General features: G+C 37.6%; 2 protein-coding genes and 1 long non-coding RNA gene across 3 annotated transcripts; 2 read left to right on the top strand and 1 right to left on the bottom strand.

The window, feature by feature from the left end:
- Positions 1–1,219: 1,219 nt before the first annotated feature.
- Positions 1,220–26,267, bottom strand: LOC134798360 (uncharacterized). Its single transcript, XM_063770776.1, has 2 exons — positions 26,145–26,267; positions 1,220–2,279 (listed from the first exon to the last, which is right to left on the bottom strand). The coding sequence occupies exons 1-2, from the start codon at positions 26,265–26,267 to the stop codon at positions 1,257–1,259; spliced, it is 1,146 nt and encodes a 381-aa protein (XP_063626846.1). The 3' UTR covers positions 1,220–1,256.
- Positions 17,860–69,850, top strand: LOC134797084 (ATP-binding cassette sub-family G member 4). The gene is made up of 9 exons (XM_063769312.1): positions 17,860–18,089; positions 38,305–38,489; positions 62,668–62,973; positions 64,025–64,599; positions 66,112–66,273; positions 67,527–67,925; positions 68,259–68,359; positions 68,722–68,929; positions 69,416–69,850. Exons 2-9 carry the CDS (start codon positions 38,335–38,337, stop codon positions 69,706–69,708), a joined length of 2,199 nt encoding a protein of 732 aa, XP_063625382.1. The 5' UTR covers positions 17,860–18,089; positions 38,305–38,334; the 3' UTR covers positions 69,709–69,850.
- A 2,889-nt stretch (positions 69,851–72,739) lies between these two features.
- On the top strand, positions 72,740–73,739 carry LOC134798031 (uncharacterized). Its single transcript, XR_010145148.1, has 2 exons — positions 72,740–72,881; positions 73,007–73,739. It is a non-coding gene; the product is annotated as an uncharacterized LOC134798031 (long non-coding RNA).
- The last annotated feature ends 48,157 nt before the right edge of the window (positions 73,740–121,896 follow it).

Here is a 121,896-nt window from a genome sequence, read left to right as displayed (position 1 = left end):
AGTGAAGAGCGGTTTTTCCATCATGTGCAGTTATTATATACTTATCCGACCAATTTTATTAAATATGGCACTTAATACGCCAATAATGGCCTTTTGTTCTATTTAATTTATTAATGCATATCAGCTTGCGACAATGCGTAATATAATAAGTTTGACATAGAGCAAAAAACAGAACGAATCAGGAAATGACTATCGTCACACAACTCACACGCTTAGTTGCTATGTCGCAACCGTACAATGATAAAGGGTTATTCTCAAACGCTGTTCAATCAAGTTAATTTTTCGATTCCTTTTTTAAAAAGTAAAATTAGTACGGTTACCATCAGTTTGTCACTGACATAAACGCCGTCGAGAACATAATTTACTTTGTATACATCTCGCTCGCACTCGCATATTAGTGCAAACGGGATGTATAGAAAGTAAATTACGTTCTCGACGGCGTTTATGTCAGTGACAAACTGATGGTAACCGTACTGGTACCTACTTACACATATCGGGTCAACTATACTGAAGTTACACAGTGAATATTTAAGGGGTTGTGCACAAATCACGCGTGGTGTTTTCGGCAACTTTTTGACCCCCCCTCCCCTTGCTGATATTTGGTGAGGTTTTTCGCTACCCTCTCCCCTACATAACGTAACGTGTATTTTTTTTAAATTTTTCCATCCGACGGAGTGCGGAGTGAAGATTTATGTTTAACGAAACCGAGAAAAAGTACCTATCTACTCATGTGGTAGGTATTTTTTCTTAGTTTCGTTCACTGTAAAAAAGTACACGTGAGGTCTGTTTATACCTCCCTCTCCCAACGTGATCCGTCGTGATTTTTGCGTGACACCCCCCCCCCCCCCCCCATCCCTATCGAACCTCGCGTGATTTGTGCACAAGCCCTAACTCTTTTAGTGGACTGGATCCCACACCCCACAAGATTATACCAGAGCAGAGACATACCGAAAATGAGACGGCAGGTCGGCGTAGATACTTTTCGTAGCTATAGGCAGAGCATATTCAACCGAACCGAAATTAGTGATGGAAAAAAAAAAAAATAAAAATAAAATAAAAATAAAAATAAAAATAAAAATATAAATAAAATAAAAATAAAAATAATTTATTTCAGACAGTTGACAGTCCATATTTTAAATGAAATAAAATTAAAATTACAATTAAATTAAAGATAAAATATTAAAATTAACAAACAACTTACACATAATTAAAATACAATTTAAATTTGAAATTACTATTAACATTCATAAATAACATTAGATTAAATTAAATTTACAATTATTAAAACTAACATGTAGGGAGGACCAGTGCTTTAGCAAGCCACTGTCCCACCTGTTACCCACTATAGCCAGGAGGCTGTGGCGGCTGTCACGCACCCTGCTTAGCATCGCGGCGCAACGCTTGCGGAGCGTGGCGTGGAAACCGTCCACGCTCGCGTCCGCAAACATTCCGGACGCGCTACAGTGCCGCGGCAGCCGCAACAGGACCCTGAAAGCGTCATTATACTGGACTCGCAGAGCGTTTAACGATCGCTGAGTGTATCTTGTCCATAGGCTACAGGTGTACAGCGATGTACAGTACGCTTTAAATAAGGTTATCTTTACTTGGGCTGTACATCGGCTGAACCTGCGCGCTATCATGTTTGCTCTCATCGCTAAAGCTCTGCGTTCCCTCTCGATGTCTGCATCATCGCGCAGATCTTCGGTAACCAAATGCCCAAGGTATTTAAATGAGCTCACTCTATTTAGTTCCTGGCCATCAAGAAGTATAGGAGGGACATACGATGGACTCTTGGTTCCGGCTTTAAAAACCATATATTCGCTTTTAAGCGCATTATACTTTAAGTTATGGTCACGAGCGTACGATTCGCACATGTTTATTAGTATGTTCAATCCTCCAACCGATGGGCTCAGCAACACCATGTCATCCGCATAACTTATATTATTAAAACAGACTCTGTCAATATGGCATCCGACATGGGTGCTGCTGAGTCCGTCGATTAGGTCGTTAACGTATAAATTAAATAATTTCGGTGAGCTTAGCCCCCCTTGCCTTACACCGCACTGCAATCCGTACTCGTCAGAAAGTACGTTGCCCCAACGAACGCTGTTCCTCTGGCCACCGTACCAACACCTAAATATGCGTGTTAGCTCCTTGGGAAACTTGACCTTGTCAAGCTTTTTCCAAAGTAGTTCGTAATTAACAAGGTCAAAAGCTTTGGAAAGATCCAAAAAGCACGCATATATAGGTGTTTTTCTTCTAGTATAATACTCGACAGCCTGCAAAATTAGACAAGACAATTAGACAAGTGATTGCGCTCTCTGTGGATAAGCCGGCACGAAAGCCGAACTGAGCGTCATGTATCTGCAAACACTTGTCCAGTTGCACACTAAGCAGGCCGTCGAGTACCCTAGCTATAATGGTTGCCAGAGAAACAGGTCTGTAATTCGTTTTATCGGATACATCACCGGTTTTATTTTTGATGATGGGAACTACTACCGTTTTTGTCATACAAAAGAAAAGAGGGGAATCCCTTGCCCAGCACCAGCAGTGGCACTAACGTACTGTACGCGCGGTTCGGGCGGACTATAAAACAGCGTTAGAATGATCTTACAATTTTCTGAGAATCAGCCACCGAGTTCGAGTACGAGAGCACCCATTCGAGTGCATTATGCCGCTGAGTGTACCGGGAACAAAGGAGGGACTTTGTACAGCACGTGGCCGCGAGGCGATGAGTAAACTGCGGCTGTTTGTTTATTTTCATATGTTTCTAAGGACTGGAGATATAAAAATGAGGTAAGTACTAATAAAAGTACAGTTGGCGCAATCATAGCTCGTAACAAAAAAAAACGTACAGTCGACGTTAAAAATATGTTTACACTTTTGCACCTCCTCTGTAATAAGGCAAAAAGTGTAAACATATCTTTGTACTGTACATACTGCCATCGCTTGTCATCGCTCGTTGGCATAATTTATCTTTATAGCGGTGTCCCGATTGTCTTAGATGTAAATACCTACGTGTAAAGGGAACGTTGAAAGGGCTTCTGCGTTGACAAATTAAGGGACAAAGCTGTCAGCACATCGAATCCTTAACACCGCAAGGGTCGCTAAGGCGCATTTGAGACTTCTAAATAATAATTACTTGCGTTAATAGTTTATAGGATGTGGACCCTGAAGTCAAATTCGAACTTACATTTTAATATTTAAATGATTTCATTAACAAAATTACGTGTCAACGTGTAAATTGTCCACCTTGGGTTCAAAGCGGCAACTGAGAACGTAGGTAACCGGGATTACTTATAGTTACTTACTTTATTATTACTTATACTTTTGATACATGATTTATTTCGACGTAAACAATATAAAATTTATACTTTAATGCTGTAAGGGGAAGGATATAGAACACGATCTGTTTTGCATATGGTTTTGCATCACTATCAGTACGGTTACCATCAGTTTTTCACTGACATAAACGCCGTCGAGAACGTAATTTACTTTCTATACATCTCGCTCGCACTCGCATATTAGTGCAAACGGGACGTATAGAAAGTAAATTACGTTCTCGACGGCGTTTATGTCAGTGACAAACTGATGGTAACCGTACAGGTGTGTGAACTTGTTTTCACTATCAACCACCTAATAAAATAACACAGTCTGTTTGCTTGGCTGACGTGTACTACATACTACGTCTATACAAAATTAAATTACCAAAATATTAGTCGTCGTCTGCTACCTACTTGCTAACATGTAAGCTACTTACTAAAACCACTGGCAATTAAATATGTTAATAATACACACAGACAGTCAGACATTGTGCAATAAGACACCTTTGTTTCTGAGTAAGATAGGTATTGATGCTGTGCAGCAAAGCAAGCTACGCGGACATTTTTAGGGTTCCGTACCCAAAGGGTAAAACGGGACCCTATTACTAAGACTTCGCTGTCCGTCCGTCCGTCCGTCCGTCCGTCCGTCTGTCACCAGGCTGTATCTCACGAACCGTGATAGCTAGACAGTTGAAATTTTCCCAGATGATGTATTTCTGTTGCCGCTATAACAACAAATACTAAAAACAGAATAAAATAAAGATTTAAATGGGGCTCCCACACAACAAACGTGATTTTTGACCAAAGTTAAGCAACGTCGGGAGTGGTCAGTATTTGGATGGGTGACCGTTTTTTTTTTGCTTTTATTTTGTTTTTTTTTTTGCATTATGGTACGGAACCCTTCGTGCGCGAGTCCGACTCGCACTTGCCCGGTTTTTTTTAAGTTAGCTGTTAGGTGGTTAAACACCAGTGGCGGCGCCTCTAGATTGTTCGTAGGCAAGCCGTAGCTGAGTTACCCTTGCTTTTCTTCATAAGTTTAAAGAAAATAGCCCAAGGGCCTGAATACCAGACAAGCCGATGGAAAATGGAGTTCTATGGACGCTCCGCCACTGCTAAACACTGATGCCTTTTGTGGAAACCGCATCAATGTGATATGTAACATCTTTAACCTTTTCGACGCCGTGTCAAACAAGACGCCACATCACCGAAGTGTCAAAACTGAAATTGAACTTTATGCATAATGCACATAGGTCTATGTTGCTCTGTGGTCTGTGACCGATTAATCGGTCTTTGGCGTTGAACCCGCGGTGCGGATATATCGGTCATTGGCGTCCAAAAGGTTAAATCATTAAACAAAGCAAGTACATCAGTAAATTAAGTACGCCCAGTAGATACATCATATTGAGGACGGATAACGGTCAGATCGCGGTGTCCTTGTGTGAATAGCTTAATACACTGATTGTAGCGCGTGGCTTAGAGGCCAATTCGAACGTAGGTACACTGACATCAGAATGATATTCAAATAATGATATCTCGTCATATCATTTGATTGTCATTTTGATGTCGTGTACAGAATTGGCCTGTTAGGTTTGTTACGACTTGACAACAACTGCGAACTTCAAGATCACAGGTCAGAACAGATGTCAAAAAATAATGGCACCAAAATACGTCAATGCAGTCCAGTGGGCGCAGCATGGTTCCCTTTTTATCGCTTGTCACTATGTCCGTCACTTTCGCACTTACGTACTTGTTAGGACGTGATAGGCATGGTGACAAGCGATAAAAATACGACCGTGCTACAGCCGCAGAAAGTTTGTAAATGAATGCACATGAATGCACTAACATGTTTACCTATCTATACCACAGAATAAGTAATAGTATTTTCATCACACTCGCTCAGTAAATGTGGAATTGCACGCAGGTTTAGCGGGAGTTATAGAAAAATCGTTCTCCCTAGGGAGTTATGAAGTGTCTAGTGCCATAATTAAGAGTTTTTTGTCTTTATACTTAATTTTTGTATCGCAAGTGTGATGAAAAATATTGTGTGTAACTCGGGGCGTAATAATATTGCAAACTCGAGTCTATAAATCGCTCCGGCAAGCCGTCGCGATTTAACTTACTCTCGTTTGCAATATTCAACTTACGCCCCATGTTGCACAATGTACTATATCATATGTATACGATATCCAATATCAAAACAATAACAAACTAGTGTGGATCATAATTGATAATTATTATGATTCAGTGGAGCATCAAAACAATCGTATCATTTGCGTCCTATTTACTATTTTCTGTGTTACACGAGATAAACGATTTGCGCAGGCCGTTATCACTTTAAATATAAATATATTATGTGTTTTAGGTAACGTCACTGTGGCGAAGTCCGGCATACTTTATTTTTTTTTGACTTTGGAGTGATCTAGTTCCGTTAATTATTCACCTATGTTACTGCTTGTAATCGCATACGATGAAGAATTTAATAATTAATAGTTTAGCCTTAGTGACAGATCATTTCAAGCATAAATTAAGCAAAAACAATGATATTTTTTAAAATTCGGCGAGTAGACGGACTTCCCGTGCAGTTTAAGGGAAGTCCGTCTAGTTATGATATCAGCCAATCTATGGGTGTGTATATGTTCGTAGTCAAATTCCTAAAAAGAACGGATCGAGACAATGAAAAGTGTATTTTAAACTTGTCAATATACGGTTCAGATTCGAAATAAACACCATTTTTCTAAAACAAAGGCAAGTCGCCATATACTACCAAGATGGGGTGGTAAACCTTTTTTGGCAAATATTTAAACATAATTATTTTTTTGATTTCCGAAATAAAAGATCAATAGTAATTTTAAAATGAATTTTAATCGTTTCTTTTAATTTACTGAGATCAAAATTTAATAAAGTAACATCATGCGCAAAGTCAGGAGGATTTTTTGATACCTTATCAAATGGTTATAATGTTAAAGTCGCAAAAACAGTTGGTAATCTCTGATTTAACGAAAGTCCGGCATATGACGGACTTGCCTTGAACATAATAGACGGACTTTCCAACTTAGTCAAATTTTAATATGATAAATTGTGGAACGTATAATTACAAAACTAAGCTAATTTCTGATATTTTAAAAATAGAATAAAGAGAATTGGTTCTTATGCTACCTACGTAGTTACTTTCTGATGCACAATCTTTTCAAAAACTATTTGAAAAAAAAAATTTCGAACGGTTGTCGCACTATGACTTCGAGTTCAAAACACGAAATGACTTGTTGAGGCGGATTGCTCTGAAGTTGGTTGTCACAGCACCATCTGTTTTACAGTGACGGAACTAGCGCGAAAAACTGGTTAATCGACTGGACTCCAAAGTCGCATACGCCTTCAAATTCAAAAGTTATAACGTGTTGACGGACTTGCCTTGTAGACGGACTTGCCCACAGTGACCTTACCTACTTAAATGTTACAATCGGACAGTCATTACTCAAGTCATTAGCAACGAGTACGTACAATCGGTACGGTAAAGTGAGTACCTAGGTACCGTAAAACGGGGTGAGTAGGTTTCGCGGGGAGAGGTGGGTTATGAATGGGGAGAGAAGGTTTGAGAGGGGGGTGAGAAGGGATTTTAAGGCTACTGCTACAAAAATAATGTATTCCAATTTAAAATGGAGCTACTATAGTAATACGCATAATAAAAAAAAATCGATCCAACAATCTTCCAAAATCACCTTTGTATGAAAACCCCTCTCACCCCAAATACGAGGCACTACGGGGTGAGGTGGGTTTTCCTCTTTATCGTCAAAGTTATGAAATAGAACTACCCAAAATAAAATAAAAACTAAAATACAAACGTCTGGAACACTTATTATATACACCATTCAGTTTTCATATGTAAAAATAAAATGTTATCGAGGTTTGAATTTCAGTTTTGACCCTACTCACCCCATTTTACGGCACTATAGTAATGAGCTTTTATATGTAGGTATTTAATGAGGTTACGACTTTATTGTTTTACTTTTATTTAAAGATTAAAGTTTGATTTTATTTAAAGAAAAAAGTCCGTTTGAGCTAACTTTGTAGCGGCTTGAATAGAACAAAGTAAGGAAGTTTCATTATAACCGTGATATTTACATAGAAATTTGAGATTAAATAATGTCGTCATTTTGTTACAGCAAATCAGATTAATTCGATTAGGTACCTATTCAATCATCGCTTAAAAGTTTCACGTCGACAAATCATCAGCTTAGAACTTAGATCATCTTGATCAACGTATAAATTAAGTAACGAAGAAAATTAGAAAATTACGGAACTTCCAGGAAATAAATTGCAAGTCTTTCTGCTACCTTATTGTAGCGAATACTTCAGTAAGTTAGCAGGCAAATTAGATTTCACCCGGCTAAAGAACGAGGAAGCAGACGACCCGGTCAATAACCTAAGTGGCCTGTTAATATTGCCATTGCTTGCCGAATTGTGCGCTCAACACTTTCAACTTTCAACTCTTTAACCCGGACCGGTCTTCCGCTCTTTCGCTTATTTTCCAAGGGCCAAAAGCACAGAGCAGGTCCAGAACGAATGCTTCCCTCAGGTCGTAGTTTGCCGACTCCTAACTTAGGAGAAAGAACTCCTAGCTGTCATTCGGGGACTCCTAGCTTAGGGGAACCTGTGTAATTCCATCTCATTCCAACAGATAAGAACTGATTTATTTATTAATATAGGTTTTTGGTAGCGCAAGGGTTGTCACTTTGGTCTTTGACGTCCGTTAAGCTAGTAGTTACGGTCCTGCAACACCACAGCAGCTGCAGCTACCTGCAGCTATCTGTTGGATTAAGGATGACTCACGTTAGACCAGGCCGTGTCCGGGCCGGAGCTTCCAGCGCTTACTATTCTATGACATGGCGATCACGTGATGCTTTCCATAGAAAACGATCCGCCGGAAGTTCCGGGTCGGACACGGCCCGGTCTAAGGTGAGTCATCCTTTTAGTGTTATTGCATATGATGAAATTCCAGACCTATAGTGGCATAACAAAATTCTTTAATCAAAAGAAAATATAGACTTTGGAGCTAAAATCGGAATCACTTGATTTTCTCGGTTACACGGGGTATATCCTTAACTTGGGTAACCCATGGTCTAATAAAACATGGTCTTCCATTCCCAGAGTGACACGGGCCTACGTCACAATAACATTGCCACTTTATTTCAACATAACATGTTACATGGGTACATTATACCTATGGTTAATAAGTTAAAATATTTCTTTATAATTTTCATTTATATGTATTTTAGCTTAAATTTTACAATAACACGTCATTTTTAATTACTCGTTAGCAATATCTTCCGATTCACTAAAAGAAATTTCAGACTTTCGGGTAATTCTGTTTATACTACTGGCAACACAGGATAGCGCTGTGCACATTTGACAATTCGGATCTAGATAACTTCATGCCCTGACCGTCATCCTTGTCGAACGCGTGTTAATTGTTATTTCCTTCTCGCTCAGTGTCAGCAGTCGCAGTGTTTTCCAAACTTTTCACGCCGTAAGCTTGGTAATTAATGTTTAACTGTGAATTAGTTTTTCAAACGTTTGTCTTGTATAGATAAATAAAGTTTAATTTAATACATTAGATTTGTTTTATTTTACTATGTTTCTACATGAATTACTTAAAATTAATGCCGTTAAAATAATTTCCACCGTTGGTTAAAATTCTCCCACATTTCAAAGTTTGAGAACCTGTAAACAGCATGATGACGTAGGCGCGTGTCAGTTAGGTCATACGCGAATCTCGGAATGGAGTACCAGGCGGAGTATATTATTATACCATGGGGTAACCGTTTAAAAGATACGAAGGAATTCGTGTCTATTAAACTAGGCAGGAGTCTAGCCACCATTTTGCGTAATTTGATATGGCAATTATGATGGTTAAAGTTTTCAACTTGTCTGCAGTTTTTGAGCTATTAGAATAACACATCAACCGGCCTAGCGGAAATCTATCCATGGACCTTATAAACTTGGAGACTTGGTTCAAAGTGGAATAAACTGTTAGCAATGGCTGTACTTAAGACGCTTTTCTGGCCAGTCGAGAACTGTTAATAAATCATGAGCGAATTTCATTACTTTTTTTGACAGCTCATGACATGGCTAATATTGTAACAAAAAATTTCGGCGGTCTTCAACCATTTTCTTACTTAGGTACCAGAATAGATACGGTCCAAAATTATGAACGAAATATCATTTGATATTTACCACTCGCTTTTCGGCGAAGGAAACCATCATGAAGAAACTGGGTATTTCCCAACAGGGCCTAGTTTTTGTCTCTGGGTTGGAAGGTCAGCTAGTTGCTTTCGTAAAATTAGTGATGTCGGTATTTTTTGGATTAGCAAAAAGCGCTGGTGGCCTACCGGTAAGAGCGTGTGACTTTCAATCCGGAGGTCGCGGGTTCAAACCCCGGCTCGTACCAATGAGTTTTTCGGAACTTAACAGTTGCTTTTCGGTGAAGGAAAACATCGTGAGGAAACCGGACTAATCGCAATAAGACCTAGTTCCCCCTCTGGGCTGGAAGGTCAGATGGCAGTCGCTTTCGTAAAAACTAGTGCCTACGCCAAATCATGGGATTAGTTGTCAAGCGGACCCCAGGCTCCCATGAGCCGTGGCAAAATGCCGGGATAACGCGAGGAAGAAGAAGGTATTTTTTGGATTAGGTTTCTCGAGCGGATTTCATCAACCCTTAGTACCTAAATCGTGGCAGACGTGGCTCACTCCGCGATTTCGTCGCTTTGCTACAGGTAGCTAAAAGAACATCGGTTCGGCCCCAATTTTGGGGGTTGCCATAAGCCGCGCGTGGCGCTGCCCATACAACCATTTCCAGTCGCCGTTACGACGCGGTGTTGACACATCTTGTGTCGACACCGTCTGTTTCGGTCACAATTCCAGTCGCAGAGTCGTCGCCGTGTCGACACAGTTACCAGAAATGGGGAAGGGTCGACACATGACACAAAGTGACATAAAGTGTGGTCGCCGTGTGCACACATTGTTTCGGGTTTGCGACTACTTTATGCCAAAATCATTCGTTCATTCGTTCATTTTGTTCCTGTCAAATGGAAACTGTCAGATGGAAAAATACTTAAATAAAAATAAGTGACATTAATACGCCATCTCTAAAACGGATTACAAGACGTAATTATATATTGTTTGCATTTATATTACAATAGGACTTAAATTATTATGGGGAATTAAACTGCTCGAGTGATTTGATAAACTAAGTGTAATATAATCAACGCGCCACCACATTGTTTTAGTTTAGCCGGAAATGAAATTGTTTACTTCTCAGTGCCTGTGTTCATAACTATATTATTTGAAGCATTTTTATTACTTCGATGCGTATACTATACTTAAATAACAGAAATAACGCTTGACATACTACGCAACTTGTTAATTATGATCTATAAATATGGTTTAAGGCTGAGAAATATTGCAGTCACAAAGTAGTCGCAATGTTTCGACTTTGTGTCGACTCTGTGTTGACACATGACACGCGCTGTCAAAAGTAATAACAAAGTTACTGGTATGTTACTGGATTTGCAAAATGGCTCCTTGTGTTGATTTGTTTTCAGATATTCTCAAAGTGTAAAAATGCCGTGGTCAGAGATGGGCATTAATCGATTAACTGTTTATTCGACTAATTAATGGAATAAAAAAAAGTGAATTCTCAAATTTTAATCGCGATTAGTTTAGTCGACCTAACATAGATTGAAATTGAATTAATCTGAATATTAATCGAATAAATTATCGATTAAATCTCGATTGATAGTTGACAGTGGGCCATTTTTGTACGTAAAAATAATAGAAATGTCTTGCATGCAGATGGTAGCAAAACACTTTGTCATAAAAGTCGAGATGGGTGTCGATATACAGGGTGAAATTTAATTCACTGGCCAAATTGAAACACCCGAAAGAACTCGAAAAAATATTAAACACGTGTTTTTTCTTTTAATACCGCTCAGTACATTTTTTTCGAAATAACTCATCATCAAGTTGTCCTAAAAACCTCGTACGTTATGGTGAACCGACAACTACCCACTACACCCGCTTCTCTCTTATCAGTTAAGGTCATTGACACCCCGCCCCTCCCGCTGTTTGCAATCGCGTCACCAATTATGAACCCTATTGCAGCGAGATAAGACGCTTACCTACATAAGTTGCTAATTTTTCCTTCATACTTTAACGGGCTTAGAGCCGTCAAAATGCAAAGGCAACCCATTTTTAATCTAAAATATTATTTCTGACTAATGATTATTAACAAAACGTCCGTGGCTTAAAAACAATGAGTAAAAACTAGGTCAGGAATCTTTGCATTCAGGCGTATTTAAAAAATTGAATCATCTTATGTACTTACATTTGATTAAAAGTCGACGCAATTAACGAAAGTCCCACGAGATGGTACTCTTGGATTCAATCCTTGTCTGCGAAGGCGTGGAACTGATTCCATTTCGTATAATCTTTGTGCACCACGTAAACACTCACCACTTAATAAATAACACCGTACCATTTCCTAATATTCCCGGTTAGAAAACATTTTTTTAAACCTTAGTACGCGCGCGATTATTATTTTAAGGTTGGCGAGTGACGAGTGACTAATCATTTATGCTAACCGTTATGTTTACCGCTAGCGCGGAATGGTTTAGACTACCCTCGAAATTGATAAACCTGCCTACCATCGCCAACACTAACTGGGTGGACCCTATTGCAACGATTATAAGGTTTAGTGAAGGTCAGATAAGGGTTTTGCTGATGTTGTTGTTAAAACCTACTATTAGGTTTGTTTACATTTGTGGTAATAGGGTGACCACGACTCGTGGAAAGTATTTAAAAATTGAAAAATGAAAATTAAAAAAAAATGTACTCTTTTTTTTCGCTAAATAGATTCCTTAAGTGTAACCTAGTGCCTGGAATGAATATGGCCAGTGATTTAAATTTCACCCTGTATAGGTTTTAGGGAGTGCCGATTTCGAAAATAATGACCATTTTGGAATCCGAAATGGCGGCCATGCACTGTGTCATAAAAGTCGTCATGGATGTCGTTTTATACGTTTTAGGGGGCCCCAATTTTGAAAATGATGACCATTTTGGAATCCAAAATGGCGGCCATGCACTATGCCATAAAAGTCGTCATGGGTGTCGTTTTATAGGTTTTAGGGGGCGCAGATTTCGAAAATGATGACCATTTTGGATTCCAAGATGGCGGCCATGCACTATGTCATAAAAGTCGTCATGGATGTCGTTTTATAGGTTTTAGGGGGCCCCGATTTAGAAAATGATGACCATTTTGAAATCCAAAATGGCGGCCATGCACTATGCCATAAAAGTCGTCATGGGTGTCGTTTTATAGGTTTTAGGGGGCGCAGATTTCGAAAATGATGACCATTTTGGATTCCAAGATGGCGGCCATGCACTATGTCATAAAAGTCGTCATGGATGTCGTTTTATAGGTTTTAGGGGGCGCAGATTTCGAAAATGATGACCATTTTGAAATCCAAAATGGCGGCCATGCACTATGTCATAAAAGTCGTCATGGGTGTCGTTTTATAGGTTTTGGGGGGCGCAGATTTAGAAAATGATAACCATTTTGGATTCCACTTTTATGACAAAATACGTAGCCGCCATCTTGGATTATAAAATGATCATCGTTTTCGAAGTCTGCACTCCCTAAAACCTATAAATCGACATCCGTGACGACGCAAGTTATCTTTATTTTCAGATCTAACAAATTGCTACAGAATACAAAGGACAAAAAAGAAGCGAGGAGGTAATGAAACAAGCAAAAATACAGATGATTCCTCGACGCAATTGGGTGATTCTTAAATTGTGTCCAGATTTTTTTTGTCATAAAAGTTTTTATTTTTCACATATTACTCTCACAAGTTCCGTGACATTTCGACCTTGTAATTTTTTAAGTAAATGTTTTTGTTTATCTATGAGGATCTTACTAGAATAGTATAATCAAGGTATGTTTATATTTTATAAATGAAATAGTAACGCAAAAAAAAAATATATTTGTGTCTTATATTCCTGCCGAAGACTTTTATTTTACCTTTTCCTTCTACACAAGTTTGGCCAAGTAATAAGAATTTAGAGCTCTCAATTTTATTTTGACTTCTACAACAGTAAAGCTACGAGGCCATGTTTGGTATCGTTTTCGTATAAATTCGCAGTACCAAATTTAGTTAAGGTATCACATTGACACCATTCCGAAGTAAAAACATATAAACTTATTAAAATACTTTCTTTTAAACTCCTCTTCACGCTTAAACTGCTGAACAGTTTTAATTTAAATTTGGTACACATATATTTTGAGTCCCGAGACAGGATATAATAAGTTATCTCAAAAATCATCCTTTAAAGGTGTGAAATGAGGTGTAGAGGGGAATTCAGAATTGACTTCTTGAAGTTAATACTGTTTAAGTTTAGGTTTGAAGTCATGTTTTTTCATCATTTTTAACTAAATCAAAGATGTAGACCATCCCAAATTTCATATAAATCGGTTCAGCGGTTATTGATTTCCCGTACAAATTTCCACGCCACTTTTCACACCTTCAAAAGATGATTTTGGTTATAAGATCTATCCTATGTCCTGTTCCGGGACGCAAACTATTTCTATACCAAATTTCAACGAAATCGGTTCAGCGGTTAAGCGTCAAGAAGAGTTTCAAAAAACCGGCCAAGTGCGAGTCGGACTCGCGTATTAAGGGTTCCGTACATTAAGTCCGACTCGCGCTTGACTGCACATTTCTAATAGGTTTTCCTGTCGTCTATAGGTAAAGAACTATTTTGTGTATTCAGACGGACATACATACAGACGCACGAGTGATCCTATAAGGGTTCCGTTTTTTCCTTTTGAGGTACGGAACCCTAAAAAGATTTATTTTTATTTTGTGGAATGGTGTCAATGTGATATCTTAAATGGATTCAGCACCCCAGATTTATACGAAAACGATACCAAACACGGCCTAGCACCTTCACTGATATAGATATATCAAGATAAAATTGAGAGCCCTAAATAAACTTTCCAGAGCGGATATCTCAAAAACTATTCAACATATCGAAAAAATTGACTGAATAAACTTGTAACAAATTAAATTAACTTTCATTTTGTATAAGTGGCCATGTCGCTGAGATGCATAGTTTCCGAGATATAATCGAAAAACGGGAAAATGGGACCTTCAAAGCCCCCTCTCTCCCCCCCGCTCAAGGGCTACGGCCGGGGACTTTTGATATGTTCACCTCCTAACTTGTCAAACCGAGTTACGGAGTCAAAAATTGTGTTCCGAGCATTTCCCTCTACAACTTTTAGAGCATTCGTTGCTTGACCTAAGTAGCTTATTGAATTTCTTTAAAAACTTTTCCGTAAAAGGTTGACGGGTGTTGGGTGTTTATATGGTTTCGGTCGATTATTATCATTTGCATTGCCCATGATGACTTACTAGAATTACGAGCACACGAGACACTAATAGTAGTTTGACAAACCTTGGTTTTCAAGAGGTATTTTATATTGACATTTGCTGTCAGATTTAGTCGCAAACCGCACGCAAAGTGCACACAAATGTGTCGACACCTTGTTACGGAAAAGTGTAGACACGGCGACGACACTTTGTTTCGAAACAATTCTAGACACATTGTGTGGACTCTGTTACGACACATCTGACATTTAGTTACCACTTTGTGATTCTGCGACTGGAATGGTTATATGGGTGTCGCCACCTAGCGGCCATATCTGTGCTGATCGTAATACACGCGTTTTGTTAGAGAGTGAGTATTCTGTACCTAGTACTATTATTTATTCTGTGATCGTGACAAAAACCTGCATTTAGGAAGATGTTGATGACGTGGTCCGTAATGTACAAACAGCAACACTCCTAACTGTACATCGGTGGACCTTATTCCAAAAGGCATAAGGTCCATCGATGTACAGTTAACAGTGTGGGCGGTGGTACCTGGTACATAGTTAGGTGTATTTCTGGTACATATGTAATTAGAAATTTCGTTATTTGCTTCGCTATCGCAAGAATATGGCAGAGCTATTGAGAGATAGATAACGAAAATTCGATTTTTGCGGTAGGCCTTAGGGTTTTATTCCACCTGTGCAATTTTTTTTGTCCAATGTCATTGCCTCTCACTCTCTGATTAAGCAAAATGTGATGGCTCCTCCACACAATGGGCCAACGCCGGCCACTCCAAGGGACGCAGCCATGCGGTAGAATGAGATAGCAATATCACTAACCTCCTCTACCTCTAACGCATAAATGCGTCCCTTGGAGTGGCCGGCGTTGGCCCATCGTGTAGAGGAGCCATGAGACGCAATACACATTGGACAAAAAAATTGGAAAGGTGGAATACCACCCTTATGGCTCCTCTACACGACAACGCCGGCCACTCCAAGGGACGCATTTATGCGTTAGAGGGAGCAAGTGATATTGCTATCTCACTCTACCGCATGGCTGCGTCCCTTGGAGTGGCGGGCGTTGGCCCATCGTGTAGAGGAGCCATTAGGTTAGTTGAGTGGTGAGTGTGCCCCAGCCGTGCTAGGCCAGTAAACTGTTGGCTGGTTCTCTCTTGTATTGACACGACCCCGGCTCTAGAATTCAATACATTTCAATTTACAAGTTAAATTGAAAGTTTGTGATCACAGACATGTATCTACGTAGATCACGTTGGGTGCTTTTCTATATACCTATAATGTATAAGAATTGGGATCGAATTAAGTACAGTTTTTTTGACGTTGAATGTAGAGTTTTTTTGTAACTATTGTATGTAGTATTTTCGATGTGCTTTTCCTTTCTCCTGATTAAATTTAAAGTGAAAAATGTGAAATAGTATTAAGTAATGGATTTTAATACATAACTGAATTTTCACCTTTAAAAACATACAATACTTACAAATCGCATCACACGCGGCGGCGTGTACCTACTTAGACAATATGTAGACGTGTGTCTGTATTTTAGATATTTCTCATATAAATTTTACCTTGCCTATTAACTAGTAATTTTTAGCTATTTGGCCTATCTACAAAGTAGGTAGGCGTAGCCGACTAGTTAAGATATTAAAGTTTTTTGTAGAGATCGCTAAGTACCTATTTTTTTACTCAGTTGAAATAATTGTGTGAAACAATATAAAGTTGTAAAAATATTTTTTAAATATATATGTTCGATAACCAGAGCTGAAAGGGGTGACCTTCATAAGTAAACATTATTTTGTAATGTAAACTTTAATAAGTATTTTTTTACATTAGTATGTAGTCCACCATTTGATTCATTAATGTACCTAGTAGATAGGGTAGGGAATTATTACAATTGTCGATGGTAAGGGCATTTTTCGTTAATTAATTAGCATACTACGTATCGCAGAGAGCGCGATCACAAACAATGACATGTAGGTATTCAGACTACATGCCAACATTACATGCAAGCACTTAACAATTTTATATTAACAAATTAATAATACCGTACCACTTTACTTTCCAAGTAAAAAAAAAACAGAATCGGAAGTATTTCCACTGCACTTATTCTCTACAATCTCTACTCTACAGGCCGGTTTATTAATAAAATTGTCTGAAGAGCTATGAACATGGGGGTGGGGAGAAAACAGTATAGTTGTACCTATATTATGTACCCGGACTTTCGTTGAAAACCCTGCCTAATGTAGTTTTAAAAGTTTGCAAGGAGATTGGAATCATCTGAACTTTAGATGTAAGTATAATTTTGTAGAGTAAGTTAAATTTGTAATCATATATTTCATATCATAACCATATACTTGTAAAGCGATTTCGTAAGAGTCAATAGGTAACTGCAGCGAGAGAGCGGGCTATATAGGCATATAATAATAAATACTCAATGCATTGTTTTGTGATTTTTAGGAAATTAGGGCTCATTTCGTTTCATTCAATATGCAAAAGCTTAAAATGTTCAGGCATCGCCATTTACGAAATAAATTGTTAATGAACGAAACGAAAGTCCGCCGTGGACTATTTCTATTCTGAACTAGTTTATTTTTACAACCGTAAAGTTGTCGTATGCAGAAGTTAACCCCAAAATAGGACAGTTAATTTTCAAGCCGTGAGCACGCCGCCATGTCCGCAGTGCAATAAGTGCGAGCGAAACAACATTGCGGGTGAAAGAGACTTGCACGATGACCGAAATCGATGTAAGACCGCGAGAGGAATATCTCGCCTCTCACCTAACCGTCGGTACACGCGCACCGAAAATGCACTCGCCGGCAGACTTGCACAAGTACCGAAATCGATGTGAGACCGCGAACGGAATATCTCGCCTCTCACCTAACCGCCGGTACGCGTGCACCGAGAACGCACTCGCCGTACCAATCCAATGTTTATATAAACTTCTCTTTATCGTATTGATTGTTACGACTGTTTTAAAATTGGAACGTTTTTTTTAAGGTACCTATGTCAAAGATCGTGAGCTTGGCTGATATTTTCGTACGTTGCTGAGATACACATTGTTACGTCACTGGCAATGTATTAGTCAATCGATGACAGCGTCTAGGGTTCACAAACATTAAACAGCTGTGGTCTTTGTTCGTGGCTCGCCAGCGACTGGCGGCCAAGAGAGCGGCAGCGGGCAACACCACCAGTCAGTAGCACACCCGCCTCCGTATCGGCTTCACGCTCAACGCTTCTGTGACAGTAACCTACTGATCCTATCGAATTAGGATAAATTATTATCTGTGCAGTGTCTGTGAATTTTTATTTGTGCATCGTGAGAGTTTCAGGTAATTTAATGTAGTTGTAGAGATTTGAATGAATATAGAAAACAAAGACGAATTTGTTTTGTGTGCTGATAATCGGTGTCAAAAATAACAATGTCCTCAAATCCTTTCAATCTCTCCTGCTTTCTTTTTTGCATTTCCGCTAAATTATCTAAAATAGTGGGTCAGTTACAAGAGGAAATTAATTTAACCAAAATAAATGATAAGAAAAATCAAGCGTGACAAATATTTGGAAGATTTATGGCGATGTGAAGACGGGAAAGTTATGTTATCAAATTAACTATTGGCACGTTTTTATTCGGCAATGAATCCTGCAATGAATGCGAACATTTTAGACAATGTCTCTCGAATAATAATATAAAAACAACTCTTTCTAAACTAGTTTCCTAATAGATTTATAATAAGTACTCGTATTATTTATCCGAAAATACAACAACACATTCTAGTCGTTAAAGTATGCGTTTTATTAAATTGAGAGTTCGTGGATAGGTAATTTACTCAAAACGACTTGTACAGTCAGCATCAAAAACTAGATAGATGGTGACGGTGAAATGTATAACTTTGTCTCTACGTAGGTTGCCCTGAAAGTTTCGGGAATTGGAAAAAATACGCGTTTAAATGAAATAAAAGTACTTTTATTGTTTTTCAAAGTATTCTCCTTTGTGTTTAATGCACTTTTTCATTCTCTGAAACCAGTTTTCAAAACAGTTATTGAACTCTGAACTGGGGGTTGACGAAATGGCCATTTTATAAGCGTGGACTGCTTCTTCCGCGGTCTGAAAACGCTGACCACGCAACCGATTCTTTATTTTCGGGAAAGTAAAAAAATCGTTGGGACTTAGGTCGGGGCTGTACGGAGGATGGTCCAGTAATTCGACTTTTTCGCCCTTCAGATAGTCGTTTGTTTTCTGAGCAGTATGAGGGCTGGCATTATCATGGTGTAGTATAATACGGCGGTTAGGGTTATTTTTTCGCAGTTCAGCAAAAACAATCGGTAAACAAACGCCTATATACCAATCGGCATTGACAGTTCTTCGATCTTCAAGAGCAATAGTCGCCACGTGACCCGATTTGGAGACAAACGTGGCTACCATTTTTTTGATCGTGCTGCGAGAACGAACAACTTTTGTTGGCTTCGGCTCGTCTTCGTAAACCCATACTCGAGATTGGTTTTTGGATTCAGGCTCATATGCGTAAATCCATGACTCGTCACCTGACACAATACTAAAAACGGCAGTTGAGCTTCCTCCATTAAATCTTTTTAGGGTTTTGTGGCACCAATTGACACGGACCGTTTTCTGGTCGTCAGATAACAAGTGAGGAATCCACCGGGAAAACAACTTCCGCACGCCCAACTCTTGCTGTAAAATAACTTGTACCTGACTCATTCCAATGCCTAAAGTCTCCTGAATTTCCCGATATGTAACATGCCTATCTTCTTTTATCAGTTGGCGAACAACATCGATGTTTTGATCGGTAACGGCAGTTTTCGGTCGACCCTCACGTACGTCATCCGCAAGAGACACACGGCCACGTTGAAATTCCGAATACCACCTGTATATTGTCGTCTTCGAAGGTGCTTCACTACTAAAAGCAATAGTCAATCGGTCTCCACATTGTTGTTGTGTTAATCCACTTTTAAAGTCATAATAAATCATTGCTCTAAAACTTTCGCGGGACAGCTCCATTTTCACCAGCGACTCAACGACTTTAAAAAACAATTGAAAATAGAACATTGTTTTTTTTTTCTAAGTGGCCAGTGTTTTCGAATAATGAGACTATGCTTGTAACAAAGAGGTATAACACATGTCAAATATACGTTCCTAAGTATGCAATTCCCGAAACTTTCAGGGCAACCTACGTACCTAGTACCCACTAATATACCTCCATAGGTATATTATACCCACTGAAAACGATGTCCTTTTCTTTTGGAAATTTGTAGAGTCCTGTACAGAACGTTTTGATATGGTTTTGACACTTCGTTCCATAGTGTATGTTTTCTGTAGGTATGATAAGCCTAACTACGATTACAATCGCAAATACAAAACGCCAATTCGAAACTTAAATTATTTATGGAAATAGTCACGTGACTTTTCGTGACATCATCTGTCATCCCGGTACATTTTAACTTTTCGTTTGGCGTTTGTCGATCGATGTACGATTGTCAACAAGGGCCCAATAATGACAGCACAAAATAAATAATAGTACTAACCGTACAGAAAGGACACCTTCTACAAAACCGAAGTTGGACAGCGATTCAGGGACGAATCATGCTATCCCTTTTTAATATTATGGCACTATCCCTTTCAGCTATTTAGGGTTGTCAAAATTCAAGTGATTATCTTATGTGTGGTCGTGCATGCAAAAGGACGTCATGTGGTGCCAACCCTAATAATTGGTCGGAGAAATGCTTAGCCGAACGGAGCCGAGTTTGCCCGAAATCAGGAGTGTCTCCCCACTGATGACAGCAAGCTGCGCATCCACAATAATCACGCTCTAAATTACCTGTTGGAGCAAAAACCTTAATTCAACTGAGACTGTCATTACGCCAGTACGCCTCGCTTTATAGAAGAAATTTGCTCCCCTCTCTATCAAGAGAGAGGCCGTAATAAATCCCCTGCGTGGGAGTTTTTTTTACAGAATCGAATAATGTATAGACAATTAGAATACAGACGTCGTACGGTACGATCGAAAGAATTCCACACTTAGGTACGCCTACATAAGGCTTTACGGACTTACTGAGCCATGCTTGTAATCAATCAGGGGTTGCGAGCAAACTACACACAGAAAGTACCTCGACACATAGGCGCCATGACAATGGTACATACCACATATATATATGAGTAGGGACAGTCAAGTGTAAAAATATGAGTGCATATAACTTCTCAAAAAGATGTCCCATAGTTCTTAATTCGCTGACATAAGAGCTATGGGACATATTTTTGAGTACCTATGATGTGTGCAGCCATATTTTTATACTTGACTGTACCTTACAAAGTTTCACACGCTAGCGTGGCTTAAACCACTGTACTGCCATTATATTATCGTTAAACCTATTGCTACCATCAAAAGGGGTTAGTAGCTATTCTCGGCTTCAAATTGGGGCAATGCAACTTTATTTTAGGTAGGTACAAAGTTGCAGCGAAATGTAGGACATACGATATTAAACTTTTTCTTGTAGCTCATATTTAACAAACATTTCGAAGTGTGAAACATAAATGATTTTTTTTTCCAAATGATTACTTGAATGGCTCTTCTACGCGATGGGCCAGCGCCGGCCACTCCAAGGGACGCAGCCATGCGGTAGAATGAGATAGCAATATCACTTGCTCCCTCTAACGCATAAATGCGTCCTTTGGAGTGGCCGGCGCTGGCCCATCGTGTAGAGGAGCCATAAGATACCATTACCAGAAAGGTCCGGATTTTTAATAAATAAGCCAAGAATAACCTCTGAAGAATAACTGTGTGTTGTCGATTTTGAACCGTAAGCAAAACTCACCAACATCCTCCAGAAGACACCTTACCTACTTCGACCACTTCCGTTTTCTATATCTAACGATTATACGGAATAGATGCCGATAAGAACTCCTCAAGAACAGCCATAGCCACCACTTGATTGCATTCAAAAATTGCCAGCTGCCTCTTAACCACATCAAAGAGAAAAATAAGACCACCACAATATTCGAAATCAGCTTATTCGCAGATTGGTCATAGCTTCAAAACTCTCAGGAATCTATATCTGTGCTATTCATATAGCTGCAGTTCCATCACTATTCTTTACACAATTTTGTCTATAGGTATAATGTAGCTCTTTTTGTCTTATTCTCGAAGCACTTTAGTTAATCTCGTCCACGTCTCCCTTAACGGCGTTGTCAGTCGGTAGTTTATTGCTAGGCTTTAAAAACTTAATTTAAAACTTCTCAGCGTCTGAATTAAAGGTATCGAGAAAAGATAATTTTTAGGCCGACTCAAATTCCAATTTTAAAAAAAAATCTCGGCGTCTGTCTGCATTCTTAAGTTTGTAAATCTACTTAAACAATTTACTTTACTATCTCTTCATTACCCTCACGTGTATTTTTCAATGAAATTGCTATAAGTAATATATAAGCTTGACGTAATGCGATTACATATTCAACGGAATCCAAAGTAGAATGTTATTGACGTAATATCTGTGTTATCTCTTAAATCATCATAAAAATTCTCGAACAGAGCAGATTAACCTCCCATAAATGGATTACGATTGACAACGTCCAAAAACTTGACAGCTTCCGAGATGAATCTTGGTGATTTATTGATTGTTTCTATCCCTCGGACCAATATTTCATCGGTTTTTTGTTAAATCTTCTTTCTTTCTGTTCTGTGTGGATGGACCGTCTCTCATGGCAACAACAAGAACGTCATGAAAGATTCTACTTATTTAAATATTTTAAATTTTGACCTTACAATAGTGTCGATATGTAGCGACATATCGACATTTATCGGCATATTTTATGTATAGTCAAATAAAATGTCAGTACCGGTCATGTCAACGACCAATTTTAAATATTGCTGATTCGTATTCTACGTAATCCTTCATCTTTTTTTGATGTAAATATTTTATTGTATTCTAAATTATTTACCTTGCATCAAGGAATCTTCGTTAGGTATTTTTGTGACAAAATCGTTTATATTTGCGAAATCTTTTCTACTTGTTTACATCGGTGACATTCGATGTCTTTCAACGTCTGTGTACTCTTTGCCAGTAAAATAAATTACTCCCTACCACTGAAAATCCGCAAATTCGCAAAGGCCAAATGGAGTCTATCGCTTTACTGTATTTTATTTATTGTGTTAAAGTGTTAGCAGTTCAACGACCCGAACGATAAAAGTAATTGCTAATTTATTTCAAGGCCTTCTGAAAGGAAATCCGCCTAAGTATATGCGGTTCCAGCTACGTGCAGGATTTATGGCGTCGTAGGCTTTCTCTTAGGACGAATCTATATGATATGAGAAATAATTTATTTTATTATAGAAATAATGCAATCTATTTAGAGGTGGTCGCTTTTGGACGAAATCGAAAGGTGCGCCTGGCGTCCGTTGGTTCGTTGGGTGGACGACATTCGGAAGATAGCATTAGCTCAGGACCGGGCCAAGCCGCGTACTGGAAGAGAAGGGAGAGGCATATATGCTCAGTCTATCAAAGACTGATATGTTCATAATGATATGATTTAGAGGAGTCTTTTAATCGGAAGTTTTCAATGAAGTATTACAATTGTTCACTACTCCTAAGGTTCCTTGTAAGGTTTTAAGGTCATATTTTATTTACTCTCCATGAGCATTTGCTAAGTTGGTGGATGGGTTAAACCTTTTAAATACCATTATGAATAATTAAATTTTAGAGAGTTAAATAAAACAGAATATTTATAAGCACATAGGCGTCCAACGTCCAAATTATATCCTATTTTGGGCTGTGCGCTGTGTGCGGGTCATAGTACGAAAACTTATAACTATTACTACGTAACGTAACATGTGACATGTAACTATGTATTAGGACGCTTGATTTAAAATACAGTCGTTGACAACATCACCTTTGTTTAAATGACATTAAAAATTAATTTGACCTTAATAACTTTAACCCAAAAAGGGCCTAAACTTAACAAACGGCTTGCTTACCCCCTTGAGATTTCCGCCGATGTAAACAGCCTCGTTTGTCATTCATAATTTATTGTTTTGTCGAATGAAAACAACTTTGTTATGCCTATGCCTATAACCATGCAAAATTCCTAAAGAGCGTTCTTCATATCTGAAACAGTCCTCTTAAATTGCAGCACTATCCTCCATTTGATTTAAAACTTACGAATGTTCAGATTCCCATTTGTTTTTGCTAACAGCGACGTGGCAAGGATCCCAAACGGCCTGAAGGTGGCCGCTAGATTAGGCCATTTTTCTCATGCCTCATTGCTAATGCACTACTTTTGGGACTGGCCAACAAATCGGCGGCGGGAAGTCATTTGCGACCTCGTTCTATTGGATTGAAATTATAGTCCTGCGTGAAATGGAGCGTGTTAACAACCTCTATGTGTGAAACAGATTTGTATTAAATATGTAGATTTGGGACGATAATACGCGTGCGTTTTTTAGGAAGAGGAAGTGAAACAACTGAAGTTAAAAAATCAATCAGACACAATGCCAAACACAGACATTTATGGAAGAAATGGGAGGAGGCCTTTACCCAAACTGGATCCATACCTCAAGAAAGGAGAAAAATCAACAAAAACAACAACAGCATAAAAACATATTTTAACCGAATGTAAAAAAGAAAATTGAAACTAAATAATTTGTTAGAGTTATGGAAATAAAGAGGCTATAATAATAATAATTAAATATGTACGAGTACCTACATAGACTTGGGACGATAATACGCGTGCGTTTTTTAGGAAGAGGAAGTAAAACAATTGAAGTTAAAAACTCAATCAGACAAAAAAAACATCAATCTGTATCAATACACACATGCACACTTAATGCACACATAATGCATGCACACATTACATACCTACTTAATAAAAAAACGGAAAATCTTTTACTCATACCGAAACGAAAACGTGGACATAAATAGAGGGAAGAAAAGAAGGAAATCAATTGACTCACTACGAAACCAGCGTGCTCGTTAGCATAATCAATGACATTTTGGAGTTGACGTACGAGCTAAAGCAGCTAAATACAAAAATATAATAAACAACAAGAATAACAGAGCGGCGATTATTTTACCATTGACGGACGGACGTTTGGTTTTGGATAAATACAAGTTTTTACGTTTGTACGAGCAAGAAAGTACATGTAACGAACTGGTTATTATTGTAAAATGATGTTTAGATTACAGAGACAAAGAAACGTTAACCCATTGTGAATCACTATTGTCATCACTCGGTAGTGAGTCATTGTTTCATCTGCGGGTATTGTATTTGAGAAGCGTTCAATTTCATCGATTCAGATAAATTTCAACATTTAAAACCTTACGTTGCATATGACCATTCGAGATGTGAAAATTTACTTAGAGTTAGAACTGATAAAGTTCTCCGACAGATTAACACAACGTAGTCCGGAGTAACATGAATAGAACATGCAAAGGCATACGGCATACCACCGACCCTGCTTTCCAGCATTTTTAGAAAACAGCAAGCATTCTAAGTAACTTATTTCGCTTTCTGCGTATTTATGAACTTTATGGTGCACAATTCAAAATATTTACTTACTTATTATAAGGATAAGGATAAGGAGGATAATTTATATAGTGTATACTATAGACGAAGCTCTTAATACATTTTTGACTTCAATAAACGGTCCACATGACTGACACGGATCACTGACAGTTGTCCCTTCTCTCTCTTCCCCATTAATATACCTCGCCCGCAGCTTTGAATATTACCCAATACACAATTTCCCCCTATTAAAAGCAGTTCTCATATGTCAACCATCTTACTCGGCATTTCTGTATTTCTTGTTAGGTACAAGTAAATATATTTTGCATTTTTTGAATTACAATATTAAATTTTACGCTGTCAAGCACAGTTGAGTCGCTTGCGGGCTGCGTGCGGCAAAATACACGTGGGGTAATTTTAGAGCTTAGTTAGACTTTTAAAGTTATTCTAGTTTCCAAACGGAACTAGTTATACCTACCGTGGAATAATTTAGCACGCTGGCTTACGTAAGGTCCCAATCCAGATTGTCACGGCAAATGTTACGGCTGAGGTTAAGCTTGATCGATCAAGAATCAAGATCGAGTAGAATCGTTTACATACCTACGAGTATTTTGACTTTAGACGGAAATAACAAATATCCTCATAAGTCTCCGCGTACCTATCTATCTATCTATCTATTAAGCCCTTTTATTCTGAGTTAGAGTATGTCTCTAAGCTCAGTGTGCCGCTTGGCAAAGGCCTCCTCTAGCTCTTTCCATTGAGGTCTGTCGTGGGCCACTCTTCTCCAGTTCGGGCCCGCTGTGAATTTGAGTTCATCCTCCCATCTTGTTCGAGGTCTCCTTTGGCTCCGTGTGCAACCTCTTGGGTACCAATTCGTTACGATCTTGCTCCATTTTTCCTGCCTGTCTCTCAGCATGTGGCCAATCCATCTCCATTTCTGCTGGTCTATTTTAGTGAGTACGTCGGTCACTTTTGTTTTTTGTCTCAGATCTTCATTTCTCATTTTGTCTAGTCTTCGTGTTCCCGTCATACTTCGTTCCATAGACCTCTGGCAGTACTTACTTAAGCCTGTCTCGGTGCTCTTTGTTGAGTGCCCATGTCTCACATCCGTATGTAATGCAGGGTAAGATACATGTGTTAAATACTTTTCTTTTTATGGTAATGCTGAGATTAGTGGACTGCCGCGTACCTGTACAAGTACAAATTAAGTTCGAGTTTTGAACTCTTATAGAAATAAAAGAAAGATCCAAATTCAAAAGCACAAAAATTGGCTTTGGTCTTACGAGGCTATACTTTTTTTATTCAATCATCTATGATGGGGGCCCAAAGTGCTTCATTTACACAAATTCACGCCCTTGACTGTTAACCTAATTGATCTGATATTACTCACAGTTTATCTGGCCGTTCTTACGTACTTAATCAGAATCAAATTAAGACAGGTAAGATATTTTAAAGTACGATTACCCCAAAAGTTACTTTTGTGTGGAAATATCCATACATGATTCGTTTTCATTGCTCTAGTGAGTCTAGTGTAGTAGGTAGGTAATAGTGTAATTGTTACGCAAATAGCCACGGAAGCGGAGTTATTGTCCACTGGAAAGCGCGTCCATTCACTTTAGTGCTATTTCGGCCACGTCTTTATCGTGTCACGAGTCTAGATGCTGAAAAAAGTAGGCGGAAGAGAGACAAATCTCAGCAACGGCGATCAGCTAGAAGCGAGTGGCAATAAGGAAGGTTTATCGTCGTAGTGTTCTCTCTTCAAAAAAAAAAGTAATACCTACCTATATTTTTCTTTCTAATTAACAGAAATATCATAGAGTCGCACCAAGAAAAGTCTGCAGCAGATTTGATAGCTCACGCAGTGTAAGTTTTATTTATACGTCATAATTTCATAGAAGTTTGACGTTTAAAATGACACTTGCACTGCGTGGGCTATCAAAATCACTGCAGACTTTTCACGGCCTGACTCTAGTAACTTACTATTTGTTTGTTTACATTATTTTATATACGTATAGACAAGAAAAGTGAAGCACAAGTGACATGTTCGACACATATCATGCTCGAGAAAAAAACATTTAGAAACAAAAAAGTGATCTCGTAGTCAAAGGAAATCTTGCTCGCGACACTTATCAAAATATTACCTCTGCACTTGAGATAAGATTATAGTTGAAAGTAGCCACTTCAGATTCATACAAACACCTGGCGTTCAAACACCAAAAGTGTCTGATACAGTAATCACTGATAAGACGATTGCCACACTTGATAATCGGATGTCTGGTGGTCACTAATCAGTCAACTTACAATCTTGTTTAATGTCAGCCTTATCATTATTACAGATAGGTATCTCATTAAGTACCTAGTACACGCGAATGAACATATTTCTCCTGCCGCTGTCAAGTATGTATTATGCCACACAGCATACGCCTAACATTGTAGTGATAGTGTGGTCAGGATCGCCTGACTCTAGGGGGGGAGCTCCTTTAGAGCTGTTTCCCACTGATGTCCAGTTTTTTGCGGGTACGGTTTTTTGCGGGATCCCGTTTTCTGTAGTATGCATGCAGGATCCAGCAAACAGAATCCTCGTGTGAAAGTTACATATTAGCAGTTTAGCACTTATACTAAAAACCGGGCAAGTGCGAGTCGGACTCCCGCACGAAGGGTTCCGTACCATAATGCAAAAAAACGGCAAAAAAAAACGGTCACCCATCCAAGTACTGACCCCGCCCGACGTTGCTTAACTTCGGTCAAAAATCACGTTTGTTGTATGGGAGCCCCACTTAAATCTTTATTTTGTTCTGTTTTTAGTATTTGTTGTTATAGCGGCAACAGAAATACATCATAAAATTTCAACTGTCTAGCTTGATAGCTAGACAGTTGAAATTTTCACAGATGATGTATTTCTGTTGCCGCTATAACAACAAATACTAAACCGTGATCGGTTCGTGAGATACAGCCTGGTGACAGACGGACGGACGGACGGACAGCGGAGTCTTAGTAATAGGGTCCCGTGTTACCCTTTGGGTACGGAACCCTAATAAAACGGGATCCTTCAAAAAACCGTACCCGCAAAAAACTGGACGTCAGTGGGAAACAGCTCTTAGAAGTCGTATTAGGTAAGTTTGGTTTTTATTCTTGCAAATCGCTGCACGTGCGACGTCTATTTAGATATATATTTGTGGGTTCGCCTTATCGTTGAATCAAGAGGAGATTAACACATGAAAATTAACACGAAATCACTACTGACGTAAATATGATAGTGATAAGGGTATCTGTGTGAAAAAAACTAAGAAAAAATATCTTTGTAAATAAAAAAAAGCGGCCAACTGCGAGTCGGACTCGCCCATGAAGGGTTCCGTAGCAGCAAGTAACATAATAAGATCTCGTTCAAACCAATTTTCGGTGGAAGTTTGCATGGTAATGTACATCATATATTTTTTTTAGTTTTATCATTCTCTTATTTTAGAAGTTACAGGGGGGGACACATTTTACCACTTTGGAAGTGTCTCTCGCGCAAACTATTCAGTTTAGATAAATCTCAATATCATTTTTGAAGACCTATTCATAGATACCCCACACGTATGGGTTTGATGAAAAAAAAAAATGTTTGAGTTTCAGTTCTAAGTATGGGGAAGGGAACCCCCAAAATTTATTGTTTTTTTTTTCTATTTTTTTGTGAAAATCTTAATGCGGTTCACAGAATACATCTACATACCAAGTTTCAACAGTAGGTATTGTTCTTATAGTTTCGGAAAAAAGTGGCTGTGACATACGGATGGACAGACAGACAGACATGACGAATCCATAAGGGTTCCGTTTTTTGCCATTTGGCTACGGAACCCTAAAAATTCCATTCAGTCGATTCATAGTTGTTCACTTACAAAAATTGGTATTTCAAAGTTAATTAATAAAGCCTCATTATTATTTTAAACAGTCTAGGTTCCTAATGTAAATTGTGTACCAAAACCAAGGGCCTTAGTGATGTGCAATCTGTTGTGAATAGTGATCTCACCGTGTTATAAGCAGGGACAGGAACCGGTTACCTTAACCGGGGTTTTTCATAGGGTTATTTTAGAGGTGTTTATAAAAACCCCTACCATAACGGTAACCGCTTAATAAGGTAACACTTTGATTCGGTAACCGTATCAGATCGAGTTAACCTCTGTTACCGGTAACCGAAATAAAAACCCAGTCTATTCAGTTACCTCATTATGAGGTTTTTGACCAGTTCAAACGAATGTAATCTTTACGCACACTTAAATTCAACTTATTATTGAATAACCGAGGTTGGCATGGGCGGTCTATGAAGCCTCCAACGGCTCCAACACAAACAAGTTTTTTTGCCTTTCCTTTGTTTATCTTTATACCTACCTGTGTGGTGTGCTCTTATTATAAATATTATTATATTATAACTAAAATAATTAAAATAAGTAAATTAAATAAATTAAATAAATTAAATAAATTAAATAAATTAATTAAATTAAATAAATTAAATAAATTAAATAAATTAAATAAATTAAATAAATTAAATAAATTAAATAAATTAAATAAATTAAATAAATTAAATAAATTAAATAAATTAAATAAATTAAATAAATTAAATAAATTAAATAAATTAAATAAATTAAATAAATTAAATAAATTAAATAAATTAAATAAATTAAATAAATTAAATAAATTAAATAAATTAAATAAATTAAATAAATTAAATAAATTAAATAAATTAAATAAATTAAATAAATTAAAAAAATTAAATAAATTAAAAAAATTAAATAAATTAAATAAATTAAATAAATTTAATAAATTTAATAAATTTAATAAATTTAATAAATTTAATAAATTTAATAAATTTAATAAATTTAATAAATTAAATAAATTTAATAAATAAAGTCAATAAAATCAACAAAATATAAATAAAGTAAACAAAATAAACAATTTTTTTTGTATTTTTTTTTTGTTCTGACGGCACATCACTAAAACTACTTTAATGTAGCAAACCAGTAAGCAACCGATAATAAAGGTTACCATAACTGAATGAAAACCTGTTAAAAACCCTTAACAAAAACCCTATCGCGATGGGGTTTTGAGATTAACTCGGTTAAAGGTTAGGGTTACCGTTTCAATAAGGTTACCATTACAATCAGGTAACAGTATGATAGGGTTACCGAATGATAAGGTAACCGAATCGATTGGGTTACCGAATTGATAGGATTAAGCGTAAAGAGGGGTTTTCCGGTCCTTGGTTATAAGCAAGGCTCGGAACCGGTTTTTTCTTCATACAAAAAATACCGGTATTATTACGTTCTTTTTCGTTCTTTGGTTTATTATTAAATTTTTAATGGGACAATCTAATAATACGAAGTTGGTAACTAAATACAAGATTCAGTCCTGTTTAAAGAGCATAAAATAATTTTCTCAAAAATGGATGGCAAAGTCGACTTTGCCGTTTAAAAAATAGGTCGCGAAGCGCGTAGTTTATGGTCAGTCAAAAATTAAAAAGTTAAAAACATTGCAGTCTCGATTTTGGGACTGCAATGTTGCATACAAATTCCATTATTTGTCGAGTTCCAAACTTTTTAAAACTTGAAATGGCCATATCAAATGAAGGCACAGGCCCATTAAACAGCCAAACAGATGATTAGTACCGCGACTATTTAGCTGTCTCAAATAGGTTGACGTATTTTCGGCAGAAAAATACACTTCTATTTTTTTATTAAAAAAATAAAAAGGCGGCAAAGCTAATTTTTTCAATTGTTTCTACTTTTTTCTGTGAAAATATATACGTAAGAACGTTGCTTTTGTAAAATATTTCTATGATATTTATATTTCTTGCACCATTTTTGAGAAAAGCACTATATATGACTCGGCTGGAAGGCTACTTGCTGGCTTCGGATTCAATTAAACGGACTCCCAAGGTCGTCCGTTTAAAACGAATCCTCAGCCTGCAAGTAGCTACTTCCGAGCCTCGACAATAATGTACTATTAAAATACTGGGCTATTCCGGGTTTTACAAAAAAACCGGTTCCGAGCTTTGGTTATAAGGTACATTTCACTGTAACATACTATCGCAAGATGCACTACCTCCCTTTTCGATAAAAGCGACACTATTTCGAGTCCAGTATTTCGGTTACATGAGTTGTCTGGTAGAGTTAACCCGATTCGACAGCTCTGTATTTGGATTCGGGATTTAGGTGGATTTTCCAAACAATATCTTAGCTGTAAAACCACCCAACTATAGTCCAATAATGCGACTATGGTACGAAATAGTACATTACGATACAAGTGAGAAAAATATGGAATTTGCAACAGAGGAGTGGCGATTAATTAATACACGACCGAAGGGTGTGTTTTAAATCTCACGAGTATGATGTATCGTACAACGTTTTACAGTACAATTTAACTTAAAATTTTCGACATAGTCACGTAATGTGCTGATTATCGCACTAGTGCGGTAAAGTAGCACCATATGTACCTACTGTAAATAAGTATTAATAGCTACCAACGTTCTTTTTGGTTTTATCTGGCCGTTTTCTCTCATTTATGAAAATATTTTGCCTCAGAACTGCACCATTCAAGTAATACCTAACCATACCTAAGCATAGATATTCGAGTGTTGGGAGATTTAGTACCTACTATAGTGGGGTGGTTTTACGGTACACTATAAACACTTCTACAACAGGCTTTTCGTCAATTAGTGAAAACTTGGAACATGCAAAAAATTACGTCGCTAAACCATTTTGTGACGTCGCTGTCGAAGATTCGAACTAGAGATTGCATACAGTTTGTTTGATAAAAACCGGTCAAGTGCGAGTCAGCCTCGCGTTCCAAGGGTTCCGTACATTACCCAATTTTTAACAATTGGGTAATGTATGTTTTATTGTAATTTTAGAATGTCATTGTACCTACTGAAATACGTAATTTTATTTATCTGCATAGTCTACCAAATATTGTCAATTTCATGTATTATTTTAAAAACGACATGACATGCACAATCCCATTCTCATCATCATTATTCGCGGTATAATACCACAAACGCGCAAAGGGACTGGCCAGAAACAGTTTTAGCCCTAACGGAACTATAGTTTGTCACAAGCATAATGAGGAAGGTTTAAGTTGTGCCTGCAAAATAGACTTAACTGCCTACATTTGGAACTCATCCAAGCGCTCAGAATATGAGGGTTATGTACAAGTTACTGGCAGATGTAGCCAAGGAAGCCTCCAACGACATATTAACATGATGCAGTATACTCGTATCGACATAATATTCCAGCGCCTAAAGGTTATGTCCGAATAAGTGATGAATTATTAAAAAAAAATTAAACACAATTTGATTGAAATCAGTTATACTGCCCTGCTAAGCCAATTAGCGGTATCTCAAATAAAAAACCGGACAAGTGCGAGTCGGACTCGCCCACCGAGGGTTCCGTACTTTTTAGTATTTGTTGTTATAGCGGCAACAGAAATACATCATCTGTAAAAATTTCAATTGCCTAAGCTATCACAGTTCATGAGATACAGCCTGGTGACAGACGGACGGACGGACGGACAGTGGAGTCTTAGTAATAGGGTCCCGTTTTTACCCTTTGGGTACGGAACCCTAAAAATTAATGCAAACATACGAGTATACTTTACATTCTTTATCTGAAAATTTCATTTTCAACGTCATTTGTTTTTGATGAGATACTGCTATTCGCCTTAGGAGGGCAGAATAAGTAGGTACCTACTGTTTTAAAAGTAACAATTTAAAATAAACATAGGTTGGTACGGTTAAAAACGGTTAACGAATTAGTTCAAGAATTTAAGAAGTGTTTACGGTTCATGTGAAAGTCTGGATCTTGACAAGACTTCTAATATTTATTTTGAATATTGAAGCTTTTCATAATAGCTCTGGCACTTCAAATACATGAGCGGTAGAGATGGAAGCGATCATGAGGCGATGTTCGAATTGCGATTAATACACAACTTCATCTCCATCTCCACAGACATCTAACGTTTTTTTATAGTTATTCATATTCCTAAACACACAGATTCTACGCAAAGATCGACATAATGTATGATGCTATGAATGCTAGAATATCGATTAGGAAGTTGGTTGCGGTGTGCACATACGTACTGCTTTACTTGTTATTATGTACTACAGGTTGGCTGGAAGCCCAACGGGCGTACAAGCGTGGTAAGTACAGCCTACACAAACCACCGTTCGAACGCGAACCTCTGTGTGTGTGCATATTATTTAAATGGACCAAACACAATGGCCAAATAAAAAGTGATTACGATAATGGTGGAATTCGAATCGATTAAAGGATTATTATTTATGGGTTAGGTTCGGATTAGGAAATTTATTTAGTAAATTCTACTTTTAGTTGTCACATCAAATTTGACACTTTGTGCCGTTTTGAGCTCTACTCTATCTATTTAAGTACCTTCAAGAGCAAGTAGATAGGTAAGAACCAGTCAGATCGTCAGTGAAAAGGAGATGAGTGGCTTCTTATCGCCAGATACAGTAAATTCTAGACAATACTAGCTGAAAATATCTCGAAAATTGTCCTATAATGTTTATTTGTTTACTACGCCGCGCCGCTCCGAATTTTTCTTATTGTATCACTTCGGGTTCTTCTTGGTTTAGTTGGTAGTTATAGGGCAAAAAACACCCTGACACCGTCTAATGATCTAATCGACATCTTTAGATTAGAACGAAACCATCAACGCGTAAAGACGTAATGTAATACGTCAATCTATGGCCCTCACCAAACGTGCTTTGCCAGTCGCAAAAAACATAGATAACTTTAGATGGGTGACCTTAAACTTGAACTCAAGTTCAAGTGGATTGCATGCAAGTCGTGGGTTTTAGATTCTGGTTTAAATATTTATTTGTCCATCATGTTGGACATAATTAACTTATTACTTATTAATTGTTTCAAACGATATAGTCTTACCAAACCAGCTGATCAATTGAGATTTGCAATACCGTGAATGTGACTACTTAGTACTTAGGTACTCGAAACGATGGTTCAAATCCTTAAGTTTCTAGCTCAAGTTCAAGCTTGTAAATTTTTATTATTAGAGAGCCCTAAAACAAAATCTAGCCACGAGAAAAGTTATAATTGTGAAATAATTTATTTTGTGGAATTTGAAGATAAGCGATATTAATTGTTACCAAGTAGGTAGGTAATTTAGTGCGATAATGCGATTTATTTTGATTAAATAATGGCATGTGATTTGAGCCAGTAAGTGCGGGGTAGCGCATACGCTCGTGTCTAGTGCCTGTTCAAGTGTTGGGTGATGGTGCTGCTAGCTAGTGCCGCTGGAAGCCGCGGGCAGGTACTGTGCTCGTTCAGTTAGTTGGACTCGCATAAATTCTTCTTCTTCTTAGTCGGTACACTCTTGCCAGAGTGGTCGTGGTCATCATTGTGAATCTCGATGAGTGATGATTTTGCTAATACGGCGCCATTCGTCGCGGACTGCAACTTTCCGGATACATTCGTAAACCGAGCACTTAGTTCCGGCCTTGATCTGGTCTGGCATGTCATTGGTGATCTCGCATAAATAGGGCTCCATAATTTGTGTGACGTAAGCATTATCTTCACCTGTTATCGACCACTGCTAAGCACTATTCCCAGTCTTGAGCCAATCTTATACAAAAGTGACCTGTCCGATTGTTGTCAATCCATCGAGTGAAGGTACATACTGATTATTCTCTTATAAGGGACCACTAAGGGACCTATGTTCGGACTGCAGTTAAATATTTTCTGTGCTTATGTTAAGCCAATAAATACATTTGCATTTTTTTATTTACAGCTCCTGAAAGTTAACTTTAAGTAGGTAAAAGCAATAAGTACCGAAGTCTAGTAGGACTTCCAACTTAGATCAAGCATTTATTGCTCACATTTTCCATTTGTTTACTGTCTTATGGCATGTGTATGCATAACAGAGTAGGCACTAGGCAATTCACATATAAGTATTAAAAAAATACTTACACCTAGTACCTATTAAAAAAATACAATCACTTCTTGTACAAGCGTCGGAAATGGAAAAGCTTCTTATCGCTACAGCGTGTCACATGTCACATTATTAATCTGTCTGTCAGTCAATGTGGCGGATTCCACTTAGATTGGACGTTTTTGCGAGCCGTTCTTTTCCCGTTGGTATTTACGAAATAATGTTTCACTGTTCTGTGTCTGGTGTAAGTATTTGATATATTCTGCCTGCTATCTATGAAAAAAAAAAATTTCCAATCTGTCCAGCCGTCTTCGAAAACCTGAGAAACATAAAATAAAACAATATTAAAACGAACAAATATCATGCATGTGATGCATGACAAATTGAGAACCTACCTCCGTCGATATTTTAAATTCGTTAAAATTGTGCAGTTCGAATGTCGCCTCTTGTATAGCGTGCTCGTCACAAAATGAATCTGTCTGTCAGTCAACATGGCGGATTCCACTTTGATTGGACAGCTTGACGTTTTTACGAGTCAAAAAACAAAGTTAGGTTTTTATTAGGCAGTGTTTTGTTCCATGTAGTTGTCAATGTTGGATTTTATAAATAGCACCTTTTTTACACTTTTCAAATCTTGTAATTACAAATGCAAAATTTTAGAAACAATGTATCCTTATACGTTGATAACAATGATAACACAATAATCCTGTTATCAGTTACATGTAGTATCAGCAGCTGTTCCATTCATTCGTTATCATAAATCACATATCAGACGTTTACATTCATTAATGTCAATGCAACTTGTATCCCTTATTGGTTTCTTATCTTTAGTGCTTGTAATTAATTATCAACTAATATCAGAGGCTAGATATTTATTACTCTCTGGAATAGGTAACTGATTGTCAAATGTATAGGTAAATATTATTTATGACTTTACTATTACATTAATAAGGTTACAGGGTTATCTTTAGGATATAATGATATAATATTTAAATATCTTAAATTAACATTATAGAGAGGTCTTTTATATAAATTAAAACTATTAGTTTCAACTGGAAATCAATAAGTCTTGGCATACTAATTAGTTGTAATAATCATTCTGCCCAGACTAGGTCAAAACAACTCAAGGCTAATGACAACCTCATAATGCTCGTCATTTGTAAAGTTCCTTAGGGAATCCCGCTTTAAACTGAAACTGGTTATAATTTGTTTTAATTATTTTCATTTTTAAGACATAAGACAGCTACTATAAAATCTAGTCGTAATGACTAAGGGATATTTGAAATTCATTGCACACTCGCAGGGCACCAATTCTACATGGCTTTCTATGTACGGTAATAAGATAGAGAAATTTTTAGTAACATAGCATCTAGGTACTGATTTTAACCGTCACGATTTTTACACATTGTAACAGGACTCAATAGAGAAGGTATATGTACCTATAAGATAATCCTAAAAATATCTCCAAGGTGTCGTGACCCACCCACAGACGTTCGCGAGTCCTTCTCAGGGGCCGAAATATTATCAGTTCTTCCTTTCTTAGTTGCTCAGTTATTTCAAATTTATTTTACACGCAAGTGAGTCCCGGGATTTTTCCCGCAAGACAGTTAATAGAGTCTGTGCGGAAAGAGAAGAGTCGTGGAATTTATGGGGCCCAATACATTCCACGACTCTTCTCTTTCTGCACAGACTATAATAAACAATCACACAACAGAATACATAAGTTGTAACCAATAGACCCAATCAAATAGATCACATCCAATCAAAACATCGCCGGGACTTCTGTTCATTCGTGGCGAATTGGCGATGTGAACTTGATTGACGTCACCGCTCGATAAACAATTCCAACCACGATCGTGGGCGGTCACCGGTCAACCATTCCGCAAAAGAAGCATCGGAACTTCGAATATCTAAGTTATTCTACGGAAATAAAATTGGAATTTTAATTAAGTTAGTTTAGCGATAACATAGGACACTAATTAACCCTTCCTGATCTGAAGAACTCATTATTACTTGAATAAAATATTCTCCTTTAGCTTTGATACACAAACGCAATCTTTTATTAAAAATATCAACAATATCCCGCAGTAAAGAAAATTGACGAAGTATTTTTGGGCAGCCCGTAGATCAGAGGAAATATACTGAATCTCATATCTCATCAAACCAAAACTGTTAAGGGGCCCAGTGATTACCAGTCCGCCGGACGATATCGGCCTGTCAGTTAAACGCAAAATTTGACAGCTCCGAACAACTGACAGATTGATATCGTCCGACGAACTGGTAATCTGTGGGCCCCTTTACACTCATTTTCAATATTCCGTTCGTCTTCTGCTTTCGGATTGTTGACGTCATTACCAGCATGACTTATTAATAAGTACTTTTGTATTCACCAACTGGATGTTACCTAGAGCTCTACCTATAAATTGATCAGTTTCTAAACGGGTGTCGTAGGCAGCAGGTGCCTAAATTTTCCATTCTGTTTCTCAAAGTGCGCGATTTTGGGTATTTTATGATAGTTTTCTAAGTACGTGAAAAATTTGTCAATTTTTTTCACCAACTGTTAGAGACAAACAAGCTCGGTTGCTTGCTTTACCTACTCACCGAAAAGTTTGTCAACATACCAGTCACCACATCAGTCACTGCTTGGTTTGTTTGTGGTTTTCGTGACATTCAATATTTGATGTTATTGTAGGCGTTAGCCAAGGCATTTGTTTCCCAAAACAATGCGTGCAGTCAGTGCAAAAACTGCACTGACTGCACGCTACTGCATAATAAGGATTATATTTGTGGCGCTAAACTTCAAACTCGAGTAAATCCATTCGACCCTGTCAGCAAATATCAACCCTATTACCTTTTCTTAATACCAAAGTCGCATAATCTGACGATGGTTTTACCCGAGTTTGAAATGAAGTGACTCATTTTAGGTACATTAATCTTTTCTGCGAATAATTAATCTTAGCGTTTTTTGGAATATCCATTAACACCATTTCATATATTTTTACTTGTAACCCACCGTTGAGCAGAAGCCTGTGTGTGTTATATGCGCATCGGTTTTTGCATATGTACACCATACCGCCATACTAACCGTATTTATCTTGCTCCAGGTTATAATACCTCACAATGGTAATGCTGCGATGACGTCCGAGGTGACAATGGAGTCGAAGGGCACCCAGATCCACCTGCCACTGGTCGGGCGTGGCAGCCGTGGCGAGCTGGGCGACAAGGTGACCTTCAGCCAGGTCAAGAGTCCGCCGTTCGCGGAGCAGCTCAACAACGGACAAGTGCTGGGGTGAGTGTTACTGAAGGGGCCACAATCCACATCTCGCTGGTCCGGTGTTACAAGTTACAAAACACTAAGGCCCACTTACACCCTCCCACTAACCCGGGGTTAAGCGGTAGCCGTTGCAGTGCCAAATTGCACTGGTAACCAAACCATGGTAACTCCACAGGCTTAACCCGTTAACCCCAGGTTAGTGAATGGTGCAAACGCTAACAAGTTATTAGATTTACGATCAATTCACGTTTCGGTTCACGCTCGATGCGTTTGCTATTTAATTTGCCACCCAATGGCCGCATCGCTCCAATTGTAATTAATTTGATATTTTTCAACACGAGCCGCTCTCGTGGTTTGATAACGTGGAGCGATGACTTTTGTTTCGCCGAATAAATTAAATGCGAAACAATTTAAACAGGTTTACGCCGTTTACATGTACATATATTTGTATAATAAGGTCCTTTAAGTATGATGTTAATTAAACCTAAGCCTATACATATATGACAATTATGACAAAGCTTGACCTAAAACTGGTCTCGAAATTCCGATGAAAGTGCCTGAATAATTAATCCCAATGAAATGTCTGAATGAATAACATATCTTCTTCTTCTTCGTTGCACTCTTTACAAAGTGATCCTAGCCATTATGTAAACTTTTGAGCGACTCCCTTAACGTCACGTCGCCATCCTCCCGTAGAGCTGCTTTCCGTGAGCATTCGCTTATTACTGTGGCCGACATACTGGCTTTGATTTGGTCGGTCCATGAATGGGAATCGGAATGAGATATAGATCACAATGAAATATAAGTTTATAATATCACGAAACTTTGTAGGTTCAAACATATCTTTTGGAATTGTGGGGTAAATTAGTACCTATTGTCAATAAAATTCCGCAGTTCCGGTAGTTTTCCAATATCCCGGAAACCTAAGTAAATAGCTATAGCTAGTTTATATACTAAGTAGGATTACGTATTCGCCCTTGGTCCACAGGGCACAGCTGTGCGTACGAACCTTATTTTCTGGGCCAGATGGAACGCGTAACGTAATCACGACATTGTTTCATTGAACAACGGCTGCCGGTAATTATACCGTGAAATGGGCATTTAAAGTAGAAACAGCATTGTATGATCGAAAAAAGTTAATAGTAGATTATTTTGGCTAATTTGACGTACCTATAGCTTATCTACTTGGCGGTTATTGCTCCGAATCTGCTTATGCTCGGATTAGCAATGTATTTACTACTGAGTAAAAATAAGTAATTTAAAGACAAAATAATGTTTTTCCCTTTATTTGGTTTTGGTTTAACAACTTTTTCTTGTAATTTCCGCTCATCTAATTACAATTCTGGCGACTGTACAGTCAGTTGCAGGGATAATAGTTTGCATAAAAAACTACTTACAGAAGGGGTCAACTTACCTCTGCAGCTGACTGTACCCACATACTGGTACATTGCAACGACATGATTCACATAAGTACGCATATGTTATTGTTAGTACTTACCTTTTTTTTAACGTTGGGGAAATGCGTTTACGCATGCCACCTGGCCCGGGGGAACCAGGAGCGATGACGGACTAACCACCGTCCGTACACCACCGTGATAGGACTACCGTCTAAAACCACCATCAAATGCCGACTCCGCCTTATAGAGGAGCGCCGCAGGATCACTATCAGCATTCGACTGCGTACGTTATTGTTAGTACCTAGGTAATTGCCGACACAGACTGTTTTCGTCATTGTGTTGACATTTGTATGTATATTTGCTTGGATTTAATTAACAACGTAATTTTTCTTGTTTTTCAGGCAAGAGATCAACTAAGTTAAATATGCATAGTTTTGTATTAAAACGCAGTTATCGTGTAATTGTTTAGCACTGGCACAAACATTGAAACTTAACTACATAAACTCACTGTGGAGTGTAGACTGTAGCTTTTCGTGATGGGGGTTCGTTGGGAGAAGCGTAGAAATCTCAGCAAACTGGAACGCCGCTGGCCGCTGTTGTCTCGAAGTCCGCTATACCTCCATTTACCGGTATATGTGTTGTGTGAAATGAAAACACATATATTTGATTTATTCACTTGGAGAGTGTTCAGGCTGGTATGAGTGAAGCTCTCTTGATGTCTCTGATATCTCTGAATAAGCCACGAAACGGCTCTGCCTTATATAGTAAAACACAAGGCCGTTTGGTACCTTCTTCAACTAGTGGGTGTATCATGCAGAGTCAGTAATGTATATTTTTGCCAATCTCGTTAATTATAAGCACGTATGAAAGGAGCACGAATCCTAGACTTATAAATAGGTACAATATTAAGCACGTATGAAAGGAGCATGAATCCTAGACTTATAACTAGATATAAAACATTCCACGCAATTCATTTGACATAATATACGAGCACAAAGTAAAACATGATATACAAAAGTAAAAATAGTAACCTAAACGTAGAGACTAATTAAACACATACATGAACCCTAATAGCTATTTACGACACTCACATTGCTACATAAAATATTAATTGTTACCTACATGGTTTCTTAAAGTTCGTTAGTTGGTACTTATTGTCAAATTAAAGTTTGTCACCTGCCGAAAATAACTTGCAAAACATACAGATTCCAGGTACGGTTTTTAAAAAGGTCACTGTGTAGGTCTCTTTACGTTGCCCAGGGCAACGCGCGTAGTTATACATGCCTTATTTGGTAACTTTAACAAATTGACTTTATAGATAGCTCGGAGTAAATATCTATGGAGTAGAGACGCGCACTAATTTCTATCTGAAAAATTCTGTCGTTTTTGGCGCGGGGGACGAGGTAACGCACACAAATAATGTTAACACTAATGCATTTTTAGCATGCGTCGCTACACACGCACACGACAAAATTATCAAACACTAGCAAAAACTATATTCACACAAGTACAAGAACAAACACAGACAACCCTGTCCGTGAACGAGATGACGTCAGTTTTAAGTAAACCTAGATAGTGCGAGGGACGCGCCGATAATATTGTCGATATTTTATTGACAATGAATTTTAATTTCTGCTTTTATCAATTATAATAATATTACAATATCAAGTCTTTCTACCAGCATTTTACTAACTTTCAATTTTTGTATTGTTTTTAGATGTTGTTCTAATAGTTTGTCAATTTGTTTAGGGCGAATCTTGCAAGCTGATATAGAATGATTTTTTATTAGGGCGAGCGAAGCGAGCCCTATCACTAATCGACGAACTATGCATTCTTGTGGTACACTTTACGGAAAAACTACTGCACTGTTAGGTTTGAAATTTAACATAGTAATTTAAATTCATGTCTAGATGTGTTATCAAACATAAAAATATCATTTTATAAACCTAAAAAAATAAAATAAAGTAATAACACTTTGTATTACTACTAGCGCCATCTGTTGGCAAAATGATGAATTAACATTCGTGCTAATGTTAATTATTTCTTCTCTAACAGATGGCGTTAGTAATAAATAAATAAATAAATATTGGACATTCTTATACAAATTGACTAAGTAAGAAGGCTTGTGTTGTGGGTATTCAGACAATACGATACCTATGTGGAGTTTTCAAGTTCAATAATGTCGATGGCGCTTACACCATTAACAACGATGAATACCAAAGTGGGTACAATTCTGGATTCAACCCACCTCGCTTCACTTGGTTTGATTCCCATTTTAGCAATTAAGTTTTTGTGAATACCTACTAGAACAATCAATATCTTGCTGTATATTTACTGCGGAGGTCAATTTACTCGTATGTTTTGTGACGCTGACGATGTGATGATCAGTCATGTTGTGTTAACAAACTTAAATCGGGTATTTTCAGTTCGAGATACAGTTTTGGCGCCATTAATTTATTACGTAAGACGATTTTGGGGTGGAGGGGGGTCGAACATATCTTATTTTTTCTTACAAGGGGGTGGGAGGGGGTTTTCATAGTTCTTAAGTAAGATCACAAAGATGCGATATTTTTTTTAATTTCTATGTAATGATGACGTTTAAAATAATACTTCCACACTCTATGCTATCAAACACGGTGCAGAGTTAGCTTAAACGAGCTCAAGTACCTTTGTACAGGTACAAATAAACATTCATAAAAATATTTTTTTGAAATTAAATTATATTGGTGGGAGGGGGACGGGGTCAGCCTATTCTTATTATTTCTTACATAGGGGAGGGAGGGGGTCAAAAGCTGGCAAAAATTGTCTTACGTAATTAATGAATGGCGCCTTTAGTGTTATTATTGCTTGGAACTGCTAAAATTATAAATAAAGATAAGGGGCTGTCCATAAATTACGTCATCGATTTTTGACGATTTTGGACCCCCCCCCCCCCTATAATCATCCAAAAATCATGCTTCAAATGACCCCATTTCCTCCTACTTCATGCTACCGTCATCCGATGTCCAGACCCCCCCCCCCCTAATTTGAAATGACGTAATTTATGAATAGCCCCTAAGCATAATTAATACAAACTTCAGTGACTTAGGGCCGTTACAGACGGACTACAACCCGACTGCAACTTGTACGAGTATGGGAACTGCACGCCAATCGAAACGTCGGCGTGCAGTTCACCAAAATGACCCAGTACCCTGGCAGTACCTTGTGGAACTCAGGTTTGGTGTAAAAAGGCACATTATGGTTTGGTCATCCGACTCATCTTGATGAGCACTTAGGAGAGTAGTACCCAAGATAGAGCCAATGCCGAACCCTGGCAGTACCTAGTGGAGCTCGGGTTTCATGCAACATACATAGACACACGCTGTTTTGGATATCCGACTCGTCATGATGATCACTGGGTAGATCAGTACTTTCAGTACCCAAGATAGCTGATGCTGAACCCTGACAGTGCCTAATGGAGCTCGGGTTTTATACAACATAGGCACACGCTGTTTTGGTCATGCAACTCGTCTTGACGAGAACTTAGGAAAGTAGTACCCAAGATAGAGCTGATGCTGAACCCTGGCTGTACCTAGTGGAACTCGATCAGGTTTGATGCAACATAGACACACGCTATTTTTGACATCTGACTCGTCATGATGAGCACTTGGGAGAACAGTACCCAAGATAGAACTCATGCTGAACCCTGGCAGTACCTAGTGGAACTCAGGTTTGTTGCAACATAGGCACACGCTGTTTTGGCCATCCGACTCGTCTTGATGAGCACTTAGGAGATTAGTACCCAAGATAGAGCTGATGCTAAACCCTGGCTGTACCTAGTAGAACTCAGGTTTGGTGCAACATAGGCACACGCTGTTTTGGTCATCTGATACGTCTTAATGAGAACTTGGAAGAGCAGTACCCAAGATAGAGCTGATGCTGGACCCTGGCTGTACCTAGTAGAACTGTGTGTGTTAGTTTATGTGCGGAGCAGCGTGATTACCGCCAGTAGGTGTCCAGACAGGATAGTTTTTCGATCAATTGTGTGGAGTGGACGCAAAAATAAATTCAAGGACATTGGCTCGCTGACCCGACATTATGTAGGAAAGTCAGTTGGGTTCCTTACAAAAAGTACTGGGCGGCCGTGTAGGATGTAATAAGCACTTATGAAATTGTATATTACGTGTGGATGATATTGGCAATTTGATTTTGTCGTCTGGACACGTTTTTAAAGGACAAAGTAAAAGCTGTAACAGACAGGCGTACCGGACAGCAACCGGTTCGGTAGGTACGTTAAGGTAGAAAACCTCCGCGAGCCCTTACAAAGCTCTGCTTTTTGCTAGTTATCAATTCATTAGTTAATATTTTACATGTTGGTTTACTTCTGAAAGCAATGCAATATACTATTGAGCATGCAGATCTGATGACAGAGATGGAACGCGGCCATAGGATGTCATTTAGGGGATATTGAGTAGGGGATAATTAGTATATATATCGGCGGTAGATCGTAAAATCGGGCATATCGAGATATTCCTAGGCATATCATGAAACTCCGCCATTTAATAATCTGCCTTTTGTATTTTATGCCACTGCTAGTGCTGCATTCTATGTGGCATTTGGAGCAGAATGCGTAGGTGCTAGGTAGGTACTAAAATCATACGCTACCCAAACACGTACTATAAGTAGGCTGTCAAGCCATTTCAATGGTTATCATTTGCTAAAATGTAGGACATCCTACTTATTCGATATGCCTAAATGTTGAGGTTTGCACGGTATGGCTGGTGATCACTAGTCAGAACATGACATGCCGGCGTTTCACGATCTGCTTAGGAATATCACACCTTGAAGTTAGCAGTGTTAGCACGATATGGCTGGTGGTCACTAGGCAGATCATAATCTGCCTAGGAATATCACTCCTTGAGGTTTGTACGATATGGCTGGTGTTCGCTAGGCATCATGACCATCTGTATATTATTCATTATGTTTATATCGATTTTACCGATATTGGTTTTTATAGTGTCCCATCACTAATATCGGTACGGTGATACCAGAGTAATAAATTAAAAGTGCCTATTTCAGCCGTAAATACCTTAAATAAATAAAATATTTGACATGTTAAATAAAAATATATAGCTGGTCAAGCAAATCTTGTCAGTAAAAAAGGCGCGAAATTCAAATTTTCTATGGGACGATATCCCTTCCCGCCTACATTTTTCAAATTTGCCGCCTTTTTCTACTGGCAAGATCTGCTTGACCAGCTATATGTAGAAACTAAAGGAAAAATTAATTTTCAAAAAATAGTCTATCGGTAATTTTACGTTATTTAGGGGTTGTGCACAAATCACGCGAGATGTTTTCGACTACTTTTTGATCCCCCGTCCCCCTTTTCTTTATTCTTATAGATCTATTTATTTGATTAAATAGATTAGGTTGATATGAAACTAAGGTGTTATATAAAAATAATGTGTTACATAAATTATATAACAAAAAGCAACGCAAATAGGGCGTATTACTGCAATGTTCTGCCGCCAGAGTGTAGCACTAAGCTAGCTATAAAATTTTCTCTTTTCTCTTTATCGCTCAAATATGCAATAGTGATAGAGAGGTTAGATAACGAAATTTAATATTTCTTGTTCCGCGGCGGACCCCCAGATTGTGATGGATTGTGGTAGTCGCGCCCCCTACGCAGAGTTTCGCATAATATTTCCTATTAGAAATTCTACTCGTACCTAAATAATATTTAGAAAGTCTTCTTTAGAATTACCCTAAATTAGATCTAATACCATATCACTGGTATCACTGTCAGATTGACAATGTTTTTTAGTTATTTGCAAAGTTAATGCACTATTTGATAATATTTAGATGTAATAGTACCTACATATGATAAGAAACGTGTTATTTTTGTAGACTAGACGTTTTCGATCTCATTTTGAACGAGAAAACGCTGCAATTCGGCATTTTCGGCTCCTATCATTCCGCTTAGACTGACGTTTGCTGAATGGCGTATGACGTGTGGCAACTAGTTTTATATAACCTCCTTGACCGGCGGCCGCGGACTTTTTGCAGAGGGGAACGCCTGTTAATGGCCGCTCCATAGATATTTACTCCGAGATAGATAGCATTTTCATATTATCTCTTCGAAGCAAACCAGTAATGTTTTGATCTAACTTACCCCTTAAGAGACAGGTAATAATTGCATTCCGATATCAATTTAAATTGATATCAATGAGCTGATTTCACATCAAATTTTCTGTTAACTGGATAAAATATGCAGCGATCTTATGATTGCGTTTCGTATTGAATTAATTCGTAGACAAGGTGATTGAACTAGGCGAATACGAGCGTTGCTAGGTATATATATACTATATGTATTATTTATGAATTTAAATTAAGTAACATCAAGCATTGTGATTCTACTAAAGGTTTATTACCATGTCAAGCCAAATAATATAAAACGCGTGAATTACCATGACAGTTGCCACCAGATGTATCGGAGCGGCCACGGTGCCCAAAAATATCTGTACATGCATTCTAACGCCTTGACAATAGAGGCGTGTTCAGATATCTGATGGCGACCGTACCATACAATATGATAACCAGAACCAGACATAGGAATCCGCGGGGCAAATTGTGAATTAAGACTTTATTTTTGTGGTACTTATGGTACTAATTACAACAAAATTTAGGCTGTTTTAATACGATTAGGCAATTAAAAACTAATTTTTAACTATTTTGTTTCAATTAGGACCATAAGTGCGCAAACATAAAGTCTTAATTCACAATTTGCCCCGCGGATTCCTATGTCTGATGATAACCAAGGTGGTTACGATACATTACACGCCAATAAATAAAAAAAAAGTACTTGAAATAGTCCAGCAAGTACATCGTATTTACGCGAGTTTCAAGTAGGTATCGTGGATGAGTAGTAATTAAGATGTATCCACTAATCACCCATCATTAAACCGTGGAAGTAATTCCGGCACGTAATGGCTTTGATCATGATCATCAGTGTAAATGTTGTTCAGAGTGTTCAAACTATGTTGACCCTTACAATGCCCAGCATAGAAAGACCCCAAGATAGTATTAACAGCTCGTAGCAAGAGATCAAAGTTATACTGGTCTACAGAACGTCTCTATATTTAGTACATTGTGCAAACTGGATACATAATGATTTGTTTTGAAATTATTTTTATTCCTGTTTTATACCATAATGGTGTTTTTATCGCAGTTGCTATTAATAACTGCAATGTGGTTATGCAATAAAAATATGATAAGTAATACAGTCAACAACAATAGAGTAGCGGATGAACCAATGCGCCAAAAATATCTGCTATCCTGGAAGACTTTTCCAAATAGAGATAAAATACCTCATACCTATAGTCTATGTGTCTTACATAATAGAGATATATCTCTTTTTGTTGAGCTGTTAGAAAGTGGTAGATATCTATGATCCATTAATATTTTGATGCTGACTACCTATCAGGAGCTAATATGAACATTAACCACAAAATACTAAATTACTATGTAAACTTTATTACGTTGTACTTAAATATTAAAATCAATCCCTGTTAACCACCTGATTAAAATACTGCTACGCTGAGATTTTTTTTCAGGCATTTTATGACAATAATTTGACAACTAGAACAGTCCGCAACTAATCTCATTTCATCGCCCATAACTAGGATCTTCGGGGTGTAATCTTATTATGAAAACATTGTATGGCTGCCGGATTCAGGCGACGGTTCATCCGCCACTAAATATACACTTCATTTATTCAATTTAGATAGTACCTGTTTATTGTAGATTCTAGTGGAAGATTACTCAGGTTACCTCCAATACCAACTGCAAACTTTTAGTTTTTAACTTTTTTAGATTTTTTTGATTGGTTTTAATGCCAACTGTACTTTTCTTTAGTAAGATATTACTACACTATGGTCCATCATTAACAGTCCGCCGGACGGTATCGGCCTGTCAGTTGTTCGGAACTGTCAAAGTTTTGTTCTGTACTGTTAATCAGTGGGCCCCTTAAGATTTTTTTTTATCTTATCTAATTTTAGACTTAGTCAAAAATTAATACATCCCCTGTCAAAGGCTACATGTGTAGGATTAGTCATAAAAAATTTTGAAAATTAAATAAAAGCTTCTATGAAAAAGTAAGTCGTGTCTAATCAATTCATTAATTTGAGCGCTATTATCCCTTTAATTAATACATCCCCTGTCAAAGGCTACATGTGTAGGATTAGTCATAAAAAATTTTGAAAATTAAATAAAAGCTTCTATGAAAAAGTAAGTCGTGTCTAATCAATTCATTAATTTGAGCGCTATTATCCCTTTAATTAATACATCCCCTGTCAAAGGCTACATGTGTAGGATTAGTCATAAAACATTTTGAAAATTAAATAAAAGCTTCTATGAAAAAGTAAGTCGTGTCTAATCAATTCATTAATTTGAGCGCTATTATCCCTTTGGCATAGTAGAGCGTTTCTTTTATTTTTTGCCATTTTTATATATTGTCACCTTTTTTTGCCATTTTTGTGTTATTTCTACTCAGAATCACGAGCTCTTTCGATCCTAATCGATAAAAAAATGTCCCAGAGTTTTTTTTCTATTATGTTACCATTTCCCCATACACTTTGTATGGCGCCTATGGCGGTAACAAAAAGAAAATTTTGAAAAATTTATGGAAATTTTAGGACACTTTTTTTCTCCTATAAGTATAAAAAGGGCTCGCGATTCTGACTAGAAATAACACAAAAGTGGCAAATAGGGCACAATATATAAAATGGCAAAAAATAAAAGAAACGCTCAGTATTTTGTTGATAAACACAAATATGTACCTTACTGCTTGATGATGTAGAAGCCTTTTAATTTCTACGCAGGAACGTAGCTTATATTATAAAAGTGTAAAGTCAACATTTTCATATTTCTATTTTCCCGATAACAGGTGTTAAGATTGTTTGTACTAAGATGCGAGGAAACCGAGTGCACCTGCACTCCACGAGTGAGGTCAATCCAATCTGCGACACGCACATTTTATTATTCAAAATTACTCGCCATAGGAAACATCCGATATTTGTTACATCCTGAGTGTTGAGCAATACTATCATTGTTTTCTTTTAAATCATTAGCTTAATACACCACTGGCTATACTAGTACACAGTACCTAACCGTATGATTAATGAGGTCGTTTCTCAAAAGAAAATTACTGTGATTGTGCGCTGTGTGACGCTGGTACTTGCCTGGAACAAACTGACGCTGACGCCAACTATTAATTTTTCTATAAAATATGTAGCTTTCCATCAGAGAAGGGTCCTTATGCTTCATGTGCAATGCAAATGCAAAAATTTTGTAAATATGGTCCTTATTGCACTTGAAGCGTTCTGTGATGGAAAGCCACATACCTATACATAATGCAATGAGACGTTTCACGACTCGGGTTGTCAATTTTACCAATACATATTTGGTTTGCAAAAATGTGCGCGAGCCACGAACTGGTAGTAGGTACCTACTGGTAATATTTAGGTGTTAGATATTATTAACTAAGATAAATAAAGTTTAAGACTCTTGTCGACTTCATCTTTTGGTTTGGTAGCGCTGGATGTGTTTTTATTTTATGTAAATTTAGGTACATTCACGTATGTATGATATTAGAAACGTCGAAACATATCGTTTTATAGCCCTTTTATGGGTTTTGTTTTTATTGCGAAATGGTAAACCATGAGTCGTGACTAACCGAATAAAAACGTATTTAGTTCTTCTGAACACGCGGTAAAAGAAAATAAGTTTTTTATGAACGATTGAGTCCTTGCCGCGCTAACTTAATTAAATACATCAGCTAACGTTAAATCTAAAGAAAATTCTAAAACTATAATTAGGGTTCCTACTCTGCCCTGCTAAGCCGAGTGGCGCTATCTCAAAAGAAAATGCATTGCTAATGTATACTTTAGTTTCTATAACTGAGAATTCCATTTTCAAAATCATTTGTTTTTGAGATAGCGCTGTTCGGCTTAAGAGGGTAGTACTGGACACTACTACTACTACTATAGGTACCTACTAAAAGCAGTATGAGCGAATTTCACCTTAACTGTATCAACAGTATGATTAAGTTATGCACCTCGCACGTCAGTAAGTAAATTACTAGGTGCGAGTTGGCAAGTACTTGCGAACTAACTGGTTCAATTACCACTACCGTTTTGTTAGCCCCCGAGTTCGTACCCAACTGGTAAACAAAGTTTGTCTTTGTTAACTGGGTTATGAATGTTATGATTCATATTCGAAACTGAAAATTTGTACCTACATGTTTTCATTTGTGCAAATTGAGTCCTACTTTGACTCGAGAAAGCGACGATGTGTATAAGTATGGTTGACTAGATTTAAATCTTAAAAATGTAATTAAAATATGTACCTACCTAAGTACAAGTGTCTAAATGCAAAGGCCGAAGGCCGAGCTCCGCGTAGGGTCGAAGGCCCGAAGCGTTACTAAGATACCTTATTGTACTCGATTGCGAAATATATTAAAATCTGATTTCTTCTCTCTTTCTTCCTCGATATATAACGTACGTCGGATTCTTGGAAGCAATACCTGGCGGCCATTTACTGTTTGTCAACCACGTCAGTCCTTTTTGTTTGACATGAGAAAGTTTCATTACTAAAATACAGTACATATTTTTCCTTGAATGTTCCCGCCATTTACTAAAGTGCTTGTACCAGAGACTACCTACTAGATTCCGCATTATGAAGCTTTTAAGTCGGCCCCTTTTTGCACGTAAAACTCACGGGCCACTGTAACGTAGTACATTTTTCTAAATTTATATTAAGTATTATTGAGATGAATTCATAATCAAAAGAAAAATACTTTTTCTTATTTCAACGTTTTTAACAGTGTCCGAAACGAACTATATTAATTGCACTTCTTTGCATAATCTGTTGCATTCAGATGCACCTCTAGATGCTTATCTGTTGTCGGGGTTGTCATACGAGTAAATAAAACTTGAGATATTTATATTGTCACTCCAGGAAAACTTTGTATGATTTAGGTATGTTTTTTCAGGTAAAAAATAATTTTGATATAAAACAAAACATAGAAATTACAGACTTACAAAGTGGCTCTGGAATGAAACAATATTAGATTTAATGATAAAAATATATTTCTTAGGCGCAGGAGTGAAATTGTCTAAACAATTCAGATAGAATTTTCGAAGGATTTGTGTCTTCAAGGGACTGCCACCCTACTTTTGTTAGGCCCTCAGGGACCTCCATATTGGAGGAGTTCATTCGAGAATGATTTGCACATTTGCTTTGGGAACCCCTCTGGGGACACTCGCTCGCAAGAGCACAATTTATGGGAAGACCACACTTTCGACATGGTGGTCTGAAAGATGGAAACGGCTTGAGTCCTTCGGAAGCTCCACTGAGTGAGTACTAATTAAATTTCGTGGTGATCAACTCCACAATGGCGCGAAACGTTGTGGGTTTGTTCTTAACCAGGTTTTGGTTCTTTGCAGAGTGACTCCTGCTCGAGGGAAGGGAGCGCTCCGCCAGAAGTCTTAGCAGCTTTCAGTGCGGTGAGCTAAATTTACAATTGTTTCGTTTCTTCTCTAGCGGCCATAAAGGGCATCGGCTAATATAACCTTTTCTCGGTTTACAGGAGCCGGGAATTTAAATTAAATTTAAATTAAATTTATTTCATCATTTCAAAAGCTTGGAAGTCAATTTATGAATATTGTTTGGGAGACCTCCTGGATCGAGGAATTTAAGCATCCCATCTGCCTCTGCCACGTCGTCTTGGTACCACGTGCGCGGCCCCTGAGCTCTACATCTCCGCTCAGCTTCTAGCCTTCTCGGGGAAACCAGCCTGACACCCCGCAGCGTCTGAGGAAGGTTTTCATCCTGAGGTCGGTCCTTTCCATGTTTTAATTTTGTAGGGCATCAGCACCAGCTGTAAAGTGTAGAGTGAATTTAAAACTATGAGCAACCATTAAAGTAGCATAAAGACTTTTGAAAATCCTGGTACATCGAATTTAGTGTTACAATAATTTAGTTCTTAAATAAGTAGAATTCTGTGTGAAGCTTTATTCTGGACCTATTAAGCGGCCCCGCCGTCCACTGAGCTAAGTTCTACCATTAGGTGTCGTCAAATCAAGTTAGAGGTTCACACAGAGGTCATAAGTTTAGATTAAGCCACTAACATTGCATAGGCAAGATTTTAGTAATAAATAAAGTTCCTTAAGAGCGCTATTACATTTCGGCGTTGAGCGAGTTTAGGTATTTTACGCGCTGCGGCAGGCCGTGCGAGCTTAGTATGCCGATCCCTTCTACCACACTCGCACTACAATGATGGATTAAACATTCTTGATCCTTCGCGAAGCATATTGAAATCAACCATAACAACACTAACTGTGCTTAACTTTTAAAGTCCTAAAACTGTTATTTGGTAAGTACGAAAATACTAAATGCAGTGCAAATGTAAGTGTGTGCAGTGTTCATAAATTATTTTTTCATCTATTTTTGACGATTTTTGACCCCCCCCCCCACCCCTCAAATCATCCAAAAATCATGCTTCGGATGACTCTGTTTCCTCCTACGTCATACTACCATCATCCGATGTCCAGACCCCCCCCCCCCCCCCCCCCCCCGCCTTCCATTTGAAACGACGTAATTTATGAATAGCCCCATATAGTAGTATACCCTATAATGGACACGGAACCAGTAATGGGACAAAAAAACACAATTCCTCTAAAATAAGTATATAAAAGTAGTTTATAAACACTGGATATATTTTTATCATAAATAAGAGTCCTAGAGCTGATTATGTTTGAATTTTTATTAAATTCGGTTATTTTTTAAGAAATGTGCGTCAACCCAAATGTTGTCGTGCCACTGAAAAAAAATATCACTAAAAATTCTTAACAACTTCGCTAAGAGAGGTGAGTTAATTTATTAAATTTTAATTAATTAATACTTGATGAAAACTAGAATGTGTTTCGTTAATAGCATTTACCATGAGATAAGGTATATAACACACTATGTTGTGACTCCACAGATGTAAAAAAATAGTGGTATTTGGTCCAATCCCATTATAGGAGCTGTAAAACTGCATACCTCCTATGATGGGACAATTGACATAATGATGCTTGCCATGCCATAATTTCATGTTTTAAACAATACAGAAGTAAAATGTAGTTACGAAATATGTCAACCAGGAGGTATTCTCGGACTTAGGATAAATTAATATCGTTTTTCCAAACTTTTATTTAACTTGCCTTGTTAGTTAGTGTGGGTCAAATCTTGGTAGCTGAATTTGACCCACTTTTCGATTTCCGATTCAGTTGAAATTTTGTGTAAGTACGTAATTAAGTATGCAAATCGGATGATAATGCAATATTATGATAACATGGACTTGATCTGATGATGGAGACAGGAGGTGGCCATGGGAACTTTATCGCAATAAACCCTAACTAATTGTGTTTGGGTATATTAGAATTGTCTCGATGAATCTAATACAATAATAATTAGCTGTGGAAAGAAAAATACATTCAGCGATAAAAGCTTATACCAAAAATTGATTTTTTTGCCATAACTTATTCCCCATTTCAAAATTTTATACTTATAGAGCAATGTCCATTATAGGGGGCCCATTACTGGATCCACGTCCATTACCGGGGGCCCATTACTGGAGCTTTGGTGTCCATGACTGGAGAAAAAAAGCATAGTTTTAATTTGTTAATTATGTGGAAACTCATTGCAGTATCTTTGATACAACACGCCTAAAACATGAAAGGCGGATAGGACTTTCATCTTTTAACACGCTAAGCGGAAGACCATTTACATGTACAAGGGAAATATCATAAATACTCCAAATTTCCTCTTAAATGTCCCATGACTGGTGCTGTTACTATACTCGTACTTATGAAGGTATAAGTATTACTCGAAATAAATTATAGGTACTCGCTTATTTACATGTTTCGTCATAGCATTTGGTACCTATAGGTTGTAAAGTTTGTATCAACGAGGGTTTAAAAACGAACTAGTATTGAGGATCTGATCTGATGATAATGATGATGATTAAGGTGGTCACGGATACCAATCAACCATGTAGTAACATGATTAGGCTCGTTTGATTCGTCTCAACAAGATCTTTGACACTGAAGATACACAGGGTCTGATGATGGAGCTGGAAGGTGGCCACGGGTACCAGTCTATCATGTAACTAAACCACTTCGTGTTTGGGCTCGTTTGATTCGTCTCAACAAGATCTTTGACACTGAAGATACACAGGGTCTGATGATGGAGCTGGAAGGTGGCCACGGGTACCAGTCTATCGTGTAACTAAACAACTTCGTGTTTGGGCTCGTTTGATTCGTCTCAACAAGATCTTTGACACAAGACAGTACTCAGGGTCTGATGATGGAGCTGGAAGGTGGTCACCATTACCAATCAACCATGCAACTAAACCACATCGTGTTTAGGCTCGTTTGATTCGTCTCAACAAGATCTTTGACACTAGGTGATACACTAAACACGAAGCTCAAACACGATGCCCAAACACGAAGCCCAAACACGGAGCCCAAACACGAAGTGGTTCAGTTACGTGATAGACTGGTACTCGTCGCCACCTTCGAGCTCCATCATCAGACCCTGAGTAGTATCTTGTGTCAAAGATCTTGTTGCGACGAATCAAACGAGCCCAAACACGAAGTGGTTCAGTTACATGGTAGACTGGTACCCGTGGCCACAGTCCAGCTCCATCATCAGACTCTGAGTACTAACTTTTGTCAAAGATCTTGTTGCGACGAATCGAACAAGCCCAAGCACGAAGTGGTTTAGTTGCATGGTTGATTGGTACCGGTGACCACTTTCCGGCTCCATCATCAAACCCTGAGTACTATCTTGTGTCAAAGATCTTGTTGAGACGAATCAAACGAGCCCAAACACGAAGTGGTTTAGTTGCATGGTTGATTGGTACCGGTGACCACATTCCGGCTCCATCATTAGACCTTGAGTACTATCTTGTGTCAAAGATCTTGTTGAGACGAATCAAACGAGCGTAAACACGAAGTGGTTTAGTTGCATGGTTGATTGGTACCGGTGACCACCTTCCGGCTCCATCATCAGACCCTGAGTACTATCTTGTGTCAAAGATCTTGTTGAGATGAATAAAACGAGCCTAAACACGAAGTGGTTTAGTTGCATGGTTGATTGGTACCGGTGACCACCTTCCGGCTCCATCATCAGACCCTGAGTACTATCTTGAGTCAAAATTAATACATATAGAATGTCAGGTCGTTTCAAATATTTTTAATCCTGTCCGGTAGTTTATTAAACTGTACCATTATAAATTATAATACTATAAAAACAGTGCTAGGATCAAAGTCTCTCGTTGGGGTTTACACGCACACAGTATAGCGTTTTACACGGCGCCCGCCGCACACAATGATAAAAAATCTCGTTGTCGCCGTTGAAAATGTGCGGAGCCGACCGACACACGTCCTGCCTCTACAAGCTCTGCCGCGGCACTGAGCTGGCGCAGCGCGCGTCATCGGTAATATAGAGTAGTTTTCAAAAAATTGCCAAAAAATTATAGTAGAATTTCATAAACACTAATGTATACCAACAGTATAAGCAAACGTTGCAGATTGCTTGAGTATGAAAATGACTTCGATATTAAGTAGATTTTCGTAGGAATTGACACTTGTTTCGGAGAGAAAATTGAGTTCGTTTTACTTTGATTTTCTCTTTCTCAAAGGTGTGTATGAAAAATATCGTTTGATATGCCTAAAGTACAGGGTATTAGTAATACAAAATAGCCAGGTTTAGCAGAGTAAACTTCTCAACATTTCCAAATAAGAGCTTGCCATTCAGTGCTTCACGGGGTTTTTCGGAAACGACCATCAGAAAAAAAATCATTACTAATTTAATAAGTCCTTTTTCTAATATTTACAACGATATTTAAAAAGATAAGAAGACGCTTTTACTGAAACAAGTACTCATTGTTTCTAATAATGAGCACAAAGTCCTGAATTTCGTCGACTAGTATCATCAATTTTGCGTTATTTCGACTTTTCTTGTAAGAGCGCTCTTAAATATAAATTTGTTCGCTTTTTATCTCCCAAAATAGGTTCCTCCAGCAAGCAATTTTTGACACCACATTTTTACTAATTAAGTTAATTTTATTTTCTGTGCTAACGTGCTATGCATTATTGAACAAGCCGGAGCTTTGCAATCTTATTTACCTTTTAAAATAGTACGTTTCACCACATTAACTCGCTTGTCACCTAAACAATTTTATAATACAACGAGCCGTGCTTACCATAACACCCATAGAATTCAGTTTAGTTAGTACAGCTTCTAAACGTGGATGCAAACTGTGTTATACATAGATTGTAATGCAACAAATTTAAAGCCTGATGTGGAGAATAATTAACAGCCCTGTGTGCTTATAATGTTGTTAAGGGTTCAATGAAAAAATGAGGCTCTATAGCCTTTATTAACATTGATTATGTCCACACGTAATACGTGAAAGTAATTGTTGTGTAGGACCCCAGGAGCTGAAATGAGCTTTTTCATTTTTCATGCTCAAAAAGTGCACCTTTATGTCGTGCGTAGACGACATAAAATCGCATTTTATGCTCTAGAGCATAAAATTAAAATTTTCTTCTAAGACTAAGGTAATCGGTCTCAACAGCCAAACAGTTAAAACATATTGCACAATTTTACTGAACAATAAAATTGTGTAGATGACAAAACTGTTATATTATTTTATTTTTGTTACAATTTATTAGAAATCCGTATTTTCTGTCATTAAATTTAGTAAATCACATAAAATAGGAGTCGGTTATCGTTCAAAAATGCTCCGAAATGTTTGACTTGGCAGAAAACCAAGCGTCTGAAACTCTGATCACATGTTGAAAAAAAAAAAAAATTAAAAAGTTAGTTGGCGGGAATTGGTTATGTATTATGTTCTTTCGCTTTACGACAATTTCGTGGTGTAAATTGCCGTGAAAAATATAATTATTTTCCTCGCAATCGAAGTGAAAAGCAGAGTGTACAACAAGGGCATAAATGTCCATTTCTACCCTCGTCTACTATTTTGGTCTTCGCTTCGCTCAGACCAAAAAATTGCCTCGGGTAAAAGTGGGTCACTTTATGCCCTTGTTGTACAATCTACTATTATGCAATCGTAAAGGGCGGCAATTGTTTTATAAAGCCCATCTAATAGGTCTTAATTCGTGCTGAACTATATAGAATAAACTCAGACCGACCCGTTCCATTAGCCATTACTTGATTAAAGTTATTACTAACCAAGTCAGGTTCAGCTGTTACGTTATAGCTCTAATAAGTAAACGTTTTATTATGTAAAAACAACCTAATAGATCTTGGATCTTCTATGTAAGTTATTTGTAAGCAGCTCACGTACTAACTTAAACTTATTCAAAGTTATCGAACTTACTGAAAGTTAAAGTGGGCATGTCTTTTGTCTAATTTTTGATTATTTTCTAAAATATACCCTAAGCTAGATAAAATATCGATAGAAAAAGAAATAAAGCCCCCAATCTTACCTATTACAGGCATTTTTCATAGAGATTATGTATGCTTCAAGCCAACGACCTATGAGCTTCTCGTTATATCACCCTAAGCTTTACAAGCCCTGAATTTCCAAGATAAAGAGCTTTAGACTATACGGGTAACCCAAATCGCTACTTAACTCTAGAATAGATAGAGTATTATAGGTCGACTTGCCCTCAACTGCCTTGATAATATAACATAATCTGTGCTTCACCAGTATTCCGCACTGTATTATAAATTATAATGCAATAAACCTATGAAATATAATTTTTCCCATAGCTTGGGTATGTATGGTGATGTTATTAAACTGTATGAAGATGACAGCTGTCGCCGTACTCAAGCTATGTGAAAAATACTATAATACTTGGAACTTATTTGTGTTACTGACTAATCGTGGACTGAACGAAAAGGGCGACTCACATTGTAGTACTTTATAAAGTATTGTGTATGTACGGTTAATGTATTTGATTTCTGTGCCACTTCGTAGTTCGTACCTACCTTGTCGCAGTGACAATAGTTAATATCAGATCCCTAGCGGCTTTCGTATTTACTGTTACCAGTGGGGAGACACTCCTGACTTCGGGCAAAATCGGCTCCGTTTGGCTCAGCATTGCTCCGAGCAATTATTAGGGTTGGCACCACTTGACGTCCTTTGGCGTGCACGACCACAGATAAGATAATCACTTGAATTTAGACAACCCTAAATAGCCGAAAGGGATAGTGCCATACATTAAAGGGATAGGATGATTCGACCCTGAATCGCTGTCAAACTTCGGTTTTGTGGGAAGTGTCCTTTTTGTACGGTAGTATCTTTATTCTGTGCTTCACTATGACAAAGTACAAAGTGGCACATAAAAGTGCCTTCAAAAGCCAGGAGCAGCAAGCGAAGTGTGCAAGGTTTTGTGGTTGATCGGATAAGTAGCTTAATTGTTAAGGGAGCTAAAGCGTTTGTAGATCATTTTGAACAAACCCAGCCCGGCTACTTCGGGTGACTCAATGTTTTATAATGAGGGATCTAGTCGCACGTAATCTACGATTAGGGGTAATCAGGGCGTGTGTGAGTACGCAAATGGAATTTAGGCAAACCGTATGCCAAGGTCGCATAATAAGCAATTTTGCTAGCGAAGTGTACGAAGTTTCAGCTCTCTAGTAGCCTGACATAGGCTTAAATGGTTTCTTGACATAACACTTAAAGTGCGAAGATAGTTTCTTTATATATTATGGCGTGCAAACTTGCATACGAGTATAACTATTGTAGTTACATTGCGGGCTATTGTGGTTACATCCCATACAGCCGACCGAACAAATACCGCAATGTAATGAAACTCGCACGCGAGTTCTCGCATCATCTAAAAGAGCCCTTACACAGGGTCAATCTCTTTGGAAAACTTAAAGCCTGTTTCTATAAAAATTAGGGAATTGGACTTGGGGAATAACAGTTGGATCGAAGCCGGGTTAGATAAAACTTTAATAATATTCAGTATAAACTATGAACCATTGAATGGATGGAGCCTCTTCGTCTGCCATCGTCTGGATTTCCGCCATGAATTATTTATCGAATGGCGTCGATCTGCATATTCCGTCACCTTCTAACTTAGGTTATGTAAGAGAGACTTCATGCCCACTTAGCATGTCTCTCGAGATGCCGGGAAACTCTATTATTGAATTAAAGGCCGGGAAAGGTTATTGCTCAAGGTTCATATACAGTAGTAAGATTTTATGGTAATTGTACGTAAGGGCTGGTGGAAAAGTAGTGACCTGCTTTCATCGCCTTGAGTGTATTTGTAAACACAAATATTCAAACAGTACCCTCAGTCAATCGCAAATTCAGACCACATATGTAGATACCACAAGTAGAGTGCTTACTTAATATCTATCGTAAACACAGAAAAACAAGTAAGTAAATCCTAATAAACATGACTCGGTGAGATCGTTTATTGCCCCCGTAAACCTTCATTAGGTATACATGTACCTTTTCGTATCGAAATCGTCACAAACAAACCTGTAACGCAACAGTGTTGTGACGTATAAATACTTTGTCGTGATCTAATAATTGTAAGCCCTTCAAACCTGACAAGAATGATGAACGTACGCGACAAATATGCCCGTACGTTTCTATACATTACAGTGTTGGGGTGACAAATAGACTAGATATGTACATTCAGGTGTGGGCTACGTCGTGGTTGAGTACGTTGGCGACTTGCCAGCTGTATTACAAAACCATCGATGGGATGGAGATTGGAGGCGAGTCAGCGTTTCGTCATGTGTATGTTGAAAAGCTCTATTATTATCTCCACGAGAAAACATACACAGAAGCAGTAAAAGCTTGACTGCCGGCCTAGCCAAGGTGACAATCGCTATCGCTACGTCAACGAAACGCTTTGTGTCTCTCTATCACTCTTCCATTAGTGTAACAGTGACAGTTGCGTATCGATCGCTACGGAGCGTAAGCGATTAGCATGTTGGCTACGCGGCCTTATTCGACTATCCAACGTACCTAAATGCCGAAAATTTTTAGGAATTCCCTTGGAATGAGTTTGTGTCTCCTGGGAACTCGAGATCATTGACTTGGGGAATCGAACCTTGACCCTAATAAGAATAGTTAAATACCGATTTAGTTTTGTAATAGCAAGGAAAGGTACTAATTAATTTGCGTTCCTACTCCTTGGGTTCAATATCAGAGCGTTTGGACACATATTATATAAAAAAAACAAAAAAAAATATACAACCGAAGTGATAACCTCCTCCTTTTGAGATTTGGAAGTGGCTTAATAAAATAGTTCTAAGGCAAATGTTTTTGTACCTACTTACACATGTTTGCTACTACACATGCTGCTGAGCACCCTGATTAACTCGTTCACATATAAATTAAAGAGAACAGGGGAAGAGACCCCACCCTGTAATACTCATCCAAATCTACGCCTGCCTACCCGATCGATCTGGCTGCTCTGCCAGTACTTGAAAAGATTAATAAATTTTTCATCACGCCCGTTTTCTCTCCGAGTTCCGCAAACGGTAGCTTTTTAGCCTCTAAATCATGTCTGTTATTGTTGCTAACTGCGATTTCACTATAGATTTTTCTATTTTCTGCTGTGACTCAATTTCAACCTTACCACCTGCGCTTATGGTTGGCTTTTCATTTGCTTCATTATCCTGTGTCACTCGCTCAGGTATTTCAACCGGTTCCGCTCAGTCTGACTAGAGGACTCGTGCGAGAAAGATAGGGACTGTTAGCCCCCCGCGTGTGATAAGTGATAAGGCCAATTCGAACGTGATTTTGATGTCAAAATGATCCCTTAATTATGTCATTTTGTCATCATTAATTCGCACGTGCATTTCGCTTGTACTTGTTCGTACATTATATTAGCGCGAGCGAGACGCTCGGGCAAATGATAACAATAATATTACGACATCATTCAGATATAAATTTGACATCAAAATGTAAGATGGAATAGGCCGCAAGGCCAACGTCTCTACTCTACGCACCGCCGCCATTCTGACGGCGCGGCCGGCTTAGCTCGCTCAGCTGTTATCAATGATAATTGCCGCTATCCAAAATACAGGCTCCTCTTCTTATGTTAACATTCGTCTGCCCGCTCAGTAAATACGCCCGTCAGTGGTCGCGGACGCACGGGCACGGATATACATGTACGTGTACGCGAGTGTACGGAAAACTTCCATGTGTTTTATCGAACTAATGAACCTCATAACCCTCGATGTACCCACGAGTTTGATTTCGCGACGGTTTAGTGTATCTTGTGCAAGCCACTCTGTACCTGAAAGTTGCAAAATAGAACTTGTCTCAAACAGGATTTTACGGGATTAACAAAAATAAAGTTTAGGTATTAAAATAATCAAAATAGTTATTTGGCGTGTAGTTTTTAAAGTGTGATCCAGAAATTCCAGAATTACGTGGAGCAAAATAACAGCAGTTTACATATTTCGTAATTCATTGACTTGATGACATTTTTCGTAAATGGAATAGAGGTATGAAAATAAAAAAAAAGATTATTCAAATTCTTGATCATGGAAAGTGTTTGATCATTAGGTATTTACTCTGTAAGTGAATACAGGCCCGCATGCCGCATATAGATAACTTCTGTGGAGTAAAATCGCGCCGCATTCGTGATCGTGTAAATTAAATACTTAGGTCGGCGTTTATTTATTTACTTCTACCACTTACAACAAAAAGTTTCTACACACCAGCACATCGATAATTTAATATACGTAAGTAACATGGAAAAAATCTAAAGAAATTGTAGATAAAACCGGGTCTCGTAAAGGCTAAAATATTATTCTTATGCGTGCATATTTAAACCATGTTTTACATACATATATAACTTCTAACAAGTCAATTCAATGACGGTATTTTATTTTTAGTAATTTCGAAATCTTATGACAAATTGATGAGATAAATGATTGCACTGTTTACCACGCGACACATAGGTATGTAACGGTTGTATAAAACCATCTTTATGTCAACTGAAATAAGGTACACAGTTGTTTATTTATAACTTTGAAAGAAGTGAAACAGGCCTCTCATGTGAGCTGTGTCAAGGGTACAATTAATAGCACGCGTGGATATTTCCATCACACACGCGTTACACTACTAGGTACTTACTACTGTAACATAAGGGATTTTAAAAAGCTCGCATGAACAAGAATATTTATTAATTTATTTTGTGGAGTAGTTGATGTGAGCCAAACGGTCCTAGAGTATCAAATACATATAAGATCTTCTGACTAGCGCCTTGCGTTGGGTGTAATAATGACGTACGTACTTAATAATGACGTCAGTCTGTATTAGATAAGTACACCGACATGATTGAAGTACTGCATGCATTCTTTTATTACCTACATTATGCTATAAGGAAAAGTTAGGTAAAAAGACGTACCTCAGGTAATATCATCATTTGAAGATGATAACATTTAGATGAAGTGTAGTCTAAGAAAAAAGATCGTGAGTCCGAGTCAGTCCGAGTTTGTTAGCTGAACTATGTAGATCGCTATACAACGCCCATAATTATGTGAATTGTTTGACTTTTGATAACCAGAAGTTACCGTATAATGGACGGGGCCGTACACCGAAATCTACTTTTATCTGTTTTTGTTAGGGTTAACACCTCTTCTACAATTAATGACTTTTTACCTTAGGTAAATGTATTTTTATGGTAAATAATTAAATATATTATTTACTTCTTCAATTGATTGTTTTACGAACCGCTATTCATCAAAATAATTCTCCATTCCAGAGGCTCACAAATCAACCTATGCAATGGAGGCGCTGGCACGGCCGCCATGACGGGCCTCGTCCGCAAGATTCCCAACGGTTACGATCAGAAGAAGCCAATGGCGTCCCTCACACATCTGCCCAAACGGCCCCCCGTCGACATCGAGTTCTCTGACCTTTCCTACTCGGTCAGCGAGGGTCGGAAGCGGGGCTACAAGGCTCTGCTCAAGTGCATCAATGGGACCTTCAGGTCTGGAGAGCTGACAGCGATCATGGGGCCATCTGGTGCGGGAAAGAGCACGCTTATGAACATTTTAGCGGGTTACAAGTAAGTAGCATCTAAATTTATCGTGTAAGTTCAAATTAGTCAAAGTGTTCGAATTGATTTTTATATACTTATAATTTTAATTATGAATTGATTTTGGTCAGTATATTGGTAGTCAAAACAAAACAAAAGTTTTCAATCAGTGCGTCCTACCCGTCATGACCTACGGAGCCGAGACATGGACACTCACGGTAGGGTTGGTCCACCAGTTCAAAGTCGCTCAGCGAGCTATGGAGAGAGCTATGCTCGGGGTTTCTCTGAAGGACAGGATTCGTAACGAATACATCCGACAGAGAACCAAAGTTACCGACATAGCTCAAAGAATTAGCAAGCTGAAGTGGCAGTGGGCAGGCCATATCTCAAGAAGAACCGACAACCGCTGGGGTAAACGTGTTCTTGAGTGGAGACCGCGACTCGGCAAACGTAGTGTAGGACGCCCTCCGACCAGGTGGGATGACGATCTGCGAAAGACTGCTGGCAGATGCTGGATGCGGCAAGCTGAAGACAGGGCGCTTTGGCGCTCTTTAGGGGAGGGCTATGTCCAGCAGTGGACTAATATAGCCTGATGATGATGATGATGATGATTGGTAGTCAAATTATGATTACTGCTTAAAATCAATGCATGTTATGTTCAACGTTTTGTATCAAAATGATTGACCTCTGCCTTGGCCTGTCAAACTGGGCGGAAACGGAAGACAATACAGCCCCGAGGCCAGTTGTATAGATTCGTCTTTTCCTTATCATCCGATTTCTACCAACGGTCAATGAAGTTTTATCTAAAAACAAAACATTATAAGTAATAATCTAAGAATAAAGGACGCCTAAAATATAGTGAATGTTTAAATATATGTAACAGACTTTGTATTATCATTTATCATCTGGTATAGTGCATCGATTAGTGAGAGTATTTTACCTTTGCTAGACAAAGTATTTATAAACCGGTTGTCCCAGCTAATGCGGCACGCTGTCCCAATTGGTCTTGGAATGTATCCAGCGCAATATAGAACATCTAAAACATGACTATTAAAATTAAATAATATTCATCCCATTTCAGAACTTCGAACGTCAGCGGATCAGTGCTCATCAATGGAAAGGAGCGAAACTTGAGGCGGTTTAGGAAGCTGTCTTGCTATATTATGCAGGATGACTGTCTCTTACCTCACCTGACGGTGAAAGAGGCCATGCATGTATCAGCGAATCTGAAGTTAGGGAAGGACATGTCTGTGCAAGCAAAGAAAATAGTGATCAACGAGATAATAGAAACGTTAGGGCTTGTAGATGCGAGTGATACACGGACGATTAATCTATCGGGCGGGCAGCGCAAGCGTCTATCCATAGCTTTAGAGTTAGTGAACAATCCCCCTGTGATGTTTTTCGACGAGCCGACCTCTGGGTTGGATAGCTCCTCGTGTTTCCAATGCATATCGCTGCTGAAGAGCCTGGCGCGGGGCGGTCGGACGATCATCTGCACGATCCACCAACCGTCGGCGCGTCTGTTCGAGATGTTCGACTTCCTCTTCACGCTGGCGGAGGGCCAGTGCATCTACCAGGGCAAGGTCAAGGACCTGGTGCCGTTCCTGTCGAACATGGGCCTCAACTGCCCGAGCTACCACAATCCCGCTGACTACGGTTAGTACTTAGATCATCATCATTAAACCGTTCACCATGAGCCTTTCTTACATAATTTTTCAAGTATAAGATACCATAAAATAGCTTGATAAAGGTAGTTGGTAGATAGTCGTGTAGTTTTAACAATCATAAAAAATTGATTGCTCTATTGTTTAGTATAAATTACTTATTGTTCATTTACAGCTGCTACTTGTACCTGTAACTATTATGTCATACATTTTTCATGTTATAAATACAATTTTATTATGATTTATATTTAGCCGAAATACTATGCACACTAAACGATGTCAAACTTGTTTTAACTTTACACTCGTTGCAAGCAAGATTAACAAGATCACTTTTAAACTAGCAAATAAACCAAAGGTTCTAATTATACTGAACTTTGTACTTTAATCGATAGCTACATATTAAATGAATGAGTCCATGCGAGCACACAGTCAGTCGGGCAAGGTCGAGACCTTGTCATCATTATAATGATATGTTAATAGATTTTCCTTCGCTGACAATGGTGTACTTTGGTGGATTTTCCTTAACACTTTAAAACAGGTTAAGGTGTCTTAGATCTTATTATACAATAATTCATAATTAACTAGAAGTCAGTCGTAAACGCTTAGTTGGTTTTTATGGACTCGTAAAGTGTACATTACATACTATCAGGAGCTCGTTACGCCAACTTGGCTAGTCTAACGACATAATAAAATGGACTAAGAATGTTACCCTGAGGAAAGTTACAGCCTAAAGCGTGCAGTTAGCACATTATGTTTAGAAATGATTATTATTTTCGTCGATATAATAATAATTTTATTATTTATCTATGTTCTTGACCTTTTAGTGGCTATGACTTTATATAAGCAACATGTTTCGTTCTTTATTTTAAATAAAATCTCCTTTTGGTGTAAATAACGAAATTATGGGTCATATAGTATTTATTGATGTTTTTTGTTTACACATTTCTATTATTTCTAATATACATACAAAATCATCACGATATATTTCGACCATGGTGATGCTCATGATAATGTATCATTTATGTATTAGTGTATGTGTTGTTGATGATACTGATGATAACATTTTAATGGAGAATTTGATACGTTATGGTCGGAATCCAAATAAGTAAAGAAAATGATAAATAAAACTTGTATTTCCTACGACCGGTCTGGCCTTAAGTGGGTAGTGACCCTGCCTGTGAAGCCGATGGTCCTGGGTTCGAATCCCAGTAAGGGCATTTATTTGTGTGATGACACAGATATTTGTTCCTGAGTCATGGTTGTTTTCTATGTAATTTAAGTATTTATATATTATTTATATCGTTGTATGAGTACCCACAACACAAGCTTTGAGCTTACTGTGGGACTTAGTCAATCTGTGTAAGAATGTCCTATAATATTTATAAAAAAATATATATATTTATATTATCAGAACTTAAAACCATCAGTACCGGTGTTCCCCAAGTTAACATGTTAGGACCGCTGCTTTTTGTTTCTCAACAATACCACTTATCAAACATTCCAGTGATGGAAGTAGCGACCGGCGAGCACGGCGACTGGGTGCACAAGCTGGTGATGGCGGTGAACAAGGGCAACTGCGGCCGCGTGCAGCCCTCCGCCGCGCCGCAGAACTCCAACTACAACAACCAGGCCAAGAACAATGTCAAGTCGCTGGAGGTGGTGATGGGTGAGTTCGAAAGCAGGAGAACTTTAACTTTGAATTATGTAAATGTTTACTTTTCGAAAAGTATTTCATGTTCAAAAACTCACGACGTATGAATTAAAACATGAACTTGTAAGTTTGGCTTCAAAAGAGTCAATGATCTTAATCTATTGCAGACTTTTTGGCTTAATAATAAGTAAATAAATATATGTACAGTCAACAGATGACCTTCACACGCCCTTAGTTTCTTAACAATAAAGCTATGTTAAGATAATTTCGAACACCTGGCTCGCTTAGCAACTTTTGCTGCTGACTGTACTAGTGTACACAAGTCGTTTTATTAGAGAAAAGACAAAGTTATCAGTAATTGGACAGTTATTCATCTCTACCCACTGCCAAGAAAAATAAAATATTCATTAACTAGATGCTCTAACAAAATATCGCTTCCAAAATTTGGGCTAATAATAAATAGTAAATATTTTGAGCAAGACGTGACAATGCTCGCTTAGTAATAAATACGCGTGTTACGAAGACACTGATTATTGACCGAAAAAATAGAACAAACACCAAAGGTCATCCAAGGGACTGGCCTTGGCATTTGAGACAGTGTTAGTATTGCCGGTACCAATATAGACTGACAACTTACGTAGTCTAGAAATAGGAAAAGGTTTAACAAGGAACGTTCTGTTAGAAATTGATATTATGTTTGAAAATTGAATTATTTATAAAACTTATAATGGTCTGCTTGCCTAGTCGGTAGGTGTCGGTAAGGACCTACGTACGAAGCAGGAGGTTCAAATCCTAGTAATTTTTGACGCGATTTTTTTTTCTATGGGGTAGGTCGTCCGAGTCGGCTGACCCTCCAAACAAAAGCCAAACATTTTTAGCGTCAAAAAAATATCTTCTAGGTAGGTACTTTTTCCTAATCAGAACACGATACCGAATATGCCCTTTAAACAGATCACTATTTTTGTTACATCCTGTAGGTATGGGCGCAGATGTTACTGGGTTATAATATTGTATAGTTTCCTATATAAATTTAACAAATTAATGTAAACTATACAAGTATAATTAGGTACCTATTACCTGATTGTGTTCTACACGCATAAAAGTGATTGCTAGAAATAATATTATCACTTCTGTCTAGAAAACTTTGTGCTCGGTTTCGGACGAAGCAGTAATGTTGCCTATTTTATGTATTTTTATAAATTGTTGTGACTTAAAAGCTTAATTCCAATTATTTTCTTAAATAATAGCTAACTGTTTTTTTGTTCCAGACAAGCCAACCTGCACAGTAATAGATATGTCAGGCCCAACTCCGAATCCAGAGAAGCAGAACGCCCCTCCGAACTCCACTAACTTAGCCCCCGTGACGTGCACAACCTCTCTCCTGGACTCCAGCGAGAGCTTCACCAAGAAACCTATCAAAACCGGCTTCCCGACTTCCGGCTTCAAGCAATTCTGGATCTTGTTGAAGAGGACCTTTAGAAGCATTCTTAGAGATCAAATGCTGACCCATTTAAGGCTATGTTCGCATACGGTTGTCGGGCTGCTGATCGGGTTCTTGTATTACGATATCGGGTCGGATGCGGCGAAGGTTATGAGCAACGCTGGATGCATATTCTTCACTGTTATGTTCACGATGTTTACGGCCATGATGCCTACAATCCTTACATGTGAGTTCACTTGTTTTTATACCAACTTCAAATTGTTTATCAAGACGCCCACGCCCATATCCTTTTCAAGAATTTAAAGTAAAAACTACTTGAGACTACAGGTGACCCTAGGGCTGGCTCGTTCTTAGGCCAATAAATAGGCATTCAACCAGGGAACGTAGCCAGCCTTATGGGCACCCTTCCGCAGGGTACTTGGGGGACTTTTCATAGATGGGGGTTTTATTTACGTTTCTTTAATTTATTAGATTTCATTTAGGTAATAGTTTATTAAACGTGTATATCGTAATTTAATATTATGCATTGTCGTTACTTATGTTTGTCTTTTTGTTTCAGTCCCAACGGAAATGAGTGTGTTTGTGAGAGAGCACTTAAATTACTGGTACTCTTTAAAAGCATTCTACTTCGCAAAAACGCTAGCGGACTTACCCTTCCAGGTAAATTGAAATCAAATTTTATATTATAACTGTGGATGAATTTAAAATCTTCCAATCAGGACTTTGAAGATCGTTCGTCGTCAAAAAATCGTCAACACTTTTTGAGCTTTGCTCTGACATGATACAAATAACTTAATTTATTTTGCCAAAGTCAATAAATATTTCCTCTTGTCTGTGTTAGATAAGGATCCTGACCGAAATGTAGTCATCTTTTTGCATTTATTTCGATAACGATTTTTTCTGCTCTAATCTTCACAACCCAAGTTAGAAACTACGATTTTGGACCACCACACACAAATCTAAGTTTAAATAACATTATTATATTAATATTATACTAAAATATGTTGTTTATGTTCTTACAGATAGTGTTTAGCGGCGTATACGTAATAATAGTATACTTCATGACGGGGCAGCCGATGCAGACGGACCGGGTGCTGATGTTTACCACCATCAACATCTTGACGGCGCTGGTGGCGCAGTCGCTGGGGCTGCTCATCGGTGCCGCCATGAAGATCGAGACCGGAGTCTATCTCGGCCCCGTCACCACCATCCCCGTCGTTTTGTTCTCAGGTAAACCTGCACTGTGATCCACATTCTTACTAAGCAGCACCATATTGGCCCCTACCTCTAACATTAAGAATCCAGCAAAAATCTATTTGTTTCAATTACTATAGTTAGCAGCAATGTTTTATGGCTTCTTTTATTTGCGCATTTACAAGGAATAATAAAACACAGTCATATACTTTCGGTGCTTAAAACTAGCAGTTTATTATTTATTATTTATCTCTTATTTTACTGTCGGAGGCCATGAACATACATTATACTAAAATAACCGTCGCGCACCAGTAACATGGTACTTTCCATTCCATTAAGGTATTTTTCTTCATGCTCTTACTATAGGCTATAGGTAATTTTCTGGAGAGGGACGAAGAACGACATAAAAGTATCATGCTAGCTAAATAATTTATTATCATGTTGTGTCTTGCTTAGTTAATTTCTGGTAACACTTGCGGAAAGTAGTGTCTTCAATAACAAAATATTTTGTTTTCTTTTCAGGGTTCTTCGTGAACTTCAAAGCCATCCCCAGCTATCTGCAGTGGATAACATACTTAAGCTACGTCAGGTACGGCTTCGAAGGGGCCATGCTCTCCGTGTACGGCTTCGGGAGAGAGAAGCTCCACTGCTCAGAGGTGTACTGCCACTTCAGGAAGCCAGACACCTTCCTCAAGGAGATGACGATGGACAAAGCCAACTTCTGGGTAGACGTAGGAGCGCTCGTAGCGTTTTTCGTATTCATCAGACTCGTTTCGTACTTAGTGCTAAGGTTCAAACTGAAGATGATGCAGTAGGCACAAATTTAGGCTTTTCTAAGGTACGATCACTTTTTCCATTAACAGATTTTGGAATCGCAAAGTGTACATTTTCATTAGGTTACGCTGTATTTAGACGCTTGGTCCATTATAGGCAACCTGCGGATGTACTGGTCGATTCACCAAAACTGACGTGAACTGATCGAAATGGGCAGTGGAAAATATATATGTATACGTGGGAATCTAACAAAGTGGTTTGATATTAGAAAACAAATGTCTTGATAGCATTCACGATAGGATTGGTGAATGTTGCTTGGTCGAGGTTGACCGAGCATATAATGGAAGCCTTAAACTTAACGTTTGAATGATTTGGGTAGTTCTTTGGTTACGAACGAATTGCGCAATTGCGGCCTATTTGACTTAATGCAATCATAATGTACAACTCGATGTGAGAACGGTTCCCAACTCAAATTATCAAACTTAATAATTAATAAGTTGACATCAATCGTATCGAAATAGGAAAACGTTATAATTAGAATGTATTTAATGAGAAGTTTAGCATAGTTATCTAGTTGTCGACTCAGCCTTTAAAAGTAATATTAAGGCACGCATGTTCCAATAGTTTTAAGTATGCGGAACTACCATGAGTTTGTATGAAACATGTAAAATAATTGAAAATAGAGTGGAAACTGTAAGTATCCCATATCTAATTTCTGCTCAAGTTGTCGTTCATGATGTCATAGTCTCACTCAAGCAGTTTAAATATGATATTTGGCTTTGATAATTTCGATGTGATAATTCTATATAAAAATAGAATAGACCTGAAAATCAAAGGGCTAGTGGCTAGTTTATAATACTAAAATATGGCCCTGTTCTTTAAAATGGTAACAAAGAAACTGCTACATAGGTATTACTAATTCTTGATATTCATGAAATCGAGCAGTGATTTCGACAATCATTCTTGATCGCGGGTTATCGACTGAGAATATTAATTGCGATTTGATTATAACTGTGCGTCATACAGCTCATGGTAAGTTTCAGATCGACTGTAGTTAGTTAGTTAGGTACAGTTAGAAGAAAAGTTAATGTTTCCGTCAACGTTTTACGATCGGTCGCTAAAAACAAGTAAATACTTAATCAATATATAACTCATTATTTACATTTTTCATATCGACATCTAAGAAAAAAGAGCATACCCACCGGGATTTGAACCCACGACCGCCGGATTCATAGGCAGGGTCACTACCGAAAAGACCAGTGCCCTGTTTATCAAAAGCTTGTAACTTGTAATACAAGTGGAAGTCCCTTTCTAACAAAAGCTGCCAAAAAGGGACTTCCACTTGTATTACAAGTTACAAGCTTTTGATAAACAGGGCACATATAGAGGCCCATTTCTCGAATGGGATTAGTCTAATATTATAAGTGGTTGCCATGCTAACCAATACGACTTGACAGTTCGTGGATAATATTAGTCTAATACCGTTCGAGAAATGGGCCCCGTTGTCAAAAATAATATGCTGGGATTATTCTTGAGAAATCAACAAATACATACCTTAAAGACGTGCACAGAGCAGCAGGCATATATACAACATACATAGCATATAATATAGCAATTTTTTTTACAGACTGACCAGCGATGGACTCTTAGTCTCATCGTCTGGAAAGTTATTCTACAGTTACTTACAGTTAGGTATTATCATTAAATAACTAACGGAGCATTCCATGAAATTGCCTCCCGTTGTCCCGTACAAACGCGAATTATCTGAAGATTTGCAGGTATAAGAGTTTCCTTTTCTATGACAAATGGTCAAAAAATTGCACAAGGAATAATAATCGCCTGCTTTAAATGCCGAAAAAATAGTCGCAGGACAGGAAATAAAATGCATCTGCACGGGACAGCCCGTGGAATGCTCGTAATATGTGATTGTTAGTGACCGAGCGTAAAAATTTTTTGATATTCGGCAGCAGCCGCCGGCTTGGCTTAGGTTAGGTTAGGATAACGTTCAGTAGATCGAAATATCTAGCTTAAACTTAGTTTGTTATCTAGGGGTTAAGTAAGGTTTTTTAGACCATCGGGCCCATGACTTAATCCTAAGTTCACAACGCAACCTTGCACCAAAGTTTTGTAAATTACTTATGTGTAGGTAGAGAAATTTGATCTAATCATCAAACATTCTGTCTACTCTGACCGGAATGTAGGTATGCATGTGATACGTACTCAATCATTGAATTCACGATTCGTTTTAAATATCTATGTATAATCATATTAATCATCTTGTATTGTTAAAGCTAGTTCCGGTGTCAGTTCGTTTGATATACGACGATTGCTGATGGACGAATGACAATTTCATTTTGTCATGTTATTAGTTATATTTTAGTTCAATTACCTACTTTATTAACACATTCATTGCCACCCAGCCAAACAAGCAATTTCGTCATATAAAAGCAGTGGTACCACGATCCCGACTATCCGGTCGTCCGGCCTGGGAACGAAATCATAAAATATCCGATAGTCGGGTTTTCGGCACTGAATGTGTTAAATTATTACCGTTTATATTTACCCTGTTGTAGGGTATATATATTTTTGTCACGCGAATTTAAAAGGTAGGTACTTATAAATGTATTATAGGTACATCGTTCATCTGATGATCTCAAGTGATTTCAACTTTACAATTGTGTTGACATGTGTACTTTAACTGATTCTGTATTCATACATGCGTTTATAAATCTCGTCAAAGACAACAAGCAATATAAATAAAAGTTATATTAAAGCTATAATTTATTTGTGTTATAATGAATGTATGTACCTAAATAAGTTAATCTTTGGGCTAAATTTACTATAGCCTAATCCGAAGGCCACGACATAACATTTCAAACGAAAACGAAAAGGCCATCATATAATATGCTATTAATATGTTATTTTTGAGGCCGAGGTATAAGGCATGTAATTGAGCTGTGAGTGTAACGGGAAACTCATACGTTTAATAATACGTTTTCACCCTGGTTTTCACCACACTAGGAGAGGTTCTGTGAAGTTATTAAATGTAATGAATATACGTGTAATGTACCTATTCATAAGTTGAGTTTAAAAATGCGTATGTAACCAGATCGGGCGAATACGTTGCTAGCGCGCCAGTAGCTTACCGTTCGCACGCTGCGTATTGCAAACCCAGTGGCGGATGTGCCCAGTAAGCCCGACCTAATGCGACCAGGTGGCGTAGCACGGTCGCGTTTTTATCCCTTGTCACCATGCCTGTCACGTTCTAACAAGTATGTAAGTGCGAAAGGGACGCGCATAGTGATAGACGATAAAAATGGAACCGTGCTGCGCCCACAGATATCAGGGGCGGCAGTCTATAAGATAGGTGTTGAGAAAGGGGTGGCTCTAGTACTTCCTACAGAGTACCGGCCTGGCCACGACATTGCGCGACTGGCTTCGGCTAAGGCGAAAAGCATAGGTGGGAACGAGAGGTCCGAACGCTGTGTCTCGCTCCAACCTATGGTTGTCGCCTTAGCTGAAGCCAGTCGCGCAATGTCGTGGCCAGGCCGTAAATCAGGGCCTAGAGCGGCCTAGACTACAAATCCGCCACTGTGCAAACCGCATGCGGGCAGTTTGCAATCTTTTCGCAAATGGTTCGCCACTGGCATGCTAGCATGCACCAGATCTGAACGAACCCTTTAAATGGTGCATTACCTAAGAGCTTCTTAATGACAATGTGTGCTGGGAAATTATTCGATATCGCGAAGCAAATTTTTTTTGAGGGAGCTTTTTATACCTACTTGTTTAATTTAACACACGGTAGGATACAACTACAATAACTAGATACGTACTCATTCATATGTCCGCTATTAAAATGGCCATATTAACAAGTGCCATTATAGTGGTCGTTCGAATAATCAATGCGACGTAATGATACGTAAGTTCTTGTTAATTTGGCCGTTTTGGTGATATACTAGATTAAACTAGATTTAAAGTACCTTTCCACAACGCTAACGGTTTTGGTAAATCTCTATGTCTATCCTTGTAACCAGTATTTATTAAATATTAAACGACTGTGATTTTTATTATATCGATATGGTTTCATTTTCATACGAGTAAATCGTCCGCTGAAGAGATTCCGAGTTTCAAAAAATGTATATGGAGTCCGATCCTATAATATCTTCTAGGAAAAGTCTTCTTCTTCTCCCTCGCGTTATCTCGGCATTTTGCCACGGTTCATGGGAGCCTGGTGTCCGCTTGACAACTAATCCCATGATTTGACGTAGGCACTAGTTTTTACGAAAGCGACTGCCATCTGACCTTCCAACCCAGAGGGGAAACTAGGCCTTATTGGGATTAGTCCGGTTTCCTCACGATGTTTTCCTTTACCGAAAAGCGACTGGTAAATATCAAATGATATTTCGTACATAAGTTCCGAAAAACTCATTGGTACGAGCCGGGGTTTGAACCCCCGACCTCCGGATTGCAAGTCGCACGCTCTTACCGCTAGGCCACCAGCGCTTCATCTTCTAGGAAAAGTACCAGCTTTAAAGGTGGTATTAAACAAAATATCTTTAAAGATACACATACATTTCCACATCAATGCGTTAAACATCAATAACATAATTTGGCAATGACAAAGTGTGGTGTGACGGTCTCTATGACATCGGTTAGACATCGGTTACACGCTAATTCTGGCGTCAGTTCAGTCCATCAGTCCATTCGAGTTTTGACTGATGCCAGAATGATGGAAAATGGACACGGTTAGACGATCAGTCCAGACTGACAACAGACTGATAAAATTACGACACAGTCGCCGTTTGGACACAGAACGCAACACAGTCATTTAGTCTTGTCTAATATGGTGACTGACGCGAGAATGACACAAACAGGTTACACGATCAGTCTCCTATCAGTTTTCTGTCATACATAATGGACTGACGAATATTATCTAAAAATTTGAATTTTCATCAGTCCAGACCATCAGTCCATCAGTACGCGTGTTACACGATAATTCTCCCGTCAGTCTGACCAGACTGATGGACTGAACTGACGCCAGAATTAGCGTGTAACCGATGACTTACACGCTAATTCATGCGTCAGTTCAGTCCATCAGTCTGGTCAAACTGACGGGAGAATTATCGTGTAACACGCGGAGTCGCGGACTGATGGTCTTGACTGATGAAAATTTAAATCCATTATGAATGACAGAAAACTGATAGGAGACTGATCGTGTAACCTGTTCGTGTCATTCTCTCGTCAGTCACCATATTAGACAAGACTAAATGACTGTGTTGCGTTCTGTGTCCAAACGGCGACTGTGTCGTAATTTTATCAGTCTGTTGTCAGTTTGGACTGATCGTGTAACCGTGTCCATTTTCCATCATTCTGGCATCAGTCAAAACTCGAATTGACTGATGGACTGAACTGACGCCAGAATTAGCGTGTAACCGATGTTTGTTTCCCATAATGTATTGTAATCTATAATCTATTGTTTGTCCGCATTTTCGTTAGTCATAATTTGGGTTTTTTTCAGAAACGCGTAACTTTTCAGGATTGCCATAAAACAAACCTAACCTAACCTATCTATACTCTATAGGATAGCCTTCCTTAAAGGTTAACGGTTTCAGAATTATGACTAATGATAATCTGACAATCATTATACATTATAACTTTCAACAACAATGTCACACAAAGGGACATTTATTATGCTCATTTTGTCCATTCATTACCTATGGTAGCGATGTAGTATGTAGTAGACATGCCAAGTTATCTTCTGCAACTTTCTCAGTGAAATCGGACCCGAGCCCTGTTAGTAACGACTGCAAAATAGTTGCGAAGTTATGTAAGGGTTCAACTATTTCAATGGCCTCTATAAACTCGACTGGCGGCACAAATCCTCGGGACTTAGTTCGGATGACTTACAAATGTTACTTTTAGTTGCGTGCTTAAGCGTGTAAGCTAGTGAAATGTATGGCGCGTTTGTGTACTAACTTAGTAAGTAAATTGACCGTGAATAAAGGGAGGCTTTTGATGGACCGGGCGAAATGAAAACTATATTTAGTTTTTTTTTGTATTAGAAAAAACATCCGAGAATTAAGTCTGCAATTCTTTAGTAACAATCACGCAACTTGAGATTACTTCATGATTATATCGCGTAAAGTGCTTTGCTTAATGCTTACCCCTACGGAATTCCTTCTAATGACATAAAACAAATATGGATGCGTAAATAATATAGTTAATACCCACAAAAGTGTTTGAACTTTTTTAACGGTTAGGTTAGGTTAGGTTAGCCTACCTAATATCTGGGAGACCGAGCTTTGCTCGGAAAACATATAATGCGCGTTTTCTCAGAGATAAGACCTAGCTAGATCGATTTATCGCCCCCGAAAGCCCCGGCACATATAGCAAATTTCAGCGAAATCGTTAGAGCCGTTTCCGAGATCCCCGAAATATATATATAAATAAACAATAATTGCTCGTTTAAAGGTATTAGATAGATATATGATTCTCTAGCAGCACATATTAAAATATGGTATGTTTGTTTGATTTTTTTTTGTGTAGGTACTTCGTTTCGAACATTCCTTACCCAACCATAAAACTTCTACCTACTTACTGACTACCTTCTAAGTACTGCTTATTTATTATATCTTACTTTTCAGAGGTTAACTGTTCAATTATTTATTTTAATAACATCCCTATTGAAGTCATATCCCTATTGAGGAGTGTTTGTTTAATATAATGAACAAGGGTCGAATGAATAATATCATTGTTTCCGCCTACATTATCCTTTACATCCGGCGTTAGAAACTTCCTTTCTACCTAAATTATTGATAACGATCCAACGTCACATACAATGTTAATAATACAGAAGTTTTAGTTGAGTGTGCTCAGAGCATAAAAAGGTCAACCACGGCGTTGCATGAACAAGAGATTTCCTTTTGCAGGATTGGTCCTTAGGACCCAAGGATGGATTTAAGAAGTGGAGCCACCCAGATTTTTGATGCAGGTGGGGGGTGGGGGGGTTTTTAAGCGTCTGCGACGTCTGAGGTTAATAATTCTTTAAGTTTGGGTTCTAAGTCAAGCTTAGTATCATTTTCAACTAAATCAAAGATGTAGACATAGATTTCATCCAAATCGGTTCATACAATCCATACAATCCTACACCTTACCTTTAATTTTTTAGGGATTTTTTTTGTAATAAATACTATCCTATGTTCTTCCCCGGGACTCAAACTATCTCTATACCAAATTTTATCTAAATCGGTTAAGCGGTTATTGAATCCCCATACAAATTTCCACCTCCCTTTTTACACCCTTTAGGGACTATTTTTGAGATTAAAAGTATCCTATGTTCTTCCCTGGGTCTCAAACCATCTCTATACCAAATTTCAACTAAATTGGTTCAGCAGCTTAAGCGTGAAGAGGAATAAATAAAAATGTATTTTTTTCATATTTTATGTGTTTTTACTTCAGAATGGTGCCGGGTGATAAATGAATTTGGCATCCCCGATTTATACGAATACGATACCAAACTTGGCCTAGTAACTAAAATGACATAGGTATCAAGATAAAGTTGAGAGCCCCCCCCCCTAAAAATTTACATCAAAAATCTCGGTGGCTCCACTTCTTAAATCCATTCTTGGGTCCTAAGGACCAATCCTGCCAAAGGAAATCTTTTGTTCATGCAACGCCGTCGTTTAGGGCTTCCACCCTCCACTATTTGTCTCTGAAACGCTCGTACCTACCTAATAAAATTATCGCAAGAGGAGTTGTCTTATGGATGACTCACGTTAGACCGGGCCGAAGCTTCCGGCGCTTACTGTTCTATGACATCACAGGCGATCACGTGATGCTTTCCATAGAAAACGATGCGCCGGAAGTTCCGGCCCGGTCACGGTCCGGTCTAACGTGAGTCATCCTTTACTTTCCCTGGCAAATACAATAAAGCACATACCTACTGTATGCCTTTAACATAATAGCAGTACCTAGCAGGACAAAAGGGCATCCCCGGGGCAGTGTGGCAGAGGCAGACCTAGAAAGAGATGGTATCAATCAATACCAAATTAAAAATAATAGGGAGGTAACAGGCCGCGTAGCCAAGATGCCAATCGCTTACGCTCCGTAGCGATCGAAACGCAACTGTCACTGTCGCACTAATATGGAAGAGTGATAAAGAGACAAAGCTTTTCGTTGTCGAAGCGATAGCGATTGTAACCTTGGCTAGGCCGGCAGTCCCGACATAATTATTTGTATGCATACCTATCTTCCAAATCTTTCTCAGTTCATCGAGGCGGTGATTATTACACTAACTACACTAAGTGACGAGTCGATCTTGATGATTAAGGGCTCATTTAGACGGTGCGAGAACTCGCATGCGAGTTTCATTACATTGCGGTATTTGATCCGGCGGCTGAATTGTTGTAACGTCAATAGTCTGCAATGTAACTAAAATCGCATGCGAGTTCGCGCGCCGATATGAGCCCTTAAAGCAGGCAAGGCATTCATAGTGGTGTGTTACACTATCATAATATTCTCTATGTTTACGAGTAAAACGTAGTAAAGTTTATAATGTTTTGTAAATAGGCAACTAGTGATCAAGTGTAATTCGGTTACCTGCAGCGGCGCAGCCGACCGCGTAATGCACTTTGCAAATGAGATCATATTTCAACGGAACTAGGTCGAATTTTGGTTTTAGGTGATTACCGGCGCTTGCTGAGCGATTTTAATCTGCTAATAGACTAATTTACAAACAAAATCGAGCTAGCGTGAGAATGCATGTAGCTTATGTAAGTTTCAGGCAAAAAGTTTCATTATCTTGCATATCTGGTAGGTATTTCGGTACATACATACATGTTCCTGCCTCCAATTCTTCGTTGCAAGACTACTGACGGGTATTAACTATCACTGGTTATTACACTTTGAACAGACATCTTAAGGTAATGGACATAAGTAGATACGCCTGTCTACATTGTGGTATGGATGAGACTAGCTTACACTTACTAGCAGAATGTATTATGTATGCGACATCGCGATATAATACATCCACTAGAAATACTAAAAAGAGAGCGAACTAAAGGGCGTCGAACTTAAACATGTCCTGTTCTGCACGAAAACAAGAAGATTTGAGGAGAACAATGAGGGAATGCCGCCGGGACAGTAACCTGCGGCTCTAACTCTAGGGAATTAAATTTGGCTGAATGATCGCAACACGCGGTCGACACCCCGCCTGTTTCCGGCCGAGCGTTCCTACACTACATCTACAGGGTAGCGACCGCAAATAAGATAACATTTCGAGGCCAATCAAGCCACCCATTCGTAAATACCACACAATGCCGCCGCTCGGCTAGATTGAAGTTACAATATTAATAAAATATATCTACCTATTGTTCATCGATAACAAATCACAATGCTTCCAATTACGGAATCGACCTATGAATTTGCAGCATTGGATTATGGTGCTCCCACACTGGCAGTTGTATAACATCGACATGATAGTATTGATAGTGTTGTATTATGTTGTCCCAATGTTATACAAGTTATATAACGTTCCAATGGGAACCTGCAATGGCGGTGCGTCATACGAATCCAAAGGCAGACTGAGCTAATTTGGTTTACATGCACCTTCATCAAGAGCAGCATTAAAGCGCCAAATTAAATCAAAATACGCGAGGCGGTGGTAATTAAGCTCTATAGACGCAACACGCGTACATAACACATCTAATTATATATACTGTATACAGGGTGACTTCAAATTGGTAATACAAAATCAATGTTTTAGATACATCTTCCCTTAATTAAGCCCTCAATTAAGTCTCAAGCTTTTAAAATAATCAAAAGTATTTTTTTATAATTTTTTTATTTATCCCATTTTTTTAGGCTTCACATGGTTATCCTAATATAATGATTAACAAAGAAGGTTAAATAATTTCAAAAGAACACTTTCCTCTTTGGTTATCAATCACCTGTCACAGTATTTATGAAGTAAACGTGTTTTGATTAGTAATTGTCACTTGTCAATCTAAAATTAGATTTTCCGCATGATTTTGATTTTACAATAATTTTTTAAATAAAACAATTCCTGAGAAACGTGTTACCGATTTTGCTACAAAAGGTGCCGGAGCAAAATTTGGAGAATCTCCATTTCCAGCAAGATGGTGCACCAGCACAGTTAGCTCTAAGTGTGCGATATCATTTGGATCAAGAGTTCCCTGGCAGATGGATTGGACGCAACGGCCCAGTCGCATTGCCGCCTCGAAGTCCCGATCTTCGCATGGCCGATTCGACTTCCTTTGTAGGGCGAAATTAAAAGGAGAGTGTACGCACGGGAATCAAATACCTACCCTCGATGAACTTCCCCAAAAGATAATTGAGGCGTTCAATTCTGTGAAAAACAATGAATGTATTCTTGGCAGACTCAAGAATCTCAAGAGTAATCATATGAATCAGACTTATGTGTCCAGAAAAGCGGTGGTCATTTTGAACACATTTTAAAATACGTTTAGTTAAAGTAGCACACTTATCTACTTATTGAAAGTACAAGTACATCGTATTGAAACGTAGGTACTCGTATTTTAAGATTTTGTTACATTCGGTAGATTACGTACATTAATAAATGATTTAATTTAAATTAATTCGCTTATTATTTACCACAGATTGTACAGTCGACTGCAAAGATATGTTTACACTTTTGCACCTTACTTCTTCGTAATAATAATACTTAAAACCATTAAAACTAAACAGCTTAAGGCCAGTCCAGACGGGAACAGTTTTGCGCCAATCTGGTTAAATTGTCTGATCAAATCAGGTGGTGTGGTTGCAAACTCCATTTGGCTCGTCGATTCCCCTTTTATTCGATTGTAAGATTATGACTGATAAAATGGAGGTGCGGACGCAAGAATATTAATTTGTGACAATAGAATGGCCGTTTAGGGGCATTATTTTTAATTAAGAGCGGTTGTCACCATAATTCCCCCGCCCGTCTGCACCGGCCTTTACACGAGTGTCACTCAGTGATATCGATAATTATTGACTTACATTGATAACATCGAGTGACAGGTATGACAGTTAGGTATTTAATGTGGGGTAACCACACTTCCGGACTTTAATTATTTGTTTTATTAGAAAATTTGCGATAATTAAATACAGTTTATTTTAACAACGGAGTTACTGTAGTATACTATTGGGCATTAACTGAGTCTTAATCAAGTGTTTTGTATTACCAATTTGAAGTCACCCTGTATAGGTAGATTAGATATTATGGTGCTTTTGGGATAACTTCGATGACAGGGCTTAATTGTGAAAGTCACTAATATCACTAAACCTGTAGCACTTCATACTTCGGCAACACGTACGCTAATGCAACGCTTACCAAGGCATCTTTCTTACTGATGCTGAAGCAGGAATTGCTTCTAGTTAGTAGATATTAGTTGTAAGATGAAAACTTTCAAAATAAATTTATCCCGTTGTAGAAATTACCCCAATTCACCTTATATAAAGTAGTTTGAAGTAAGTACCTAGCTTAGGTTTAAAAAGTTAGTTATTTTTTTGTATTGGTTGTTGTGGCAATAAATTTTCAGGTACAAACATTTTAATGAGGTACATTTATTACTAAGGTACTTACTAGGTAGGTACCTACCTACAGATATACGTAAGTTAATTTAAAATGCAGCTACAAAAATCTAATTTAATGATGTCCATCTTTGAGCAACACCGGCTTCCGACACATCGGAAGGGAGGGGCCCAAGCGATATCTCACCGTACAAATCTGCCATTTCGTGCGAATGGGGCCTAAGTGTAAACTTTGTCTGAAGGTTTATTCTAGAAAGGGGAAAACGACTACATCGTTCAAAAGTCAGGCTCCGATTCTGGTTCCGGTTCCGTTTCCGTTTTCGGTTCCGTTTCCGTTTTCGGTTCCGTTAAACTAAATTGAAAACATCTGTTTCCGTTTTCGGTTCCGATAAAACCACATCCGTTACATCCCTGGTACAAAGTAGTAACACTGGTCATTCAAATTCTGAAAGTGTCATTACGGGATTGTCCATATGACAGCAACGAAACGGCCAAGCCGTACTGTTTAAATAAATAAATAAATAAATAATAAATATTAGGGGACATCTTACACAGATCAAACCTAGCCCCAAACTAAGCAAAGCTTGTACTATGGGTACTAGGCGACGATATACATACTTGTATAGATAAATACATACTTATATACATAGAAAACAACCATGACTCAGGAACAAATATTAGTGTTCATCACACAAATAAATGCCCTTACTGGGATTCGAACCCAGGACCATCGGCTTAGCAGACAGGGTCACTATCCACTAGGCCAGACCGGTCGTTTGACCAAGATGTTGGCTTTATACAGTTAGAGCTTATAAAGTTAGGACTGACAGAGTAAAAGTCTTGGTACCTACTACGGGATCTGATAACTTTTTAGTGTAAAAGCTTTATGCGCCTAGTCTTGGCAACACTTTATATGAAATGTTTTGGTGGGATTTCACTTCTTTTTGTAGGTTGCTTCCATCCCCTAATTTAAAGAGTTGCGCGTGTGATTTAAGTACCTAATATTAATAAAATTAAAGTTTTGAGTTGAACGGTTTTATTTTAATCAGAAAGTTAAAGTTTTAATTTTTTTGTAGCATTACGAGTTAATAAACATATTAGATTGCGCATCCGCTGCAAGATGACAATAGTTATTTATCTTACTAGGGGGCAAAATCCGGTTATTTACAGTTAGTATTTTCAGTGCTCATACACAGAACAATGGTACAAGTGGCTTTATTGCGAAGGCCGAAGGCCGAGCTCCGCGTAGGGCCGAAGGCCCGAAGCGTTCGGACGGATAATGCTCAAATACAGAACAATGGTACAAGTGTCTTTATTGCGAAGGCCGAAGGCCGAGCTCCGCGTAGGGCCGAAGGCCCAAAGCGTCCGGGAGGTTATTACTCAAACACAGAACTAGCTAAAATATAAGTGTCTAAATGCGAAGGCCGAAGGCCGAGCTCCGCGTAGGGCCGAAAGCCCGAAGCGTCCGGGAGGTTAGTGCTCAAACAAAGAACAATGGTACAAGTGTCTTAATTGCGAAAACCGAAGGCCGACCTCCGCGTAGGGCCGAAGGCCCGAAGCGTCCGGAAGGTTAGTGCTCAAAGAACAATGGTACAAGTGTCTTTATTGCGAAAGCCGAAGGCCGACCTCCGCGTAGGGCAGAATGCCCGAAGCTTCCGGAAGGTTAGTGCACAAAGAACAATGGTATAAGTGTCTTTATTGCGAAGGCCGAAGGCCGACCTCCGCGTAGGGCCGCTACCGCGCAGAGGCGTTGGAGGTCATTAGGAAACGTAAATGCCTCTACCTAAAACTTATACAATCAAAAACCGGTCAATTATGGTCGGTAGTTACCTTGCATCATCACGACTGAGGAGTTGAAGGTAAATATTAAATGCAAATGCCCCTGCTCAATACTTTAAATCCTATTTTGAAATCAGAACATTATCTATCCTGGGGTTTAAGGTAGGCAGTAACTCTGCAGCATCAGGACTGATAGTTGGGAGGTCAATATGAATGAAACGTAAATGCCTCTACCTAAAATTAATGCACTGTCGGTTATGGCAGGCAGTAATCTTGCATCATCACGACTGAGGAGTCAGAGGTCATTATTAAATGCAAATGCCCCTGTCCAATATTTAAATCCTACTTTGAAAGCAGAACTTTATCAATCGTGGCGGTTAAGGCAGGCAGTAAACTTGCAGCATCAGAACTGAAGAGCACGATGTCAGTATTAAGTCACTAAGGATTTGTTTCATAGCAACACTAATATAGTTAAATTAGCAAGTCTGTACGACTCTCGGGTAATGTAAGCAGTGTCTCTGCAGCATCAGGATTTGAAGATCCAAGGTTGAAAATATTATAAAAAGTCATTGTCACAGTAACTTGATACGCATACCAAATTTCAACTAAATCGGTTCAGCAGTTATTGTATATTCCCCATACAAAATTCCACCCCCCTTTTCACCCTCTTAGGGGTTAAAAATTTCAGGTTTTTGAATGTTTTTGTTGTTTGTGTACTAAGACTATTTTACATACCAAATTTCAGCTTCCTAGTACTTCAGGAAGTAGCCTTAAAGTTTTGATGATCAACAGTGAGTGGGTGAGTAAGTGAGTCAGTGACGAAATCGGGGTTTTTTAGACATGAATAAAATCGAAAGTATAAGAGCTATGCAATTGAATTTTTTTGTGCTTAATAAGTCCACTATTGACATCCTATCCCGAGAATTTTGTTTATCTGGTATAATCAAAACCCAAGTTATGAGGGTTCAAAAAAACGACGAAGCGCTTCGAGAAAAGGTAGGTAGTGCCCTTGCGCTTCGCTTTGCTCGTCTTGGCGGGGGCACTACCGTGCCCCCAGATATACATAATGCTCGTATACTTATATATGATTGAAACATACCCTACGGATTAAATTCGGTATCTATCCAGTTATCAAATTCCGGTAAGTATTCGGTATGTTGTACGCACAATTCAGTTTCATTTGAATGGAATCATTCCATTCTGAACCAATCGGACCACTGAGATTCTTGATTCCAATTCCAGTGGATGTCGGAATGCATTCCAACGTACCGTGTAACTATAATGAGGAAGGCAACTCACAGTAGGTACATTTCGCGCACATCAATAAGCGCGAGCAATCATACATATCATAGCAATAATAAAACCAATAAACCTCTTTCTCTCTCGTTTGGCTTTAGAATACCTAGCCATATACCATGGACTAACGTAGTCCCCATTTTCCTCTCGATATTAACAATATTGAAAATATTTTATCACAATTTGATGTAGGTATAGTTTTTTTTTAGGATTTAATTAATATAAGAGTTATGCATTATAAAAATTTGTATGGGATTCGTTTTTCGTTCCTAACTCTTCTAGTAATCAAAAAATCTGAAAAAATCAAAGGACCGGGCATTAGCTATGGTTAATAATCCACAAATAGCTTAAAAATATTTTGTCCAGGGAGGAAAATGGGGCACTAAGTTTGTATGGAGAAGCAATCGTCCCCTTTCCTCTTAAGAATCAGTCTTTCCTCTCAGAAAATATTGCGATATTCACATTAAGACTTTTCTTTATTTCCTAGCCAATAAAACCATATAGGTAATTTAAACCCGTTTCTAATCCAGAAAATAGATGGAAAATAAATGAAGAAAAATAATTAACAATAACGAAAAGCGTTAAATATAAAATCGCAATAACCGTCCGGTAATTTAGTATCCTAGTAGCGACCGCCGGAATTAATTTAAAAGTTAACATCCTCATTAAAATTCTTAATAACGTCGCGTTGCGGAGATTTCCTAAATATTTGGTTTACTCTTGTTTTCTTGCATGTTTATGTCGGAAAGGCGTGGAATGTTAAAGATATTTTCAAGTACGAATGAATTATAATATTTACATTTTATAATAACCCGTATTGTTTGATGCTTTTATTTTCACACGCCCCATGTTTGTCATAGGTGCATGCCTTTTTTGCTGAATCATTTAATAGAATATGCCAATCTGTAAGTAAAGGTGAGAGAAATGGAACCCTTATAGGATCAATCGTGTGTCTCTTTGTCTGTCCGTCTATCACATTCAATTTGCTCCGAAACTACTGGACCGATTAGGTTGAAATTTGGTACACAAACCTGACTCAATGACCCAAAGTCGGCCGTGTATCGTAAATAATATACTTTGTGTAATAAGGGAGGTAAAATTGTTAACAAGAGTCAACAGAAAATCTCGACAGGTAAAGATAACCTTCAAGTTATTTAAGGAAACGGCGAAATTAGACCATTTCCCTTATATATTGGTCCTCAAAGTAAAAAAAGACAGAAACATGCAGATTTCAGGAAAACCTATTAGAAATCTGTGATCAAGCGTGAGTTGACCTTAAGATACATAGTTAAAACATGTGCGAACTACGGAATCCTTGGGGCGCGAGTCCGACTCGCCCTTAGCTGGTTATTTGAAGTTCGAATTCCGCTCAGTAACGAGTCACCAGCGCTCGCGCACCCAATGCGAATAAGTACAGCCTGCACTCTCAGTTAATGGATGCATGTGGTTTTATTGCTAATAAAAAGCGAAACGGCTATCAGAATGCGTTATGGCTGCATTTTAGTGACGGACAGCTAAGTGCTATCTGGCATGCTTGGAGGGTAGTTTAGCAGGTTTTAATAACGTTATGACTATTAGCAATAGTCCTGTAACAAAACGATAATTATCTTTTTTATTGAAACTTTTATTTCTTAAGGTTTTTCTTGCAGTCTGCCCTCGAAAATATAGTCTAGTTTCTACATGATTTTTTTCATTGCATTTGCCCTTCGTTAAAACGTGTAAAAATTAACCCTGCAATTTTGCGGGAGCCCTTAAGCTTTATATTCACGATTTATATCATGTTTTTTGGTCCCATGTTTCAAAATACTACTATACTAAGATAAGATACTAAGCTTTTATCGCTGAATGTACTTTTGTAACAACCCCAAACACAATTATGCAAACTTTCCGCTCAATCGGGGGAGGCGGGTCAAATTTAGCTTCCAAGATTTGACCCACACTAACTCTAACTAACATACATACATATACCTACCTACTAACAGGGCAAGTTAAATAATAGCTTGTAAAAAGGGTCCTACTAAATTGATTTTTTTACTGCTGTTAAACTTATATCAAAGTTATACAATAAATTATTATTTTTTGTGATTTTTACAGTATTCATAAAAATCCGGCAACCTGTGTAATCCGTCAATTTCCGGTTTTTTGCCCGTCCGGATTAGCGAGGTCCCACTGTAGTCATTCGTCATCGCGCCTGCATTGTTTATCATCCATCAATCGATTACCATCTGCTAGGTAATGAAGAGCGATACGAATGGCTGGACGGCGTTGTTTGCCGACCGGGAGCTAATAAAGAAGAGTTCTAAGTTTGATTTGGGAACTATTCGCCCTGTAATGTTTTGCTTAGCGAATGTATCATTCCTGCTGGCTAGCATGCTACGAGGAGATAACTATGAGCTGTTGACACGATAGCTTATGTTCATAGCTATCTATGGCCGATTTCTAAAAAAAATCTTGTTTCCGAAGCTGTGTATAAAGTTAGATAATTTCCATATACCTAGTATCTTATGTATAGGTACTTATTCTGTGCCGCGGGCGAGTTGTAATGCAACAAATAAAACTAGTGGCTCTGTGAGCTGTAGACCTCGCGAGCAGAGTTTAAAACTGAATAAATGTATGGTTCCGTTGTTTTGAAGAATTTAGAGAATCTAATTTGACCATAAAAACTTAACTATCAATTGCTTACAAAATTCGGGAATTGGTTTAGATATGCGACCTGTAGAGTAGAACATATGGACATACGAAACAATTTTTGGCTAACAGGCCAATTCAAACTTACACTGATATCAGAAAGACATCTAACTGATGTAATTTAGTTATCGTGCATTTCACTCGTTCTTGTCCGTACATGTATTGGCGCAAGCGAGACGCACGATGACTACTAAATAACATGATAAAAATATCATCCCGATGTCAGTGTACGGTCGATGCCCCTTAAGTATACACGTCGCCATACTAATTGTATAGAAAAGTGGATAGAGTTAGACCAAGAAAAGTCTGCAGAGATTTTGACAGCACACGCAGTGCCAATGTTATTTGTGCCAGTGTCAAAATCTCTGCAGACTTTTCTTGGTCTAACTCTACTTATGTTAGGAAACCAACATTACCTTTGAATTAACCTGTAAACTGCAACTAAGAAGCTTCGTGCGCGAGTGCGGCCCATAATTTCCGAAAATCATTTTTTCTTCGAGGCAATTACTTCGTTCTCATATTTTGCGTTGCCCATAATTTCCCGAAATCATTCATTCTCGGTAGCAATTACTCCGTTCCCATATTTTCCCAATGGTTTTCTTCCGCAATCGCCTATGTTTAATATTTTTAAATTAATCTTTTCCTTATAGTTTTCGTTCTTTTAAATAACTAGGATAATATTTTCTTGTTACTGTATGTTAATAGTGTAGTAATTATATTTGTTACTTGTAGGTATTTCACATACAACAAATATCAAAAACACTAAAATTAAAACATAATCTAAAAAACTACAAGTAAAAAACCAAACGCTGTCAGCCAATAACTCTAACCATACCTATCTGTGGGAGCAGATTCGTTTTTAGGGTCATCAAAAAAAAATAACCCTAACCTACCTATCTCTGGGAGCAGTTTCGTTTTTAGGGTCATCAAAAAAAATAACCCTAACCTGCCAGTATTTGAAAAAAAACCTGGTTATTTTTACCACTAGCATTAAAAAAATATGGAGATAGAGAATATTTAGTTAGTGAAAAAAAAACCTACTGGTTATTTTAACTACTACTGGGATTAAAAAGAAAAGGGAATAAATTGAGAAAAGGAAAATTTAGTTTATGAAAAAATGTACACGAAAAATTAAATAAAGCGAAGAAATTCCACTGGGAAAAAATGAGAACGGAGTAATTGCCTCGAAGAAAAATTGATTTGCGGAAATTATGGGCCATTTTAGCGAGGCGATCCAAATTAAAAGGCTCAAAGTCTAACTAACATTATTGTTAGTTAGACTTTGAGCCCGGGAAAGCGCAACGTACGAGCAACCTACAGCTAGTTCCCTGAGCCCAAGGTCGACCACTACCCTAGACAATGTTAACCCCTGCGATTTATGGATGGTGACCGCCCATGCTATAAACGTAAGTGGAAATTGACTCCTGGAACACCGCTAAAAAAATGTTCAAACAAAAACTCAAACGAATACGCTTACCTCGCGCTTCGCGCTCGCTTGATCAATCAGCAATACGATGTTTAAGTGCAAAAAATAAATAAAAAAAATTGCATTTACTGGGGATCGAACCGGGTACCTATCCCATATCCTTGCTTGTAAGCGTCTTTCCAACTGCGCTATGATAGCATTTAGATGAGCTGACGAAATTTGGTTACTTATTCTCGAGTAAGAATTTAAATATCTAATCTAAAGAGAATAAAGTGTATAGGGGACGTGCATGAACTATAGGGGGCAGCACAGGAGCTGTCAGATCTTTGGCGCGAAGCGTAGATGTGTAGTTTATGATTCCGATGTAGCCCACGAGATGGCAGAACCTACTATGCACAAGGAAACGTACTTACGAGAACGGTAGATGGTAACACTTGCTTTGGCAATGTACATGTGCACATATGTTTCCGATTCAGGCCACAAGATGGCAGGCCCTCCAACGCGCACGGTCCCTATAGTGGGCGTGCGTGAACTATAGGGGGTAGCATAATAGCCGTCAGATTTTTGGCGTGAGGCGTAAATGTGACGTTTATGCTTCCGATGTAGCCCACAAGATGACAGAACCTACTATGCATAAGGAAACGTACCTACAAGAACGGTAGATGGTAGAACTTGTTTTGGCAATGTACATGTTTCCGATTCAGGCCACAAGATGGCAGACCCTCCAACGCGCACGGTCCCTATATGTAGTAGAGGGTTATTGTCATACAAAATTTTGTAGTCACAGTAAATTTACTGCCATCTTTCGATACAGGATTAAAATGAAAATGAAAAAAAAATATCAATAAATGTATATATGTATGGATAAATGATTTTTTTTATTTTTAGAACGCCATATGATTTTGACTCATGTTCTTTTACTGATATGAGTAAAAATTGTTAAATATAAAATGGTGTCGCCATCTAGACGAGCATAGGCCAAAGGTATGGCGCCGTATATTCAAGAATTAAATTTTATTTAAAGCGCAAAAAGCCATCATCTCTTGCTAAATATAAACGAATGCGTTTAGCCCGCGCTTGATAAATAAAAAATACGATTTTTTCATTTTTTCAAAATAAAAAAATAAAATAAAAAACAACAATTGATACGAAATTTAAGTATAAAAAAATACAATAAGTTATGTAGCAGCATACAATTACTGGGGATGGAACCAGGGACCTCCCTATGCAAACAAAAAAGCGAACGTTTGCAAAATGCGCCATGATAGTTCTTACTAAAGCTGACGAAATTTAGCTACTCATTCTCAAGTAAAAACTAAATATCTAAATACCGCCGAAACCAGCGATACAAATTTTCTGAATTTTTGGCCATTTAATCTATAAACATATATCAAAAAGAAAAAACTCTTATGATATCGATACGACTATTTGTTTAGGCGACACGTATAACGACTCCGCCATTTTTAAAAATTTTCAAAAACCGGATTGACAAAAAAAAAATATTTAGTCATAGAATCTGGTCACAAAATTTCATGAGAATCGGTTAAGAATTGCGACCTGTAGAGGAGAACATCCGGAAATACAAAACTAAATATCTAAATACGGCCTAAACCAGCGATAATTTTTTTCTGCATTTTTTGCTATTAACTCTGTAAACATGTCTCGAAAAGAAAAAACTCTTATGATATCGATACGACTATTTGTTTGGGCGCCAGGTATCACGACTCCGCCATTTTGAAAAATTTCCAAAAACCGGATTGACAAAAAAAAATATTTAGTCATAGAATCTGGTCACAAAATTTCATGAGAATCGGTTAAGAATTGCGACCTGTAGAGGAGAACATCCGGAAATACAAAACTAAATATCTAAATACCGCCTAAACCAGCGATATTTTTTTTCTGCATTTTTTGCTATTAACTCTGTAAACATGTCTCAAAAAGAAAAAACTCTTATGATATCGATACGACTATTTGTTTAGGAGCCAGGTATCACGACTCCGCCATTTTTAAAAATTTCCAAAAACCGGATTGACAAAAAAAAATTATTTAGTCATAAAATTCGGTCACAAAATTTCACGAGAATCGGTTAAGAATTGCGACCTGTAGAGGAGAACATCCGGACATACGAAAGCAAAATGCCCGAGTCAAAACGTAGACCTTCGCTTCGCTTCGGTCAAATAATACAAAAAGTAGGGTAATTCGCCAGTAACTGGCCACTTTTAGTAACTGGCCGCCCTAAACTAAAAATGAATTCTATTCACTTATAAACAGAATTCATTTTAGTATAAGGTTTCAATAACTGGCCGGCTTTCAATAACTGGCCACCTTATACTGCCCTATTACTGCCCGATTCGAACTTTAAGATACGTCAAATATTAAGTCTAGATACGATATGGATTAGATAGGTCAGTGTCAAAAGTGACGTTTTTGTTCGAAGTAACTTCACTTAAGGCGACGGTAGCGGTGGGTAAAATTTCAGATTCTGTCAATTTACCCCATTTCACACACAAGCGCACTTCACGCACACTACCTCACTTTACTGGGACAGGTCAGTGACCCATCATGTTTTTTTAAGATTGGACTTTTAGTTTAGTATTGACCACTAGCCTCCTTTGAGGGTAAAAGCGTTCCATCGAAAGATGAAACCCATATAACCATTCCAGTCGCAGAATCACAAAGTGGTAACTAAATGTCAGATGTGTCGTAACAGAGTCCACACAATGTGTCTAGAATTGTTTCGAAACAAAGTGTCGTCGCCGTGTCTACACTTTTCCGTAACAAGGTGTCGACACATTTGTGTGCACTTTGCGTGCGGTTTGCGACTAAATCTGACAGCAAATTTGTGACAGCAAATGTCAATATAAAATACCTCTTGAAAACCAAGGTTTGTCAAACTACTATTAGTGTCTCGTGTGCTCGTAATTCTAGTAAGTCATCATGGGCAATGCAAATGATAATAATCGACCGAAACCATATAAACACCCAACACCCGTCAAAAGTTTTTAAAGAAATTCAATAAGCTATTTAGGTCAGGCAACGAATGCTCCAAAAGTTGTAGAGGGAAATGCTCGGAACACAATTTTTGACTCCGTAACTCGGTTTGACAAGTTAGGAGGTGAACATATCAAAAGTCCCCGGCCGTAGCCCTTGAGCGGGGGGGAGAGAGGGGGCTTTGAAGGTCCCATTTTCCGGTTTTTCGATTATATCTCGGAAACTATGCATCTCAGCGACATGGCCACTTATACAAAATGAAAGTTAATTTAATTTGTTACAAGTTTATTCCGTCAATTTTTTCGATATGTTGAATAGTTTTTGAGATATCCGCTCTTGAAAGTTTATTTAGGGCTCTCAATTTTATCTTGATATATCTATATCAGTGAAGGTGCTAGGCCGTGTTTGGTATCGTTTTCGTATAAATCTGGGGTGCTGAATCCATTTAAGATATCACATTGACACCATTCCACAAAATAAAAATAAATCTTTTTAGGGTTCCGTACCTCAAAAGGAAAAAACGGAACCCTTATAGGATCACTCGTGCGTCTGTATGTATGTCCGTCTGAATACACAAAATAGTTCTTTACCTATAGATGACAGGAAAACCTATTAGAAATGTGCAGTCAAGCGCGAGTCGGACTTAATGTACGGAACCCTTAACAAGCGAGTCCGACTCGCACTTGGCCGGTTTTTTTGAAACTCTTCTTGACGCTTAACCGCTGAACCGATTTCGTTGAAATTTGGTATAGAAATAGTTTGCGTCCCGGAACAGGACATAGGATAGATCTTATAACCAAAATCATCTTTTGAAGGTGTGAAAAGTGGCGTGGAAATTTGTACGGGAAATCAATAACCGCTGAACCGATTTATATGAAATTTGGGATGGTCTACATCTTTGATTTAGTTAAAAATTATGAAAAAACATGACTTCAAACCTAAACTTAAACAGTATTAACTTCAAGAAGTCAATTCTGAATTCCCCCCTACACCTCATTTCACACCTTTAAAGGATGATTTTTGAGATAACTTATTTTATCCTGTCATTCCTGTCTCGGGACTCAAAATATATGTGTACCAAATTTAAATTAAAAACTGTTCAGCAGTTTAAGCGTGAAGAGGAGTTTAAAAGAAAGTATTTTAATAATAGGCCAAGAAAGGTACGCTCGGCTAGTATGGCGGAATGGAAATAATTAGTAATAGCTGAAGTTTTCGGTGTATGGGACAGATAATAAATCTAGTGATTACGTCGACACATAATCCAAATAAATATATTACATTTAGGTATTTAAAAAAAAATGTAAAAATATAAAAATTCACAGAAAATTTGTAAAAAATATTAATAACATTTTTTAAATTTATACTCATAGAGAAATATTTGCTTTATGACATTAAGCATGAATCACACAAAAAATAATTCTGTATCCTACATTTAAAGTAAGTAACCTACGGTTATTATTAAATTCAGTATATTTCCGTCCTCAAAAATGGTAATAGGCTATTTTTTCTCTCATTATTTCCAAATTACAATAAGTACAAGCGTTGAAATTTAATCGTACACTAAATAATACCGTATGGTGGGTTTTATGGGGTTGTGCATTAATTGCCTGGTTAAAAATGGTAATAGATCAATATCATATGGGATTTTCATTATGAGTTCTCTTTCGTCGAATACTGTAAACATCGGCTTGAAATATGATTCGTAACACAAAAAACCATCAAAAACGTTATCGTTGCTTTAAAGTTGCCGCGCACGAGCCAGCGAGCTAACGCGATTGGTCGTTGCCTGGAGCGGGGCGACGGAACGATGAAACTTCCATCGCCCCGAGCGCGAATATTTAAAAAAGTATTTAGTATATTTACTATTTACTCGGTCAAAACATATGTACCAGTGAACGTAAAAAATATGGGAGACTAGATTCGAACTAATTATCAGCTTTAATCTGGGCAAGAGTGCTGTAAATAAGAAAGTAAATTTTACGTAATTGCAGTCTTTGCGTGCGCGTTAAATTTAATACAATAATAGGCCAATTATCATAGTCTAATAAAACATGGTCTTCCATTCCCAGAGTGACACGGGCCTACGTCACAACAACATGGCCGCTATATATAGCGCTATCGCATATTATCATATAGCGCTGTCGCATGATGACGTAGGCCCGTGTCAGTTAGGTGACCTAGAAAAGACGGGAATGGAGTACCAGGCGGAGTATATTATTATACCATGGCCAATTATATAGGGCTATTATACTGACGCAAACCCAATTTGATAGCAGAAAAAATTATATAAAATTAAAATTTTCTTAGGGAAATCAAATCTTCGCGCCTATAAGTTTAAACCATTTAAGGTTAAAATAGCGGTCATTTAAGTACCACCCCTCACCACTAAAATGTAATTATCAAAAACGACAGTTGCTAATGTTCCGCAAAGTAAGCATTTCTAGTTATTGCTGCATTACAGTGGTACCGGGCACCTTGCGACGCAAGGCCGAGCAGGAATCGCAAACCTTAAAATATTTAATAATAAAATAGGGCAATAAAAGTCGGCACCATAACCAACAAATTAACAAACAACAATAACCAACAAATTAACAAACAACAAAAATTTGCAGTAATATTCCAAAACTGGACTGAACGCAAGCGCACCCGAACCGTGTCGCTCCCCTGACGCGACTCAGTCCTGTCATAAAACGAAAGGCCGTGGTATTAACGTCAGCGGATAGCTGAGCGGCGAGCGGTGACTGCAGGCGGCAATAAGGTGTTCAGTTAATGTTTTTATAATTTGAAATGACTTCGTTTCCATGCAGAAATAACCAAACAGACTTTAGAAGCATTTAATATTTTATTTGTGGCCGTATAAATTATGTTTTATTGGTAAATTAACTACAATTATTCATATTTGTGGATAAAACAATATACATACTATAATTAATACTAAATTAACATTAAATAAATACATTATTTATGTCATAAAAATACATTGCGCGTATTTAACTACTTAGCACTGTTTAATTACGATACTTACAAGCAAGTAGTAAAGTATATGGCTCCATCCTATCCAGTACCACGATATACAAGCGATAACATTTTTGCGACAGTTTTGTATAGATAATGGATTTGTCGCTAGAAAATTACGATATCGAGATAAAAGTCAGGTCTCTGAGCGCTATTCAAACCTTAAATGCTTTTTACTTATACATGTTTTAAATTTGCCGCGCTTTTTCTAGTCAAGTTGAATGTGTTTCACTATAGAATAGTAATCGAATTGGTTCAGATTTAACGTTTAATGCATATAAATAACATAATTAGTAAATAACATAATTTTGGACTAAGTACATTATACATACCTACATGACATCAGGCTATGGTTTGGCGCACCGTGACCCTGAACGGCGCGGTAATGTGTTACGGCTGTTAAGTGAAGTCCAGACGGGATGATCAAATCGACCGATTTGATCAGAAATGAAATTGGGGTCAATCTCCAAATTAAGCAACAATTAAACAACTGTACCGATATTTGGAACCTCAGAATAATATACCCAGCCGGATACCGGATAGTAACTTTGCTTGATTTCAGAGTAAATAAATTGGATTTAAGAAACAGTCACGGTCATATTGTACATTACTCGTTTATTATTTCAAAACAATTTAAACATCCACTCACTTGCACGCGTAGGTACCTACTCATTTCGAACATAGAAATGAGTCCGCGCCAACGTTCACCACGAAACAGGTTAAAATCTGCACAATGCGCACCTAAAAACCGAAATGTAGGTATTGTTAAATTTAGTTTGTAGTTAATTAGTTTTTTGGTGTAAGTGTCAAGGTCTGAAATAAATGATTTTTTATTTTTTTTATTGTTCCGCCGGCCGAATATTCGGCGGTCGGATACCGAATATTTGGCCGACGGTCAGGCCGAATATCAGGTATCCGACCAAACAACTACCCATTGCATCTCTAATTGAGAGTGGCAACACTGTCGTAAGTCGTATTGCCCTTTTCTAGCATATACGTCCCTCGCTCCTACACTCCCACCACACAGGCAGGTTGCTTTGTCAGTTATACAAGGCAAATTTTCAAGTCATTGGCTTGCTGTTTTTCAATCTGGAAGGTCGTGAAGCTAAGCTGCTGGTGAGTTTTTGAATTTGTACCTCAGTTTAGCTGACTATATTGAAATAGTTATTTATTTTACAAGGGGGCAAAGTTGTTGTTTAACCGCTCGTGCTAATATTGATACTTGAGCAAGTAAAACATTCGAAACATGGAATCTTGAGCGTTGCGAGGGTTTCAAAGCACGAGGGTTAAACAAAATTTGCCCCAAGTGAAACACAAAATGTTTCACCATACCAACCCGAAGCAAATATTAAATGTAAAAATATCATACAAAATCAAATACAAATGAATGTTATTAAATATTTATGATTTAAAAGTCAATTCTACCAGCAAACATAAGAATACAACTCAAAATTTGCATTTGATTACTTCGCCTCACTTGTGAATAAAATGAAACTTTGCTCTCAGTTTTTGAAGTGAAAGTAAGCCTTTCCGAGCTGGTGTGGTGAAAAACAGTTTCTAACGGCTTATGCCGTTCGAAATAAATAATTAAATTATTCACGCCACTGTTCGGAAATGTGGCAATAGATGGTCTAAAACCAAGCTGGAAAGTAGGCAATAGCTGTAGCACCTGAACCACCACTACTACAATGTTTCATTGTTATCATCATCTGTCATTGGTGACAGTTCGCTACAGCAATGAGTATAATTTAAAACATAAAAATCAATAAAAGGTCTTTTTTGGCGCAACTTTTTCCTTCAAAAATAAATTTAGGTTATTTATAGGACCACTTTCTTTTTAAAAAAAAAAAACAAAATGTCAAACTATTCATTCATTCAGTCAGTTCATTCGATTCACGCTTAAGGCGTTTTTTACTTTTGTAGCTGTTTGTGGTTTTTTTTAGCAAAAACGCTTCTAAGTTTAGAGTCGGTTTGAAGCAAACAACAGAAAAACGCCTCTTAAATGTGATAAAAAAGAAAAAAGGCGGGATCGGAAAATTCTCACTGAATTGGATAGTACTATAAAATATAAGAAACACGTATCTACGCTCGGTATAAAAATGAGTTCTTCTAGTGAAGAAAATGATATTCTTACGCTGACGCCTACCGAAATTCAAGAGACAGCACAGGCAGTGGCTAGTAATTTGCTACCAGAGAAATCGCGGGCTAGTACTTATAGTTATGCAAATGTTTCCTTATTTCCTCGCAGTAGTCGTGAAAAGCACTATGTAATGCCTCGGCCGGAAACGCTAAAGATGGAGTCGTATTATTCTAAGCCTCCACCAACGTGTCGGCCCTCAAACTCACTCGTCCATCTTTTAGCGGTTTTCCGTCCTCTCCTACAATGTACTATAGTTGTCCGTTAAATTATCTAGCAAATAAAAACGATCCGGAATAGTGATGTGAAAGTGCAAGAGGATATTAGAAAGAGAGATGCCTAAGAGTACCATACCATAATGAATACATGTGTCTTAGCTGTATATTGTATTGTTATAAATAATGTTAAAAATGCTTTATGTTGTTAATGTGTTCCAAATTGTGCCGCTTTGGCATTAGGGAATGCAAATCGGTTATTTTTTGTATGGAAATAACCGCGGTTTCGGTTAATAACCGATTATTTCCATACAAAAAATAACCGAAAATAACCGATTTGCATTCCCTATTTGGCATTAGCTGTAAGAAGCTATTTGTTATTTGAAATAAATAAATAAATACAATAAATGTTAATTTTACAAAATGTACCTATCAAATTGTATACTTTACTAAATATCTCTCTCCTCACAGGTGTTACAATAAAGGGTTTACGTACTACATAATTAATTAAACACTCATAATATAATTATAGATGGTCAAGCAAATCTTGTCAGTAGAAAAAGGCGCGAAATTCAAATTTTCTATAAGACGATATCCCTTCGCGCCTACATTTTTCAAATTTGCCGCCTTTTTCTACTGACAAGATCTGCTTGACCAAGTATATATTACATACACATAATAAGTATATTATAGGATATGTATAATCACATTGGTTTGGCGTCTTCCCACCACCAGGCGATAACAAACATGTTTCAATATTATTCTTAGGTTCCGAATATCGGTACAGCTGTTAAATGACAGCATTTACACAAAAATAAAACGCTAATTAAATAACTTATCATATTCGGAACTACAGATGCAACGGATAGTTGTTTGGCCGCATACAGGATACCGGATGTACGGCCTAACCATAGGCCGAATATTCGGTATTCAGCCGCCGAATATTCGGCCGGCGGAAATATACCTACATTCCGGTTTTTCAGGTACGCATTGTGGAAGTTTTGACCTGTTTCATAATGAACTTTCGCGCAGTCTATCAATCTATCAATAGGTACGAAATTAGTGCGCGAGCTAGTGAATGGAACGTTTAAATTGTTTTAAAATAATAATCAAGTACGATTATATTCCGATATCAAGCATAGTTACTATCCGGTATCCGGCCGGATATTAAAATCCGGTGCATCTCTATTCGGAACCTAAAGTTTTAATCCTGCATGGTGCAAATATGTATAATTTTGAGACAATGACTTGAAAATTTGTCTTGTATAACTGACAAAGCAACCTACCTGCGTGGTAGGAGTGTGGGAGAGAGAGGGACGTATATGCTAGAAAAAGACAATACGACCTAGGGGCTGTCCATACATGACGTCATCTATTTTTGACGATTTTTGTCCCCCCCCCCCCCCCCTAAAATCATCCAAAAATCATGCTTCGAATGACACCGTTTCCTCCTGCGTCATGCTACCATCATCCGATGTCCAGACCCGCTCCCCCCCCCCCAAATTTGAAATGACTTAAATTTATGAATAGCCCCCTACGACAGTGTTGCCGCTCTCAATATTATTTATTCTTAGGTTCCGAATATGGTAAGTTATTTAATTAGCGTTTTATTTTTGTGTAAAACGCTGTTATTTTAATGACGTACTTTTCGCCTTATTAGTCTTATTACAAAGGAGTAAGGTGCAAAAGTGTAAACATATATTTGACGTCGACTCTTATTATACTATGTTATACTTATTATGAAACTTAGGAACGTAAACTATGAATAGAAAGAGCACGAAATAGTCAATATAATACGTTTGTTGAAAAAAAAGTCTACAGACGCTTAAGCGCGAAGTGTTATTGTCTCATAGAAAATTTGAATTTCGCGCCTTTTTCTACTGACAAAGTTGTTGGATAGACGTTAATATCAAATTAAAGAGTGGGCCTACACACTTCGCTGTGACAGAATGTGAAAGTGTCACCAAAACTGTCAAATGACTACGATAATAAGTATTCCTTTTATAATGCCACTCCACACTATGCCATTCTGAAATTAAATAAGAACGATAGATAGTCATGCGCAATTTTTATTTTTGTAGTGGGTCATAATTTACGTATATAATTACGAATATAATTTGAACATCAACCAATATTAAACTAATATTGGAAATGATATCAATTATTTTTAATCAGCTATCATTCACGCGCGCGTTCATTTTGCTCAGACTTGGCCGCACAAATATTTGGTGCAAGCGAGACGCCCGCGCACGTTCGAATTGGCCTGTCACTTGTAGCAACTTGTAGGTAAGTACATACTTACCTACATACTATCCACGCGTCCTTGGCACGAACTCCCGCCACCGCCCGCATTGAAAATGTCCCCGCGCGCGGCAAGGAAATGTAATCCTTAGCATTAGCGCAAAGAGTTCAAATTTGGTAGTTTCATTTAGCGAATTTGTTAAAATGCACTTATTTATTACATTGACCATATTTTTGTGTGATTATGTATTGAATATCACTTTGATCGTTATCAGAACAAAGTCTGCAAGAAATTATATCTATAACCATTTTTTCTAGCATGTTTAAGGCGTAAATATATATACAAGTGATACAAATAATATTGATGTCGGATTCTCGGATAAATAGCTTAATGAGGTAGTTTTATGGTAATTCAATCAAAGACCTAATTATTACTTTTTTTTTTATATCAAGTTACGACGTATATCCGTGAGGCCCCGCCATTTATTGAATTAGTTATTTTCCGTGTTAATATTTTGACTGATTCTATTGTCGACTCATTATAAATATTATTTTCGTCACGTTTACGAACTAAAAATACTATTACTATTTTTAACAAACAAGAACGGCTCTTTTTTTAAACTATTTTTTTTTACCTACTTCCGGACAGAAAGTTTGTTGGATTCGAAAATAAAGTATCTTAAAATGAACTAAAGAACAGGAATAAAAAAAAAATTGCCTATTACTAATTAATGTTTAACGTAACCGTATCTTTACTGGAGTATAAGTTTATATGTTTTTACTTCGGAATGGTGTCAATGTGATACCTTAACTAAATTTGGTACTGCGAATTTATACGAAAACGATACCAAACATGGCCTCGTAGCTTTACTGTTGTAGAAGTCAAAATAAAATTGAGAGCCCTAAATTCTTATTACTTGGCCAAACTTGTGTAGAAGGAAAAGGTAAAATAAAAGTCTTCGGCAGGAATATAAGACACAAGTATATTTTTTTTTTGCGTTACTATTTCATTCATCAAATATAAACATACCTTGATTATACTATTCTAGTGAGATCCTCATAGATAAACAAAAACATTTACTTAAAAAATTACAAGGTCGAAATGTCACGGAACTTGTGAGAGTAATATGTGAAAAATAAAAACTTTTATGACAAAAAAAATCTGGACACAATTTAAGAATCACCCAATTGCGTCGAGGAATCATCTGTATTTTTGCTTGTTTCATTACCTCCTCGCTTCTTTTTTGTCCTTTGTATTCTGTAGCAATTTGTTAGATCTGAAAATAAAGATAACTTGCGTCGTCACGGATGTCGATTTATAGGTTTTAGGGAGTGCAGAATTCGAAAACGATGATCATTTTATAATCCAAGATGGCGGCTACGTATTTTGTCATAAAAGTGGAATCCAAAATAGTCATCATTTTCGAAATCTGCGCCCCCTAAAACCTATAAAACGACATCCATGACGACTTTTATGACATAGTGCATGGCCGCCATCTTGGAATCCAAAATAGTCATCATTTTCGAAATCTGCGCCCCCTAAAACCTATAAAACGATATCCATGACTTTTATGACATAGTGCATTGCCGCCATTTTTAAATTGAAAATGTTATCATTTTCGAAATCTGCGCCCCCCAAAACCTATAAAACGACACCCATGACGACTTTTATGACATAGTGCATGGCCGCCATTTTGGATTCCAAAATGGTCATCATTTTCGAAAGCGGGGCCCCCTAAAACCTATAAAACGACATACATGACGACTTTTATGACATAGTGCATGGCCGCCATCTTGGAATCCAAAATGGTCATCATTTTCGAAATCTGCGCCCCCTAAAACCTATAAAACGACACCCATGACGACTTTTATGACATAGTGCATGGCCGCCATTTTGGAATCCAAAATGGTTATCATTTTCTAAATCTGCGCCCCCCAAAACCTATAAAACGACACCCATGACGACTTTTATGACATAGTGCATGGCCGCCATTTTGGATTTCAAAATGGTCATCATTTTCTAAATCGGGGCCCCCTAAAACCTATAAAACGACATCCATGACGACTTTTATGACACAGTGCATGGCCGCCATTTCGGATTCCAAAACGGTCATTATTTTCGAAATCGGCACTCCCTAAAACCTATATATCGACACCCATCTCGACTTTTATGACAAAGTGTTTTGCTACCATCTGCATGCAAGAGATTTCTATTATTTTTACGTACAAAAATGGCCCCCTGTCAACTTTCAATCGAGATTTAATCGATAATTTATTCGATTAATATTCAGATTAATTCAATTTCAATCTATGTTAGGTCGACTAAACTAATCGCGATTAAAATTTGAGAATTAACTTTTTTTATTCCATTAATTAGTCGAATAAACAGTTAATCGATTAATGCCCATCTCTGACCACGGCATTTTTACACTTTGAGAATATCTGAAAACAAATCAACACAAGGAGCCATTTTGCAAATCCAGTAACATACCAGTAACTTTGTTATTACTTTTGACAGCGCGTGTCATGTGTCAACACAGAGTCGAAACATTGCAACTACTTTGTGACTGCAATATTTCTCAGCCTTAAACCATATTTATACATCATAATTAACAAGTTTCGTAGTATGTAAAGCGTTATTTCTGTTATTTAAGTATAGTATACGCATCGAAGTACTAAAAATGCTTCAAATAATATAGTTATGAACACAGGCACTGAGAAGTAAACAATTTCATTTCCGGCTAAACTAAAACAATGTGGTGGCGCGTTGATTATATTACACTTAGTTTATCAAATCACTCGAGCAGTTTAATTCCCCATAATAATTTAAGTCATATTGTAATATAAATGCAAACAATATATAATTACGTCTTGTAATCCGTTTTAGAGATGGCGTATTAATGTCACTTATTTTTATTTAAGTATTTTTCCATCTGACAGTTTCCATTTGACAGGAACAAAATGAACGAATGAACGAATGATTTTGGCATAAAGTAGTCGCAAACCCGAAACAATGTGTGCACACGGCGACCACACTTTATGTCACTTTGTGTCATGTGTCGACCCTTCCCCATTTCTGGTAACTGTGTCGACACGGCGACGACTCTGCGACTGGAATTGTGACCGAAACAGACGGTGTCGACACAAGATGTGTCAACACCGCGTCGTAACGGCGACTGGAAATGGTTGTATGGGAAGAGAAACAATGCATTTAATCTTGCTTTCCTTGTCTGTTCATGTCACACGTGACCCACGTGACGTACCTATTTAATTCATTTGATTGTTGACTGTTTTATTAGAGTCTGTTCGGAAAGAGAAGAGTCGTGGAATGTATTGGGCCCCATACATTTCACGACTCTTCTCTTTCCGCACAGACTCTACCTAATATTGCTTTGTCGAGATACGCGTTTTGTACAATTAAAGCGAATAAAACAAGATGACATTAAGTCAGATGTTTAAAATGTCATTTACTACTCTATACGGTTTTTCATAAGGTGCAAAATCCATTCAATAGGAATTTAAATAAATAAAGTTTCAGTAGGGTGGCAATTCCATTTTGGCGGATAAAGCGAAACAGAATAGTTCTATCGAACCTGCTTACAAATTTTCACGAGAATCAGTTGAGAAATGTGATCTGCAAAGGAGAACATACAAAAGCATTTTTGCCCAAGCTGAAACGGAGACCTTTGCTAACGCTCGGCCAATGATGGTTTAGGTACACCTATAAAAAATTACAGCAGATTTTAATATCTTTATATTTCAACCGGTACAGTTTTACCTTCAAAAATAATCGGTATCGCTAAACAATAGCGGTACTAAACTACTTATACGTTCACGAAATCGGTATCTGCATAACTTGATTGTTAGTAAACTAACCTGGAAAATAATCTCAAAATCACCGAAACATTTATGTACAGTCACCTGCAATAATATGTTACGTCATTAGCGCCAACTTTGCCTCCAGGGAAACTTTGCCCAAAACGACAATTTTAAACAAATTCGTTAATGTAGAAAAAATTATAATAGTTATGGCCACCCTGCTATTTTTGTAGAAAATAGGTTATATTTCTGACAAAACTATATACCAAACTTGTGCATAACTTGACTTGGGAATTTTGAGTTTGAGCGAGTTGTCTAATATAGGGTATATTACGGCGGGCAAAAAATTGATAAATAGAATGCAAGTAGAAAAAATTGAGAACCCTTTGACAAATATTTCCGGGTTTGAGTTATAACACATGAAGCATAGATAACGTCTATTGAGATTTAAACTAAAAAGGCCTAAATACACAAAAGTTTTAGCGGTGGGCAAAGTAATCCGGTAATTTGGCATCCATACCAACATTGCCCACCACCAAAAACGGATTAGGGTTGTCACTTTCATCTAATTTACCCAACTTCGCAAGTAAAAGAAGGTTATGTTTGTACACTAAAATAAGTTTATAAATATATACTGTATTTATTTGTCTTATTATCCTTTATTTAAATGTTTTATCCCGTTAACGAATGAAAAACACAACAAAAATCATATTTTTGGCCATTAAACTATTGTAACAAATTTTCTCAAAAGTGACAACCCTAGCCTTTGTAAAATGCTTAGGCGAGCCTTATTTGGAAATGGGCAAAAACGGGTAGGCAACATTGCCCAGCAAATTTATTTTAAAGTTTTTACACTTATCGCTAAGTTATTAACAGGGAATGGTAGGATTGCCCAAAACCTTTAAGTGATCCTTAGACATCATCATCATACGAGCTGTATTTGAATACCAAATTAACGTGGGCAATGTTGGCGAAAACCCCGGATATCTATGCCCGCCCCGCCCTCTAAAACGCAAAAAAATGGGTAAAAACGCGATAAAAAATATTTGTTTTCAAATAAACTGATGCGTTTGATCACAATGGACGTGCTGAGCAAAAAAAGTCATATGATGTGATGTTTTTTGAGAAATTCGTTTTTAAAAAAAAAGCGGGCAAAGTTGGTGATAATGACGATATCTACTCTTCGAAGGCCGCAAAAATATGTGACATGGTCTTATGGTTCTACAAATAAGATCGTGTCAGATATTTTTGCGACCTTCGTTGTGTAACATAAATTGCAGGCGACTGTACATTTGGAATAATTATTTTATTTAGTTTCAACGAAAGTTTCAAGTTTAGTACGAAAATACTTCAGATATGCAATATGCACAAAATGTAGACCTAATCGAAATAAAACATTGCTTTTTATAGGTAATTTATAAAACATTCGATACATAGGTATACATAACAATAACTAGAGCGCTATTAGCCTGTAAGCTTCATCTCGGTCTCCAAAGCCGCAAAAACTCGCTAGTACTTAGTGCTGGTCTAGCCGTTATTTTTTCTTGAAGATTTTCAGAGAACAGCACGTACACGCATTATACATATAGACCGAACGAACGGCATAATCATAATAATTTATTCGTCGCAATCCATGGTATTACAGATCTAGGTACAAGACTTTCAGGTATTACTTATACGAATTACATAACTCTTCCTGTTAATAGGCAATATTTTAAGATAAAAGTTCTATATTATAATACAAGATTATAATTGTCATCAAAATTCATTGACGTACAGAAGTCAAATACGTTTTTAAACTGACGCAAAATGATACCAGCATAATAAAAATTGATCCCAATCAGTAAAGATGAGTCTTTAAACTTTTTTCATTTTAAGCGAGTTTTGAAGGAACATAATACTTAAATTCGACTGTAATCGTATTGTTTTAAGATAGTTTACTGCGGTTTTCAACCATTATAACAGCAAATCAAATTTAAATGAGACGCGAGCTGATATTTATGTACCCTATTTTTTGAAATACAATTTATTCTACTGGTATACTTTCTCGTGTGCGTATATGATTTAATGTCAATATAATTGTCAAAAGCAGGAAAATCAAGCCGTCATTTTCATTTGAAGAAGTACACGTATGCTCAGGTGTAGCCCCAACGGGCATCTGACTTGAAGAAGAATTTTGAGTGATGTCGTCAATGTATGGAAATTGTTCGAAAGTTTACATTTGAGATTGAATTTCTGTGTTGTCTTTGTGAGTAAAAATATAAATCGATAATAAATTGGTAGCTGAATTATCTAGCTTTCAGAATCATACAATAATTCAATTACTGTCAAAGACAAAATTGTTTTGCTTCTGTCTCAAACGGAACTCCATATTTTGATTTTTTGATACTTTTAGTGTCGATTTGTAGAGAATAACAGCAAATTAAAAATATAATGGCATGAAGAGTCGGTACACGGTTTCTTCGTGAACAAATTTACGTGTAATTTAATGCAATTATTAAACATTTATTGAACAAATTATGGTTACAAAGTGAGGTCTAAATCGAAAACGTCATATACCGGCCCCTTAACGGGCCGTTAGTAAAGTGTTGCATAAAATTAAGTTAATTTTACTTCATACCATTAAAATAAAAATGCATAATGAGCCAGTTTCCTTGGTCACAACTCTAATTTTAAGTAGGTATATATTTCACTGTGGAAAATGTGCTACCACATCATTAGTCTCCAGTTTTCATGCGTCTCACGCCCTTTTGTAGTGGTTATGTAAATATTTTCTCTGCTCTTGTCAACCACATACCATTAAATTATATGATTTTCATGGCTATCAATGCATATGCGTAATGAATACGGCGTTTTGTCAACATTTTGAAATGAGCAAGTTGAAGATTAAGGTCTTTTGACGTGGACTGCTGTACTTGAATAGGTACCATATAGAAGTAAAATCTACATTTAGTAGTTTTAGTCTTTCAATCACTCGAGCTTTATTTACTTGCGTCTAAATATATGTACATATGTATGTAAAGATATACGTAGCTACTTACTTGAAAAACAAGCTGTTTCTTTATTTGGGAAATACTATTCGTCGGCAGAGGTCGAAGAAATTACTGAACTGATGCAAGTTTTCACTGAACTCTCGCTGGATACACTGACTTCGTGGAAAACTTTTAATTTTAATTGATTATGATTTTATGAACAGGCGTTAGAGTTAGTTCTTTCTGGCATTTTAGTTTAAAAGTTCCGTTTCGAACTTATTAATAAAGGTTTGAGCTTTTTAAGTGACAGTGGCAGCTAGAGATGGGTAGGGGTGAGTAAATACTGAGTATTTACTCGGTATTTACTCAAAGTACCCGATAAATACCCGTATTTACTCATTTAGGTGGGTAAAAACGATTGCTTATAAAATATTCAAAAAGTGAGATTTAAGGATAAAATTGTCTTTTATTGAAGAGTGCTAACGTGTATTAACAGTATCTATAAAATAAAAAGCATAGAGGACGCTTAATTTTGGAAAAAAAGGTAATTATCAGTGAGAGGCAAATTGTGATAATGCATAGTTAACAATTTGGTTTTAAATAAGAAGGTATTTACTTAAAAAATATGGTACTTAAATTCTATCGATGTTATAGATAACTGCATGACGCTCAAAAGTGCGTATTTATGCGGCACTTACGACCTTTTATTAAGGGTTTTTTAAAGATAACTCAAAAATGGCTCAACCGATGATGTTCCAAATATTGTTTTTTGTACTCTATTATACGGCTAATCTCTCGATATGTTGTCATAATTTTTCTGAACTTTGGTTCTAAAGTTATAGAGAGATAAACATTATTTTGGCCTTTCGAAACGGTTTTTTCCCAAAAATATTCAATTTATCCAAAAATGTTCTTAGAAACATTCCAGTTATTTTTAAAGACCCATTTAATGATGTGCAACACGTTGGTGGTTTCTGAAAATTTTTTTGTGACAATTAGTTACATGTATGGAGTGCCCCTTTTAAAAATACATTTCTTAAAATTTTGAGACCTTAATCCAGTAGCGGCTTACAAAATACACCTATATTTCAAATTTGTATGCCCCTTTCAGCACTCTAAATAGTTTATACCCACCAATTTGGGTATAAACGAGTAAATACGGGTAAATTGAGTAAATACGGGTAAATTGAGTAAATACTGAGTATTTACTCGGTATTTACCCGTGAGTATTTACTCACTACCCATCTCCACTGGCAGCTCAGCTGAAATAAAATGTTTTTTTGTTAAAGCTTTTAATTTTGTTTTAGCGTACCATATACCATTTGCGTTACCGACCCTTACAAAGCAACAGATCATACAGAGGTGCTAAGCTAATAGTTTTGCTGACTGTACCTGTCAAAAAGCTAAGTCGAATCGCGTCACTAATTAGTCTAATTACCCACTAAATTATAAAACATGGATCAAAATTTATGTTGAGTTGTCGGAGAAAAGTATTTATTTACAAGTCCGCTACGGAAGGGCCCAGCAGGGAAATTTTAATGAGTCCAATTTAGGCCCTCAGGATCCTGAGAGAAACAGATATTGCTTAATTTTTAGGGTCCTGTACCCAAAGGGTAAAACGGGACCCTATTACTAAGACTCCGCTGTCCGTCCGTCCGTCCGTCCGTCCGTCCGTCCGTCCGTCCGTCCGTCTGTCTGTCACCAGGCTGTATCTCACGAACCGTGATAGCTAGACAGTTGAAATTTTCACAGATGATGTATTTCTGTTGCCGCTATAACAACAAACACTAAAAACAGAATAAAATAAAGATTTAAATGGGGCTCCCATACAACAAACGTGATTTTTGACCAAAGTTAAGCAACGTCGGGCGTGGTCAGTACTTGGATGGGTCACCGTTTTTTTTTAAATTATGGTACGGAACCCTTCGTGCGCGAGTCCGACTCGCACTTGCCCGGTTTTTTACTTGTTGTTTGTGCGCTGAGTAAAAATGTATTTTTAAAATTACTAAAATTAGCACTCTTATTTTTTTCTATCTTGCACTTTACTTATACTTATACTTACTTTCTTATGTATTAAAATCTGTTTGGATTGGACCACAGCGCGGCGCGCATACTGTAATATCAAATTTTTGGACATAAAAAGGGCCCCGGCCCGGTCTAGCGTGATTCATCTTTAACCATGTCATGCTAAAACAAAACTCTCGTCTGCAGTATAAATTTGATTAAGTTTATTAAGTTTCAAAATAAAATTTGACCTTTTGGCTACGGCGTATAAGGATTTACCTTACTTAACATGTACATTCCGCAGTTGAAGTACACTTCAACTGCGGTATTCACAATCATTATGATATTAAGATATGTATATCTCAATATAACATACTTTTATAAAACAATAAGAAATAAATTAAATAGGTATCAGGAGTGGATCTAGGTACAAAAATGTTTTTATTAATAATAACAAAATCTGATTTAAAATAATGCACGTTGTGCGTTATTTTAAATATTTGTATGAGGTAAATGCAAAGTAAATAGGTAAGCCTGAATTCGTTTAAATATTGTTGGCAGAACTGTGAAATTGAATTTTGCAAGTATTTTACGGTACGTTTCCGGAAAAAATACCGTTTCGTTGGTTGTGAAAATGGCAAATGCTAAAAGTTTTAAGTGGAGAGGCAGATTGATAGTATTGATTGATACCTCTGACACATGCGAGTCATATTTTAGATCATCCATGGAAAATCCATAGTTTACCTAGACAATCATTTTGACATAGGTACTATTAACAGTTACTAATTTGACTTGTGAGTCGGATCGCCTATTGCATCTTTATGTCAGAAATTATTATAGATATTAAGAATTATTTTTGTTTTGCTAATACATGATTACCTACTTACTACATATAGGTATGTATTCCACCGGCTTTACCAATGTGCAATTAGCAAAACATGATAAACAAGCATGCTTATTAACAAACAGGGATTCAAAAATACCCTTCCAGCATGTCAGACATTGATTAACTCTTTAACAAAAGCTACAAATTTCGAAATACGTTCACGCAATCTTGAGCCAAAATAAAACGGCGCTAAGGACTCGATTGGGTTGTGTTCGAGTTTTAAGTTATGCCGTTTGGTGTAAAGAATGTGCTTGAACTAATGAGGACAAAGCCGCCGACAGGCAAGAGTGTATTGTAAAACGCGGGAAGACGAAATGATCTCATTTTCCATTCCATTCGTTGCGCACAAGCCACACAAACATTTGTGTTGCTTTGCTAAGATGCCGCGGGGGCGCCAGCGACGCGATGTGGCGATGTCGGAAAAAAGGTGAGCATAGGTAATTATTTTTAATGATCTCATAAAATTAGCTGTTGCAAATGTTGGCAAACATTGCTCGTATTCGAAGCAAAGAAATGAGTATAAGTACTTACACATTTCTTAAGTGACGTGTTCATGTTTTAAGGCGACGGTAGCGGTGGGTAAAATTTCAGATTCTGTCAATTTACCCCATTTCACACACAAGCTCACTTCACGCACACTACCTCACTTTACTGGGACAGGTCAGTGACCCATCATGTTTTTTTAAGATTGGACTTTTAGTTTAGTATTGACCACTAGCCTCCTTTGAGGGTAAAAGCGTTCCATTGAAAGATGAAAGAGAAACAATGCATTTAATCTTGCTTTCCTTGTCTGTTCATGTCACACGTGACGTACCTATTTAATTCATTTGATTGTTGACTGTTTTACTACCTAATATTGCTTTGTCGAGATACGCGTTTTGTACAATTAAAGTGAATAAAACAAGATGTCATTAAGTCAGATGTAAAATGTTATTTACTACTCTATACGGTTTTTCATAAGGTGCAAAATCCATTCAATAGGAATTTAAATAAATAAAGTTTCAGCAGGGTGGCAATTCCATTTTGGCGGATAAAGCGAAACAGAATAGTTCTATCGAACCTGCTTACAAATTTTCACGAGAATCAGTTGAGAAATGTGATCTGCAAAGGAGAACATACAAAAGCATTTTTGCCCAAGCTGAAACGGAGACCTTTGCTAACGCTCGGCCAATGATGGTTTAGGTACACCTATAAAAAATGGTTGTCCCTGCTGTAATTTTAATATCTTTATATTTCAACCGGTATAGTTTTACCTTCAAAAATAATCGGTATCGCTAAACAATAGCGGTACCTTACTACTTATACGTTCACGAAATCGGTATCTGCATAACTTGATTGTTAGTAAACTAACCTGAAAAATAATCTCAAAATCACCGAAACATTTATGTATGTATAAACAGTCACCTGCAATAATATGTTACGTCATTAGCGCCAACTTTGCCTCCAGGGAAACTTTGCCCAAAACGACAATTTTAAACAAATTCGTTAATGTAGAAAAAATATAATAGTTATGGCCACCCTGCTATTTTTAGTAGAATATAGGTTATATTTCTGACAAAACTATATACCAAACTTGTGCATAACTTGACTTGGGAATTTTGATTTGAGCGAGTTGTCTAATATAGGGTATATTTCGGCGGGCAAAAAATTTATAAATAATAAATGCAAGTAGAAAAAATTGAGAACCCTTTGACAAATATTTCCGGGTTTGAGTTATAACACATGAAGCATAGATTATGTCTATTGAGATTTAAACTAAAAAGGCCTAAATACACAAAAGTTTTAGCGGTGGGCAAAGTAATCCGGTAATTTGGCATCCATACCAACATTGCCCACCACCAAAAACGGATTAGGGTTGTCACTTTCATCTAATTTACCCAACTTCGCAAGTAAAAGAAGGTTATGTTTGTACACTAAAATAAGTTTATAAATATATACTGTATTTAATTTGTCTTATTATCCTTTATTTAGATGTTTTATCCCGTTAACGAATGAAAAACACAACAAAAATTATATTTTTGGCCATTAAACTATTGTAACAGATTTTCTCAAAAGTGACAACCCTAGCCTTTGTAAAATGCTTAGGCGAGCCTTATTTGGAAATGGGCAAAAACGGGTAGGCAACATTGCCCAGCAAATTTATTTTAAAGTTTTTACACTTATCGCTAAGTTATTAACAGGGAATGGTAGGATTGCCCAATACCTCTAAGTGATCCTTAGACATCATCATCATACGAGCTGTATTTGAATACCAAATTGACGTGGGCAATGTTGGCGAAAACCCCGGATATCTTTGCCCGCCCTCTAAAACGCAAAAAAATGGGTAAAAAATATATTTTTTTCAAATAAACTGATGCGTTTGATCACAATGAACGTGCTGAGCAAAAAAAGTCATGTGATGTTTTTTGAGAAATTCGTTTTTAAAAAAAGCGGGCAAAGTTGGTGATAATGACGGTACCTACTCTTCGAACGCCGCAAAAATATGTGACATGTTCTTATGGTTCTACAAATAAGATCGTGTCAGATATTTTTGCGGCCTTCGTTGTGTAACATAAATTGCAGGCGACTGTACATTTGGAATAATTATTTTATTTAGTTTCAACGAAAGTTTCAAGTTTAGTACGAAAATACTTCAGATATGCAATATGCACAAAATGTAGACCTAATCGAAATAAAACATTGCTTTTTATAGGTAATTTATAAAACATTCGATACATAGGTATACATAACAATAACTAGAGCGCCATTGGCCTGTAAGCTTCATCTCGGTCTCCAAAGCCGCAAAAACTCGCTAGTACTTTCAGAGAACAGCACGTACACGCATTATACATATAGACGGAACGAACGGCATAATCATTATCATTTATTCGTCGCAATCCATGGTATTACAGATCTAGGTACAAGACTTTCAGGTATTACTTATACGAATTACATAACTCTTCCTGTTAATAGGCAATATTTTAAGATAAAACTTGTATAATATAATACAAGATTACAATTGTCATCAAAATTCATTGACGTACAGAAGTCAAATACGTTTTTAAACTGACGCAAAATGATACCAGCATAATAAAAATTTATCCCAATCAGTAAAGATGAGTCTTTAAACTTTTTTCATTTTAAGCGAGTTTTGAAGGAACATAATACTTAAATTCGACTGTAATCGTATTGTTTTAAGATAGTTTACTGCGGTTTTCAACCATTATAACAGCAAATCAAATTTAAATGAGACGAAGGCAGATATTTATGTACCCTATTTTTTGAAATACAATTTATCTACTGGTATACTTTCTCGTGTGCGTATATGATTTAATGTCAATATAATTGTCAAAAGCAAGAAAATCAAGCTGTCATTTTCATTTGAAGAAGTACACGTGTGCTCCGGTGTAGCCCCAACGGGCATCTGACTTGAAGAATAATTTTGAGTGATGTCGTCAATGTATGGAAATTGTTCGAAAGTTTACATTTGAGATTGAATTTCTGTGTTGTCTTTGTGAGTAAAAATATAAATCGATAATAAATTGGTAGCTGAATTATCTAGCTTTCAGAATCATACAATAATTCAATTACTGTCAAAGACAAAATTGTTTTGCTTCTGTCTCAAACGGAACTCCATATTTTGATTTTTTGATACTTTTAGTGTCGATTTGTAGAGAATAACAGCAAATTAAAAATATAATGGCACAAAGAGTCGGTACACGGTTTCTTCGTGAACAAATTTACGTGTAATTTAATGCAATTATTTAACACTTATTGAACAAATTATGGTTACAAAGTGAGGTCTAAATCGAAAACGTCATATACCGGCCCCTTAAGTCTAAAGTTCTATTTAATATAAACCATGAAATACAGTATTTATGTACAGATTATTTAAAATTGTCATAGAAAATTTGCTGTTTTGTGAGACTATTTACCTAAATTGTACTTAACCACCAATATAACAACTTTGTACGTACTAAAGCTGGTTGTTATCGTAAAATTGCCTACGGTGCGACGGGTAATAAGCAAATGCATTAACAAACAGATCAAACATACTCGTAGTTCGAACTCAAATCAAAGGCAACTGTGTAGGTACTGAAATTATATTGAGCTCTCGGGACGAACGTTGAAATTGAAGCATTCGGCCAACAGTTGTTGTTCAGTTGCTATTAAATGTGTTCTCTAATTCTTACACTTAAGAGAAATTAAAACTGGTCACGTTTTTTTTGGGTGTCACTTTACGCGTCATCAGCGTGATCAGCGTCACTCATATATAGTTAATTATAACTAATAGTTAGCTTACTTAAGGTGTTGTGGGTTGCTATATGGGGGTTTTCGGGGGCGAAAAATCGATCTGGCTAGGTCGTATCTCTGGGAAAACGCGCATTTCTGAGTTTTATATATTTTCCGAGCAAAGCTCGGTCTCCCAGATATTAATTATTATCTTCGCTACAAACTGTAACTCGCGTCGCCTCATAAAGTCATTTGCATAGAACACTTTATCTAGTCGCGAAGGAATACCGAGACGGCCTGATTTAAATAATCAACGTAAACATCGTTCGTCTCACACACTTTATTCAAGGATGACAGGGATAACGCTCACTGCGACTGCGCCGAGCCGAGTCTATTACAATGTCGTGTCGTCCGATATTCTAAAAACCGCGGTTGTCACCGCATCTCATTACATTTTTGGTGAGATTCGGATACTGCATTGCATTACTGCTGCGGCCTTTCATTTCCTTCTTTGCGCTTTTGCGGCCCTGTCATTATCGAAGTCGTTGAGTAGTCATTCTAACCTTTGATTGCATATCTAGTGCTTTTGATTATACTCTATTTACTGCCGATGCACTAAATATCTAACTAACAAACAAGCAACAGTACCTAAAATGCTTGTAATTTTCTACAAACTGGAAGTATTTCCCCAGACGGGCTTCTGCGAATTCGGAGCGGTCACATTGTGTTACAATACCAAGTCACCTTTTATTTTTTTAAATACCTAGGGGTAAATATAATCCCACCAAAAACATTTCATGTAAAGTGTTGCCAAGACTAGGCGCATAAAGCTTTTACACTAAAAAGTTATCAGATCCCGTAGTAGGTACCAAGACTTTTACTCTGTAAGTCCTAACTTTATAAGCTCTAAATGTATAAAGCCAACATCTTGGTCAAACAGTACGGCTTGGCCGTTTCGTTGCTGCCATATTTATGAACACTTTCAGAGTTTGTAAGACCTGTGTTACTACTTTGTGCAAAAAGTCCACCCAGGGAGTGTTTATGTGACTGCAACGAAACGGCCAAGCCGTACTGTTTGACCAAGATGTTGGCTTTATACATTTAGAGCTTATAAAGTTAGGACTTACAGAGTAAAAGTCTTGGTACCTACTACGGGATCTGATAACTTTTTAGTGTAAAAGCTTTATGCGCCTAGTCTTGGCAACACTTTACATGAAATGTTTTTGGTGGGATTTCATTCATTTTTGTAAGAGGTGATATACCAGTTAGAAATGACATATTCGTTTATAGAACCTACGGACAGGGTCATATAAACGGGAATAATTTTAAAAGATTTTAACATTCAGGGTTTTATAAAAGTTACGTATTGCTAGCTCCTTTTATGTAGGGCCTATTATAGGCCGCCTATATAAATTATACAGTTGACTACTACTACACATCGCGAAATATGTCGGCCGAGTGACTTAAAACAAGTGAGTCTAAACCGTAAAATTATTCAATGTTAGTAAATGTCTCACAACAGTTTAAATTCGACTTTATTACCAACTAAATTAAACTTCAATACAAACCCCACATTTTAATAAAATAATACATCTCCACATAATACGAGTAGGTACTTGACGTTGGTTTGGTACCTGTCTAAAGTGCTCGAGAAACCTTTCCTCAACTTGCACTGGCCCGGTCCCGTGCATGGCCCTTTCAGGCTGACCAGGGGCGATTGGCCTATTCTCACTGAAAAGCCGGTGGATGTCGTCAATTTGGGAAGTGTTTCCGATAAAGCCTTAAGCCTTGAGCTGCAGTTCCACGTGTATTAACAACTCTCGAATATCGTAACCCATTTTAAAGAAAATCTAATACCAGTTTTGCAAATTTTTTGGTTTGTTTTGACAACCCGACGTGTTGATGACTTTTGAAATTGTCATGTCACAGTTTACAAAAAACTCTTTAATTACTGTATTAGAACCTCCATACATGAACGCAATGATAAGGACGACAATAATTTTGTGATAGTTGTCTCAGTTTTTTAGCCCGTCCCCGTACCACGGCATGCCTCGTACCTTGCTCGTACCGCGTGCTTTAGCGATATGAGAAACGACAATAGGGAATATTACGCAAAACTCTGCGTCACTAACTCAATCACATGGCCTACCATGAAACACGGCAGTTGAAAATTCGGTTTCTGCCTCTCTATCAGTCTTGCTTATTCGATTGATAGAGAGGCATATATAACGAAATTTCACGGTAGGCCACCTGTAAACAAACCGCCTTGATGCATCAATGTCATAGTGAAAACTTGTAAAAAACTGTTTAAGGCCTAGTATGTATAAATTACTTTATGGTTTAGTAGGTGCACTAGTGCTGCACTCTGGCGGCAGAACATTGCAGCAATACTCCCTATTGTATGTATTACAAATTGTATGTTTCTAGAAATTTAAAAAAATGATTCACGATGATTTTTGTGTTCTCGTGTTTTTTGATTCAGTTTATGGAAAATTTACAAAATGACGGAGTCATTGTATTTAGATCAGCGCCTAAAGAAGTAGCGCTTTCGATATCATTAGACATTTTCAGGGTTCCGTACCCAAAGAGTAAAAACGGGACCCCTCTAACTAAGACTCCGCTGTCCGTCTGTCTGTCCGTCCGTCCGTCCGTCCGTCCATCCGTCCGTCCGTCTGTCTGTCACCAGGCTGTATTTCATGAACCGTAATAACAGTTGAAATTTTCAATTTTTTCACAGATGATGTATTTCTGTTGCCGCTATAACAACAAATAGGTACTAAAAACAGAATATAATATAAATATTTATAGTGGGGCTCCCATACAACAAACGTATTTTTTTACCTTTTTTTGCGTAATGGTACGGAACCCTTAGAGCGCGGCGAGTCCGACTTGCACTTGGCCGGTTATTTTTAAAATTAAAATTTGTACTATTCTGTATCGACCAAGCGAGTGCGAAGTGCGAGCTAAGCGTAACCGTTTCAGTTCGGTAAAAATATTTTCTTGTCTCCGGCTGTTCTCCTGTACAAGGTATTATTTTCGAGCGATCATCATCTTGGTGACACTTTTTGATATTTAACAAATTTAACACATATCAGTGAAAGAACAAGGATCAAAGTTAAATGGCGTTCTAAAAGTTTTAAACATCTGTCGAAAGATGGCAGTAAATTCACTATGACAATCCGCCTCTATTTCAAATTCGCTTTGTAGAGGAAGTAAGGTTTTGAAAAGTTTACGACAAGAAACAGTGCCAATATAGAGGGCGCTACTTGGCTGGTTTACGTGAAGCTGGTTCAAATCTGAACTTCGAAAACTTCTTTTTTTTTTATTGTGTTTTCTTTATTAGCACTCCGATCACTGCTCCCCCACAAAATTTCACGATTCTAGTACTTCAGGAACCAATGTTTTCAGGTTTACGGCAAATTTTAGGTACCCCCATTTCAAGGGGTTGCAGGGCGAAAGTTACAGATTTCTCATCACCATATGTGTTAGCATACAGACCTATCATTACATGCCAAATTTCAGCCTTCTAGGTCTTCAGGAAGTAGTCTGTATTTTCTATGACACGAATTTCATAGGGTTCGGACGGTGAAAATTAAAGAATCTATAAAATTTTAAGTATAATAGGTAGCCTAATAAAACTTGGTGTTTTTGATAAGTTTACTAACGCCATGGTATACTAAAAATTTCAGCCCTCTAGCATCATCCAAGCCGAAACTACGAGGGTACGAAAATACGACGAAACGTGCCGAGAAAAGATATGCACTGCCTTTTGCCCTTTGTCTCGTCTTGGCGGGGGCACGGCCGTGCCCCCAGATTAAACATTCATAGCGTCTTTGGAGTGACCTAAAGGAGTCGTGAGTTAATTTCCATGAAGTCAGGAGATCGCTAAAAAGGTAATGAAAGTCAGAGGCGCGACAGGGAATAACTTGAAAGTTTGAAAACTCAAAAGCCTTAGGGCGGCTTCAGAAGCACTTAAACTGGTGAGTTAAGGAGTGGAGATCAATTTCGACTAGTAACAAGAATACGCTCTTGCAACACTTTTTAGGCGAAGGACCAGTCCACGTAGCGGCATTACGCGCCACGCCACCGCCGTACCGCGCGGCGGACCGCTATAAGTACCACTCCGTTACGTGGGTTCTTAGGAGGAACTCAATCAATTCTGTTTTTAATCAAATATTTTTATGAGCAGAACACAAAGAAAGTCAAGTCAAAAACTTAGCTCAAAGTTTTAGGTCTTCTCATGGCACTCAACGAACCTTAGGTAACTAGTTAGGTACATTGAGCGACTGACATAACACTGAGCTTTTACACAGACTGTGAACACATTTAAATGAATTTACGACCTATAAAGACGGTTCCTAAGTACGGCGTATTAATTATTCCTTCAAGAAATTTCTAACAAAAGAGCTAAGGTTCAAAGCCCCTTGCAATGCCTCGAGTGGGCTTGATAGCTTTGTTTCTATATTATATTAAAGTCATTATTGTACTTATTCTTCATTTAGTTGCTTTGAGTAGGTTGGTACATATTTACTTACTGTATATATACATATATCTGCAGAGGAGCGGAGGAAAATAGTTATTTGTACAACAAGAGATCAACTTTGATTTCGTGTAGTACACAAAATTTTTCACCCTAAGCAGTGAGAACATACCTAGAGGGACAGAGATAATAGAACCCAAGTATATCGAACTTGTATTAGACCCCGCATGTTGAAATGACATTTGACTATAAAGGTCACTTGAATGTCATTTTGTCTCACTCAGTGAGCAAAATCGCATTTTGCTCACTGAGTGAGACACACACAGTGAGCAAAATGCGATTTTGCTCACTGAGTGAGACAAAATGACTCAGTGAGCAAAATCGCATTTTGCTCACTGTTTTTAAGAAGCAAAGTACCCTTGTTCGAGCTGCTGAGGTGAAAATTAAATTAATACCTACCTTTTATTTATCGTAAATATTTACTTATTTTGATGATAATGGAATTTGAAAACTTATAATTCACAATTTCAGTATTTATAAAAGGCCAGTGTTCTGTTGAAAAAGTCAGCAGTGTTCTGTGGACTTTACAGATTATATTGGTTAAAAACTAAAAAAACTAGAAGTTTTATAATCAGTGATCGTTAATTTTTCAGCAATTTTGGTGCAGCATTGTTGGTTAAAAGCATCTGTATGCCCTACTCTAGGTGGAATAGATAATTAGGGTTAATAACAGTAATATTAACCTTAATAAATCCTCTCCCTAGAAAAAAATTGAAGAATTTCCTTTATTTTTACTATGCTGCACCAAAATTGCTGGAAAATTAACGATCAGTGTTTATAACAATGAAGTACATTATGTTTTTTCAAAAGCAGTACGGTATAGTACCGTTTAGTAATAATTAGATCTTTATATAGTTGCGTCGAACTTTAAAAGTATTCAGTAATTTAAAATCGTCAGACTCATTTAAGAAAACCTTAGTAGGTATCTACGCTTCATCCTGCCGTTTGCAAAGGCTCTGAACCCGAGATCGCACTAAACAATGACTTCACTTTGCTTTTGTTGTCATGTTTTTTGAAGCCACAAAACAATCATTGAACTATTATTACTACGTATAGAACCGACACAGAGAAACAGCATTTTGCGCCAGTTGTTGTTGTTTTGACAACAAACCATAGATAAGTACCGTTCGAGAAATGCATGGGCTCCTGAAAGCCGCGAGACGGTCGACGTAATCGGCCAAATCTTCAAACGTTTTAATCGCTGGGATAAAATGTTTTTATTTAATAGTACATGACGCCATGCTCTTCAGAAAACATTCCGTTGCAGTCAAGTCAACACTGTTACTTATGTAAAAAAAAGAAAAACACTTTAGACTTCACTTAGGCTTTACAACAAACTAATAAAAATAAAACATGAAGCCACAGCCACATCACAACATAGCCTGCATACCTACAATATCTCTGATATATCACAAAATTGGAATGTGAATAGAAGTCAAATAGCAGCTCAGATCGGTATTACGTGATAAATGCTATCGTTGATAGTTTTATTTCCATACTCGTAGTGTGGTTCGCTTTTCAGCGACACGTTGCGTCGGGCAGTAAGTGAAGAATTATGGGTTATAAACGTCACTTAAGGTGGGTGTAATCGACACGTCATAGATTGTCTACAGTTTTGCACCTTACTCTGTTGTAATAAGGAAAAAAATTACGTAGTATCTAGGCTTGTGTCGGTCATGAACTAAGAACTGTTAAGAATGAAATCCCGTCAAGGACCGAAAGGAACTAAATCTTTTTGCACTAGTTCGGTCTTTAGGTCCTTTAGTTCAGTGGGATTGATGAGCGCTTGACATGAGTGAAACAGAAAATAGACTAAACGAAATGGTTCACAATTACGTTGGCACGAGTGCGAACGAGATGAGAGAAGAGAAAGAGTGACAAACAGTCCTAAACCTGAAAAGTATGAAAAAAAATCAAATATTTTTTCTATATTTTTTATTTTATTTTATTGTATCTAGCTTTTTGATGTTTAACCGTCATATAGTATCGTACAACTTGAATCGTAATTCAGTTGCCAACAATTTAGAAAAAAAACTAAGGTAAAATCGATTCATGCATTCCCAGCTCTCAAAGACCGAACTGAACTAAAGAAACTAAAAGACCGAACTAGTTCGTTTGACCGATTGACTGAGAGCGGAGCGCTGTCTGTAGTGACCGAGCAGGCACAAGCCTAGTAGTATCAGGTAACGCGGGCCTAAACGTCACCCACTGTCAAATTATTTAAGAGCCCATCAACGTGCACACTAGCGCCACTGCTAAATAATCGTGATTATTTAAATTTAACGAAAGTTATTTAAAAAAGGGAGCCGCTACGGACTGTTTTCTTCCTCGCGTTATCCCGGCATTTTGCCACGGCTCATGGGAGCCTGGGGTCCGCTTGACAACTAATCCCATGATTTGACGTAGGTACTAGTTTTTAGGTACTGACCTTCCAACCCAGAGGGTAAACTAGGCCTTATTGGGATTAGTCCGGTTTCCTCACGATGTTTTCCTTCACCGAAAAGCGACTGGTAAATATCAAATGATATTTCTAGTTTTAATGTTGCTGGATTCATCGATCTATGAACTCAAAACAAAAACGGCCGTTTTATCTTTGGATGCATAGATTGACTAATCCAGCAATATAAAAACTAGTTTGATGTATTCAAAAGGTACTTAAATACAAAATACATTCCGTAGCGGCCCCCTTTTTTAAATATCTTTCGTTAAATTTAAATAATCACGATTATTTAGCAGTGGCGCTAGTGTGCACGTTGATGGGCTCTTAACTATTTCTTTTGTGGTTTAGATGGATTTTCGTATACCTACATAAGTAATATTTGCACGCCATCATCAGCACAGTTTCTTTAACATTGACTGCATACATAATGGTGACCTTCACAAAAATGATAATATATCCTTTTTAGGGTTCCGTACCCAAAGGGTAAAAACGGGACCCTATTAGTAAGACTCCGCTGTCCGTCCGTCCATCCGTCCGTCCGTCCGTCCGTCCGTCCGTCCGTCCGTCCGTCTGTCACCAGGCTGTATCTCGTGATCTGTGACAGCTAGACAGCTGAAATGTTCACGGATGATGTATTTCTGTTGCCGCTATAACAACAAATACTAAAAACAGAATAAAATAAATATTTAAGTGGGGCTCCCATACAACAAACGTGATTTTTGACCGAAGTTAAGCAACGTCGGGCGGGGTCAGTAATTGGATGGATGACCGTTTTTATAGATAATGGTACGGAACCCTTCGTGCGCGAGTCCGACTCGCACTTGGCCGGTTTTTAGGATTAAATGTATTCTTACTTATAAAAACCTAAGTGCTTTCGTCAGGAGTTTTTGAGGAAGGAATGGAGGCGGGTCACTCAACAATCTGCATAATGGGTACGACCACTCTGAAAGACTCAAGAGCCGCTTGAAACTGAAATTGTTGTAGTTACCTCTCTTTGTAAAGTTACGGCTCTACAAATGTATACATGTGTTCACCTTTTTGATTTGTTTTTGATTTTATACCAATAAAGGAATAGGTAAGTTGAAAAAAAAATATACAAGTTTATGACCTTGTCTAGGTCATAAATATACATAGGTATTTAGAGTTAGTCGCGATTTTGATGGCAAAGACGGCGCAAATGTTATTTAAACGTCATAACTTCATAGAAGTTTGACGTTTAAAATAACACTTGTAACTGTCTGGGCTATAAAAATCGCTGCTAACTTGGTCTAACTCTACCTAACTCTACATATGTTACGTATATTTTTACACAATTCGATGCATTAACAACAGATTTTCAATTTTTTTTGTTAGAATTTGATGTTTAAACAAATTGTGATGAAAATAATAGGTATCCAAAATGTCAAAGATATGCGCATAGCTTTGTTAAATAATATACTTACATCAATTTGTGTATAGCAGGTATTTTTCATAATATCAATATCTAGAGAGAAAATATGAAATACGTTTGTAATAGAAGCGATCATCCACTTTACTCTTAATCTAGCTATTAATATATAATAACGGAAGCTTAAAACACCACCATGTTTGTAATTTCAGAAGCACTTAGTTTCACTTCTCAGATTCCTAATGGCTGTAATACTCAGTGCTGTAATGTCGTAACATTAGCGACTTTTTTCTTGAAATAAACCATTTCTGAGGGGCATAATATCAAGCCAAGACAGTGAAGGCGTCATATCGATTTGTGTAGGTACTTATAGTAGATAATGACAAGTCAAATTTAATCTCGAGGGGTGTTTGGTGCTTAGGAATAATTCCGGACGTCGGATCTAATTAATTGCGGAAACACCAAATCCCCTTCGAAGAACGTTAGGATCTTGTTTTCCAGTTGGGATTTCGTGCTGACGCTAACAGAGATTTGAAGTGAGCAAGACGGACAACATTATATGAACATTTCATGATGTCGAAAGAGACATAGAACAAAACAGAAGCGTAACCACTTTTGGATTGTATAT

Source organism: Cydia splendana, chromosome 1 (assembly GCF_910591565.1).
Source record: "Cydia splendana chromosome 1, ilCydSple1.2, whole genome shotgun sequence".
Lineage (NCBI taxonomy): Eukaryota > Metazoa > Arthropoda > Insecta > Lepidoptera > Tortricidae > Cydia > Cydia splendana.
This window is presented reverse-complemented; position numbering and strand designations above follow the sequence as displayed.

What these genes read in the sequence shown, in the direction of transcription:
- LOC134797084 (XM_063769312.1), top strand. Translation starts at nt 38,335, where the DNA reads ATGACGTCCGAGGTGACAATGGAGTCGAAGGGCACCCAGATCCACCTG. An exon ending in CCACAATCCCGCTGACTACG is followed by an intron (nt 64,600 to 66,111) that starts GTTAGTACTTAG and finishes CAAACATTCCAG; the next exon opens with TGATGGAAGTAGCGACCGGC. An exon ending in CCCCGTCGTTTTGTTCTCAG is followed by an intron (nt 68,930 to 69,415) that starts GTAAACCTGCAC and finishes TTTTCTTTTCAG; the next exon opens with GGTTCTTCGTGAACTTCAAA.
- LOC134798360 (XM_063770776.1), bottom strand. Translation starts at nt 26,267, where the DNA reads ATGAGAAATGAAGATCTGAGACAAAAAACAAAAGTGACCGACGTACTC. An exon ending in AGGAAAAATGGAGCAAGATC is followed by an intron (nt 2,280 to 26,144) that starts GTAACGAATTGG and finishes CTAATTTTGCAG; the next exon opens with GCTGTCGAGTATTATACTAG.